This window comes from Abrus precatorius, unplaced genomic scaffold (genome assembly GCF_003935025.1).
Source record: "Abrus precatorius isolate BTA unplaced genomic scaffold, Abrus_2018 Scaffold2, whole genome shotgun sequence".
Taxonomy (NCBI): domain Eukaryota; kingdom Viridiplantae; phylum Streptophyta; class Magnoliopsida; order Fabales; family Fabaceae; genus Abrus; species Abrus precatorius.
The window spans coordinates 26,956,800-27,100,978 of record NW_020874362.1 but is presented as its reverse complement, the minus strand read 5'-3'; the positions used below and the strand labels follow the sequence as shown (position 1 = coordinate 27,100,978).

The following is a 144,179-nucleotide window of genomic DNA, read 5'->3' as shown; positions in this document are numbered from 1 at the left end:
CGGAAACAATCAGCTCTTCCTTTTCCTTCAGTTTGTTACTCACCTGTGCAAATTGACCAGTAACATGTATTGCTTAATCATAACAAAAAAATGCTCTAAAAATTAATTTTAGAGAAAAAAATTAACAATGGAAAGAAACTTGTCATTATTGTCCCTTTAGTAGCAGAAGAAAGAAAAGAATACTCCCTCATTTCCCTTTTTTACTGGAAGAGATACATTCTTTAAGGGCCAAAAAACACGTCTTACCAGCATCCAAGAATCATAAGAGTGCATATAAGCTTACTGTTTCTATTGTTGCAACAGCAGAGGACTTCTCTTTCTGAGCAAGTGCATAGAGAGCACCCACCACACCAGAAGAAAATATTCCAACTCCATTCAGGAGAGGCAGAAAGGAATTTGATGGTTCAACCACTTCAGGAGCTGTCTGTCCATAGAAACTACAAAGTTTAGAACATATTGGACATCCAAGGAACAAATATGATAATAAGCAAAAATTAACCATTCAACATTGGTATCTGATCTTAACACAAACCTCTGGTTTCTGGTTATCCTCTGGTGTCTTCACCTCACTTTCTTCTGCAAGGAGAAAAAATAGTTGTGCAAGTTACTATGAAAAAGAAGACTAAGGTTTTACTAAACAGCTGAAAAAGGTAATAAATTTTCATCCAAGTCTCAAAATTTAAGACAAGGACATGGAAAATAAAATGTAGCAAGGGCTAGGCTATGCATGAATATACAAAATGGGGTGCAGAAACGAAAAGACAGAGACCTCCTTTTGACATATGTATGGAACTCTAATGGTATATTGTAATGGATGTAAAATAATCAACCATTCATTTTAAATTAAAAAATAGGTCATGTAATATAGAATATGTCACAAGCAAATCAGTGAGAACTTACCGAAGGGAGTTTATAAGTATCCATTTATTTTACACCCTCAAGGAAAAGAATTGAAAATTCTATATTTAATAATAATCTAGATACAAAAAGAAGGAACATGCATATTCACAAGTTGAAACCATATGGTTGCATTGGTAGGGAAACAACTTTTGTCTTTAATATAACAGTAAAAAAGAGAACATCTATTCCGTATTCTTTTCATTTCATTCTCTGCTATCTTCATCACCAGGGAGTTAAGTTGTGTCCAAAACATGTTGTCATTACCATTACTAAGCCAGGAGAAAAACTCTTATTTCCATTATATTTTCTGCTAAACAGAAAGAAAAATATTAACTTCAGCCCATAAGGTTGAGTGTAAACAATTAACAATAGTAAGATTTTATTGGAAAAGAAAGCATATATTACACTTTTATATCTCCAATGTAATAAATGTTTTCTTTTCCAATAAAAGCTTACTTTTGAATGCTTAAAATCAACTCTAAAGGCTATAGTTAACAAAACCTTTCATTAAATAGCAAAAGAAAGCTTTTTTTGCTCAAACTGTAAATCAAACATTACTTTTTTACTAGTTATATCACACTTCCATTGAAACTGTGTGAGTTTAATAACGCTCACCAAAATCAAACTCGGTATATTAGGAAGTGTTTTAACCACTTAATTTCTGGGAACAATGCAGCATTCAACCAAAGAAGTATCTTACATTTGAATTTTGGCTCCTGTGCTTGAATGCTGGTGAACTCTGATGCACTAGTTCTCCTAAGTAATTATCATACTCGTTTAATACAGGTATGCATTTACATTTCCCTTTTCTTTTCAAAATTTTCTATCAATTGAACACATTACAGTAAATCTATGTTAAGCATCATAACAAGAAAACAACAATAATAACAGTTTTATTAGCATCAATTTTCAAAATTAATTTTAATAGCTTAAAAATAGTAAGTTTTAATTTTAAAAAATTATTATATTTTTGTATTGTCAATACAATAAATATTTTCTTTCCTAAAAAAATTTACCTGTTTTAGTTTCCTAAACAATAAGTGTTTTTGTTAACATCAACCCTTACAATTAACTTTAAGCATCTAAAAGGACTAAGTTTAAGCACCAAAAGCAGTAAGTTTTAATTACAAAATAACACATTTATTATATTAAAGTTATAAAAATATAATAAATACTTTTATTTTTTAAAAAAATTGTACTCTATTATGAATTGTTTAAATTTAGTAGGGAGCTGAGGTTAACATTTTCGTTCTCCAAAATAAGCAATGAGATTAAAAAAGAAAGTTGATTGAGTGAGAAGTAGAAGGTGAAGGAACATACTTGGGGTTGGGGATTGGGGTTGAAGAGCTGGGGCTCGCTTCAATCGGCGAAATGGGAGAAGGGCGAAACCCATTAAGAGAAAGGTTCTCTTCTTGCAGATTGGGTCGGGTTGGCCCAAACAACACGACGTCGTAGTAGCTCCGAACTTGGTGTTGGAGTGTCCATTTTTGGGGCGATAATACGGATAGAGGACGGAGGAGGTACCCGCCACGAACCCCATCCTTTCCTTTCTCACTCACTCACTCACTCACTCACTCGCACTGCGCCACATACACACACTACTCAAACACTCATTCAAACTACTATCTCTCTTAGGATAATTGGAATCACATATGATTGGAAAAGAAAAATCATATGAGAAGAAGATAACAGAATAAGTTCTTTTTCTTTTCGTTTATTACTTCGTCCCATCTTGTTTATAAGGCTTTATTTACAAATATTTAATCATTTTTTAAAACAGTTTTTATACTTATTCTTTATAAATATCAAACTCTTTTAATTTCTCAATTCTCAATGACTAATGTAGTAATATAGTTTGATTTAAAATTAAATTAAACTTAAAATGTTATATTTTTTAAAATTGATGTGTTAATTAATTTTTAAATGTTATAATTTAATAAAAAGGTATTTTAGATAAGAATTTAATTTAAATATACAATAAATAAATAAATAAACTTACCTAATCAACTAATTAAATAAAACACCAAATATAGAGTTTAAAATAATTAATCTAAAAATCATTAATTGGTAATGACATAACAAATAAAATTTAGTTACATTGTTAATTTTTTATGAATCAAAATTAAATTTCTATTTTGTTAATATGCGATAATTTTAAAAATAAATTTTTAGTAATAGAAAATTTTAATTTTAATCAGTCAACATCTTAATGTCACCTGTAAAATTATATTTATATTTTCTCTTATAACAAGCTATAATTAAATGATATTACATTTAATGTGCATTTATTTAATTAAATTAAATTCGATGTTTTATCTCTCTCCTTGGAAGAAATAATAGAATTTATATTTTCATTTGTATTAAAATTACTTTTAATTTTTTAATATGATTTTACTATTTTTTTCTTTAATTTGTGATAAGTGCACAAATTATTTAAAAATTAGGTTAAAACAAGGGTATAATAAAAAAATAATTAATAATAAATAAAAAGTTCATCTTTTAGAAAAAGAAACAAAATATTTTAATAAATTGTTCTCTCTTTCATTTGTTTCTTACTTAGAGGGATAATTTTTTAATAAACATAGCATTTTTTTTCTCTTTATTTCTTCTCCTTAGTTAAATAGTGACAGTATAATTTCTTTCTCATTCCTCTTTTTTTTACCTCGAATAAAAAAATTTATACATATTACTAAAAATATATCTCCTAATCAATATCAAAAAATAATCCTTCTGAAGTATAGAAAACTATTAAAAGTAAGTTGTGCATCAGCCTATCAAAACTACTAACATCAAAATTACAACACTTCCATCAAATTATGTTAATGAGTGATTAATACATGAATAATTATTATTGATAATAATTATATAATTAATATGTATTTAGGCTAAAAAGATAAAAAAAAATTGTTTGAATTATATAAAAGAAACATTTTTAATAATAAATTTATTAAAATAAATTAAAAATATGAAGTTATTTACAATAATTAGTTTTATATAAAAAAAAGTATATGTTAGAATAAAATGAAAATAATAAAATAAATTTTTATTTTTATTTATCATAAAGAAATTGTTTCCTTTATTTAATTTGCAATCAAATTACTAAATACAATTGAATAACAACATTATAATTTCTTTTTATCAATCACTTTTAAAATCAAGTTCTTCTAAAATTATATATATAATATGTAACATTAATTTAAAATTCACTTACAAATCATGTCTTATTCCTTTACGCAAACATGGGTCAGTTAGTGAGGAATTCAGGGAGCTATGATCACGAATTAACAATGACAAATCAGAAGTGAATAATATAGCGTTAAGGATGTTGTATCCCAGAAATCAGAGCAGTACCCGAAAACACAGGTAAAATGGCCTCAAAATTCATCTAAGTAATTTGCCATTGGTTCCGCAGTAAAATTTACAAAGTGCCATAAGTTTTTTGAGTGGTAAACAAAGGTCCAATTGATATGTGACACTTTGTTGGACAGTTTTATTGTAAATATATAAATAAGATAATGTTTGATATTGGGGGGTCCATCTTATCCAGGTGGGTTTGGGATCCCTGTTAACCAGTACCTTGTTGTATAAAAAATAAATAAAATAAATATCAAATATTTCTACTCTTTCTTTATAGCACTTAATATTATTGAACAACACTTCAAATCTTCATTAACAAATAAATTCAACATATTCATGTAATATTGCATAGTTATTCTTATGGTTAATAAACAATAGTAATGATAATTCACAATGTTATGGTATAGGCAAAACTTTCTCAATCCCTGCCTATATGAATACTCAAACAGAATCAAAGACTCAAAATGCTAGTACTCATATGACATGCTTTTAACTGTAATCTCATAATAAGCACATTGCTCATTAGTATCCATGTCAATTAACATAAAAAGGTACCTGGTATGATTTTAACATCATTTACTGTGAAGAATTGCCATAAAAAAATTATATGACATTGTTTTTAATTGTCTGTTTTTCTTTTTTAAATAAAAATATAATGTTTTTTTTTAGGTTTACATTACATTCATGAGAGAGTTCACCAATGGTATACACAATTCAGAAAAAGTATACTGGGAAATTTGTTGATTTGTTTGATAGACGATGAACACTAGCTGTAGACACTCCAAACAATGTTCAATGCTGCAAACTTAGTATTCTCATTTTTTAAGGGTTATTTATGAAAACAATTAGAATGTATAACACACCCCTTAAGGCTTTAAGCAACAGGCTTTTGGGGTTTGAACATTGAAACAAGGAAACAGCATGCATGATCCCTTTACCTTGTGATGAAATATTATTTAAATATTATGAAAATTGAGGCTATTAAATTAATGATCAAACTACTAATCGCTTGATTATGAAAGTTTTGAAAAGTAAAAACATAAACTATTGGGTAGAGGCCTGAAATGGTTTTTAATCTAAAACAAAAGCAACTACTAAGCCATTGCTCAACAGCTCATGCTTTTAAGTCATGAGTTACTTTGACAGAAATCTTAGCATAATTTTTAAGAGAAAAAGAAAACTAAATAGAAAAGACAGATGATGGGAATGTTCTTAAAGGATCATGTCTACATCTGCAAAACGTGTTTCAATCAGCTGCATAGCACAATCTGGTTCCCCAGTATTTTTTAAGGAGTATATGGCAAGAAAACACAGCTAAGCATATGAACAAATTTTCACAATATTGTTAGAATATTTATTGAATCAGGCTTAACTTGCCTTAACTTGATTCATTCAGCTTTAAAAAATTATTTTTAATTCAAATTCATTATTATGGAAGTTCAAATCAATTTAGTTACACTAGTCAACTTTGTCAACTCTAAATAAATAGACGTATTCCAATCAACAAAACTTTAATTAAGATCATTCGATCATATCTTATAAAAAATTAATTAATGTTGCTTTCAAATTGATAAAGCTTCTTGAAAATGATTTAATCAAACATGAAAGCAACATTTAAATAATTATAACGAATGATTTTTTTCTTAAAATAAAAGAAAAATATGAATGAGAATTAGTGAATAAATATTACCATTTTTCTGTTACATCTTGAGAAGCATGAGGTGGGAAGGTAACAAAATATATTTTATATGTGTGTTTGTGTGATATTATAATAAAGTAAAAAATAAAATTAAATGTAGAAATTGAAGTGTGAAGAATAATGCGTTGATAGTGGCCCCATTTTGAATTTAATGTAGTACTTCTTATGAATGGCATAAGGGTCATGCATCTCACATAGTCATCATTGGCATTTGACCCTGACTTGTTAAACTTTTAATTAATTTAATTTATTTTAATTAATGAATAAGTTCAAGTTCGATTTTATCTTTGACTACATAAACTAATTAAGTTTGTATTTTACATGCTTAACCTCAAAAACCTGTATACGACATATGATAAGAAAATTGTTATTTTTATACAAGAAAATAAATTTAATATTATTGATTTTTTATTATATAGATTGAGGACACGTTAGAAAATTTGATTTATTAAATACTATATTAATAACTTAAAAACTACTTCAAGAATATATTTCTTTAAGGATTTCACTATTCTAATGCGACATATTCACTTCAAAATATAAAATGAGAATATTGATTGAAAATCAATAATTAGAATTTAAATAATATCAATTTATCATACATGTACATATATTCATATGCATTTAATCACATTCGCACATGTTATTTTTTTATTAATATTCATAATTTATTGATTTCATTATCTACAGAGAATCTCTCACTAAGAACAAGATAAATTAATTTAATAAATATAATTAATTAAGCTACCGATGACTTAAATAAATTTAACTTCTAATTTTTAAAAATAAATTAATTTTATATTATTTAGATTAGTGAATTAAATTTAAATACTATGTATTGTAGAAATTGATCTTAAATTTTAAATATTTAACTTAACTTGAGTCATATAAAAAATTGGGTTGGAGGCTGTTCTGTTTTTTGGATTTCTTTTCCACTTCGTTGACAAATGACAGAAAAACAATTATAAAAATATATATTTAAATAATAGTGAATTATCAGGAAGAGAAGAAAAATATGTAACAACGGATGTTATTGTTGAAAATATTTGATATTTTTTTATTGATTTTTAATTTTTAAATATAATATTAAATCAATATATAAAATTACAATCTTTACTCTCGAGGGCCTTAAGGGGAGGGCCTAAACCTTGGGAAAACGTATCTAGGCCCATTTTAACATTCAAATGAACTAGTCTTATTTTGTGAGATGTTTTTTTTTTTGTTTTTGTAATCTTGCTAATAAGTGTTAATAAGGTATTGGATAAAGAAATAATAATAGTTTTTTATTAAAGTATATTAAGAATGTATTACAAATTTATTGGAAAAAAAAAAAAAAACACGTCTATTGTACACAGATATAAAGGTATAATATATTTCTTTAATAAAATTTTATTGTTTTTAGTTGTTTAAATTCACCTCTAAGATGTAAATTGAAACTAAAAAATATTGTATATATATTTTTAAGATTAGATGAAAATGTAAGCTTTTAAGCATCTTATAAATGATTATTTAAAAAAAAAACAGTCACTTAGAACATATTAGGAACTAGGCTTTAAAGAGGAGAACAAATTTATCATTTTAATAATTTTTTTTATTTTAATATTTTTAAAGTAAAATAATGCAATATAAATTCAATATGTTATTTATTTATTTTATAAATATTATATAAATTTTAAATTGAAAAACATTTCTTCTTTCCTTTTATTTTTTCTAAAAGTATAATTCTTAAATATCCCTTAATAAACTCATAGATATGGGTATTATTATATCAAGTTAGCAAATTTCCAAAATGTCGATAATTAAGCAGCAACGATATACCAAACACCTCTTATTACTTCATATATGACTAGAAGGGGACAAAAACAATGTATTTGAGTTAAGTTGAAGTAGAGATAATCCAAAATTTTAGATTGGGGTCAGTTTATTGTAACTCTAAGATATTTATTATTATTTTTTAAATAAAGTTTATATAAAATATCTTTATTAATTAATTAAATCAATACTAATAACAAAAATTAAATAATGAACTAAATAAAGAATAGCAATAGGATATGAAAGTGACAATAAATACTTCCATTAATCGGTAAAACAATCAGTGGTTATGAGATAATAGACATAGATACAAAGTAGGTGAAGTCTTTTGCTAGGAATGTCATATTCCACATTTTTTGAGGTAATATATCCATATGAGATGTTGGAAATCATGTGCTTATTTTATCCTTTAAGCTATGAATGATTGAACCATACCTTAGTGTTTCACACCCTACAACTAATGACAAATGTTTTTCTCATTGATTTTCTCTATATTATACTAAGTTATAAGTAAACTATAGATGGATTCGGCTCTGAAGTGGCCCCAATCAAACGTGAAAGCAACATTTGTGTGCAGTCTCATGCTTTATAATTATACCAAAAAATAAAATAAAATCATCAAGTTTCTGCTGTATTAGCTGCTAACATATTAAAGTGCTGCATGCGTATACCTTCCCCCAACAACCACTGGTTTATTTAAAATGACTCAGGCCAAAGGCTACCCTTAATTTAGGGAACAAATAAAAACGAAACATGCATTCCATTTTAAGCACAAGTAATTAAAACACATGTTGAAAAGTCATTTTATTATGTCTTGAATTGATTGTTTTCACATTTACAACTAATTAATTAATTAGTTCTACGTTTAGTTGTGTTAATCACTGTTGTCAATTTGTTATGACCAGTTATATTATAATACCATAGAAGTCACTATTGAAACAATGGAGACTCTGCAAGAACAGTTTTTTCTTCTTCTTCTTCTTATTATTAACTGATGGAGCAACTTGATTAAAATATACTGTGCACTAAGCTTATCTCCTATTGATCCGTGAGACCGTCACAATCTTGTCGAAGATTTAATTATGTTAGTTTAAATCAATTAATATATTGATTTATGAACTTAATTCAATGGTATACCACATACGTGCAACATGTAGCAGTTTTCGTAATAGTAAATTACTGTTTTAGTTTTTTATTTTGTAAGTTTTTTTTAAGTTTTATCTTTAAATTAATAAAAACTTTATTTTATTTCTTAAATTGTTAAAACGTTTATCATGTTAGAAGTCGCGGTTAGTAAACATATAACAGAAATTATTACATAACATTAAATGACAAGTGGGCATGTTAATTGTCAATTAGAAGTCAAATCATAAATATCAATGAAAGTTTTGGAATAATTAAAAGACGAAACTATTTTTTTATTTTTAGTTTAAATATTTTTATAATTAAAAGACGAAACTTTCAAAACGTGAAAAAAAAATTTGTGAAAAGTAACAAGTGGGGCTAATTTCATCTGTTGATTCGGAAACTTTCTCCTTTGCAACATTGATTGATATCTCTCACAACAACGCTTGACATTTAAGAACATCGAGAAAGTTAATGAAACAGTTGGCGTTGAAACTTGAAAGCATAAAATAAAGATTAAACATGACGTTAGAAAAAGAGCAAACAGAATTATTTTATATTTTTCGGAAAAATGGCAGGTACAAGAGTTATGTATTCATAGTACTTTTTTTCATTTTTCTCTAACATTAATAAAATCTGACACTTTCGGCCAAGACTTGCTTTGCGTGCTTAAATGTTTATCATTTGATCAAAGGGTACGACTTTGTTGATTTGTTTATACTATAATAACACTGCACAAGTAGAAACCAAATCGATCGAGGAATCTATATAAGCGTGAACATCCTTCGGCCACGTATACCCTGACGCATGCCACAGAAACACCCTTTGGGTTAATTTTTAAAGACTATAAAGCACATGAATTTGATAATTTAATTCAATCTTTTTAATCTGTATACAATTGTTATTCAATATCATACTTTTAATGAAAAAAGCCATTATTTATTGATTTTGTACTATGTGTAGTTCTAAAATTGAAAAATCGTATTTAATTCTCTTGGTAACCCTATAATGCGACCATCATGAGACAAAGGGCATGCAAGTCGACCAATTTACGGGGCTTGTTAGGATTATTCGGTTATTCCCCCAACAAAGTTAGCCCTCTCATCCCATTAGATTCTTGGGAAAGTGAAATGATGACATGAGATCTACTAATAACCAAAGCATTAATCGATAGAGTGCCATTAGTCCAAATCCATAATCTAATTCTTTATTTTGCCCAACTCAAGGACTGATATACTTTTATATTACAGCACTCGTTTATATGCAAAAGTTTATCCTCTCATAAACTTTAAAATTGTTAAGAAATTCACATGCTACTGAGGTTAAATAATATTTTTTCTGATTATGAAACAAAAGATTAAATCATTATAACTAAGAAAAATAATTAAATATGTTATATTTTTATTAATATAAATTTTATTTTTAAAATATTAAATGATATAGTTAATAATTTATATATTTAATTATACTAATAAAAATAATATAAAAAATTAATAATTAATATATCTTGAATCTGTTATTTGTTTCTTATAATAAAAATTAAAAAAATATTTTATTTTATTTTTTATAAAAAAATCAAAGAAAGTATTATAACAATTTAACCTCTTCTTACATGGATTATTATGCTATGTTGAATTCCATTAAAAATTAAATTTTTAGGAATATAATTAACAAAAAGTCTCTTTTAAAAATTTTATCTAAAGTTTTAAAGTCTTTTTCAACCACTCTTTATTATAATAAATTAAAATAAGAAAAAACTTTATATATATTCTTATCATGCAACTTTTGTTAACAAATAAAATATTAAATTATTTATTAATTTTCATCTTATAAACATATTTCTCATTGTAATTTTATTATTTTTTTAATATAAAGTTAATATCTTTTTAGGAAATAATTTTTTTATAGTTTCACAATGTATTTTTGTTTAATCAAATCTAAATTCATTTAATTAAAAGTGCACTTTAATCTTTTATTTTTCTTCTAATTCTCTTATATCTCTCTTCTTTTTTTTCCTATCTAACATTTATTTTGTCTCTCTTCCTTTTAGCTTCTTTTTCTCTTTTTTTTTTCTTTCTCTCACACTTAACCCCTTTTACCCTTTCACTCAGCTTCTCCCTTTCCTTTATTACTCTTCTTGCTCTCGTTCTCTTTCTCTACTCAATCCTTCTCTCTCTTGCTTTTACTTCAATCCGCTTTTTTTTTTAATTTTTACTTTAAGTAAATTTTTTTATTTTTGCTTAACAAAATTTTAAAACTTAAATAAATATTATTTTTTATTTATTTTGTTTAAATAAAAATGGACTTGAAACTACAATTTGTACCAAAACGATAAAATATTTAAATTTATTTTCTTATGATCGATAAGCATACACTAAAAACATTTGTTGGAAGTAGTTTTTCAGTTGAATTTAATATAATGTGCGAACCTATAAAAATGAAAGATAAAAATTTAAAATGATTAAACGAGAAAACAAGGTTATTGGAGCTTTCACCGTATCATATCTAACTCTGAGGGTCAGTTTGGCCCGTGAAATCCAACCAATACAAGGCTATACTTGAAAAGTGGACTTTAAACTGCTGCGATGGGGCACCTAATAAAATACAAAACTATCTTACAAAACAAACGTGACCCGTAAACTCAATATACTCTCGCAAGAGATTTCATTATTTTGATTCAAAGCACTTACACACGCACGAGAAAGCGAGATTTATTTGTATATGCATGTTAGAGGCCCCAAGCTTTTCATCTACATATAAGATTCCTTATCAACCCTTAACATTTATAATACCTTAACTAGCTACAAGTATTGTATATTTCACTTTAAAGCATTAATGTCCCAACTCAAACCTGTCAAAATTATATTTAAGCATAAGACTTTCTTTTCAACCTACCAAATAAAGTGGAGGAGGCATTCAGAGAAATTTTATTTATGACTAATTTTTATACAATTATTTTGCAGAAAGAAACATAGGAATGTAAAAAGAAAAAGAAAGTTTTGGACTAAGTGCACATGAGACTACGTTTTCATGAAAAACTATTTCTTTCCTTATACAGGATTATTTCTATCTGTCACTGTGAGGGCGAAAATTTAATATTGCCTTGGCTGCATATAGTGACACTTTGACATTATGGAAGGAGGTTGTGTTTGACTTTCCTAAAGAGGACGAACATGGTTTGAATTTTTCTATAACCCTTAAGCATTCAATGCTAAATTCATATGCCATTTTTTGTCGATAATGCACCTACATTAAATGATAACATTGTTGAGTAAACTTAAATTTAATCACTTAATGGATTCAGATACTGACAAATTTTAAATATGTGAAATAAATGTATAAAATAATTTAATATTATCTTATAATAAATGTATACAATAATTTTAAAAACTACAATAAAAATAAATATTTTTAACTTTTAAAATTATAATTTTTTTAAACTGTGATAAATAAAAAAACAACAACAGAGATAGTAGTTTAAAGCTTTAAATATATGACATCATATTAACAAATATATAAAATAATGATCTTCTCATGTTAGTGTAAAACTTACACTTAATCTAAATTTTTTATTTAATTTATATCTAATAGTTAGTAAAATAATAAATTATAACTTAGATATAAATTAAATAAAAAATTTAAATAAAATATAAGAATTTATATATATGCAACATGATAAGTTTTAAATTGGACAAAGAAAGGAAAGATTTAATGAAACAGTGACACGTAGATGTTTGCCGACTAAGTTGTCTCTGGAATGGACAAACATTGGATGATAAATTTAGGGCTACATTTCTCTCATATCTTCCTGCGTCAATGTCTATCCTCTCGGTTGTAGGGCACCGCACCATCCAAACATATATGTAGTTGACTTATCTCTACACATAATAATAATACACTGAACCTTAATTTTGTCATTTCAAAGGTTAAGTATTCATAGAAGAAATGAAAGTTACACGATTTTTGTTGTTTAATTAGGCTATAAATTGTTCGCACAAAATTGCCCTGCGACCTGTATATGGCAATGAATTATTGGGGTTTGCGGTGGATTTAAGGACAATTTGAGTCGGTGGGTATCTATAATTATTTATTGGTTTTTTAAATGCATAGAGAGAATGTTATAACAAATCATCAATCTTTTAACAAAATTGTGATGAGAAATTAATGCGTATAATCATGTGATTGGAAATATTTTTTCCATTATTGAGGTAAAACAATTTATATTTTGGAATCTTTAGGCAACGGACCTAATTATAGTGCTTTTAAACTGACAAATAAATAAAATAGTGTATTATTGCTGCACCAATGCTTGAAACAATAGAAATTATAAAAACTGTTCAAATACCGTTGATTTAACACAAATAAATCACAATGTATTATCAACATCTTTACAATTATTAAGAGAAATTAAGGTTGATTTTGCCGACATAAATTAAGAAAAGTTTTGGATTTTGTGATCACATAAATGCAGTTTAACTTTAGTTGAGAATAGGCAAATTATTTATAGCACGGTCACTTGCAAATGAGACTGTGGAAGATATATGCCAATAACAGATAAATAAAATAAAATTATGTGATGGGTTTTTTCCCACCTATAGAAGGATTAGATGATCTTATCCATAAAACATCATCGTTCAGTAAGATTGGCAAGTTCTAACATCAATTTATAACATACATGAATAATTTATTTTCGATGAAAATATCCAGAATATATGTTACGAGTTAACTCTTCAAACAATTTTTTTCAGTATTAAATTATAATTTAAAATTTTATTTTAAAAAATGCATTGCTTAAACCAATATATACTTCACTTGTGTGAAGCGTTACTAAAGTGAATGAAAAATGTATAAACCAATGTCATAAATATTTCAAACAAGTCACTGTGTGTAGATTAGAAATTAAGAAGATTTTGACGTTTGCAGAATTTTCAAACAGTGAGTTCATCTTTACAACTTTTATTTTTTTATCCTATTTTATAGAAATAATAGAAAAAAAATCCATCAAATCATGTCTTTACCTATCAAATATTTTCTTTTCATTTACTTTTCAAGATAGTAATCAGTGTCTTAAATATTTCAAAAATGCCACAGCATCTGAAAGAACCTTTTGACGTTTCAGAAACTTTTTTTTAAGTGAGTTTTTTATTTTTAAAAAAATAAATAATAATGATACAATAAATTTGTATATTTTTTATAAATTAATTTAGACTAAAAAATGTAAAATAAATCATGTGATACAAAAAATTATTATTGTATAAATTTTTACTGTGAGAATAATATATATATATTTTTTTAAAAAAGAACGGTCTATCAAATATATTTTCTTTATTTTACCCAAAAAATTATTTTATTTATTGTTTTTATTTTCCTCAAAAATCAAAACAAAAAATTGTCATGATCAATTATGGATGTCTTTATATCAATCCCTTTTAATTAATGAAGTTATTTAAGATGAGTTGAAGAATACAAAGGATGCAGCATTTTGTGGCCCTTATCTATAATCAGGAGGAGTTGATGCAAGGCACGTCTCTAATTGGAATATTGTAAATGAATATAATCTGTAAAAACAAACAAATGCATATCTTAAATTTAATTTTTTAATCTGTATTTGAGAATACACAATAAATTTCTATATATGATAAAATTTCATTAAGAAATTATTTAATTTGATATTTAACAATGTTAAGTATATATTTTTTAAAATTATTTGTTAACTTTATATATATATTTCAGACAAGTATTAAAAAAAATCGTGATTTTATTCATTTAAAAGGTTCTTCTAAAGGAATGCATTTATTACCCGATGGTCAAATTTTCCATCTCACAGATACCAAAGCCAGACAAAATGCAATTGAGAATCGTCATTTAAGGTTAAGGATGTGTGTGTGTGTGTGTATATAACCCATTTTACATGAATAACTCATCTTACAAATCACAGAAATGGGTGCATTACCTTCATTCCTTTTGTTTACTGTCTAGGATTCTATGCAAGAATTAAAAGAAAAAAATTTATATTTTATATTTTATAAAAGTATTAATTTATTTTTACTGTACCTTATATTTATTGCATAATTTAAATTTTCAAAAAATATCAATGGTTAAGATTAAATTCATAAAAAACAATTATTTATTAACTTTATAAAAATCAGTATTAAATAATAGATAAAAATGTTAGTTTTTAGAGTTATTAAAAGTAGTAAAAATTTATTAAAAATAGATTTAGGTTATAAAAATGTGATAAAAATTCATTACTTAAAAAATACCTTAAGAGCATTAATAAAAAATAGAAATATTTTGTTTGCAAATATAAAAATACACTTACCTCCATGTATTTTAATATGTTTCAATATAATTTTGAAAAAGAATATATTATTTTTACTTTATTAATTAATGAATTTTAAAGTTAAGTAAAAGAAAAAGGGAAACAGTATTAAATAAGGAGATTAACCCTTGTTCTCTCCCACCCACCCTCTTCTGCCGCCCTGTTTTCTGCCATTAACTGTGAACCCAAATTCCAAGAACAGAAAAACACAGGAAAGAGCAAGTAAATCAAAAATTGGCAATATATTTACATGGGCATGCAGTATATGAATCCAAAGGAAAAAAGAAGTTTCAATTCAGCATCCACCGTTCACCGTTCACCATTCACCCCAACATATTTGTATTTTCACTAATCAAACGATATTAACGGATCTCAACATTTTCTCTCAACAACCCGAACCGGCAACCCGCTCCGCAAAGTTGCAGTTAAACCGGGCGCGAACCGGGGCTCCTGATCCGATTGAACCACCCGAATATCAAACCGTGGCACCAAAGCAGCGACAACGGACTTCATCTCCGCCAAAGCCAAATCCTTCCCCAGACAAACCCTTACCCCAGCCTGAAAAACAGGGTACTTAAATGGACAGGGTGGCACAAAAACCCCATCTTGCAACCACCTTTGGGGTTTGAATTCCATGAAATCGGGGCCCCAAATTCGGTCCATCCGACCCATAGCATACGGGTGATAAGTGACGCGACTTCCCTTGCGTATAAAAGTGCCATCTGGCAACACGTCATCCTCCGTGGCATACTTGGAATCGAACTGAATCGGAGGGAAGATCCTCATGCTCTCGTGAATCGCCGCGTTAAGGTAATGCATTTCTCGGATTTGTTCAAAGCTCGCTGTCTCCTGCCCCGGTCCCACCACCCGATCCAGCTCATCCCGGATCTGGGCCTCCACTTCGGGATTTTTGGACAGCAAGTAGAAGAAACCGGTCAACCCGGCGGCTACAGTGTCACGACCCGCCAAGAGGAAACTCACCACAATGTCTCTCAGATATACGTCGTCGTTTACGGACCCCATGAATCGCGAGAGAAGGTCGTTTCTTGCGGTGAACCCCATTTCCCTTCTCTGGTTTATCATCTGCTGCGCCACGTCGTTTACCACTTCGATGGCTTGTTTTAATTTTTTCTCCGACCCTATGTTGAGGAGTCGTTTTGTCTTCCAGATAAACGGCGATGCCATCATGGCGCGTTCCGCGGAGAGTTTTGAGGCCAAGTCGAAAGCGACGGCGAGGTCCGAAACTGGGAGAGAGGGGAGGAGACAACCTGGGTCGAGACCGAACGAGAATTTGCAAATGTTGTCGAAGGAGAATCTTCGGAGGATGTCTTGCAAGTCCAATGTTGACGCCGCGTTTGATTCGGCACGTGCGGTTGAAGCCATAAGAGGAAGGAGCCTCGTGTGGATCTCTTCGTTGACGAGTTCCATCGCGAAGGAGCGAATCGCCACGCTCCCGAGTTCCAAGCTCGCCAATTTGCGCTGGAACATCCATGAATCACCGTCGACGTTGAAGATTCCTCGGCCGAGAAGGTCGCCGAGGATGGTGGAGAAGGGTTTCCCTTTTGGGTAGTTCTGGAAATTGGTCTTGAGAATGTACTCAACGTTGTCTGGATTTGAGGTTATGGTGTTTCCCAACACGTGCACGTGGATGGTTCCTGTTGGGGATTTGCGAAGAAGGTGAGTGTACCAGTCGCAGAGATTGACGAACTTGTTGGCCCAACTCATGGTCAAGTAGCTCTTGCAAATGTCGCAGTTACACCATGGCTTCATCCTCGAGATGAAGACGAGGAAAGAGAAGAGAGAGAATAGAAGGGTGAAGGAGAAGAACAAGAAACTGAAGGTAGCAGACATTGATTGCAGAGAAAGGGCACCTTGAACTTCAATACTCATTTTTCTATGTTCTGCACTTTGGGGGGTGGAACTGTGGAAGAGAATGGTTGGAATGCGGGATATATATAATGGGTTTGGTTGCCATCACTGTAGTAATAAAGTAATGAAAGCAATACAATGGGCAGATTAATAATCATAATTTTCAGGGAAGCGGTTTTTGCCTTTTCTCTTTCTCTATTTTTGGCTTGCGCTTATTTTATGTTTGTCTTGTTGTACTATTATTTGGCGTACAGATAAAATAAACAGATTTTTTTTTTCTTTCATTTATAAAAGTGAGTTTAATAATTATAAACAATATATTAATAATAAAAAAAGAAAAATAGGTGGAAAGGAGAGGGTTGACATATAGACACGAAAACCCATCGGGGTGGACTGGTGGAGAGAGGGTAGAAACAAGGCATGAGTAACGCGTGCGCAAAATATGAGACTGCAGCGCTTGGGACATACGTCATTGTTGGGAACTTGGGGCCTTGTATTTGTAGCACGTGACGGTAATAGCGTTGATTAGAGTTGCTAGTTCTGGGTGGTGTGGGCCTAATCTTTCTGGGTGTTTCGGCTCTGTCTTTGGAGTCTTTACAGACCGAGCCAGCCGTCAACAAAAGGTTCCAGCCATGTTTCAATACAATATACGCGCCTTAGTTTCCTTCGTCTCATGTCGGCATTTTAGGCCAGCTTCTGTGACTCCTGAGCTCACTCCATCACACGATTTCTAGTAATCGCTTTCGTTTACCAACACTTCATTCCAACTTCCCTATTATTTCTTCACGTTTTCTCTTACTACTTTTTTTTAATTACAAATCATCTCTCTACACTCCCCTCCTCGGTAACTCCTCCACTTACATTGTTTTAATTAAATACGCGCAACAACGCAGGTAACAGTTAACAATTCCCAAATCTAGCTCATATAAATCAATGTCCAACGATTATTACAGAATTACCAAAATCTTCGGTAGAACTCATAATATTTATATTAATAATTTTTTTAATTAACAATGAATAATCCAACAATAAAATATTAATACATATTTTTTTTAGTGTCATTATTCTATTATAGCAACAAATTTTAACAATTTGCAAGATGACGAAGCATAACTTATTTAAACTGCAGGTTAAACACATCAAATTGCTTTGTTTTTCATGACAACATGCACACCAAACTTAAACCTCCCTTGAAAACAATTATGTCATGTCCAGTTCAAACCCATGTGAGTCGCAAATAAATATATAAACTGGTCTGTGAACTTGACACCCATAACTGACTCCAATCACTTTAAGATAAGGTCTAGTTATGAAGTGGGGCATAGGATATAATAAAATTTTATATAAATTTATTAATTATATAAAATATAAATTGATTTTCCTCCTCTCTTTTTATATATATAGCATTTGATATGACAATATAATAAATAAGGTTTATTTAATATACTGCATGTATTCATCATAATAAATTATATTACACCAACTTTTGAAAAATAAAAAAGCTACATATATTCAATAATAAGAATAATAAAGGTGTAAACACGAAGATCAACAAAATGGAATAAAATTGCGAACACAACATGTTAGAGACAGGTTTGGGATTGGGAAGTTCTAAAAGAATCATGAAACCTCATGGTGTTTTAAATTTACATTTTGTTATGTGATTCTAAGGCAAACTTAATTAACTCACCATCCATGTCCACTACTACCAAAATATCGAATAATTCAGAGTTCACTAACTGAATTCTCAATCACTGTCATTTAGATGTGTTAATCCATGTAAATTCAACCCACACTTGGGCCAAAATGCTGCATGCTTGCGGCTAGTAAGATATAATTAGAGTTGGCAAATTGTTGATGACTTGCTCAATACAGGTCACAGACAATAGTATTATTTCTATATTCAGACAATGAGCATGCTCTTAATAACACCTTTAAAAATATATTATTTTTAATTTATTTAATCAGCGCTTTAATAATTAATTGCCCATATACAGTCATGCTATTACTTAAATGTTTCTAACATTTTATATTGAAAAGAAAAAACTAAAATTGTTTCAAGCTGCGCTTCTTCATCTCATAAAAAGATACAAGGCTGTGTTTGTGTACGAAACAGAGTCAATTTTACTAACGCAACAAAAACAATCGTCATCAAATGTTTTTCATAATTCATGTCAAAACAATCTCATCTGAAAATCGTTTCCTGTAATCATATTGTGTCAAGTGAACAAATTTCCAAACAAACCCATAAATGAATTGATGCATGATTAGTCTACATTGACCTCGTGCTTATTTTAGAAGAAACATAAAAAAATTATTAAAAAAATAACTTTATTAACGTCAATTCTTAGGATTGAGTTTAAATATTCATAAATATAAAATTTTTACAAAAAAATTACATAATTAATGTATTAAAATTATAAAAATATAATAAATATTTATTTTTTAATAAATTTTATTATTATTAAATGTTTATTCTCAATTTTAAAAGCTAAAGTTAATAAAATTTTAAAAAAATAAAAAATATTATCTTTACAAGTAAACTTCTTTCCCTTTTCCCTCGTCAAAACAAATCATAATCCGAAATCTTATGAGTTGATTAATGCATGCATGCGTGTTGAAATAATACATAATCACGTGGAATCTCAAGAGATTTATTTGGAGATGGAAATTAATAAAGGTGTGGTTCTGAGAGAGTTGCTGCGTTGTGCGGATGCAATTATTCGGCGCTAGTCGGCAAAATCCCAAATTTTCCTTTTTCAGACAAATTCTTGGAAAATAGAGTTCTTCTAATTCTCTGGTCAAATATTGAACTGAACATTTGCTTTATGTTTTCACTTTAGGAAATTGTGTCCAAATCGTGTTTTATTTTCTTAAATCACGTTGTTTAATCATTCAATGGATTTTACACGTTCTAATTATAGATGCCATGCTTCATTGTTGTTCCTAATAAAAAACAAAGTGCATGTTGTGAACTGTATAATCTGGGATGATCTTATCTCTAGCAGATTATTATTTTTTAAACGTTAGATAGTAATGTTATCTAATCGTATTTATCCATATTTTATTAGATTTCGATATTTTATCAACATTAATTAGATGATAATGAATTACTATTTATTGATCACATTTGCTTTTTATACACCGGAACAATCACTGTATGATGAAATAACTCTTAAGTAAACACTTTAATCGTTTTAAATTAAATTGATTCAGCTTAACACGTAACTGAGTTTAAATTATATGAAACTGTGGATAATGATTTCTTTTAGCTTTAACTAAATTGACTCATACAAAAAGTATATATATGTGGTCTACGGTAAAAAAAACTTATTAGCTTATTTCTTAATAACTATTTAGGATTGGTTTTTCAAGATTAAAAAAAATAGTAATGTTTAAAATAATTTATGTTTTAAAAAATCCATAAAAAAGTTATTTGTATATAATTATAATAATAATAATAAATATTTTATAAGGCAGTTGTAAATATATTTTTTTGAAATGTCTTTTTAACTATTTATTAAAACCTACAATATCCACACTAAGAATTTTAAATGTATTTTTCATTGTTTAAAAAAAAAACAGAAGCCCTCTAAACGTAGTTGACTGATAAAGTGGCGGCGGTGGCACGGCGCAGTGGCGCAGAAGGTTACTGCGCCGTGCATACAAAATCGTCCCCATTAAACGTTTCTGAAAATCAACACTCAACAAGGGTAAGAGTCCACTTTGACGGTTCTGAGGTTAATGCTCGAGTGAAATGTTGTTGTTCTTATTATTATTATAATAAAGTACTTTAAATGACTTAAAGTGTTTAATCTTTCTAATTAAATAAAATTTTAACTTATTCAGTCAACTAATTAATATGAATTAAATTATATGACTTACTTTAGATGTAGGATTGATGCGATAAGAACATGATATCTTCTTACTATCATATCATGCTCTCATCTAACCATCGAATTATATTTTTATTATATTTGATCCACCAAACTGCAGCTCATTTTCTTCAAAACACTTGTAAGTTGTAAGATATATATCTATAAAATCTAATGTTTTCTTTTGAATTATCGTGTCTTTATATATTTTTCCACAATATTTCTGTATTAACTTATAGTTTTTAATTTATCTACATTTTAAAATATACAAATAAACATAAAATATTTACTAGCACATGTAAAAAATAAATATATGTCATACAGTATTCTTTAGAAATAATATATTGAAATATTAAAGAATTTTTAAAATAATGTATTGTACTATGAAAAAATATAATTCCAACTAATTAAAACAAGTGAGATTTGGAGTGAAGAAAACACTTTCACGTATAAATGCCATTTTAAAGTAATTAATTGTATAATATAAGCATTAATCGAGGTTAAGGTAAAAAAAATAATATAAAAAAGCTATAAACAATTAATTAAAAATAGAAACATATAAAATCTCTGTAGAGGACAAAACTAACACTTAACGTATTTTCAATTTAAGAAATAGTAAAATTTGATAATAGTCTAATTTATAATTATTGCGTGAAATACATTTAATGTTGCAAACGTGTATTTAGTTAATTTTCTTTAAAGAAATTATTGTATTGAAAGATACTCAAATTCTCACATTGCATACACTTGCCGACATATTTTTTATATTTTTTTTCTCGATTCTTCGACTGAATAATTTAAGGAGTGATAATGTGATATTGTTGTCAATTGCTTTGTTTGATATATATTGCATGTTAACTGAAAATTTATTACCATAATCTGTACAGCCACTTTCTATTAAAAATTTATGTTAGTCCCAAATGATTAATAGGGTATGTTATAAATATTTCATTCTTGATAAATTTATGTGAGTAAAAGTTAAAGACAAAGAACATAAAAATTTATATCTTTTATAGTTTAACACAAATTGCAGTCTACATTATATTTTTGTTTAAACAAAATAAAAAAAAAACAACTTTTTATTTAAGCTTTAAAATTTACTTAAACAAAAATAAAAAATTTTGTTTGAATGAAAAGTGAAAAAAATAAAGTGTGAAAGAAAAGAAAGCAAATGAGCTAAGAGAGAGAGGGGTGAGAAGAGAGAGAAAGAAAGCGAGAAATTTACATTTCTTATATTTTAACATATATATTATTGCTCTTCAATTTACTAAATTTATTACATTATTTCTAATGATTAAATTAATATTAGGATCCAAACATATCATAACTAAAATTATATGATGACAATTGCAAATTAGTGATATATTTATTCATTAACACTATACGAATTTATCTTGATATTCTTAATACAATTACTTTTGTTTTATCCTATTAAAAAAAACTTTACAAGTGAGTGAGATTTCAGAAAAGTGTACACAATTAATTAATTGATGCGAGAAAAGATAAAAAATAAAATGTTAGACCAATAAGCTTTTTAAATTAGAAGCGCAATAAGTTTGTTCCATTGAGAGATAAAAATTGTATGAATCATAAATATATTTTAATTTGTGTAACTTTTAAAATTAAAAAATTAACATATCTCATGTATGATTTTCCAAATTGATGTCTATTAAAATATACAATATAATGGGAAAAAAAAGTATAAATAGTATTTATAAATATATTATTTAGATGAAAAAGTCTAAATCGTGGGTCTCATAGTTTTAGGCACACGCGATTTGTTTTTGTATGCGATGTGACAGGACATTTATGGAAACAATGAGGTTATGGAAGATTTGAACTATTGGTTCAGATAACTATAAGAGCTCAACGGTGGAATCCAATAAAACACGTTCATAATTCATTTCCACCTGCATGCCGTAATGTGATGTGATCGAAATGTCAGAGGCGCTATCATCTTTAGTTCACTCAAATCTGTTGCCGACGTGGGCAATATATACATATATATAATTTTAGTTTTTTTTTTTTATTTTATTTTAGAAATTCTTTTTTTTTTAAATAAAACATTATATTTTACATACTAATAAATTGTTTTAAATATATATATATATATATATCAATAATTAAAAAATATAAAATATTTAACCGTAAAGTAAAATAAACCAACTAATAAAAATTATTTTAACTGATTTTATAGTTTTGGGTTTAAATCAGTTGAATATTTAGAGATAGACTTTTATCGTATATAATAATTTTATTTAATTTAAAAAACTACAAGTAAAATAAAATAATTTTTTAATATATGTTAACAAATGTTTAATATATAAAATTATAATTATTTAATATATATTTATTATAATAATTTAAAATATTTAATAAATATATGTAATATTTTTAAGCATGTATTCTTGGATGTCAATTATTTAGTGGGAGAAAGGGCTTTGAAAAAACCTTATCCTACCGAGTTAGATCATATACTAATCATTTTAAGTTGTGATGAGAATTAAATGTTTAATTTAATTTTTGTTTAAATAAAAATAAACTCATTTAAGAAAAAAATAATAAATTTTTTTATTTTCTTAATCTTCTATTTTTTATTTCTTTTATGTTTGAGATTCTTTTTTCTAACATTTATATTAAACTTTTTTTTTATAATTAACTTCTCTCTCCTTTCTCACTATCTCTTTTGCAGTTTTATCACTGTCAGTCATACTTCATTCTTATTTCTACTTATTTTTATGCATAATTTCTTTATAATTATTTCTCCCACTCTCACTCCTATGTTACCTTTTTCTCTCTTCGAGTTCTTTCTTCTCTCTATACTTAAGTTCTTCTCTTCAACAAATTTAGCTTAACTTTTTTTTTATTATTTAAACTAATTTTTGCTACATGAAAATAAGATTTAGATTCAACGTGACTCTTTTTCAATTGTATATGTACTAGTATGAGACTAAGGACCACAAGTATTAAATTTGTGATTACCAATAGATGTTGCTATGCTTATTTGTAGTTTATTTTTTTTATTTTTTCTTAAAGAAATATTACCTATTTTATGTGATCATTTTTCTTAATTAAAAACTTCAAAATACAAAATTAGTTAAAATTAATAATTTATTTCTCTAACTTTATTTTTAGTTATAGTTTTTCTTTTAATTTTTTAACTTTAAATTTCATCTTAAATTAATCCTCCTAATATATCATTATTAAATCTTTTTAACATTATTAAAATTGATTAAGAAATATCTTTAAACAATATATTATAATTAACATGTCAAATTTTTATACTTTGTTACAAAAACAAAATAAATAAATAAATAAGTAAAAAATTCCCTTATTTAAATGAATTGAGAAAGGACGTAGGCAAATTTTTGCGATCTCTATCATAAAAGAAAATAACTTTATTTTAGAAAGGAAATGAATAGTAAAAAAGAGAAGCGAGAGCAAATAAATATGAGAAAAATTTATTTTTTTATTTTTGTTTTAAATCATATTTAAATAACATAAACAAATATTAATAAATAAAAATAGTTTTTAATTGAAATTTTTTTAAATTTTCAATATTTTTAATAATTATAATTTTATATGAATACTTTTAATATAATATTACTAATTTTTATTATTTTTTATTCATATAAATAAGTGACAAAAATTATTATTTTTATTTTGACTCCATAAAATATTAATTTTTTTTCTTTTATTTCTATTATATTTCTTTCTTTTTTTCTGTTTCTTTTTCTCTAGTTCACCTTCCATACAAATGAAACGTTAAATTATTTTATCAATCAAAATGTGGAGATTTATTCTATTTTTATCAAATCCCAACTTTTGAATATCCATTTTTATATTATTATTAAAATAGATTGAAAAATTATTGTAGACAACGCATTATGTTTAATATATCAAATTTTTGCATGATTTTATAGACTACACTAAGAGACTGAATTAAGTTGTTTTTCAAAATCTGTTTTTCTTTTATAGTGTGATTTCTATATTTTTACAATAATTGATTAATTTTTTTAATAACTTTTACTACTTATTAATATACAAATTTTATCTTAAAATTTTGTTACATTTCATGATTTATACAGCAAGTGTATTAGATAGGTTAAAAGGACAATATTAAAAAATTTCAATTTTGACAAAATTTAATAATGTTGTACTATAATTATTAACATCGATAAAAATTTAAAATAACATAAAATTTAAATTATTATTACTTGTGTTTACTTTTGTTTAATTACTTGAATAGGTTATTTTATTAAAATTAGAAGACTTTATTTGTGCAAGAAAAAAACTATAAAATATGCAAACCATTTAGAACTTGAAGTTTAAAAATTATATTTAAAGGGTGAAATAATTTTAAATAAAAGTGTCAAATAAGTTAGTTAAATAAAAATAAGTTAAAAATTAAAATTAACTTATAATTTAAATTACTATTATTATTTGTGTTTATTATTATTTTTTATTAGATTGTCTTATTAGAATAAAAGGCTTTTAACTAGTCTATATTATACATTTTTTAATTAAATATTTATAATACCATTTTATATTTTTAGATTATTTTTGAAGTTGTACTTTTACACTTCAGTTTAGTTAAATTATATGCACATTTTATAATAAAATTATAGTTTATTTAAACTAAAAACTATTGGTTGAAGTATTTGCTAGTATCTAATAAAATCCATTGTATAATAATCCATATTCCAATCCCTGAAACGATACTAAAATAGCAAGATGAAGAGATCAGTAATGAGTAGAAGGGTCAATCAGTGATGAACAAATCAAGAACAGTGTCGTGAAAAGTTCATTGTTTAGTAACATGTTTCGCACGTTTTACATGAATTTGAAAAGTACAAAGCAAATCGCTATCTTAAATGCGCAGTTGTAGCATAAACCTGAGTATAATTTTGTGGATTTTGATTTGTCGACAGAGTTGATAGAGTTTAACTGAAAATCTCCATTTTTCGTAATATGAGCAGTGAGAATGGCCCTACAATATCTGTCACTTCAAACCCCATCCCCTGCTATCTTACACTCATGAAATTTTATATTTTTAATTAAAAATTAGTTTATTTGTATTTTTTTTCTTTTAATTTTGGTTATAAATATTTTTGGCTTCTTAATAACTATTTTTGTTGATAGAATTATAAAGTCTAAGAATTAAAACTAACAATAGAAATTTTTATTTAATAAAAAGAGATAAAAAAAGAACAACGTCCAATATTTTTTATGACTTACATTGTTTTAAAAACACAAGTTTCAACTCAAAATTTCACAAGACTTCTTAATCGTCATTAACATATAACATTCACCTTAAAAATCTAATGCATTATGCATAAAGAATTAGACAGATGGCTTAATTTACTATTTAACAAAAAATATTTCTTAACAAAAATTAACATCGTTAATTAAAAAAAATTGAAAATCTGTTGACAACAACAACAAAAATGACGTAACTGATGATGAACTCTTCAACAACAGAAGATTGACATATACGTGTAAGATAATCATCCACTTGTGTGTTAAGACTAATAATCAATGAAAACAGATTAATATTCATATCAGTTGTCTTCTTAGAACGAAACACCAATTGGGCATGTTTGAAAAATCCGATTCAATGGATTTTATGTGCTCCTTTTACTTTTTCATCTATTATATATTAAGGAGCCGTGAGACTTTTAATCAATCATGTGGGGGCGAAAAATCAAATTAGGAGATCACTGCTATGACCTGTTTTGAAGTATATAATATATAAAAAAAATATCTATTCTATTTGTTTTGGTGAAGAGTATATTGAAGCAGTCACGATACGTCACATATACAAAATCAAATATCTGTGCACTTTACGTTGTCAGAAACATCATAACAGAAAATCATCGTTAATTCACGTAATTGGTCGTGATTTTGATTCTCGCACATATGATCATGAAGATTTATATACTTATAAGAAAGTTTCATTAATTTATAGGAATGAGAATTATATATGTGTCGTGGCGGCTGCAAGCTCTGCTGCATGCACAAATTTTCTTTTGCTTCTAATAACAAACATCTTCAAAGACTGATCGAGCAACTACGTGCATTCATATTACTGTATTAATACGACCCTCAAGCATTTTCCTCTTTATGCTGCAAAAATAAAGAGTAATGCTATTTTTACATAATTTTCTTTACAACACTTTATATATATTTTTCATTCTTTATTTCTCTTCATCACATTATATATTTTATTCGCACCTCTCTCTTTTATCTATTGTAATTATCCAAAAATTAAGAGTCACAAGGGCTCATCTAAATCATTCCATAGAATAAATAACTTCATCCTAAGTGAACTAATGAAGTTAAGAGGTTATATTGAAAATTAAATTAACTTTTTATGTAATTTTTATAGACAAAGCCTTATTAGTCCACCTAAAATGGAATTATTTATTCGTATAAATTTTTTTTGGTACACTCACAGACTAACTTAGACAAACACAAATTGAAGGCGTTTATTATTTTCGAACTCCCAAGCCCGGCCCATGGAAAATACTCGGCACTTTGATCAAATACTGTACAGCTATTGCATCATAACTCATAAGGCCCAAATGTAGCCATTGTTAAAAAAACTCCCTCAAATAGCTGAAGCTCCCACGGTTTTAGATATATTTAATTAAAAAAATGTTAAAAATAGTTAATATATTACATTTTGAAAGATTATTTATAATATTTTAAGTTTACATATAGCCGTGGATAAGAGAAGAGGATTCAAACTTTTACAATTGATTTCAAAGCCATAAATGATGTGGAGGTTCCAGCAAAGAGAATGAACCCAACTTTTTGCCTCCTCAAAGCCATACATGTGCTATTAACAAGAAGCAGTAAGGTGTAGTTCGTGAATTACTTGCGAAGTGTGGTAGCAACAAAGTGAAGGTTGTTGAATGCTTCAAGTGTTTTTTTTTCTAAGCTCAAAGTGGTAAAGTACCTGTACTCAGCTCTAAAACTGGAATCGTTCTTGCCATGCTCGTTCTATTATAGCAACATATAAAGGAAGGAAGCCAACACACACACACACATATATATAAAATACATGTTTTTAAATAATATATAAATTCAGATTAATTTATATGCATATTTAAATATATTTAATGACTTAAAAAGTATTATTAAACTTTAAATTAAATGAGCATGTAAATAAACAATTTAAGATATTTGATTTCGATTGTCAAAATAAAGGAAATGATGAAAGAAATAGAAGAAGTAAAGCTCATGAGCAACTAAAACTGTTCTTGAGAAATAACACTAATGTTTAGAATTTTAATTTTTGAACTAAAAATATGAAGAATAATGTATTACAAACTAAATTTTGTTAATGAACAATGAAAATAATAAAACATATTGTTAGATATTTATAAGAATTTAATTTTTATGTACCGTGAATATATATTTTTATAAATAATTAAAACATGTGATAAAAATTATTTTTAAATTAATATTTTTGCTACTACAGTAGTGATAACTTGAACAAATATTTTGGAATAATTTTAAGAAATAATATTGGTTTTATTCTTTTATAAAAGAATAGTATTTTTATTAGCAGATAAATAAAATATCATGAATTAAAACATGAATAAATTTTTTAATTAGTAAAAAATTTTTTTAGAAGCTAATTATTTTAGTTGAGAGACAATATTTATTAAATTAAAGTTTAAATATATAATAAATAAGAAAAAACTTATTGTAAATATTAAATTTTATCCTAAATCAAAATGGACCAAAATATGTATTGAGGATGAGTATAATGAATTTGATTTATTTTTTTTTAAAATGGATCAAAATTAATAAAAAAAAATGTGATTTTTTGTTTTTAATTTTAAAATTAACTGTTTATTTGATTTTTTAAAATCTATTAATAATTTGGAATTGTTTTTGGACACCTTTAATTAAATGTGTCATTTTATAAAATTTAAGTTCTGGTGTTATTTAATATCACTCTAAACAATTACAAAGCAGCAAAAATAGGAGGAGCCCCAATCCCATACACAACTTTGGATTGAAACGAATCGTTTAGAAGGCCGTGTTTGTAATTTGCGGAGTATAAATAAACCCTTATTACCACTTAGCCAAAACCCTCGCGCTCTCGCATCGCATCGGATCGCGTCTTCACTCTCTCACTCGCCTCGCTAACCCTACCTTCTTCAGCGGTCAGTATCTATCTCTCACTCTCTTCATTTTCTTTTTATTTGAACCATTTCAAATGCTTAGTGCTCTTTTCGCAAACTTCATTTCCACTGTGCGTTACCTTCTCAACTTCCACTGTGCATTTCAATTCGTTTTCTATTCGTCATTGATTCCATTTCTCACCTTTGCTTATATATATACTCATTTCTGTTAAACGTTTTTCCGATGCTACTGTTTTAAGCAAAACCCTAATGTGAATATTCCAAAACCCTTACTGTTTCTTTTTTTGATCGAGTGATGCGAATGGAAACTTAGCGATGATTTTTGCTTAGATTTAAGAATGCGTTATTTAATAGAACTAAGAATTGCATTTGCGGTGCTCAATCTAGGATCCTTCACAACCGATTGAGGCCTTTGTCAGTAGCTTTTGGCCGTTGTGAATTATTTATTATTATTGCGTTGCAAAATTTCTTTTGGTAGTGCTGTGTTGTATTGCAGCTTGGTGATGGATTGTGATGCAGGAAAAATCACTCTGTTTATAGTCTGCATTTTTTACTGTAAACTGCACTAATATATTATGAGAGGAGTGGTTTATTGTGGAAGGAACAAATACTGCCCATAGAACTTACTTAAAAGAGTCGCATAATTTTGTGCTTGATAGTTTTCATGCAAGATCTGGTGGTTAATAATTACTCATCTAACTCTCCGAATATTATTGACATAGCAGTATAGCACAGATGGATCACTTGATTGCTTCCATTGTAAATGCAATCCTTGATAGTGTCAAAAAGAATAATGTAATCAAGTTCAATGTATATATGGGGGCAGTGGTCCTCAGCTTGAGAGTAACTCTGCCTCTGAATTGAAGTTTAGTGCAATTTTGTTATTAGTATTTTCAAATTGGCTTGGCCCCCTTAGCATACTAGCTTAGCTCTTCCTTACCTTATATAGAATGTGGATACGTTTTTCTGTGATTGATTATGTGACAGGATTTGTTTCCCTGTTCAGGTGACCACTTTTGAATCCCTATAATGGCAGTAAGTTACTTGCCAGTGTTGCCACTAATTTTGTTACTTTTTCCTTGCTCTTTTTTTCATCCATTGAGAATTTCTTGTGTGGTGAATGTGGTAGATTGATAAAATTCTTAAAGATGATGCCAGTGAAGAAAAAGGAGAGCGGGCCAGAATGGTGAGCTTGTTATGATTTTATTCTTAAAGATTAATATACTTCTGATATGTATCAGAAAATATTACCATTCATTGTTCTTTTTGAGACTGGGGGAATTTGATTGACTCCAACTACATGTGTTGTACGATTTGGTCCTGTGCAGGCATCTTTTGTTGGAGCCATGGCTATCGCTGACCTGGTGAAGACAACCTTAGGGCCAAAGGGAATGGTAAAATCTCTTTAGTTATTAAAAGATGTGCCGATCAATGATTTTATTTTCTACTCCTAACTAATTCATATATCTTGGATGTGATAACTGCAGGATAAAATTTTGCAGTCGACAGGTAGAGGACGTGAAGTTACTGTCACTAATGACGGTGCTACAATCTTGAAGTCTCTCCATATTGATAACCCAGCTGCTAAAGTCCTTGTGGGTATCCTTGCCAATTTTTTAATTGTTGAGATTGAGAGGAAAGCAGCTTAGAAATTTTTGGATGGTACAAGATTTTGGAGTGAGCTCATGTGAAATGCCTGTTCATCTTATGAAAAGCTTTGAAAGTTGAAACCAAAATCGGTAATGTTTAACAGTGGAAAATTCACAACACAATGAATCCTAATTGAGAAGTCTAGGTTTGAATTTTTTAAAACAAATGAGAACCTCCCTAGTCCCAAAGAAGGCCCAAGTCAATGTAAAATAAGTTGATGTGTGTCTGGAGCAAAAACTGAAATATAGGTTAGGATTTTGGATATATTAAAGTTCACCACCACCAACCTAAGGAACCTACAATTTTAAAAGTTACAGACTAAGATGCATTACCTCCTATTTGAATCACCAAAAAAGAATCAAAAGTGCCATGTTACAGTTCATCACTCAATGGAAGTAGCTGAAGTGATCTAGTATAAGTGAAGAAAAGCCGAAAAGGCTCTCCAAATATCTCAAAATAATCACTCCAGAAATCTCTTGAATCATACAAGTAGATACCCTTGAAAACATCATCCTAAGTATAGGAAAGTGGCTTCAAGAAATTGCCTTGGATTGTGCCTCCAACCATAGGGACTTGGATAATTAAAAGACAAAATTTGTGTTTCACAAGATCCGAGAAGACATTTAAATTTCAAAGAAAATTTGAATTGACTTTACATACCAGTTGCCCTGTTGGAAGTGCACAACAAAATATAATTTCAAAGAAATGACATTGGATTGTGCCTCCAACCCCCACCCATAGGAATTTTGATAATTTAAAGATGAAATTTGTGTTTAGGAAGATTAAAGAAGACATAAATTTATATTTAAAAGAAAATTTGAATTCTGACATTTAAATACCAGATTCTACTGGCAGTTCATAATGAAAATACAAAGCTTATTATTCTAAAATTACATTCAGAGCTCTCAAATGATTAGTCTTGTGCCTTACCTAGTTTTAAGCTTGTCTTCCCAATCAACATTCAGTTCAGTGTAAAATGAACTTGTGATTAATTTGTACTAGATTATCATTAATCTTGTATTACGAAGGAGTTTTTGGATAGTTTTAGCCAAGACCAATGTGTTTTATGCTACATATTTATCTTTAAGGTGGCAAGCAATTTGTTACTTGCATTGTACCATTCAGCCGAGGCTGACTGTTGGTGCAATGGTAATGTTGCTGCCTTGTGAATTGGAAGTCCTCCGGTGCAAATCCTGGAAACAACCTTTCTACTTGGGGTGGGGTGGGGTGTAAGGTTCTATGCATTTATCCTCCTGTGGTTGCCCTTTATAACACCCATCCAATTATTGATGAGAGAATTGTCTAGGAAATTTCTTTGCAATTCAAATATCTATGTTTAAATCATAAGATGACCGTCCTTAATGTAAGTTAGACATATCAAAAGTTCAAGATGATGAAGTTGGGGATGGAACAACCTCAGTTGTTGTGTTGGCTGGTGAACTTTTAAGGGAGGCAGAAAAGCTGGTTGCGGCTAAGATTCATCCAATGACGATAATATCAGGTGAATTTCTTTAATTTTCAACAGTTGCCCAACTGCTCTTGTGATGCAAATTTTGTTGTGTTTTCATCTCTGAAAATGACAATTTTATTGATTCACATTATATGAGGCTGACTACCAAACGAGTAATTATTTATACATCTTCCTTATTGTTCATCATGCATTATTAATTTTTATTTTAGATAGCAGATCTTTCTTTGGTATCTAACAAAGATCTTTGAATGTTCCTTTGAAGGTTGATTTAAGCAAGCGATTGTAATACCTACTTTTGTGTTAAAGGAATTTACATTCATTCTCAATCTTTTGTTATCTTTCCAACTTCCTATGCTCCTTCATCTATACTTTATTTTTGGTTTCACTGCTTGTGAACTCTTAATTCTTCAAGAAAGGAGGAGAACGAGTTGCGAGAAGCTTAAAAAACATAAAGCGTAAACGTTTGATGGTGATGCTTAAAAAATGTTTGAAATTCTAATCACTTACCCCCCCTCCCCCCAGTCACAGCATAAAATTTTGATGGCAATGCTTAAAAACCCGTCTATAACTGTAATGGATCTTGCTTGAAATATCTCCCACCTCTCTGTTGGTGGTTATGGTTACAGTTTTCTGCCTTCGTGGCTTTTCAAGTGAGTTTGATTTTCATGATGCCTTTGGGACTAATGTGTGGTTGACTGTATTTGTCATGATTTTTTAGGTTTCCGAATGGCAGCTGAGTGTGCTCGTAATGCTTTGTTACAGAAGGTTGTGGATAACAAAGAAGATGCTGGTATTGGTGTTTTTCTTTCTGATAGGATTTTTCAGGGTTTTATCTTTGTCTCTGTACCCTTTTAATACATTGTTATTATTATTGTTCTGATTATAGCTGGGTCAGGTATGTAGGCATTCTTTTGTCTTAATATCTTGTACATCTATTTACTGAAATGTGCAGAGAAATTCAGGTCAGACTTGATGAACATTGCAATGACTACTTTGAGTTCGAAGATTCTCTCACAAGACAAGGAGCATTTTGCAAAATTAGCTGTGGATGCTGTTATGAGATTAAAGGTGAACTGTGACAATCTTACTGAATACCACTTTCAATTTTAGTGGATTTAGGGAATTGTGTGTGCACTGTTTTGCCAAGTCTTCTCCTTCTGATGATTTCTGTCTTGGTATGCTAGATTCAATTTTGGTCTATATTTGATTCTTCCACATACTTGGATACAAACATAAAAGTATGTTATTTGAAAGTTTGATTACTAAACTTCTATATGATCCTACAGTTTTATAGTAAATTCTTATGAATGTTTCTTTTTCAAATATTTTCCAATTTATGAATAATAAGCTTTAATTTTTTTATTATGATTTTATAATGGTGAGTTTGGAATACTTTGTGAAGACTGTTGCTGGAATAATTGTTTCAACTTGGTAATTTTTTGCTCGGTTATGACATTTTTGTCTGGAGCAGTGATTTTCCTCTTTCTAAAAGTCTAATTTTGACAAGTAGGTGTTCTTTAGTTGACTTGTTAATTTGTGATATATTTATTCAATTTTTGCACTGTGCGAACTATGCATGCAGATGTGATTATGCCTCAACATTGTGTGAGGTTGTGAGCTATTCTGTGATGAAGTTTCCTGTCTTTTCATTTTCTTGTATCTGGCTTTTCAATTATGTGTTTCAAATGCAGGGAAGCACTAATTTAGAGGCTATCCAGATTATAAAGAAACCTGGAGGATCACTAAAGGACTCTTTTTTAGATGAAGGGTAATATTGCTGAAAAGTTAAACAACTTTGCAATTATGAATAGGATTGCTGCAACCTGTTTTTGAGTCCTGGTGTCTCTTTTTTGGTATTGAGTTGCACAGACAGCCTTCAAGGAATTTTTTTGAAGTCAAATGATTATTAACTTCCTACACTTTTCTGTACAATTATGCATTTGCATTAATAATCTTGTGTTTATGTCAATTCTTGTGTTACTCTGGGTAAAAACTAAGCTTTCTGAATTGGATTCATATTTTTGTTCAGATTCATTCTTGACAAGAAAATTGGTATTGGACAACCGAAGCGGATAGAGAATGCAAAAATATTGGTTGCTAACACTGCCATGGACACAGACAAGGTGAAGATATATGGTGCACGTGTTCGTGTTGATTCAATGGCTAGAGTTGCCCAGATTGAAGCAGCAGAGAAGGAGAAAATGAGAGAAAAAGTGCAGAAGATAATAGGTCATGGTATCAACTGTTTTGTTAATAGACAGTTAATTTACAACTTTCCAGAGGAGCTCTTTGCTGATGCGGGAATATTGGCTATTGAGCATGCTGATTTTGATGGTATTGAGCGTCTGGCATTGGTAACTGGTGGTGAAATTGCGTCAACCTTTGACAATCCTGAGTCTGTTAAGCTTGGGCACTGTGACCTAATTGAGGAGATTATGATTGGGGAGGATAAACTCATTCATTTTTCTGGTGTTGCTATGGGGCAGGCATGTACAATAGTTCTGAGAGGTGCTAGGTACTTTATACTTCTGAGGTTTTGATTTTGAGATTTCCTATCCAATATTTGTTTTTTATGTGGGCATTTTGATCCTGTTTACATTTTACATCAAATCATCTTTTTCCCGTCTGATATTTTTTTGAATTCTGGCAGTAGGGTTTGTTTTTGATGTATCACTTATATTCATGGTGGGTCATATTACTCCCCTCTATGCTGTTGCTGTTTTGATTTATTAAAATTTCACATCAAGAATCCTAATTTTTTATATTTTTTTCCTTTCAGAAAATTGGATATACTTATTGAGCCCAATGATTTCACTATTGACTGCTGGAATTTTGAATTTTACTTGCTTTTATGCATGTGTTCATGTATGATCATGCTATGTTAGGTTGTAATTCTATGTAGTCCCATCCAATTTTTTAGTGTTTAAAATAGTGCATTGTTAGCTGGCATGTATAGGAGTGTTATATGCTTGAGTAGACATCTGTTCTTCAACAAACTTGAATGAATATTTTGTTTTTTGTGTTCAAGTTTGATATATATTCTTTTGTGGCAGCCACCATGTTCTTGATGAAGCTGAGAGGTCATTGCATGATGCCTTGTGTGTGCTGTCTCAGACTGTCAATGACAGCAGGGTGTTGCTTGGAGGTGGGTGGCCTGAGATGGTGATGGCCAAGGAAGTGGATGAGTTGGCTAGGAAAACTCCTGGAAAGAAGTCTCTTGCTATTGAGGCATTCTCCCGGGCACTCTTGACTATCCCAACAATCATCGCTGATAATGCTGGTTTGGACAGTGCTGAGTTGATTTCTCAGCTCCGTGCAGAGCACCAGAAGGAGGGCTGCACTGCAGGAATTGATGTCATTTCTGGTTCTGTAAGTATTGAAACAAAGAATCTGGTGGATTTTCTTGAGTGAGCATTATACATTTTGATGTAGGATACTTCCGTTTCTTTTTTCTAGTGGGTTTGTTGCTGCAAGTTGCACTCTTGCAGGAATATCTTCGAAGTTTTTTATTTGATTTATAATGTTTTTCTGTTCTTTGATTTATATAGGTAGCTTATCTATTTATGATTGCCCCATTCCCTGGTTATATTGTACTTGATACATGGTATATAGCATGCAGTGTCTCATTGAAATTTTTTCCAAGATTGACTCCCTGGTGGACACGTCTATCCAGGGGTTTGTGCCTAAAGCCTGTTGAGTTAGGATGAATACCTTGCATTATGTATAACTTATTCGTTAGAGAAGGTTATACGATTGTTTATATGTTATAATCTTCAAAGTATCCTGTAGCTGCTAGCTCGACTTGCTCCTTTTCTATTTTCTTCTGTTTGACTAACCTAGTTTGACCTGTGTCGTATTTCTGAAAGGTTGGAGACATGGGTGAACTGGGGATATCTGAAGCATTCAAAGTCAAGCAAGCAGTATTGCTATCTTCAACAGAGGCAGCTGAGATGATCCTCAGAGTAGATGAAATCATCACCTGTGCTCCCCGGAGGAGAGAAGATAGAATGTAAAAAATATGGCGACGAGTCACTCAGGTGCACGCTGCCGGATTGGGGTGGGTGATTTGGGGATATGGGGTAGATTGGTACTCTTATTACGAGGTGTTGCATTTTATTGAGAACTTTTTATTCCTGCCCTGTAATTAGGAGTTGGATTATTCTATTTGAATTGCAGGACATTATCTTCTAGTGATTTGGGGATTTTTCTTCTAACTTGTGTCATTAAAGATAATATCCATTCTTTACGAAGAATTTTGAAACAATGTCAACCTTATGTTCTGCGTAATCTTTAACTAGCAGAATCGAATTTGGTTCTTTTCTCTATTTTAATGTAATATGCATAAAATTAATATGGAAAATTACTGTCAATCCAAAACTGTAGGGTAAAGGATATCTGCATCCTATGTTTAAAGTAATTGCCTCCAATATCTCCCGCTCTGTACATATTTCACTCTGTTCATATAACGATTGAACGTGTTCGCGGATGAGAGAAAGACATTCACCTATTCGTATTTTAAATTGAATCGTGATGGATGGTTTAAAATAAGTTTTTTTCTTTTTTGGTAATTTATTAACACGCATTGCAAATTTTAATCTATTCAGTTTATTTAACAAATAATCGCTAAATTTATTCATTAACCATTTATTGAGATTTTTTTTTGTACAATAGTTTAACATTTAAACATTTTTTCACATTTAAGTATTAGAGTTATAGACTCCTTCAAGATTTATGTTCAAGCAATAGATTTTGGACTATTTAACTCGACAAATTATAAAATGAATAATTTACTGTTCATCTAATAATGAATAGTGATATAACATGAACCCATTAATCTAAACCCATTTATTTATATATTTATAAATTTATTGCCCCCAGTCCACTATCAAAGTTGGTTGAACTTGTATATCCTTATAAAAATTGTTTGGTTCAGTCCTTAATTTTTAGCATTAAGGGATATGACACAACTAAATTATACTAGGTGTCAATATCTGTCACGTATCACTTATTGGAACAGAAATAATGCTAGGGGTCTAAAACTAAAAGCATGGATTTCAATAAGATCGGGACCCGATAATTTTTTTCATCAAACTATATCAAAACTATTTTTTAAACTTATTTTAAAAATATAATTGAATTGTATGAGATATTCCCTCAGTTCTTTCTTTTTCATGTTTTTAAGAAAATTTTTGTTTTAAATGTTATTTTTAAAAGTTCAAGACACCATTAAATTTTTTTATTAATTATAATTATAATTTAAAAAAGGAATAATTAATTAATAAAATAGATAAAAACGATATTATAGAAAATTAGGTGATAATTTTAATAAAATAAAACTATTAAATCTATTTATTAATTTCTGTCAACTCCTTAATAAAATGATTGACAAAATAAAAAAAGTTTGGGAGAATTACTTACTAATAAGTTCATGGCCCCAAAATTGCATGGTTACAAAATTTAAAGAGACGTGTGTTAACATAATGGAATATTTAAAGGATTCACTTTTGTAAGAATTTAAATTAATAGTGTAATAGTAGTGTTTATAGATAGATTTGATTGTACTTTTGATATCTTTAATTTAGACTATATGTAATTTAAGTCTCAGTTTTTTTTAATTAAATTTGTTTATTTTTAAAATAATACAAATTAAGATATCATAATATCCATAAGACTGGCATTTTTAGTTTCTCTAATTTAATTACGTGCACAACTTTTTACTCATTTTACACATTTTTGTTATATTACTCATTATATTTATTCTTTTTTTCTCTCTTTCTATTTCCTCCTAAAACGTGTACATTCCAAAAAGTGTGAAAAGTCTATTTGGTTTTAATCACGGTTAAAAGCATCCCCGTAATTAAGAACTAAACATGGACGTGGTCTCATTTAGTCTTTTCCAAAAAAATACAATTAAATATTACCTTTTTTATCTGTTTCATTTAACATATGATATACATATAGTTTTTTGTTGCACTTTATTCATAAATAGTCCATCATCCTTGCACATTGAGCCATTTATAATTCAAACACCAGGCTCTAAGTTAAAATAGTATCAAGTCATTTTAAAAGCTATAAGTTGAAGATCATTTGATCGCATACTTGAGGAGGCCAGGAATGTGTGCGTTCATCATATATTCAGTCCAATCAATGCTTTTGGGGTCAAAGTCTAACCCAACATCCTCCACGGGAAGATGATCCTTTGTTACCTTTCGTAAATTTTCTGTGTTTGTGTCGTCAAAGCTGAAATTACGAATAATTAATATTTCATTAGTATGAAAAAAATCAAAATATGACAATCGTAAATAGTTTATAATCATTAGAGGACCATAAATTACATACACGACTTTAGAAAAAATATATGGTTTGTATAGTTCTGCTAGACGCATCACCATTTTGATTTTTCTGTTGTTGACGTCATAAACATCTTTGAATAATTGGCACGACACTTTGTTCACCAAATTTAAGACCTTGCAAAGTGTCAAAATCATGTGAAAGGATCAATCAGAACACTTAAAGGATGAACAAAAGTATATAGTTTGCTTGTTGAATGTTGAAAGGATCAACCAAACCTGTAGTGGCAAGACATATCGGATTTTCATATAACTGTTGAATGCAGCAATATTTGTCAACAAAGTTCCTTTGGAAATGACTATTGGTTTTCCATTTTCATTTTTGCACGGAGTTTTCAAGAAAGTGTGATAGGAAATATTATGAACATCTGAAAATTTGAGAGGATTTCTTAACGAAGAACCAATGTGGTAGATGAAATTTCTGGGAGCTTTATTTGAATGAGCGACAATGGCTGTGATCACACAATTGATCACCAAGTCTGCAGGTATCTGCATGCATATCATTTTAATTGCAAAAAACTGGAAACAGTGGTTGTAGATGTAAAAGAACAAATTAAAAGATATCATTAGCATAAACTTGTGATTTTTCGTTTGTCACTTGATTAAATATAATAAGTGAAAGTATCAAGTAAAAATGTAACCACAGCCAAATTTAAGTAACTTACCGTATCTACAATTGTCTTAGGATGACCAGGAAAGCAAGTTATTTTCCCTTGACCATAGCCAACAATTATGCTGTCAAGTGTTCTGTAATCACAAAATAAAATGTATATTTTTTAACACGTTTTCTTATCTAGAAAATACGTCTCAGAGATCTTGCATACAAAATTTAACCATAACTTCAACTTATCAGTAGAATTAAAAAAATTGAAAAGAAATTATTCTTTAAATTCACATTTAAAACATTTTAAGTAATGAATTCAATATACCTTAAACCTTCCATCCAACCAGGAAAGGGATCCTTGTATGTACTGGTTACCATGGTGGGTCGTATAATTGTTAATGGCACATCATCTTTATGGTGCATAACAAGCATTTCCCCCATTGCTTTTGTGAATACGTATGTGTTTGGCCAACCATACAATTTTGCTCTGGTTTTGCATTAATTCAAAATATCATAAATCTAATGTTAGATTAACAGATGTCATATATATAACACCCATTAAACAACACAATAATTATTTATCGAACCTTTCAATTCCATAATCTTTCATTGCAAATTTGAATGTGCTTTCACTAGCATTTTTTGCTCGGAGTTCATCCATTTTTTTCTCCATCAAATTCATTTCTGCATGTATGTCTAATTTTAATGCCCCTTTTAGGCTTCGACCCATTTGAAATGGTTTCTCCAGTAGAATTGCTTCTCCATCCTTAGCCTCTCCGTATACATAAGCTACAATTTTTTAATGTGAAGAAAAAAGCATAGTCAGTAGTACGTAGCTAACTGTGGGAAGCTAAATGCTTTAGTACATAAAGTAGGGTTAGTTACTTTGTGCTTTGTACTTACCAGTTGATATGTGGACAAGAATCTCCATTCTATGACATTTTTTTGCAAAATTTAAGACATGTAATGCTCCCATTGTATTTACACCCATTGAAATGTCAAATCTGTAGAGAAAATTTTAGTCAAAATGATCAAAATTTATTTCAGAAGCAAAATATTTTAGTAGCAGTATTTGATTGTCACCTTTCATCAAATTTGGTAGATGCTGCAGAATTCACAATGATGTCTATCTCGTCCAACATCTCATTGTTCAGATTTTCATCTTTCAGCCCCAAATTCTCAAGAGACACATCTCCTGCAATGGCCACTAGCTTCTCCGATATGAGAGAGTCAAAATCTTCACCCCACTTATCTCGTAGCACTTTAAACAAATCTTTTTGAATGACCTGTTACATAAAGATATCAAGTAATGAGTAATAATGTATGTTATAAATTAATATTCATAAAATGCATGCATTCTATCTATTATTCTAAATTAATTGAATAATATTGACAACGTACCTCATTTTGCAAACGACGTGTGGCCAACTCAGTGTTTAGAGCTCTTACAAGAAGATACAGTTTTTTAATCTCAGGTTGGATCCTCAGTATCTTTTCCAATAAAACTGCATGTATAGACTATTTCAATGACAAAAATGATATTTCAAATTATTTTCTAGTTACTTAACTACTAAAGATGCATGGTACAAGTACGTAGTAATACCCTTTGCTAAGTAACCCGTTGTTCCTGTGACTAAAATAGTCTTTCCCTTAAGAAAATGTTGTACCCTTCTTGTGTCCATTGTGAAGAAAGAAAAAAGCTAGTTGATGTTTTGTATACTATAAAAAATGATGACTGTGTCGTGTTTATCATCACAAAAGACCTTATTTATACACATATCACTTCTATATCATTCCTTTCTTATTAAATGAGTATGCCCAATGACAATGTCAGATATAAAGTTTTAAAAAAGGTAAATAGTGTCTTCTTGAATTCATCAAAGTGACCGTAAATTTTTTTTTCATTGGGTGACAAATGATTTTAAATAAAATTTAAATATATCTTGTATATCAAATTTAAACAGTGTCTTTTCTTTTGACATCATTTTTTTTTTATGTTTAAGAATATTATGATAATATTGTTATTTAAGAAGCTTTATTTTATGGATTTCTTATATATCAGTCTTATTTTCAATAAATTATTAGTATTAAGGTATGCATGATAATTTTGCCATTATCAGTCTTTAAGAATCGTGTTAAAGAAATAAAAGTTGGTTTTCATTAAAAATAAAAAATGACTTATATTTTTTTATGTAATAATTAGATATTTTAAATAAAAGTTATTTTTTACACAAGGGAATTTTCCTTAATTTACGTAAGTGTTATTAATTAAAAAGCTAAAAAAATATTACAGGATTATTTTAAAATTCAATAAAATTTATTTATTATTAATATTTTATTATATTAAATATGATTGAATTAAAGAGATAATAAAATTTTTAAAATTATAAAAATTTAAAATAAATAAATTTTTAATTTGATGTAGTTGTGGAACATATTTAAACAAAACTAAAATTAAAATAAAGAAATGGTATTTAAAAAGAATAAAAATTAACTAGTTAAAAAAATCAAGTGGCATAAGGAAGAGAATAATTTTTAAAATATTATTGATTTAAATTGGAAACATAAATTAAATATATAAAGGTACATCAATATTAAAAAATGATGTTAATAAAATGATACTTTTTGTGTGATTATTTATGCTAATTGAGAATTCTTTAATGATTTGTTTGATAATGATTACAATAATATGATAAGATATACTATTATATTCTATTTTAATATATTGTTTGGTAAGTTAGGGGATAGATTAAGTCTATCTTGTTAATTATCATATATTATTTACTAGTTTAAAATTTATTATTAAAGAGAGTTGGATTAAAAATTAATAATAATATATGATAAAAAAATTCTTTTATTTTTACCATTCATTACAAAATATTTTTGTTTTGCCACTTTCACAATTGTTGTTATTGTAAGTGACATTGTATAACTTTTTCTATCACCATCACACTAATATATTATTTAGCACTTTACAATTACTTATTATCATAAACACAATTATTACAAATTTTATCTTCTCTATGTTATTACTTTCTCTACTGTTATACTTAATATTATTATCATTATTATCATAATTACGGTCATCATCAATTCCAAGTTTATAATTACAATAATTTTATCACAATTATTATTATAACTCATCTAAAAAATTAAAGGTTTTTAGGCATATTTCATTAAATTTAAATTATAAGTTAATGCAATTAATTAAGAAATTCAACGAAATGTTGTATTTGCTGAAAAATTCATAAATCACTCATATTCTGATGATTGACAGTTTTATTTTGATGAGATTAGAAAGAAATTTGCAATTGTACCTTAAGAGCTAAAGATAAATGTTGTAGGACTCATTTGTGGGGACACAAATTCCTGATTGTGGAGACACGATACTGATTGAGGATATAAAAGCGAAAAAATTCTAAAAAAAAACATCTTTTACTTTTCTGTCTTTTACAATTTTAGAGCGCAAAAACTTAGGTTTTACATACAGCTTACGTAAAATATGGTAGTTAGAGTATTTTTTTTACATTTTTGTTAGAGGATTCTGATGGGAACTTGGATTTCATTTCTTTTTCTCTGGTTTATGTAATAGAATAGTAACTTTCTCATTTCATTCACTTACTGTAAGCTCTTCTCTTCTGTAAACATAAATTCAGTATTTGCAATATATTTTAGTTTTATATTATCTCTTTGCATTATGTCTAGCTAGATAGCTTTGGGTTAAGTGAGGATTAACTTATACCTTTTCTCTTTGCAATAAGCTAACACTGGATATAGCTCAAGATACATGCTTTAATCTAACATCTTAATTCTGAACTTAATGCTTCCTTATTTTACGTGAATGAACTTGATGAAAAAGAGTTTATTATTGGAAAGTAGTAAGCTTTCTTAGACTGTGATTAATTTGCTCATTATAAATTATCTAAGAATAGAAATTTGTGATGATGCGATCAATGGATTTAATTCTTAATATTGAATGTCTTTAGTTGTATCTAAGGAATTAAAACACTAATTTTATTTTAGAACTAATTACCAAAGAATTGTGGTTGAGTACTTTAGAAAATCTGACTATTAGATAAAGTTGTATTTTGAGTTATAAATTTATTTGTATGCAAAGGGAAAGGAATAAGGGATTTTGAACTCAACCTACTTTAAATTGTTATTAGACCCAATCTCAGTACTCACAATATTTACATTCTGCAGTTAGTTTACTTTGTGTTTCCAAATCTAGTTTTTCATTCTGCATATTTATATAATTAAATTTCAGCATTTTAATTTAGTTTCTATAATTCTGTACTTAATTAATTTTTATTTTATTTCTACTCTGTTTTTTGTGACCTAACTAGTGTCATTCTTGTGGTTTAATACTTAATATTAATCTCTGGGACGATAAATCTTTTATTATTTCAATGATTTAGTGCACTTGCCAAAAAGTTTATCGCTCATATCATCGTCACATTTAATACTATTACTAATATTATGTTGTCATTATAATTATTATTACTATTATTATTTTACATTTTATATTACAATTTTAAAATTATCTTGTGTGCACTAAATACAATATTTAAATAAAAATTTATTTATTTTATACTTTTTTGTACTATTTTTTTATGTTCTATATGTCTTTATTTCATTTAAATTTTCAAATAAATTCAAAAATATTATTTTAAATATTAGATTATTTGTTTTAGAAACAAATAGGAGATTGGAGGGAATTGTTTTTTCAGAATTAAAGGAAATAATTTAAGTGCGGGATGCAGGTTTGGTGTATATATAGATCAACATTATCTGCCTTAGTCCATGATGCACTTGCACTTAGATTACTTGACATTTAACTAGCCCACTTAAGAAGATTGTTAAAAAGATTGAAATGCGAATCAGCTTACACATTCATCTTTCATGTTTTATTTTAAATTAATTTATGCAAATAAATAAGTTCGGCTCCATTAGAAACAAATATTTGAAAATTTATATTACAGATTGTAGTTTGCTGATAAGACAGCTGTAAACTTATAGTTTATAATTATTTGATCAGATTAAAGCTGTTTAATAAAATTAATTAAAAAGTGTTAAATAATTAAAAAATGAAGTTAATAAAGTAAAAAATACTAAAAATATCTTTTAATAAATTAAATTATACTTAAAACAACTTATTTTATAAACTACCTTTAATAAAAGTATAAGTTTTTTGTTTTCACTAACAACTCTATTAACTTATATATAAAAAAAAAAAAACGAACTCTTAAATAAATTAAAATTTTGTCCCATCAAACACATTCCAAATGAACTTCTAATTAAGGAAATTAAGAGTTTATGGTCCAAATCCAGCGAGGCCATATGTTATAATTATATGGACCAAAACTCATGCACATCATGTTCAGACAGTTCAGTGATTTGAAATAATCATTTATATTAACGAGCATCTCAGTCTCTCATTTAATAAAATAAATTTTTTAATTATATTAATAATATAAAAATAATCAATACAAGCTATGTCAATGATTAAAATTAAAATACATAAATATTAAAATTTTTATCTATAATTATTTTATGCGTAATGATTGATTGTTTGTTTCTTGTCATGGCTATACACTACTACATAGAATGACTTTTTAACTTTTTTAAAAGACATATTTTGTTAGCAATGTAGAACTGTTAACTATGTGATCACTAAATTAAATGAAGTGCTTAAGAAAGTTACAAGAGAGAAAATTTGAATTGTGGCTTTTAAAATTTTTAACTTAAAAACTCAAAGCTTTCTGATTTTATATTCAATTATGTACTTGATTCACTAAAATTCTTCAGAAAAGCAAAAATTGAGTACAAATGTTATGGAGTAATCTTCGGAAGAACAAAATCAATCTTATAAATGAAAGGTCAAAAATATAATTATCTTAATAGCAAAACCTAAGTTATAAAGAAATTTTAATTTGATATAAAATAAAATATTTGCTCAAAAGCTTGTTTTCAAAATATATGAACACAAAACTTAGAGAATCTTAAATATATTTCCTTTAAGCTTTGAAATAACGCCTCCTCTTTCTTCATACTTTAGTAATTTTATTTTTTTCATTTTTATTGTCATTTTATTAAGTTAATGAATAGTTAATATTTTTTATAATTTTATCTTTAATAATTAATATTTATTTAATAGAGATTATAAACAAGTGAGATATTAATAATATAATAGATAATAGATAATAGATACAATAGGAAGTTAAGTAATTAACTTTTTTTTTTATATATAAATTTTAGAATATCAATCATTATTTTGGTTTTTGTGCTTTTAAATGCAAAAAAAAGAATAAATATTTCTAATCCATTAAAAATAATATAATTATGTTTAGAATACGCTTATAGATAAAAATATAATGTTTAAAAGATTAATTTTCAAAGCTATTCTATAATTCGACATTATGAAATAATAAACATCAACAAATAAAAAGGATAAAGCGTATAGTATGGTCTAAACATTTATCCTAATTTACCATTAATAGATTATTCTTAATATATTGTTTATCAATTGATCAGTCGCTATATTGTAATTAATAATGATATTATGAGATGACTTGAGTTTAGTGGGTTAATCATAAATTCATCACTTTCAATATTTTCAATATTTCACACTTTCTGGTTTTCTTGATTATCGCCTTGTATGATTATTGAAGATGATGGATACTATATATATATATAAACTTCGTATGATTGTTAAATGCTAGTAAAAATTGAACGAGTAATTAATAATTGAAAAGTAAATTACAAACAAATTGAATCATATAGTAATAATCACATAAGTGAAATTAGATACTCTAAAATTGCTTTTTTAAGATAATTAAGTCTTTATATTTTTAAAATTGTATAATTTAATGATCTCCTATTATTTTTTTATTTAAAATTCTTAATTTTTGATTTCTTACTCAAAATATTTACAGATTAAATTAATTAAATTAACTTCTATACAAAAATTAATCAATTAAAATATCAAATTTTATCTAAAATAAAAATATTTAGATTTTTTCTATTAGATTTTTATTTTTCAAACCTTGATTGCATATATTGTAAAATATTTTAATTTTGATAAATGATACATTAGTTTTTTTTTAAAACCTTTAAAGTTATGAGTTTAGATTTGATTACACTATCAACTAATCAAAATACATTGAGAATACAATTTTCGTATGAATTATTATAGAAATTAATAATTCTTAGTAATATGTTAATTTGTGATTAGCTGACAATATAATTTTTTTTATACTATCAATATATTTAAATTTAAATTAAAAATTATTGTGTGTTCCATTTCCATTATAAATCCTCTAAAAAAATTGAATAAAAAAAATTGATAGAGATCAAATTAAAAAAAAATTAAAAATAGAAAAATCATCTAAGTAAAAAACTTTTAAGAGTCTAAAATTGCATATAGCTCACATTTAAAAGGCCAATGAATTGAAACCCTTTTTTTTTTTATAATTGCAATGATAGTTGGAGATTTCTTGCACACTGGATTCTTTGTTTTTTCCCTTTTTGTAGGCTTAAATTCTATGGCAATCAACTATAACAATCATGTTATCTAAATAATTGAGGAATTAATTGATTTGATAGTTAACTGTGACATTTCCTGCTAAATGATATCTAACCTAACAGTACTCTTGGAATTTGTTTGCATCTGCCAAAATTAGAAAATAATCTCATTTTCTTTCTAATTTAATAATTATTCCTGTCCTCCATTTTGTTTCAAACCACAGAAAACTGATAATCAAACCACAGAATTGATTATGCAAACTTATTTGTGGTTCTTTATTAATTACGTTTGCTCATGTTCTTTTCCAAAAATGGGGGCAGGTTTAAGTTTCTATCATGCCACGTAGTAGACTGGATCCTCCTCTGCAGCAAGAGGGTTTTCTACTGCACAAATTTTAACTCTTTCATTTTTTAATTGTTGTGCAAAATTATATCAATAGTTTGAAATTTTTTAACATATTAGCGTCACCAAAATCTCACAGAAAAAGATCCAAAATAATTTTAACGTGTAAATGATAAATACTGACAAAATTATTATTAATTTATTAACTAATTAGTATACATTTAAGATGCTGGATAGTGTATATGAAATGATATTCTCAAACATATTTTTTAAAGCAGAAATTTTATTGTTAATTAAAATGATTAAGAATACAAAAAAATATGTGAATCACTACATGAATATCTTTGATATAATTTATGCTCAAAAGTGTGAAACAGTGAATTGGGGAGCTTTATTCTCGAGTGACTCGATCACTTGTTCGTTTTTCTTCAATTTTCTTAGGACTTCAAGTCTTAATTTGTAATATAAACTTTGATACCGTGTTAAAATTCAGAAGATTACATTTTACATTCCTTTTTTTACCTACACTCCTTTATCATTTTTGGTAATGTATTTCTAAAATTACTTCTGTCATTTCCTACATACACTTTATATTTTCTTCAAGCCATGACCTCTTCGTTCCAACACTACCCTTTGCACTATTGACTCATTTGCTAAGCAAGTTAATCTTATGGTACTCTTATATGTATATCGATTTGCGTTCAATGTTGTTGGTATATATATATTTTCTCGTTCTTGATGATTATTTTAGAAACGATATTTTGAATGTTACAAAAGCTAATTTTTAAAAGCCTTTTAATTTTTTTTCATATATCGAAAATTAGTTTTTGAAAGCTGTAAATATTATTCGAAATGCACTTCCAGAAACTAACTTTTGGAATGTGCAAAATAAGATTCAATGCCCTAAAATCCTGAAAATGAAAATTGCCCTTCGCTCTTAAAATTACAAGATTATAACTCTCAAACTAAGAAAACTCAAAACCCCATGTCGTCTTTGCTTTACCTTGCTCTTTTGGATCCTCTTCCTCCTTCATTATTAAGTTTAGGCGTGGCTTTCCACGAACGATGAATTTTGGAGGCTAGAAAATAAGAGATTATAGTTTATGGGGTTTGGGCTCAAACTAATGGATCATAGGTTTTGGGTTATAAAAATACTAATCGCTATATTTGGACTAACTTTTTCTCTTTTCTTCTTTCATTGTTTTTCTCATCTTTATGTTTTTAATTATAATTTTTTATTTTTTATTTTTATAATCATTCAAATGAATTTTTCAATACATTCAATTTTTTTTCCATTCTCGTTATTTAAATTCAGATTAACAAAAAGCATCATCCATCATATCCTTTCCATAAATTTTTAGAGGGAACTGTTTTTAATTTTGTAATATACTAAGCTTGTAGTTCCAACTATTTAATTTGAAGAAAAATTTAGAGATTATTTCAAAGCATTCTTTAGAAGACCAGGAATGTGAGTGTTAATCATTTAGTCTGTCCAATCAATGTTCTGGGGGTCAAAGTCTAATATAGCACCGTCCATGTTAAGACTTCCCTTTGTTGCTCTTCGTAAATTTTCTGTGTTTGTATCATCAAACCTGTAATTGAAAGTAATTCATATCTCATGAGTACGAACGTTATGAAATTAAGTAGTTCACTTATTATATCCAATAATTTTAAATAAATTACCAGTCCTAAAAATATCATAATTTTTTATTTTAATTTCTATAAAAAATTATTTAACTTTAGTTCGTATATTTTTTAAAAAATAATATAATTTCAGTTTTTTTTGTCAAAAACTATAAATTACATAATTTTTGTAATTATATAAAGACTAAAATTAAATAAAATATCGTAAAAAAAAATTATGATATATAGACCAAGAAATCACGTACACGGCCTTGAAAAACACGTATGGTTTATATAGTTCAACTAGTCGTATCAGCACTTTGAGTTTTCTATAGTTCTCATTGTAAACATCTTGAGAGTGTTGACGGAACACTTTGTTCACCAAATTTAGGACCTAGCCAATATGTCAAAAATCATGCAAAAGGATTAGCATGGAACTTAAAACATGGCAAAAATTAATATATATGTGATTTGCTAGATTACTTTGTTAGAACTTGATATTTAACAAACCTTTAGTGGCAAGACATATCGGGCTGTCATGTAAATGTTGAAAGCAGCCATACTTGTCAATAAAGTTGCTTTGGAGATGATTATAGGTTTTCCATTTTCATTTTTGTATGGAACTTCAGTGAAATAATGATAGCAGATATTATGAACATCCGAAATTTTGAAAGGATTTCTCAGTGAAGAAGAAATGTGGTAGATGGAATTCGCAAGTGCTTGATTTGAATGAGCAACAATTGTGATCACACAATTGATAACCAAGTCTGCAGGTATCTGCAGATTTTTTGTCGAAGGTTAGTTTTTTTCTTCTCAACTTTTCATGTAGCAATAGTAGTGAGTGTATTTATATATAACACAAAAATTAATTTGAAATAAATGATATTAATTAAAAGTGATTTTGTAAGGATTTGAAAAAGTGATAGTCAACCTGATTCTAACAGTATTCATACACGTAATGTACACAGAAGTGTGTGTAAAAACCAGTTGCATACTTTTTTGTTAAAATAAAATCATATTGGAAAAGTAAATATGTTAGAAAGTATAACAAATAAAAACATTTCATTGGTTTTTTAAATAAAATATCTAAGAGCATTTTAACAATGGGAAAAACTAAAACCAGCACTTTTAGATCTAAAAGAACTAGTTCATTGGCAGTAGTTTAAACATTTGATGTTTTATTTGTCAATTAATTAGATTTATATTAAGTATATCATACAAAAATATAACCAAAGATCACTAATGCTAAATTTATGTAGCTTACTATATCCAAATTTGTCTTGGGATGACCGAGAAAGCATTTAATTTTTCCTTGACCATAGCCAATTATTATACTGTCAAGAGTTCTGTAAGCAAAAATTAAAGTAATTTAATTTTGACGTGATTTTTCGTCAACAATTAGCATAAGTATTTTGTAAGTTTAACAGGAAAATATATTCAATCATAGTAATGAAATACACATTTAAAACATTGTAAAATGATAAAAAAAAAGTACAATATACCTTATACCTTCAATCCAACCTGGAAAGGGATCATTAAATGTACTTGTTACCATGGTGGGTCGTATTATGATTAAGGGCACGTTATCTTTATGATGCATAACAAGCATCTCTCCCATTGCTTTTGTGAACGCATATGTGTTGGGCCAACCATACAAATTTGCTCTAGTTTTACATTAGTTCAATCATATCACAGATAAATTATGTTAGAATGATGGAGGTAGATGCTATAAGAATACATGAAACAACTCAATAAAAATATGCACCTTTTAATTCCATAATCTTTCATTGCATATTTGATAATGTTTTCAGTAGCATTCTTTGATTGGAGTTCATCCATTTTTCTCTTCAACGAATCCATCTCTGCATGTATGTCTAATTTTGATGTTCCATTCAAGGTTTGACCCATCTCAAATGGTTTCTCTTGTAGAATTACTTTTTCATCCTTAGCCTCTCCACACACATAAGCTGAAATCAATCAATTAATACCAAAAATGTATTGTCAGTATAGTAATCAACTATGGGAAGCTAAAATGCTTTTAGTAAATAAAGTGAGATATGTATAAATACTAACCAGTTGATATGTGCACAAGAACCTTTGCCCTATGACAATTCTTAGCGAAGTTTAAGACATGTAAAGCGCCCATTGTATTTACACCCATTGAAACATCAAATCTACAAGAATTTTTTAAATCCAAATTATCAAATTCAGGTCAAACAAAAAAATTTGGAAGTCTTTGATTGTCACCTTTCATCAAATTTGGTAGAGGCTGCAAAATTCACAATAACGTCTATCTCCTCCAACATCTTAGTCTTAAGATCTTCATCTTTTAGTCCTAAATTGTTGAGAGAAACATCTCCTGATATGATCACAACTTTCTTCGATATGAAAGAATCAAAATCTTGGCCCCACTGATCTCGTAGTACTTTAAATAAATCTTTATGAATGACCTATTACATGACAACTCAAACAATGTGCATGTGAATGTCATGAATAATCATAAAGCACATATAATATTTCTATAATTGTATAATGTGTTGATGTTTGATGATGCACCTCATTCTGAAAGCGTTGTGTGGCCAAATCATTGTTTAAGGCTCTTACTTGAAGATACAATTTTTGTATCTCTGGTTGGGTCCTTAGAATCTTTTCTACAAAAACTGAATATACAGATAAATTCATTAACAAGACTGATGCTTGAAATTATTTGTTACTTAGCTAGCTTCCTATAGATGCAATGTTTACATTGTAGTACCTTTTGCTAAGAAGCCCGTTGTACCAGTAACTAAAATGGTCTTTCCCTTGAGAAAATGTTGATGTTCAACGTCCATTGTGAAAAGGTACTATTTTTTGTTCTTATCACAAACGAAAATTTTATTAATAGACTTTAAGGATTACTTTAACTCATTTATGAGTGTTAGTATTATATACATATAAGGGTGTTTATATTTAGCTAAAGATAGAAAGAAAAAAATGTGATAAATAATATAATGTAATAGAAAGAGTGAGAAAAAAAAGATAAAAAGATATTATACAAGTATATAAATATTATTGTTGCTAATAAATAGATATTATATAAATTTAAAATATCTTAATATGACAATTCAAACTATTGCAAGTAAGGATGAAAATAGGCTAGGTCGTCTGATAGGAGCCTACAGCCTAACCTATTTAATTAATAGGTTTAATTTATACTTTTTAAAAAATTTAATTAATTAAATAAATTACATTTGAACTTAAGAAAAAGTCTATTAGATTGCACTGTTTTGATTATGTGTGTCGTTAGTTCATTTCATCTCATCTCATTCATTATCTTTTTATAATCTTGGGCATTATTTATATTATATTATTTTTTAAATAGTTTCTTTAGATATAAGCTTTATAACTTTTAAAAAATATATTTATTTAGATAGTTTAATAGTTTATTTATAAAAAAATTTAATGATATATTGAATGTCTCGATAAGAAGTAAGTCATTAAAAAGGTTAATAAACTAAATCAGACTTTTAAAAAAAACAAACTAAACTTAATAAAAAATTTATGATAGGTAATATGTTAAATTTAGACTTCAAAATTATTAGACAGGTTAGTCTTATTAACACAAAGTTTAACTTAACTTATTTCTATTCTTAACTAAGAACCCACAATCCAGGAGAGCTTAAAATGGAACTTTATCTTGGAAAGATCCCCTAAATGAATCAAATAAAAAATATCATTCTTGATTAATCCCTTTTTAATCATCAAAATTAACCATATAATTGCAAACTAAAAGAATATGCATACCTTTTAAAGCATTTTCCCTTTGACTAGCCCACAATATTACGGGAAATTTGAAGAAGTGCTGGTTAATTAAAGTTATTTAGAAAAAAGTGTTGTACCCTTTGTGAATCAATGATGAAGAAGTGAAATGACATGTAGTTGGAGTCCCTCACAATGAAAAGGAAAATGATTTAGGGGTGCTCTTCTTAGCAACATAAGAGCCTTATTTATACACGTCTCGCCAACTACTACTACTGTTGTAGTGTTGTTTCAATAAGTGATGGACCAACATTATTTTAATGTATGGCAGGAACATGTATTGCACAAAATTAAATGATCATGAATAAGTAAAATTACATGTAGTTGGAGTCATGCGCAATAAAAAGGAAAATGATTTAAGGAGTGCTCTTTACACCACACCTATCACTGATCACTGTTGTTGCAATAAGTGATGGACCAACCTTTTGCATTACAGAGGGAAGTGGGAACATCACAGATCGTGACCCTCGCAGGGGTGTATAAATTGGAACTAACAATTCCGGTCCCTTTTCTTTACTACTAAAAAGATTTTTTTTTTTTTCATTTTCAATGAAAATAAAAATTTTAGTATACTTTTTTTTCCCCCAATTTTTAGAAGGTAAAATCTATACTACCCTGGGTAAGTGAAAGAGTTTGGTACCCTTTCTTACATATGAAATAATTTTGACCGTTAATTTTATATGAATAGATAATAGAATTAGTGGTATAATTATAAAAGATGTTAATACTCTCTTATTTTTAAAATATTAAAAAATTCACAACCTTTAAGAGTATAATACCCTTTCAAATTTACAAATATCACAAAAAACACTTTTTTTAAAATCAATTTTACTCAACTTTATTTTAAACTAAATCAAAAGGACACTGTATCAAAGACATCTGGGTTTTTCTGTGGCGGAGCTTTATTTTGGATAAAGTTAGGTTGAATGTACTAAATTCAAAGGAACAGAAATTATTGATAAAAAAGGGGAATAGATATGAGTCTGATTTGGTGAATTTTGCAATTGTATGCTTGGTTGAGAAATGAAAAAAAATAAAAAATAGAGGAGAAAAAAAGAGGAAAAAGAGTAAAAATGACAAAAAAAATGTGTTATTTTGATGGATAAAAAAAAATAAAATCACGAAGTTGAAAAACACTGCGAGAGAAATGTCAGATATACTATTTTACCATCGTGTTTCATCTCGAAGTATGATCTTATGCATTTATGGTCTAATTTTTCTTAATTTTCTTGATTAAAATATAAGATACTAATATGTTAATGTTAAAAGCATTGTAATTGGAAATAAGGAGTGCGAATTTAATGTTATTATTTGTGGCAAAAAGTATGTCATTTACTTTATATTTTAATAATATTAATCTCAGTTAATCCAACTCTCTTAATTTCAATGCTAATATTATTTTATTTTCTATTTGTAATACTTCGATACATGCATCACTACGCTTAATTTCCTGTAATTCCAACCTTCCTAAGTGGTGTTTTGCATTCAATTTTAAATTCATAAACATATTCAATTCCTTTGGTGTTTAGCTAGTAAAATAAGAGCTTTATTATTTGAATATAAAATTATTAACACTATCCACTACTATGTTGTTTCAATAAGTGATGGACCAACATATTAATTGTTTTTATGTATGGCAGCAATACGTGTACAAATATATGTATGTATTGGACAGAATTAAATGATGATGAAGAAGTAAAATTACATGTAGTTGGAATGATCCACAATAAAAAGGACAATGATTTAGGAGTCTCTTCCTAGCAAAATAGGACCCTTATTTATACACCTATCACTTATCACTGCTTGCAATAAGTGATGGATCTACATCATTTTTATGTATGGCAGCAATATGTATTAGACAAAATTAAATGATACAAATATGAAATAACAATAAAATATTTAATAATTTTTTATATTAGTTCAACTTTATTAATCTAATTTTAATCGGGTAAAGATTTATGACATAGGGAATTATAGGTTGAGCTTGATTTGTGGTTTGAATTTTGGCAACAATTAAGTGTAACACATGGGCAGAATTCGTTGTGCATTAAATAGATGAGGACTTCGTCGATTAGATCAATTTGGTCAGCATTTGCATTTGTAGATATGACAAGAGGGGAAGTGATGGGATCAATTTATTACCTCCCTATGATTCACCCTTTTTTAATTAAATCACACCCACGTAATTATAAAAATAATTTAATGTATTGTTTTTTAAAAAGTCTTTTATAATATTTTAAATTTTTTTTTTAAATCAAATTTTATTATATATTAATTATTAAAATTACTAAGGATTATTTTTTTAAGTCTCATACAAAAATTAAAACGAATATTGAAAACATGATGGGAGAGGTGTAGTCAAGGTTAGAGTTACGTGGTATACTCTTAATGAAACATTTAAACAAGTGGTTTGGTGTATTTGAAATCTTGAGTCACCGAATAAAGTGTGACAATTGAGTTATGTGTGTTTATGCACGTGTGTAGGCGCCGTCAAAGTTTGGCGCAACTAATTTCTAAACCTTGTTAAAATAAATTAAATTTATTTTGATAATTTTAATGTTTTGATCTTGTTAATATCAGTAGATATTTGACTGTTGCTGGTACGATATATATATATATATATATATATATATATATATATATATATACCAGAAAATAACCAAAAGTCTATTTTTTAAGTATGATACAAAATTTTGGATTACTCTAAATGAGATTTGGGTGAAAAAAAATTTCATATCTATCAGCACATAATTTTTGAAGTTTTTTTTTTTTTAAATATTTTTTAGACATTTTTCAAGATTAAAAGTCATCTTTCTAATAAAGATATTCTTCTTGAAATAAATACTTATTATATTACAGAAAAGCTTCATATCTTACTAAAGAGAATTAATAATATCAATTGAATAATTTTTATGTTATTAATAAATTAAAATATTTATAAAATATATTTTTATCTTTGTAATTTTAAATTTGAATTTTATTATCTGTAATGATCTTATTCACTTTAATCAAAATTGACTCTAGTAGAAGGTAGTTATAGTTTAGATAAAAAAATATAACAATTTATAATTAAATCTATTACAATATAACAATGTATTTTAATTAATTAAATTCATTTAATATTTTTTATAATAATAATTTTTATTCTTTTATTTTTAAAAATTATTATTATTATTTTATGGGTAAGATTATATTGATAAGAATTTAAGGTTTAAGTTATTTTCTTTAAATATTAAGAAATTATATAAAAGTTTTAGGGTGAATCTATAAATTGATAAACTAATTTACTAAAATTTAAAAAACACGTTTAAAAATTAAAGATGTTACAACGTGGGACAACCCACCAAAATTTGGAAAAGATTGAATATTGATTTGTTTTTTTCAACTTTTTTGAAATCTATATCATGAGTGATGGCGTGAAGCATTACCTTCTAAGAAGGACACGTATCGACCAACGAGCCCTTATCCCATTAATACAAGGAAAGTGGAAAAGCAAATAATTATCTATCATTTATTAACTTTAAAGTATATAATGATATTAAAAGTTGTTGATAATAATTTCTTATTTTATCACTTTACAAACAAACTCTAGAAAAACTTCTTTCAAAATTCAAAGATTTATTAAACATAAAACCGTTGGAAAAAAAAAAAAGATAATTAAGGTTCCTCTATTACAGTAATTTTGTTTGAAAGTGAAAAAATAAATAATTATGTATCATTAATTTAATTTAAAATATATAATAATATTAACAGTTGACAATAATAATCCCTTACTTTTTCATTTCATAAACAAACTTTGCCACAGATTTATTGAACATAGCAAAGAAATTCTTAAACAATGGATCATAACTACCTATAAATCAAAATTTTTTCATTCAGCAATTTTCTCTTACTGCAAAATGAAATAAAAAATTAGCACAAGTGAATAAGGTTTAGGAAAATTGCCCTGATAAGGAATGAACGGTGTTAGATCTCATGAGATCTCAAGCAGAATTCAAAAATCAAAATCAAGATGAAGAAGAAGATTCATAAGGTATACCCGGAATGCAGGTAATTTTAAAAAAAGTAAGGAAGAAAGAAATAATAAAAGAGGAATAAAGAATAAAAAAGTAACAAAGAAAAAGAAAAAGTCTTTGTAATTTTTTGGGTCAGGTAAAATAAAAAGGTAGTAAGGTGGCTTGAAATAATTTCTCAATCTAAGAAATAAAAAGTCTAAACCATTTCCATTAACCCATCACTCAGCTAGCATGGCCCAAAATACATTATCCATCACCCACCCATGTCCAATAACCCAAATCACACTTTCACTAAAAAATTAGAGGTTGAAATTGTGTGTGGGAAAAGATTTTGGATTGTATGAGAACATGGTAATGTGACTTATATGTAGTATTTTAAAAAATTAACACATGTTTAAATGTAAATGAGGAATAAAGAAGCAAAGAAAGAAGATTTATAAACTGAAATTGTTAAATAGATTTTTTTAAAAAAAAATTATAAAATAACATTATTTTATGTTGATTTCAATTAATGTGATATATCGTTGTTATGATTAATGTGATTGATAATTGTTAAATTTAAAATTTAAAATTTTTAATTTAAGAAATTGATTTATACAACGCTAAACTGAACGTTTATTTTGTACATTAAATAATATTGGATAACAAACAATATAAACATGGTAGTCTATTTTTACTATTGACAGAAAATAAAATCAGAGACATTTACAATACTAAAATTAAATTATTTAAATATTTGAGTCACTCAATAAAAACTTTAAGCACTTAGCAAACATAAGATAGATTATAAATCCAATATAGTACTGTAACAAACCATTGTATAATATCACTAGAACAACTTTAATTTCATAGGAATTCAAGTTTTGAAACATAAAATCTACTATGATAAATTTAGATTTAAGGTAAGTTGTCACTTGGAACCATATTTGACGATGCCTGGAAGATGAATATTCATGAAGTAGTCCTCCCAATCAATCATTTTAGGATCAAAGTAAAACAAATCCATCTCTACCCCACCATGTCTTGCTGCTATTTGCAACTTTTCTGTATGCAAATTATCAAATCTGTGGGTATAAAAAAGCTTGAATTAGTAAATTAATTAGTATCAAAACCTTACTTTTGCTGCTAATTAATTAACTTACATGCCATTGAAGAACAAGTAGGGCTTATAAAGGTCAACCAATCGCATCACAGTTTGGATCTTCCTCTTGATGTCAAGATACATTCCTAGAAAACGCTGGCAAAAAGCTGCATTGGCTATCTCTAGTCCCTATTAAAATGTAAAGTAAGTTACATTTTCTATTTATAATTATAAAAGTGAAGTTGGACGAATAGTGGAATCTAACGTAGAAATTAAGGATTTGAAATAACCTTTAATGGAAGCAAGTAATGAATGAACATATATCTTTGGAAGCTAATAGTGTTTTGCAATATTATCAGCTTGTCAACCTTGACAAGCTTTCCTTCATTGTTTTCACATGGTTTTGTTGTGAAATATCTGAAGCTGTAGTCTTGAAGATTGTGGCATTTGACTGGATTTGCAATAGAGGAGCCCACATGGTATATCATATTATCACAAGGTTGACTTGCATGCGCCATCATTGCCACTAATATTGCATTCACCACCATGTCAGCTGGTATCTGCTAAAAAATTAAACTCAGCATAAATATATTCATTTGGAGCAAAGAATGTAATAGGAGTATGTATTATATAAAAGAAGTTTGGTTTTGAAGATGGGCAAGGGAATAATTAACCAATGGTTATTATTTCCACATTTTCTATACTCATAAAGAAGATTATTAAATTTTTCATTTAGTGACTCACCAAGTCAAAAACCATCTTGATGTCTGCAGGGAAGCATGCTAATTTTCCTTTGCCATAGGCAACAAGGAAACTGTCTATGGTTCTGCAAAACATCACAAAAAAATAGGGTTATTCCTCTCTGTTGACTTGTAAAGCAAATAAAAGGGACAAAACAGTAACAGTAGTTGAATGCATGTTGTACTACTGTAAAGCAATACAATTGATAAATCCAAATTTGCACCAGATGTAGAGTCCTTTTTAGTTGGTTTTTTTGTTATTAATAAATCATGTTTAGGCCTAAATATTAGGCATTACTAATGATTTCTGGTATTTCTGTTGTATCTATAGCTATTGTGAGTTTATAGTTTGATTCATGTCAAGAGTAAGCATTTTAATTGAAATTATGTGCATAAAATTCACTCAAGAAAGTGGATGATAAAAGAAAAGTTATGGCACGAGGAGGGTTAAAATCGAAGAAATTGTTTCACTGGATATTCAAAGTCTAAATACTTATCTGTCAATGACATTTGAACTTTCATGTTCTACATTTTAACACTGCATACAGAGAAGTTAGAGTTTCCTTTGTTGTCATGTGCATGTTCAAACATCCATATCTTAGCGTTTGAGCATGAATTGAAAAATATTAAATTTTATTTATTAATATATTCATTTGAACACTTAGAGAAGTCAATTTTTTTTATGCTTAGAAGTCCTAACAATTATAAATGGATTTTCTTAATAGAATGAGAGGATTCTTTTTTTTTTAATCTCTCATTGGAATAAAAGATTTGCGGAAGCAATGTCTTGGAGCATTAACAATTGATCTTCATCACGTCAATCATTGTGATTTGTTCCCTTTTATTTTTTGCTCTTACTCTACGAGGTATCTAATTTTTATAGTCAGGAGACCAGGAACCTTAACATGAATTTATTTTCATAATTGATTTTCACTCTTAATTTATGTTTTAATTTTTTCACTGATTACATGTCTCCAGTCATATAGCTTCAATGAATCGGCCACTTAGAAATGAAGAAGAGTTGGCGTAAGGGTTAGAAGTAAGGCATAGAAGATGACCCTTAACATTCCAAGAATAGAGATTAGCAAGTCTGAGTTTTGAAGAATCTCCGATATAATGCTTGTCTAAGCTAGGAGTTTCTATGGAATCAAGGACTAGAAGAAAGAGTTTAATTATAAAGGAGTTGAATATAACTACTATAATAAATTTGATCATCAATATTTTAAAAAATTTGTATTGAGGCAAATTACTTAAGCGAGGGTAGGAAGAATCAAATCACAGCACCTTTGGCACAATGAATCTAATACACCACACACACTAGTTTTAATCTTTATTTGAAACTTTTGGTTCATATAGTCTTACTTTAATATAGTTTTTGCAATTATAATTAGATTCTTTAATTAAAGCGTTTTTTTTTTTGGGTACGATAAAGGGTGAGTTCATAAATTTGTTAGTTGTATTGAATTCATTATCCCTAAATGTATATTCTACCAAGTTTATATATTACTTGATAATAGCTGTTAATTTACCTTACACCTTCGATCCAACCAGGGAAAGGTTCCTTGTAAGTGCTGGCAACAATTGTAGGACGCACGATAACAACAGACATGTTTTCCTTTAGAGTTCCTACAAGCATTTCTCCCATTGCCTTTGTGAAGGAGTACGTGTTTGGCCATCCATATACATTTGCTCTGAATTTAAAAATAAAAATAAAAATAAAAATAAAAATAAAAATAAAAATAAAAATAAAAATAAAAATAAAAATAAAAATAAAAATAAACCAAACATATTTAGTTTTAAATTGGTGTTATTTAGTATGTACCGAATCCACATTCAAAATTGAAAGAGGTAGATGCTCACCTTTTTATTTTTAACATTTCAAGAATTTGAGTGATTAAAACATCAAAGAATAATTCTAGATTGTGAATTAAGTATTGTATATGGATGAGACCACAAATTAAAATGGAACTCGTAGATGCTAACCTTTTCATACCCAAGTCCTTCATGACCATTTTAATATAATCCTCTGATGCTCCCTCTTGTCGAAGCTGCTTCAACTTCTCTTCCACCACTTTCTTTTCCACATCAATGTCTAGTCCGGGCTCTCCGTTTAGTGACACACCCATTTTGTATGGATCCTCTAGTATGAGTCCTCTTCTCTCGCCACATACATATGCTGAAGACATAAAATCGTATTCTTTCAATAGATAAAAATAAAACGTGTTATAACTTTTTTCTATTTATTTAAATAAAAAGAGTAAATTATTTATTAAATTATATTTTTACCTTTTAAATTTGTATTTTTTTTTTCTAAATGTTATGGATTGAAAGAGATGGCTAAGGAATGAGAAGTTTTAAGGGCAATTTGAGCAAGAAATTTTTGCATCTCTCTCCGTTCAAGACCTAATCATTTGTGAATCAATAGCCGTGGACTATTTTCTTGTCAGAACCATGCTCATATTATTCTTTTTTAATTTCTTTCGTTGATATCATCATTAAGGAGTCAAACATATAAGAACCAAACAACTAATTATAAATGTGTGGAATTTCATAGTTAAAAATCATGTCAGTATAGATATACTCGTGTTCAAATATCCCTTATACTCTGATATGATATGACATGATATATATAAAGTGTTCTTAATTAATTAAGTTGTTTAAATATATGTTATTGAATAAATATATAAAAAATTGATACATATTAGGTTATTGAATTTTGATGAGAATACACGTGTAATAATAGTGCGTATGCGGTCAATTGAACACTAACCTGTTGATACGTGGACAAGAACCTTTAGCTTAATGCAACTTTTGCCGAAGTTCAAGATATGCTTAACTCCTAATGTATTTATATTCAGTGCAACATCGTATCTGCGTATAATAATGAGCCTTAAAAAATGGATTATATAAATATACATAAGGTTTTAAATATACAAGTCCAAATATACCTTTCATCAAAGTTAGTTGTTGCGGCTAAATTAACTATACATTCAATTTGATTGCAAATTTCTTCCCTTAGAATGGAGTCTTTCAAATTCAAGTCCTCTTGAGAGATGTCCCCAGGAACAAGAGTCAACTTTTCTGAGACAAAGGTATTGAACTTTGGACCAAGATTTTCCTTCAACAATCTAAACAAGTCCTTCCATAAAATCTACATATGAAAAAGTAATAGTTCATTAATAATACATCATCATATGTGTTGGTTACACAAAATGATATATAGCACGAACTTTACATATTCTAGAGTCCGTATCAATTTTCAATTAAAATAACAAAACTGCTACTTAAGTGCATGAAATTTTGCGTACTGTAGTTCTTCAACTGTGGACAACACAACACATTTTACATGTGGGGTACGTACGTAGGAGACTGATCATGCAATACCCAAAGTAGGTGTGTTTGCACCTACCTAGGCAAACATCCATATAATGGCTTTTGAGTCGATAAAACAAGAGTACATGCATGTGAACGATGGAACTCTAGAGCAATTAGTGCACTGATATGACTTAATTAAAGTTACATCTAATTCTTATATCATTCATTTATTTAAGCAATATTATAAAAATATGATTTTTATATCATTTTTAATTTTTAAAATGTCGTAACTAATGTAATGTGTAAATATCATAACATAACTCTCAGTTTTATTTCAAATTTAAATAATTGTATATCTCATGAAGAAAGCGAAAAGGTAAATGAAGCTAAAACAAACGAATTCAATATAACATTTTATTTTATTTTTGGATGAAAGACTAACGTTTGTCACAAATTAATAATATAAGAATTCTATATAACATTCTATATATGTTCACCTCATCGTGCAATCGCCGAGTGGCAGATTCTTCATCCGCGGCTCTCAAAAGAACATACAGTTTCTTCACATTTGGTTGAACTCTCAGTATCTTCTCCACAAAAACTGCAATATCAAAGAATTAAACACATACCAGTGCATGCACAATAAGTATTAAGCAAGCTTAATTTCAGGAAGAGAGAAAAAGAAAGAAAGAAAAACACTTTTGGCAAGGAAGCCAGTGGCACCAATGACCATGATATTCTTGTCCTGAAGGAAGTTGATTATGCTTCCCAATTCCATTGTAGGAAAATTAAAGTGTAATGTTCAAATGGATCTTAACACATTCGATGTTGTTTGTGAAAATAATGCTTCAAATGGCAATGCTATATATAGCAAGAAAATGATCGATCGAGTGATAAAGGCATTTATGTGTATCCTACGATGTATGTATGCTTTAAAATAAAATTTTACTAGAGTTGCTAAATGGATAAAATATTATGAAAGAAAAAATAAATATAAAAAATAAGTTTATTTGTATTTTTTGTCTATATGATAATCAATATATAATTTTGTCTCCCAATATTATTTATATTTAAATTTAGTCATTTAATTTTTTTCTTGTTATAATTAAGCTTTTCATCAGTTTCTCTTTATACAAAACTCTTACATTATTATTATTATTATTATTATTATTTATTTATTTAAATGATTAAGTGTTTTTGACATATTTGATATAGAAAAAATAATTTGAAAGATTTTAAATTATAAATTTAGATGAATTTATAAGATATGAATTTAAGGTTTTAAAAAGGATAACGTTAGAACTTTTTTGAAATTTAAGTAAAATATAATATTTTAGTTGAAAGATTATGAGTGAGATAAAATTTTAAAATAATTTAATATAATTAATTTAATGATTTTTGTTAATATAAGTTATTATAATTAAGTTTAAGCATATAAAAATAATAATTTTGTATTTAATATAATAATTATTAAAATTTTGTATATTTAATAGAATAATTATTTTAAAATTATTATTTTCAAATATTAAAATTCACTCTTAAAAATAAAGGTTAACATGACCAACAATTAATTTAATTCATGATAAATAAAAATATACATTAATTATATATATAGGTATAGATCAAATTATATTGGTGTAAATTATATCTACTTTTACATAATTTAGTAATCTTGTATTCAATAATTTAATATTTTTTCAATATAGACAAGAATCAAGTCACTTCATGAGTTGAATAAAATGATATACTAATGTTAATTATGTATACTATGTTTTATATAAATGAGAGTAAAATATAATTTTATAATTAATATTTATTTATATTTTATAAATATATATTAAAATTTAAAATGAAATTATCTAAATTAATTTTATTAGAATGATTTTTTAAAATTTAATTTATTTAAGAATAATTTTTAATTTAACGATAAATTATAATAATTTAATATATATATATTTAAATTTCTTAATGTTTATTTTTTATAATAATATTATCATTATAATTATATTTGCTACTGTGCACAGAGGAGAGATTAAGAATTTATAAATATTTTTTTTCAAAAATAGAAAAATTTAACCGCTAACTAATAGAATTTTTTTGAAAAACAATTTAAAAATATGAAGTATTACATTGCACACTTTTAAATAAAAAATTATGGTTTAAATTGTAATTGATTAAACATACTAAAATAAACTTTTTTATAATTTAAATATAATATTTTTATTTAAATTTGATTAGAATTATATTTTTTTATAAATTAAAAAATATCAATAAAAATGTAACAATGATAAAAAAATTAAGAAAATATAAATAGTTTGTAAAAAAGATATTTTATTGAATATATTTGAACATAGTGAGAATTTAATATTGATATCCGTCCTCGTGCAACCTATATGGCTTGAACCCAACTTTTAAATGCGAAAGGTACACTGCTTACCGTCTTGTTTGCCACATGCCACAGTGAAGTGAATGAGAACATTATTCAACAAACAGTTCATTGAGCCTAACATAACTGCTACATATCTTGCAAATATTAATGCTAACGCCACGTTCCCTGAAAATCTTGCTAAGATCGAGTTTCTGCAGAATAATAAAAGACATATACCATATTCAAATACATAGGTTGGCAGCATCAAACCATTACAGGCTTTTCATAACAAGTCAAAGAAGAATGCATAAATATCTCGTTCATTCATTTCGTAGATCTAATATTCAAACCATTGCCTGTTATTGCTTAATCGTTTCTCCTCTCTTTTTCACTTTTTCTTATACACTCACAGTATGTTTCGAGTATGCAGTAGTCACCAGACGAGAGCAAAGAATAGGGAAGAAGAAATGAGATTAGAGATGAAAATATTGGAGACTGATTAATAAATCTTAAAAACAGTCTATTTATGTCACTTAGCATAAAAGTTACACATTCAACTTTACATCATATTCACATTTAACGTGTCACTTTAGCGATTCATTATCTAATTAACAATTGTTTATTTTAAAAATCAATGTGACCCATGATTATATATATTAGATTAATATATACTTTTTAACTTAAGAACTATTTTAATGTATCCTTGAAATGATGGAAACCAATAAGATTGTTTTCTCATATAATAAATATATTAAATTTTATACTAAAAGATTAAACTCTATCTTATTTTTAATTAATTATTAAATTAATAAGTATATTAACTTTTTTAAGCTTTTATCGACTATTTGTCTTATATGATTGTTATATATTTTAATATTAAAAAAAGTATATATTCATGTTACATGATTCTTAAATATTTATATCATTAGAATAAATAATAAATAACATATTTACAAAAGATAAGTAATATCTTGATAATTACGTAAGTGAAATAGACATATTAAATTCATTTCATATATATTTAATTTTTCTTCTTGCAATCTTGAAAATCTTTGATTTTGTGATTTCTCTCTTTGTCTTCTCTATTTATTTTTTATTCATTTTAACATCTTTTTACTCTAATCGGTCTTGCATGTTTGGATGAACTTATGGATAAATAAATATATTTTTTTATAAGTTAAAAATAAATTATCTCTTTAAATATTAAAGAAATTAAATAAAATTATTTTTAAAAAAATAAAAAATACAAGTTAATTTTAAATTATAAAAATAATTTTATTTTTTTTCTCTTACAAAAATTTATCCATATCATGACGATTTTCATTTACCTAATAGTCAAACATTTGCTAAAATTAATTAATCTGCCCTTGACAAACCTAATGGGATAATATCTTCGGATCTCACATATTCCTTTTATTATTTATAGACAAGTACAGTGGCCCAACAAGACAACTTCTACGAGGATCAATTGATCAACATTAACTATTTTTATGTTATGATTGTTTATTGTATTATAATAGCAAATAATCTTCCTAGAATTCATTATACTCACATTTCTGCATACGTACAGATCCATCAATTAATTAATTAAGTTTTATGGTTGAAATGAATAGGTAAAACTTATACTATTTTGTAATAAACTGAAAGGTCATTTAATTTATAGCTTAAAACTTCAAGTAATCAACGTCACTTGGAGATAAAACCACGACACTTGGTATAGTTGCACCAGTAAAACTGTTCTATTTTCAGGTGAAACAACGTGTACAATAATAAAATTTCTTTGCAGTACATTAAAAATTATGCAATATGAATAATATAAGCATCAGCAGTACTCTTCTTGTGTATCTGACAACTCAAAGAAAATTCAAAGAGAACTTGATCTGTATTATGTGAATATTGGAGCACCCGAAAACTTAACCTCCCTAAAATTAGTAACACACTATTATATATAAAATTAATGTCGCTAACATAATTTTGAATGCAATGGAGATTTAAGTTTTGGAAAAAAAAAAAAAAAAAACGAAGCTACAATGACAATTCAGATTAATTTCACAGTACGTAATCACTTGACGACATACTTGACAACCCCAGGAATATGAATATTCATGAAATAGTCCTCCCAATCAATCATTTTAGGGTCAAAGTAAAACAAATCCATCTCTACCCCACCTCGTTTTGCTGCTATTTGCAACCTTTCTGTATTCATATTATCAAATCTGCATGCAAAACAAGCTTGTCTCAGTACATTAATTAAAATTAAACAAGTTAGTGTTGTATTTTACTTTTTGCTAATTAATCAACTTACACGCCATTGAAGAACACGTAGGGCTTGTATAGGTGTACCAATCGCATCACAATATAGATTTTCCTGCTCATATCAAGATACATTCCTTGGAAATATTGGCATAAAGCTGCATTGGCTAGCTCTATTCCCTATTAAAAATGCAAACTAAGTAAGCACGTTTTGCTAAGGAATATGCTATTTAATTTGGCACAAAATGATGTATCAATAATTATTAAGAGTAATATTGATGATTAGTTAATGCATTGCAAGAGTGTTAATACATTCTCTAACATATTATTTGTAATTAGTTAAAATTTATTAAAAATTATAAAATTATATATGATGAGTATCATTAAGTTAAGTGCACAAGTTACCTGTTTTTTTATGTTTAATAAATTTTAGATAATAATAAATAATATATTTAAAAGAGTGTGTTTGAAATAGTGTTACTATAATTTCTAATTGGATGAGTAGAGAGATCATCAAAAGTAGAAAATAAGGAATATATATAAATAACCTTTAATGGAAGCAAGTAACGGATGAACATATATCTCTCAAAGCTAGCCATGTTGTCCAATATTGTAACTTTGCCAACCTTGATGATCTTTCCTTCCTTGTCTACACAAGGTTTTGCAGTGAAATATCTAAAGGAATAGTCTTGGAGACTCTGGTATTTGACTGGATTTGCAACAGAGGAACCCACGTGATATATGATATCATCAGGCTGATTTGCATGAGCCACCATGGCTGCTAGAATTGTATTCACGACCATGTCAGCTGGTATCTGCTTCAAAATTCCAAAAAATTCATATATCCATTTCGATTAGCCAAGAATGTATTTTATTTAATTAAAGAAGTAATTGGTTTAGAATTAGATGAGAAAGTGAATAATTAATAGTATATATAATTGTTCTTTCTTTACTGATTAATTAAGAACTCAAATGCTTCATTCAGTGACTCACCACGTCGAAAATTGCCTTAATATCTGCAATGAAGCATGTTAATTTTCCTTTGCCATAAGCAACAATCAAACTGTCTATGGTTCTGCAAATCAAGAAAACAAAACTTTGGGTTATATGCTTATACAACCATTGTCTTAGAAATCAAATTAAAGGGACATAAAATAACGGATGATTAAAAATGTATGCTTGAGTAGCTAGTATGTAACACAACGCATTGCATCGAAATGACCAAAGTGATGAATGACATAAAAATAGGTGATTTACCTTACTCCTTCAACCCAACCAGGGAAAGGTTCTTTATAAGTGCTAGTAACAATTGTAGGACGTACAATAACAATGGACATGTTTTCCTTCAAAGTTCCTACAAGCATTTCTCCCATTGCCTTTGTAAAGACATATGTGTTTGGCCATCCATGCATAGTTGCTCTGAGTTTATTCAAACACACATGAAAGTAAAAAAAATAAAAAAATCAAAATTCAAATATTTATTCCTTTTCAAATTTTATTAACATTTTACAATTTTAAGAAATTAGTAATCCAGAAAATAATTTTAAATGGTCAAATATGGAAGTAACCTCAAAGTAAAATGGAAGTAGTAGATGTTAACCTTTTCATGCCCAAGTCCTTCATGGCCATCTTAATATCATCTTCTGTGGCTCCCTCTTCTCGAAGCTGATTTAACTTCTCCTCTACAATTTTCTTTTCCACATCAATGTCAAGTCCGGGTACTCCATTTAGCGACACACCTAACTGGTATGGGTCCTCTAGTATAAGTCCTCCTCTCTCCCCACATACATATGCTGAAGGCATATCAATTATATTGATTAATCTTTGGCAAGTTTCGGAAAAGTTATCAAAAATATATTGGCCCAATTTCAATAAGTTTTTAGATAAGTAATTCTGAGAGAAGACAATTAATATGAAAAATAAATAAAATTGATTTTGTAAGTTAAAAATAATTTATAATTTTTAAATTTAGCAAAGTTAAATAAAAGAACTATAAAAAAATAGATAAATCTAAGTTGATTTTAAATTATAAGAGTGGATTAATTTAGTTGACTACTTAATATTTTGTTCTTGTAAATATTTATTAAAAAAAATTATCTAAACTTACTTTTAAATTACATCAATGTTGATTAGACTGCCAAAATTAAGAACGCTCCTTAAATGTGTGGAATTCCACAGCTAAATGTTATTTCAATTCCACATGTAAACTGCAAACTAAATGTAAACATATGCGTGAAAATTAATTTTATCAAATATAAAAAAAATGTTGAGAATTTTGCAAGAAAAATTATATTAGCAATTGAAGATGATTAGATAATACCAAAATGGTACATATATATACTAAATGGAATCAGGAGCATAACATAATGAGTAAATCAAGAGTCGTTGTTTTTATGCCCTTTTAATTTTAACTCTCAAAGTCATAATCAATAGAATTATTACTATCAAATTCAAAACCATATTTTCTAAAAAAGTCAGTCTTTAGGTCTCAATGTAATCAGAAGGTGGCTGAAGAGGAATGTAGATTTTAATATCAATGCGAAATTAAAGAAATTCCATTCTTTTTAATCATCTTAGAATACTCATGCTTTTCTAAAAAAATTATCCACTTAGAATTCAATAGTGGAGAAAAGGACTTGTAGTGTTGGAAGAGTATACTCATCTTTTAAACTAAAATTGTTGTTATAACTTAAGCTTATGAAGGGAGCCCAACCCAAAAGACTAGTCCAATAGGTTAGAAAACTTTAAAGCTAAGTACCCAGTTAAGCATTTTATAGATGGTGACCCCATAGTAGTCCTTTCTCCTCGTAGCTCATCTTATTCTACTCAATGTGAAACTCATAACATACAGAGAGCCTAATCCAAAAAATTAGTCCAATACATTTTATTCTAGGATGATTTGGAATTTCTACTGAAATAACCAATAATTGCAAGGAAAGCTTCCTTCCGTTCCAATGTCTATTGAATTGCAAAAAAGAAACAAGGGATCTATGGCAGGTTATAGTTTGGTATTCAATACACTCTTAATTAATTAATGATTAAAATTTATTAAAAATTATAAAAATAAAAAAAACATTAACTTAATTAAGAGTGAGAAAAAGTGAAACACATAATTTTTATAAATTTTAATTAATAACTTAAAAATGAGTTAGAATGAATATGTTATAAGCATTGATCTTCAATCATTTGGTTAATATGGATGGATAAATATTGGATTCAAATTTTCTAAAAGATTTGGTGAAACTAAAATCATGGGTATGGTTTAAATCAAAACATTAGATTTAATTTGACATATCGAGTCGATTTCTACGAGAGAAGCATGTGGAATAATAATTCATGTGAGCTACATTTGAATACTAACCTGTTGATACGTGCAGAAGTACCTTCAGTTTAATACAACTTTTGGCGAAGCTTAAGACATGCTTAACTCCTAATGTATTTATACCCAATGCCACGTCGTATCTGCGTATAATTAACATATATATGGAGATTTAACATGAAAGAAAATATGCACAACTTGAATTTTAATTAACTTCTAAAAATTAAAACTATTATATAACTTTAGAGATGAGTTGTAAGTGTTGATTGATACACACCATACTGTTAATATAATGCAACATACTATACTTTTAATTAGAACAATTTTATTTTTTTATAGTGGAAATGAGGTTCTACTAAATAATTGAATCCGAATAAATACCTTTCATCAAAATTAGTTGTAGCAGCTAAATTAACTATAACATCTGTTTGATTGCAGATTTCTTCCCGTAGAAAGGAGTCCTTCAAATTCAAGTCCTCCTGAGAAATGTCTGCAGGCACCACGGTTAACTTTTCTGAAACAAAGGTATCGAACTTTGCACCCAGATTTTCCTTCAACAATCTAAACAACTCCTTCTTTATAATCTACATTCAAAATATAATAATGTGTACAAGGTATCAGCCGCGAACTGGTTTAATATGTAGTAAGAAAAATAAGAATAATGTTTATCATACAGTAAGGTGAATGAAGTTAAATGATAGAAAAAAAAATATAATAATATAATATGATGTGATAAAAAAAATTTATTTGCTGTAATATTTGTAAATTTAAGAGAATATTATATTTTTTAACTAATAGGTGTAATTTTTTTATTATCTTAAAAATTAAAAAATATTTATACATTTTTAAGTAAATTACTAACTTTACTATTTATCAATATAAAATTAATAATGATTATTATTTTATTTTAAAAAATATAAAATATCTTTTTAATTTAGAATGCACCATAAAAATTATTTTAAAGAATTAAATAAATTCTAAACTTTTGGTCTACTGCGGACAGGACAGTCGGGACAACAGGCAGAAGACTGATCATGTAATACCGAATGTCGGTGTGTACAGTAACTTAATTTTTTAATTATTAATTAAAATTTACTAAAAATTATATAAATTTTAAACATAGAATAAGTGAATAGTTGAAAATAAGTTGAAGATCTTGAGCAATATTTGCATTAACATGTCTTGATTAAAATTTCATACAATCTTATTTTTTAAATATTTTAAATAATACAATAAAAATACACACTTAAACACTGTAACTAAACATCATGAGGTCTTTTATTCAAACTTTACGTAGTTTTATTTAGATAAAATCTTCAACAAACATTCGTAGAAGAAAAAAAATCTGTTGACAACAATTTTTTTATATAAATTAAAATAAACTACGTACATAACATATTTCTAAAGAAGTTAGATGATAAATTTTTTTTAAAAAGAGAGATTTTATTTAATTTTTAAAACAAAATATTGGAAAGTTTATCTAATGTGTACCCTTATCTCTTGAAGAAAGCAAAATGGCAAGAAAAGAAAAACAGGAAAACGAAGTGGAGAGAGTGATTAACCGGTCCCTTCCACACACAGAATGGACATTATGGCATTTTAATTTTAGGGTAAAAGACAATAAGACATCATAAAATTTCTACGTTCACCTCATTTTGCAGTCGTCCTGAGGCAGATTCGGCATCTCTGGCTCTCAAAAGAAGATAAAGTTTCTTCACATTTGGCTGAACTCTAAGCACCTTCTCCACAAAAACTGCAACACCATACAAGTAATCAAACACAAGCATCACCAATGCATGCACAATAAGCAAGTTTCAAACGAGAGAGAGAGAGAAGCACTTTTGGCTATGAAGCCAGTGGCACCAATGACCAAAATATTCTTGTCCTGAAGGAAGTGGATTATGCTTCCCAATTCCATTGGAGAGGAATTAAAGGATGAGTAGAGTAAAGATATGAAAGTGGATATTCAGGAACTGGAAACACAGTTTGAAGTGGGTGAAGAGTAATGTCCCTAATGGGCAATACAACAATGCCATCTATATATATATATATATATATAAAATTGATCGACTAATAAGGCATATGATAAATTAATGTCGGTGGTGGTCCCAACTTTTGAGTGTGAAATCAAATATCAAATATATGCAAATGTGAAAACTACCCTATCCTAAGTCCTAACCATATACCCCTTTTGCCACGTGTCAAGCAATTATGAAGGTCGTTAAAACGGTGATTATTGTACCACACTATTCTTCAAACATGCATGCCTCAATTGTTCGTTTAGCCTAACCGTAACTGTTGGATATTTGTAATTGTTGTTTGATGTTCCTGCAATTCTTTTGACAATTCTCATGTAATTTAGGGATTTTTTTCTCGACTTTGGTAAAATCGAAGAGACATGAATACAAAACCTACTATTTAAGTTTTTTAACTTACGTGCAATACACGCATAAACTAGTGCTACATTGTAAAAAACAAAAGGGATACAGTGGCTTTAAAAGTTAAAGCAATGAAAGCATAAACGGAATGTTATATATTTTTTATTCTATTTTATTATTTGAATTATTAAAAACAAAAATAATATCATATATAATTACTTTTATTTTTTATTTTTTTACCTTTTTTTACATATCATTCTAAAATATACACTTAAAATAAAAAAAAAACCTAAAAACATCTATATCAAAATGTATAGAAAATGTAGTTTTTCTATTTTATTTAAGTTACATTTCACATAAGGAATTTTTAATTATTTTCATATCATCTATATCAAAATTTTTAATTTTTTATTAATAATTAAAAAATTACTCATTTTTCACTTATTATTTTTTTTCATACTTCCTTTTTTTTTATATTTTTTCTTTGTTCTAACGTAATGTCTAATTTTGAGAGCATCTTCAATGAATTTTTTTAACTCACTTTACCTGTTAAAAACGCATATCTTATTCGAGTACTATTGTTGGAGAGGAGTTCTCAATATTAATAAGTAATGGTAATGGTTTCAAGATATTTGAATAAGAGGGTTTCGGATTCTTTTCTTGTTGTGATGAAACTTATTCAATAAAATTTTTATAGATACATATAGTTAGATTTAAACTTGTATGATTAGAAAAGGGGTTGTTTATTAAGTAATAAAAAATGATGTGTTATTTTGTGAGATTCAATAAAATTATTTTATTAAGAATTTAAAATTTATTTGAAATAATTTTAGCAACTTATAAAATTATATTATAATTCTTATAAGTTACATGTATTTAATTTATTGTAATTATTTTTTATATAATTTAATTACAAAAATAAATTATTTTCAATTTATATTAATAAAATTTATTATTAACTTTATCACATTAGGTATTATTTAAAAAAATTTAATAAATAAATACTTAAATAAGTTATATATACAAACACACTCTAGCTTAATCAACTTCATGTAATTAAGACTATTAATTATTAAACGCATAAATCAATTAGTAGAAGGTTAATTTTAAATTCAAATATTAATAAATACATTTACATTAAATACTCAGAAGATAAATTTTATTGTTTAACAAATTTTATTCAACTCAAACATAAATAACTTTAATAAAAAAAGTACTTATAATGTAAACTTTTCCATCAACCAATTCCAAACCTTCATTAAAGCCCATTTTACTGATTTTAAAAGGAGTGCAAGCCTCAATCTTCTTGAAAAGAGAGTGGATCACCTATCAGTATAATTAGTGTAATTCAGAACACCTGGCAGCATCTGCCATTCCTATATTCCCCCTTATCCTAATCACACAACTTTCATTCAATGAGTATTTATTACACAAGCTGGGGAATTCAAAACCATGGTGCAATGTATAGTGACGCGCATTAAAGTTCAATGCATTATTCATTTCATGAAATTTGAAAGTCTCAATTAACAATACTGTAACAACAGCTAAAGTTCCTGCTGAGTTGAATTGATTTTCCCATGTGTACCGAACCAGCAATTGCAAGTTGTAACCTCCATACACCAACCAAACACATCAGTTTCAAAGCTATATGCCATCCCTTGGGCAAATAATTTGATAAATGAGTAAATTAATAATTTATATATTAAATAAATAATTTTATCTATTTATATAAATAATAAATAAATGTCTTATTGATATAAATTTTGTAAAAAGCAAAAATATATAAAAATAAGCTTTAATTTTTTATATTTTAAATAAAAAATACTATTATATTTATAAACAAGAGTGAAAAAAATATTTTTTAACAATAAAATAGATCAAAATTCTCTTTATTGTGTCTATAGTTTGTGTTTGCAAAAATAAAATAAAAAAAATAATGATCCCAATAAAACATAGGTCTCGGTTCCTGTGCTTGGCATAAACTGTGTCGGCCCTATCTGTTGTTGGATTTGAATGACAGCTCAGCTTCAACGTAAGTGATGCAAAAATTGAAACATTCAACGAACCACCCAAAATTTCGGCGCTAAAAGGCACCTAAAACTTACCTAACTTTTGCTGGCAGTGTCGGAATGGGAAGAATGTCATTGCACCACTTTCCCATACTAATTTTGGAAAGTTATAGCTTTTGTTAAACCAAAGCTATGTTTAGTATGTGGATCAAATCTCTCACCTTGAAGTTCATAGACCAATTTCCCCATAAAATTAAGGTTTAAATATGTTTTTATTTTTTATATTTAACTTGATAGTGTTTTATAATAAAACTAAAAATAAAAATTTATAAAAAATTAAAACTAAAATTTTATTGAAATTTAGAGAGCATGTTAAAGCCTAAAATCAAATATTTACGTAAACTTTTGCTTCCAGCACAAGTGTAAGATTATTGAAATCTTTACCTAATAAATTTTTAGTTATAATTGCTAATATTTTCTTTTTACAAAAAAATAATATATTATTTATATGATTCCAAAGAAATTAATATATTATTTAGTTATAATTAATATTTATATTATTTTTCATTAAAATTTTTGCCTAATAAATCTTTTCACAATAGTTTTAAGAACAAATATTTTCATATGATTCTAAACTTTCCATGATTCTCTCTTGATTACTAAACTATCTAACTTACTTTTTTTCATTTATTGATTTTTCTGTCTTATTTATATTATTTTTATTTTTATCTTTTATTTTATGTCCTCTTCGATCTTTTATTTTAGGTTGAGAATATCATTAATAAAAAAAAATTAATATTATTTTAAAATTTAAAATATAAATAAATAAAGATAATATTTTATTTAAAAGGAGACAAATAAAAAATAAAAATATACGTATTTATCTTTTAAAAGTATTTGCAGTTCATTCAATTTTATTATAAAAACTATCTAAATTGATTATAAATATTAAACAATTTGATTTAGTCCAATTTAAATGTAATATCAAAATTGTACAAAACTGAACCAATATCTTTTTAGTTCTGTTTAGGTTGACATTTTTAATTATTTATTTATTTTTAAATGACAATTGTTTTTCTAAAGTATGTTTATTTTATGCAACTTTTAATTTAATTTTTATTTAGATTAAAAAGTAACTAAAAAACCAAGTAATTTTTTTTGAGAAAATATTAAAATAGAGAAAAATTATTAATTAAAATGAAAAAAAATATGAAAAACTGATATATATATATATATATATATATATAGAATTTTCAATAAAGGATAAAAAATATATTAAATTAAGAGAAATGGGACTTAATATAGATAAAAGAAGTGTACCATATATTATACATTATTATGATGAAATTTTAAAAAAATATAAAAATAAAAAAAGTATAAGTATAATATATTGGGGTTCAATTCAATTTTAATAGTAATAGAAATTAAAATTCAAACCAAACTTGAGTATATAATGTGATTTTTTTCACTCTTAATTTTATCGGTTATCAAAATTGTTAATCAATTTAATGGTTTAAAAATAGTTTGGTTTGGTTTTAAAAATCCTTTCTATTTTTCTCATTAATTAATAATAAAAAAGTACATGTTAGAATTTTTTGCAAGTTTCCAAATATGTCCTTAAATTATTTCATTTATTATCTTTCATCATTAAATGTTTTTCATACTTATCAACAAAAAGAAATTAAATACTAATTAAGTGGAGTCATTGATCAATAACCAAAAAGGAAAACATTAAAAAGACCCCCCTTTCATTTGCAACGTGGTAGCATTACCAACGTAATAAATCAAGTGTAAAATAATTTATGAATATACAATTTTAGTTTAAGTGTGTAAAATAATTAACGTTAGTAAAGACAAGGTATAATTAGAGAAATAATAACTAATATAATTGCTAATTTTTAAAATAAAAAATAGAAAATAACAATTAGTAAAAAAAAAGATCATAATACCTTGATTATTTAAGATTACCTATTTATTTATGTTAAACTATATTATAGAAATACTTAGAAACGCTATTTTTAAATACAAAAAATTTTAAAGCGTGTTAAGATGTGATATTTTAAGTGAATAATTTTTTTAAAAAAATATATTTTTATAAGTTAAAATTTTTTATTTAGATGTTTAATTTTAAAAATTTTACTGAAAAATTTTAATATATTAAAATAAATTTTTTTAAATACTAACAAAAGAGTGAGAAATTTGAATTTTTTTTATTATATATTATATTTATTTATGTTTATATTTAATTTCAATTAATTTAATAATTTAAAATTTATATTTTTAATTAATTTTATCAAATATAGTGATTATTTTATTTTTTAAAAATACAAATAATTTAATTACTCTATTCAAACAAAAGCATTTTAAATGAAAAAATCAATTATTTTATTTAAATAAAATATTTTAAAATAATAAAAATTTAAATGATATAATTTAAATTCATTAAAATTATTAAAATTTTAATTTCTCTAAAATTTTTATTTACTTTGTGAAAGACAACCTCAATATCTTTTTTGAGGCTTAAAGACTAAAATAATGTAATTTTAAAAACTAATTACTAAAATAAGATAAAATAAAAAATAATTCCCTGTCTAGGGCATTTTAGGCCACGTCAGACATAATTTCGTCTAAAAGCTAGATGAAAGTAATTTTTTTATATTTTATTTGCTCATTTCATATCAAAAAGGGACAAAACACCTAGGCACGTGGCTCTAATTTTGTATAACAATGAGACGAAACCGTAAGACAATGACACGTAGTCAAATCTCAACGAATTCGCCTTAAAAATGGACGAAATTAACAGGATATAGACATGTGTCAAAATCCTGTTAATTTCGTCTGAGATGATGGACGAAAACACTCTTTTGCCCACCAGTCCTTCCACTTCTGCTGCACCCAAATATCCAACAAAATTTTAGTATATAAAATGCAGGGGATCGACTGAAATCGGATTGGAGCATTTCTGAGTTCGTAAGTTTTGAAAAGTTCATTCAGGTTAGTAAATTTTAGATATTTTTATGAGTTTTTATGTTATTGAAAAATTAATGAAATTATAATGTAAAATGTAGTAGTATATATTTGTGTATGTTAATAATAATTTAAATGAATTATTTATATAAATAAGTATACTGTTATAATTGTTTATTGATATTTTTTTTCTGTTTATAAATACATGATGAGTGAGATTATTATTATTGTATATTGGAATGGAAAAATTGATGTTGGAAATGAAGGTGTGACATTTGAAGGTAGCAAAAAAATGATAAAGATAAAAAGAGGAATAAGTTTTATGGATTTAAAAAAAAAGATTAATGACAAGTTGAATCTTAGTAAAAATCATTTCATATCCAGAATAATTTATCATTTTATGGTTGATTCACGTGCTAAACAATATACTGCATTGGATATATGTGATGATGAAGACATTGATTGTATGATTAGTGCATATCAACAACAAAGTATTACAACTGTTATTGAATTATATGTGGATATTGCATTTGGTAAGAGTTCAAGAGTTGAGTCAAATAGGTTGGACTTAAGCTTATCAATGTCGCCGCCTAACCTTATGGAAATGAGAAATATAAATATTACAAAAGGTATAAATTATATTAAAAATTTAAATTTTTTTATATTTAGTGAGTACACATATTGAATAAGTGTATGTATTTTGAAGGATGTGCAGAATTATGCAATTATGAAGACGAAGATGAAATCAATAGTGATGATGATGATGATATTGATGATGAAGGACATATTCCGTTAGATAGCTCATCGGATACAGATGTAGATGGTTTAATCCCTAGACTCTGCTCAACAATATCAGCATAATTACCTCTAATAGGTACTATCACAGGTCTTCCATCAATCTGTAAACCTAACAACACGGATATATCCTGTAGAGTGATCGTACACTCGCCTTGAGGCAAGTGAAAAGTGTGTGTCTTTGGCCTCCATCTCTCTACTAATGCAGTGATCAACGACAGGTCCAATGGAAATTGACACACGTGAGCAATCCCGGTAAATCCCGCAAGCTCTAAATGTGGAAGGATCTCCTGTGGAACACCATCCAAATCAGCTGATATAAACTAGCTTTTTCTAACCTTCAAGATAGGATGTTCCCGACCATTCCAAATATGTTCAGACACGTGAATCTTCTGTAAGCGCAATAATGAAAGATCATCTGATTCTGGATGAATAATTCTATTCTATCCAGAAGATGAAGCCATCTAAAAAATATTATATATAAATGTGTGTTAGTTTAATTGTTTCTATCAAATATAACATGTTCTATTAATTCATAACATAAATCCTAATAAAAAAATGGTCATATATATATATATATATTTTTATATTAGTTATCAATCATTATAAATTATATGATAGGATAATTGATTTTAACTAATTTGTATCACTCCAAAAATTTATATTGCATAACTAATATTCTTATTTCATTAACAAAATTTAATTAAAATAACTTAATATTCAATATTTAATAACACTCTAAAATAAATTTTTAATAAATAAATTTATAATTTCATCATAAATAATATTACATAAATAAATTATAATTATTTATTTTAAACTATATAATATGACTCCAATATTTTAAATTACCTAATTAAAGTTCTTATTTCATTAAAGATTAAATAATTTAATTAAAATTACTTAATCTCATCTTTTTAATATCAATCAAAATTAACAATTCAATAAATATTTTTATAATATAATCATAAATAATATTACATAATATAATTGTTTATTCTAAACTATTTAATATCACTCCAATAAATTAAATTACATAGCTAAATTTCTTTTTTCTACCAAAATTAAATTATTTAATTAAAATAACTTAATCTCATCTTAAAAATCTAAATTCAATATATACACTTATTATTTCATCATAAATAAACTTATACAATTCTAATTATTTATTTTAAATTATCATATATCACTCCAATATTTTTAACCATAAACCATAATTAAATTTATTTTCTTCTTTTAATTATTTAATAAACTCCAATTTTTGCTACTATAATTTTAATATTATATGCTTAATTTTAATGCTCTCAAATTTTACCTTTTTTTTTAAATTATTTGTTCATTAATCATAAATCAATCCTTTTATTAAAGTATATATTCTTAAATGTTATTTAATCTAAAAAACATAAGTTATGTTATAATTTTTTTACACTTTTTTCTATTTATCATTTCTTATATAATTAATCAACCATACAACTATTTTATATTTTTCTATTTTTAACTTTATTTTAATATTTATTATTATGTTTAATTATTTTTTACAATTTTTTTAATTTTTTACTTCAAATTATAATTATTCTAATTGCAAACTTTAATTTTTTTCTTAAAATTACTATTAAAATTTAATAATAAAATTTCTGATTATTTTGATATATGTACAAATTTTTAATCTACTATTACTCTAATTTTTAATCTAATATTACTATAATAACCTATTTTAATCAACCTTTTACTATTATTAATAAATATAAAATTTAATTTTTTAAAGAAATTGAAAAACCTAGATGGGGAGGGGGCAGCGGACGGCGGCAGGGGCTGAGGGTGCGTTTTCCGACGGCGGTGGGTTCCTAATGACGGCAACAAGATCACTGGACGGTAACTCTCCGGCGATGAGCTCCTCTTCTCCGTTCAGCGAGTTCTCCCAAGGTCCTCAAAGTTTCAGACAAACAATAACCACAAATCACTCCAAACCCAATCAATCTGGACAGTCTTCTGCAATGGAACACGAATCTCACTCAAAACTCACTCTGAAATGATAAAGATCAACCCCACTGAAGCTCCAAACCGGTAACAATGGCGGTGTCATCACAGGAAAAACGCAGAAGACAAAAGGAAGAGGGAGCGTCGGTAACCGTTGCGAGACGACACATGGCCCAATCAACGTGTTTTGTCTCTGGGTCAGACGAAACCATCTTTTCGTTTGACGCAAAAATGAAACACGTTGATTGGGTCACGTGTCGTCTAGTGGGAATGTTTATTTCAAATATTTTACCCTTTTCGTCTTTCCATTATATGAAACTACTGCCACATGTAACTCCCAACTGTTTCGTCTATCTTTTATACGAAATACTTAAATAAAAAATAAAAATATTTAGTTTCGTCCAACTGTTATACGAATTTATACCTAACGTGGTCAAAAATTGTCCCAGACAGGGAATTATTTTTGATTTACCTTATTTTAGTAATTACTTTTTAAAATTACATTATTTTAGTCTTTAAGCCCTTTTTTTCTGCAAATTCTAAAGTAAAATTTCCTTCGTTCAATAATTTCATGATTTGTGATCTCCTCTTTATTTTTCAAGAATCATTATCCTAAAAATTTTGAGTTACCATAGTTTCTTTTATTTCTCAAAATTCAATTGAAGTCTATCCTCAAAAACTATAACCCTGTAAGGCATACAGTCAACAATTCCTATGTGAAGTAATCTAATGGCAATCTGGTTTTAAAGTGTCAACATTTTTTCTTTATCCATAGTCTCATTATTTAGCTTTAATATATCTTGATATAATGAGCAAGATTTGCTTTCAAAATTTAAAGTATTAAATGAAAATATGAAAATTAATAATAAACATAATTGACAAGCTTAAATGCAAAAGAAAAATTGATTTTTTTTCTTAAATTCATATACCACTTATAAAGTAATATCAGCAATTCTAGTAATTATTATTTTGGAAAATCATTTTTCAAAAACTAAAATTAATAAATTTTACTCAACAAACACTAAAATTTATAGATTTATTATCAATTAAAAAAATGTTCTACGAAATTGATTATAATATTGAATAAATATATATTTTTTGCATTGAAATTAAATTTAAAATAAAAATTATAAAAATTATATTATATTATTTTAATTAGTATAAAATACATCATATTCTAATGAATGTACTTCTCTCAAATCTGTCGCTTCTTCATATTTTTATATACAAATTCCTTGCATGTCTTACTATATTATATTTCCCCCCTGACCTTATCTTAAATATAAAATGCAGAGATTGCCACAAGAAACAGTGATCGGTAGAAGGAATTTATGGCTGTGACAAATATCTCTGCAGGATATAGAGATTTTGTTGATTGGATTTGTGGTTTTCATTCTTAGGCAAATTGGAGATGCCAAATGCAATAATGTGAAGTAGCCGGATTGAGAAGAGGGTTTAATATATACACAAGAAAATCTACCATTATTTTGAAGATTTAGTTCCTAGGCTTGCCTAAAGACAAAGTTGTTAGAAACTGAAATTTTGTTTACATATTAAGACTTCAAGTTAAGCTAGATATTTTGCTTAAGTTGGTCAGTTAATGTGAAACTTGTGCAGATCCTTATTTTAAGAAGTAATGTGAACATGTTGATCCCTAACTTGTTTGTGTCACTATTAGACTCACCAAATCATATTCATACATGTATGTATGATGCAAAAGAATGGATTACTAATTCCTATTCTCTGCTGAAACTTTTGTAATATATTTGTTAATGCAATCAAAGTCATTTAAGAAAAATTTAAAATTTTTACCTATAGGCAAATCAAATAATTAATCTGGAATATGGATTCGCTTGATAAAATTACTCTTTCAAATTTGACTGCCTTAAACATGTCAAGTTTTGACTACTTTTACTATACATCAACAAGCCTCTGATCATATTTTCATTCCTTGTTTGCTACTTTAAACAGAAAAAGAATCTGAATAAATTGTGATTGCTTACATGGAAATTACTAGCCAATTCAATCTACATTTCTGAAGCAACTAACCAACCATAGCAACTACACCCAGTCCTGCAGCTTATCATAAATACCATGTCCAATTTGTCTCAGGGTATGAGTTTAGGGACCACATGCATAGTTCATGGAAGAGCACTAGCCAAAGACCAAGATTGTGATGACACACTTAGCAAACTCGAAATGCGTGAGAAAAGGCCAAAAGTTTTCTATTGACAGAAATTTTGTTAGATCAGTCTATAATCAAAAGTTAATTTGTAGAAAAGTTGTGTTCTTTCAGTTGATGATGTGTGTGAATGGAATTCAAAATTAGTCACTACTCACTAAGTTTTGGCTAGGATTTAGTGACGAAGAGCGTTTTTGCCAATTCTTGTAGTTGCAGAGAAAAACTTATCAGGCACTGCATACACTTGATATGCACTAGATTTGAAGCGTAAAGGCACTCAATACTGCGATTAATCTGTGTAATGACAAATTTTTAAAAGTACAAAAATTAAGTACAGTTTCTAGGCAATTTTAGTAGTATTTTCTAATTAAAATTAAAGTTTCATCATGGCAACTCGCAACAACCTCAAATGCAGAACTTTTAGTAAATTAAAATTCTAATTTTGATTAGAAAATAATACTAAAAGCACCTAAGAAATTTTACATACGCTGTACCCTTTTTAAAATGAAGTATAATTTTAACATGGTTTATTTTTGTCGTGTTTAAAACTAAACAGAAAATCTGGGTAAAGTTAATTGTTAGCACTAAAAATTTCTCATCTCTGAATCCAAACGAAATGTCAGCTATTAGTCTGAATAAAGTTACACACTGCACAGTATATTTGTATGTTGGACTTTTGTGAGTCGGATCCGTCCCCAAATAATTTCACTCTAGCTGATACTATTCACACATGTTAACTAATTGTTAATGTGTGAATAGTATCAGTTAGAGTGAAATTATTTGGGGACGGATCCGACTTGTTAACGTGATTCAATAGTAAATGTTAACAATGGTTTTAGTGAAGAGTAAATAAAGGAAATAAATATTTACTACCGTTTCCTTACAAATCACAGAAAGGAAGAAAGAATGGAAAAGGTAAAAAGCTGAATTATCCAACAAAGCTAAAAAGTATTTGGACTGGTACTGGTAGTTGTAAGAGACAATAAATTAAAATATATGATATTGGATACACTTGATTGAAGTTTCGAAACATATTTGGCAGCTAGCTAACACCATTTTATACTGCCCTGGAGAAACAAATAACATAACTGTAAAGTGACTCTTCTAGCACAAGTTTGAACTTAATAAAATCACCAGTTTCACTAAAACAATATTAAAACTATATATATATATATATCTAGCTCTATGGTATCACTTGAAAATGTACTTCACCACACCAGGGAGGTGGATGTTCAAAAAGTAATCATCCCAATCAATCACTTTAGGGTCAAAGTAAAACAAGTCTGTCTCCACTCCACTTTGTCTTGCTGCCATTCGCAACTTCTCTGTGTTCATATCATCAAATCTGTGTTCCATAACAGTTTTTTGTCTAAGTTTATACCATATAAAGCAATACATATTTGAATAAAGTTAAGCAAGACAAATACGCGACCAAATAGCTAGAAAGAATGGCATTGGGCTATTGAAGAGGAGAGTTAGCAACACATTTTTAACACATTCTCTATCGTTGGTTGAAATATATTGGAAACTAAGAAATTATGAATGAGATTCATTAAATTAGAAGTGTAACTCACATTATTTTGTGATTTTCAATAAATTTCAGTCAATAACAGAGAATATGTTGCTAACATTTCTCCTGAACTGAGAAGCATATATATAGTGATTCTAATAATTAACACTTACATAGCCTTGAAGAACAAGTAAGGCTTGTAAAGGTCCACCAAGCGCATCATAATCTGTATCTTCCTATTGAGATCAAGATATGTTCCTTGGAAAAACTGGCAAAATGCAGTATTGGCCAGCTCAAGTCCCTATTAAATGCAGAAAAAAAATGTGAGCTCCTATGCTTGTAAAAATTTCTAATGAAATTTGAGTGATGGTGCAACATTGGTTCTGAGATCACAAGGCAAAGGGGTTAATTATTTTTGATATAGAAACCTTCAACACAATCAGGTAGCGAAGGAACATATATCTTCTGAAGCTATCCATGTTGCTCAACACTGTTACTTTGCCAACTTTAACCGGTTTTCCATCCTTGTTTATCCATGGTCTTGCAGTGAAGTATCTTAAGCCATACTCTTGAATTTTGGCATATTTGAGTGGTCGTCTTAAAGAGGAACCAACATGATATATAGCATCACTAGGATGCTTAGCATGAGCCACCATGGCCACTAGTATTGCATTTACTACCATATCAGCTGGTATCTGCTTATTAAATTGGTGATATTTAGATGAGATAAGCAATGGAGAAATAAGGTAACACATTAATAATGGTCTTCATTCAGAACCTCACCGCATCAACTACTGCCTTTAGATCTCCAAGGAAGCATGTTAGTTTTCCTTTCCCATAAGCTACAGCTAAACTGTCAATGGTTCTGTAACAAGCACCCACAAAAAAAAAAAATAATCAAGTGGAGAAATTTAACATTATGAATTGACATTTTCACTTGATCACATTTGACCTTGTTGCAATCAAAATTCACGATTTTAATTTCTCTGAGTCTCTTTAGAAGAACTTATGAACAACTTATAGAAATAACTTATGATTCTCGTAAGCTCTTTCCAACTTATTTCAATAAGCTTTTTGGTATTTCAATCTATCCTGATAAGTTCTATCTTTAAATTGATGACAAATTATTTTTAAAAAGAGCTTACTGTTTATCAAAATCCAACCTTAGAACATACACATAAACGATCACTAAATAGACATTCAACACTTAAACCTAAGTTAGAGGATAAATTGAAACAAAGATTTACCTTACACCTTCTGCCCAACCAGGGAAAGGTTCTTTGAATGTACTGGTAACAATGGTAGGACGAATGATCACAACGGATAAGTTTTCTTTTAGTTGCTCCACAAGCATCTCTCCCATTGCCTTGGTGAATACATATGTGTTTGGCCATCCATACAACTTGGCCCTGATAAGTTATACACAACACAACGATATATGACTGATATCAAATTTAGTTTTCAGAATTAAACCCAATATAACTTATGAGAAAAATACATTGAAAGGGTGCTGAGATAAACCAGTAGTTAATTCTCAATGATAAAAAAAATCATTGTCTATCTGTTATTGATTGTTCAGAAAATACCATGATGGTAAATTTGGGACAAAAATTTTAAACATATTCTTGTGAATTTGGGCCACTAAACCTAAGATTCCAGGCATACTTCTTTAAGTTACAAGCAATTATAACAACACAAACTTCAAAATACCACTCTACCTTCTGAGCAAAAATAACCTCATCTAAAAAAGAACTCTAAAATTAGAATAAAACTCTCGGTTTTGAATTGTGTTCAAACTAATAAAAAATATATAAACTTGCACTCTGAAAACCACAATGAGCATATTAATTTGTGGGGCCACTCAAGAGAGACACACCTCACTCTCAGTATTATCTCACCCGCAGCACGATTGCTTCAAAATAATAATTTTTTAGAAAAAAAGAAACTACAAATGGGACCACCTTCTAAACAATAACATCATTGAAAAACATTAAGCTACATTCATATTCTGGTTATGTTCTGTACATTATGAAATGCTTCATTTTATTGAGTCCTTTTATGTTATTGAAATACTTCTCTTTCACCTTTTTTTATCCCTCTTTTCTTATCTAATTACATCACTTATCACATCTCTTTTTTTTTCCTCCTCTTCTATTTCTCTCTTCCTTGTACCTCTGCACCCCAAATATGGAGTGTAGGAGGATGATTATCCATGTTATTAAGTTCCAAAGAAAACAAGAAAAAGAAAGTCATAGAGTGTACTTGAGTGACGCTTGTTTTTATATGGTGCCATGGGCAGCATATTCAGTGACAAGCAATAACTCTTATCCTTTTTCAAGTGTTTTTATTAATTACATTTACAAAAAAAATGTTTAGAATATGAAATAACTAATTTATATGAATCACAACCACCATGTAGAAGCTGTGCTTATTTTATCCGAAGCTTATATTAATGAAGAGGTGATCATACTCACAAATTCTAGTAATATATTTTACATTGAAACAACCAAATTTCCATGATATACACAATGAACAGACATTTAAGAGTGAACAATTAGTTCTAAAAGCAAAACAAAAGAAAGAAGGCAAGCAATATACTTGGAGGATAATGCTCTACATGTCATGTTGGAACATTCTTTATTTCAGGAAAACAAACGACTGCAAAATCTCATGTGAAAAAATTGAAGAAATTATTTTTGGAAAGAAAAAAACATAACAATGAAAAAAACAGATATTATCTATGTCATATAAACCGAAAAAAGAGAAAGAACCATAACATGTCGGGAATATGTCAGAATTCCTGCAACGTATATAATATGAACAAATTATTGTTATTTTCATAAAAATTCGTATACAACTCTAGTTAATTGTGCCTTTATAATGTGTTATAGCAGTTTTAATGTGTCTTTTAGAAAATGGGTCCATGTGGAGTAGTCATTTTCCGTCTGATTTGTGTGGGCATGTACATAATTATAGAGGTAACGCTTGGCCTCATGTTATCCATGGAGACGAAAGGTTATAATGAAAGAGCCATAATTGGACTGGCTAGTTTTGTCCGTGTCAATTTAAGTTTCTCATTTCCCGTTCGAATCCTGACCTGTAACCAACATGGTCACTCTCCTATGTGAACAATATTTGCAGCAATCCTATCTTTCTTCTTCAATATGGAATAAGATGAGTTGGTCGTGTTTGGTAAGAAGTCAATTCGGGTTTTAATGGACCATGCCAAACCCCTTCCCTATATTGATAATTCACTACTTTCATCATATATGATACTTCCATTAACAAAATAGCAATGAGTAAATGCAGTTCTATCTCGACCAGTTTGTTTATGTTTTCAATAAATCATCGGGGATAGTACTTTGTCAAGTGCTAATTAAACCAATGTTTAAGTACAATGGATAAGGAACTAAAAATAGCTAGAAATCATTAATAAGTAAAAAAGAATTAATCATTAAACACTTACTTTTTTTTTCAAATAAGCTAGTTAATATATATATATATATATATATATATATATATATATATATATATATACTGGTTACAAAGATGGTAATATTTTTTGGGTAGGATGCAGTAGTCACCTTCCATTGGTTTACCCACAACACAAATGAATGGAACTAACTTGGTTCTAAGTACTAAAAATTAATCGAACTAGTAATTCATTATCAAAAGTTAGTTTAAGAAAGAAAGAATAATCAATTTTTATAAGAATTATTCTGATCTTATTTTTTTATCAATATAAAATATTTTAATACTTTGTCTTTGCATTTTAAATTAAAAATTTAATAAATAAAATTTACAAGACTAAATACGTGAAATAATCTAACATTAATATTACATAAATTGTAATGCTATATTAAAAATTAATTAAATCTAACTCTAAAAAATTTATTTAAACCATATAAATTACATTTGATATTATTTTTATTTCATATGGGACATCCTAATATGATGTAGTACCACGATTGTTTAATTTTGGTTCTCAATAAGTCAATACATTTAATTCATTTGACAGTGTTCTAGGCTTCCTACTCTATCTACTAAAAGTCATTGGCCGTATCATGGGCTTTTTGGTGATTGGTTGTTCATTTGGTACATGTGTCGTGTGTGTAATGCTTCCTGATCGATCTCTATATATAAACAATTCATTGCCCACCCCACTGTCGTATTGGCAAATTAAGATATATAAAATTATCTGGTCCTACATAACCTAATTGGGGTATATAGTATGTTCCTCTCTGTAGTTGTAGGTACGGTAGTTAGTCCTATAAGTACATTTATTTATCATATGACCTTAAGAATTGGTTATCATCCTTCTTTAAATTATAGAATTTGATTGATTCAAATCTTATGTAAGAGGCCTACTTTTGTGGGTCCAGCATAGAAATCATTATACATAAAAATTAAGAAAACTTCAAGTGATTTACAACAACTTTCCTTGTTAATATGTCACATACAAGGAAATCGTAGATTGATTCTGTGGAAGGTAAAGGATATACTAAACTTGACATCAATTGATCACCTGATCTTAATTAGCTCAGGTCTTAGGGGTGATGGAGGAATATAATTTAAAGTGTAAATATTTTAATGAACAAAAGAAGAGAAGCGTATCTGTTAATTGTTATTTTCATGTGTTTATTGTCACACATGTTTAATTAATTAATTAATTCAAATATTTTTCCTTAATAATTAAATGGCACCTCCTAAGAAGAGAAAAACCTTAGAAAAAGTAAACATAAATTAATAATGTTGGATATTCACTAACCTGCTAATGCCCAAGTCTTTCATAACCTGTTTAATTTCATTTTCTGAGGCTCCCAGCTGTCGTAGCTCATTCAATTTGGCATGAACCATTTTCTCTTCTGCATCGATGTCTAATCCTGGTACACCATTTAGTGAATCGCCCAAGTGATATGGTTTCTCTAATATGAGCCCCTCTCCCTCACCACATACATAAGCTGAAATTAATGTGTAACAATAATTATTATGCTAATTAATGCGAGGATAATGTTCTCTTCCTAAATATTGGGTAAGGGCATTGATTGATGTAAACCTGTTGATACATGCACAAGAACCTCGAGTTTAGTACATTTTTTGGCGAAGTTGATGACATACTTAACACCAAAGGTATTTAAGCCCAACGAGATATCATACCTGCAATTAATTTGAGGTGAGAAAGAATTAAAAAAGGAAAAAAAATAGTATAAAGTCTGAGTAATACAAATATTAATTTAGTATAAAAGTGTACTAGTATATACCTTTCATCAAAGTTAACTGTTGCAGCTAAATTAACAATAACATCTGTTTGATTATAAATTTCTTCCCTTAGAATGGAATCCTCCAATCCCAAGTCTTCACGAGAAATGTCCCCAGGTACCAGAGTCAACTTTTTTGAGACAAAGGAATTAAAATTTGCACCCATTTTTTCCTTTAGCAATCTAAACAACTCCTTCCCTATGATCTACGCACCCCAAAAAGAAAATGAAATCATAATTAGCACGTATTGGGTTCAAGCTTACTTATTCTTGCTTATTTATTTGAATAAAGATTTGTACAAATAAAAAATATAACTTTTTATTGAAATTAATTGATTACTTTTAAGTTTATCTTTTATTAATAATTTTTTAAGATTTTTGAACTACTCAAATAGTGTAAATATTTATTTATCGTACCTAATTTTTTTATATATGAAAAAAAGAATATCAAAGTAAAAATAATAATTTTGTGGTCTTGAATTCCTACATAAATAAATAAAAATATTTTTTCTTTCTTTCGTTGAACATATAAATAAAAACAAATTAAAAGTAGTCTTTACTTAAACCCTTTAATTTCACTTTTAACATTCGTAAATGCCAATGCTTAAAAAGTTACTTACAAAATGCATGGAAAAGGGTAAAAGAAATGCCATGACTAAATACACACATCATTCAAACCAAATGAGGAGTGAGAGAGAGAAAATGAAAGAAAAGGCCCCAACAAGCAGAAATTGAACCTTTGCATTTACCTCATTGTGCAAGCGATGAGTAGCAGATTTGGCATCTGCAGCTCTTAAAAGAAGGTAAAGCTTCTTAACATTGGGTTGAACTCTCAATATCTTCTCCAACAAAACTGTAAAGCATAAAAGTAAAAACCAAAGACATCATCACTACATCTCATGCAAAGTGCATAATACCCTTTGAAGAGAAAACAAAAAGTGATTGAAAGAGAGAAAAGGAACATACTTTTGGCTAGAAAGCCAGTGGCTCCAGTGACTAAAATGGTCTTGTCCTGAAGGAAGTGGAGTATGCTTCCAAACTCCATTGAAAACGTCTGAAAATAGTATTAATGAGAGAGAGAGAAAGTGAAGAAGTGGCGTTTCAGACGAAATAGACACAATGGAGTGGGCGAAATCTCATGTCCATTTGGCCGTTTCATATAAGCAGAGAAATGAGTATGTAGCATTTATGAGATGGAGTGTACGCAAGTTGTTGCTCATCTTAGGTATAATGAACTTTAGCCAATACAATTCCATTTTTTTTTCTGTCCTGTTTGTGGTTGAGAAAGCCAATAAATTAGCAAATATAAAATCATTTTTAAAACTTAGCTACGTAAAAAATTTCATACCAATATACTAATATGATTAATCAAGTTATACATGTGTTTAATTTTCATTGAATTATTTGAATTAAATCTCATAAATACAAAAAGTGTTAACTTTAACTTTTTAGGACTGAATTTAATCATTTAAAAGTGATAAATTTTTATTAAAAAATATATTTATAGCATTAAAGTTATAAAAGTACAATAATATTTTAATAAAATCTTACTATTATTAACTCTCTAAAATCAGTTTTAAGATATAAAGTTAACATTTTTTATAAAAAATTGCTAAAAAAAAACTAATTTTGTTAAATTATATATTTTTAACCTATTCAAGCTAGATTATCTCCTGTAAAAAATTACTTTATCTAGATAAATATATATATAATTTCATGCTAAAGTGTTTTATTTTTGTAAAGTTGAGATTTGAAATTGATTTTAATGCAGCTAATATACAATACATAATACTATAAATCCGCGATTAGATTAGTAATTTTCTTGACCTTGTGTTGAGCAGCTTTCTCCCAACCTAAACTTTTTCCTCTCTACCAAAAAATATAAATATATTTTAAAACACAAAAGAATCACTCTGTGTGATTTTAGGTGTTAATAAATCACAGTAGATGATTAGGTATAACCTATTACTTCCAGTACTGTTATTATATGTAAAGAAAACATTCTTATTAATAATTTTAGGATATAAATGTTCATATCTGAGGATCCGTCGTGGTTTGGTCCTGGTAATTGACTGTGCAGTCTCAATTCATCAAGCCACCACCTAACCAATATCCATAATACTATGCAAGTTGACCACAATAACTAGGTCATCAGAAATATTGTTCTACCCAATATGATTATTTAGTATACACATAAATTAAGGTTGTAAAAACTATAATAATAATAATAATAATAATAATAATAATAATTAGTCTTCACGGTTAAAAATCATTTGCAAATTTTTTTATGATCTTAAACCGGGCAAAATTGTCCCTACTCGCTAAGTTTAATTGTCCAAAGTCAGAGCGCAATTATGTACGATTTTGAATTGTTTCGAAAACATCTACACTTTTTTAAAATAACATTGAACTATATATAGCACCTGCAAGAAACTTAGAGCGTAGCCAAAGGTACTAATAAATGAGAAAATTAACACTCACAGGAAAATAGTGAAGGACAACCATGTGTGTGTACTGAAATTTTTATTTTTTCAGATTTAATTCATTACTGCTCACATTCAAACAAGTTTAAACTTAATGACTATGAAGCTAAGTCTCTTTCTCTGTACTGATATTATCTGTAAAATTTAAATATTTATCACTTAATAATTTTTTCATAAAACAAGAAATTAATCAATACAACTGTTAGTTTAAAAATCCTTATCAATATTACAAAATTTTATAAAAAAAATAAATACATTTGGTTACGTTGGGCAAGTAAATTATATATACTTGTATACTATTCAGGAAAAAATCGTTTAGAAATATTTCTGTATATTTAAAATCTAATACCAATCGCTAAGCTATTGACGGTAATAAAAATATATCTCAGAGTTCTTTCACTTTCACCATAAATGTTTGACATTATGATCTCGCATGTGGGGAATATTTTTATCATTAAAAAAATTATCTTGAAGAGATAACTCTAAAAGATTCAATTATATATATATATTGATTCGAAGTATATATTATTTTTGGTATATATAAGAAAAAACATATATACCTAGTTAGTACATAAATCTAGCTCTACTATGCATATATTAATTTCTATCAACTATTTAAGACTGTTTCTTTGAATTAAGAAGAATCATAAAAAAAGAAAAAAATTATAAGGCAAAGACGAAAGAAGCTATACGTAGTACTTATCAAGGAAGAAAAAAAATAATTAAAATAACTATTCTTACATGGTCCCATTCATAATGATCAGGCATAAGTAAAACTGGTAATCAGTACGTATAAGATATATCATGAATACTTTAATTACACTTATAAACCTAAAACTTTAGAACTAATATTAATAAAGTCCAAATTTTTTATATAAATGTTATAGTTGAGAGTTGCATCAACAATTATTGCACTTGCTTCGTTAGCACATGTTGGTATATGTAATATGTACTTTTATTATTATATATATTTGATACATATTTAATTATATGGTAAAATATTTTATACAATTATTATCGTAATTGTAAAATACTTTAAGCATCAACAATTATTATTATTAGATCTGTCTCATTTTAGATGTTATTTTACACATTAAAAAACATTTAATTTTATCAAATTTTGTGGTAAAATAAATTGATGTCCCTAAAATATGCTTGTTTAAAATGTTAAAGTTATTACCGTAATTAAGTGATAATAACTAATTTTATAAGTATTTTACAAGTTAATTAGTTTTTTCTAATAAATAAATATTTAAAAATTAATAAATATTTTTTAATATTCTAAAATAATGAATAATAAAGATAAATAAAAAATATTATTCAAATGAATTATAATATAAAACTGAGAGAGTAATAAAGAATTACCCAGCTATGCATATAGAATAGCAATGACGACAGAAGCAGATACTGAAGAGAGGATTATTAATTATATGAAACAGAAAAAAATGGAATATTTCATTTAAAAAACAATGGAATATTTCACTGATATTGATAGATTTAATTAATTAGGCCAACACGTACTAGCTGAAAAACATTACATTATAAAGAAATTAAATAAAAAGGATCTATGGATTGGCAAATTATAGAGAAGGTAAAGGTGAAGTTGTTTTCCCATTTGTTCTGAGGGTTTAAGTATTCTCAACTGACAGATAGTGTTACTTCAATTTCGTTTTTTCTTCTAAAACTCATTCATCATTTGCAGCTCTCAGTTATGAATTCCCAACACAGAGTAGTTGGGAAGGGTACATCCATACTCAACACGCTAAGTCAGGGACCATTATTAATCCCTGTCATCAAATAAATTTACCAATTTCAATTTTTTCATATTATTAAGTTACGTCAGAGTGTTGCTTTAGAAAAAAAAATGAATAACTTTTATCGAATAAAAATTCATTATATGTACCCTTTTAGTGAAGTATATATCTTTTATCTCAAAAATGGACACATTCATCATTTAATACATAATACATCAAATTGAACATTTAATCTTATAGATATTCCTTAAATAAAGTATAAATTTATGATATATAACTATTTATTTTTTTATAAATAATATAATATACTTGATATCTAGTTTAGGGCATGTTGGTGAGCAGTCCCTGTAGGTTTTGGTAGGAGAGAAGTTGCCAACCGGATGGTGACCAACACAGTACATAACAAACAAAATTGATATGATATTCATTTGCCATTTCAACCAAGTGACTTTGAACACGCTAATTAATGTGTGCTTCAGTCTTGCATGTGCATGTAAGATTTTGCTCACATGAACAAGCATTGGAAATAGTTACATATCCATACTATGATGGGAAAAAGACATACATTAACAAATGTCTCGATGTGCAGCCGGCAACCTCCGATTGATTATAGTTTTTGGAAAGAAAAATCTTAAGTGTCTCAGCCATGTGGTCTTAAAGGAGTAGGTGAACTAAGAGCCTTGAGCAAGCTGGATTTCGACAATGATATATGGATGTTAACTATGGGGTGTGGCCAGCACATAAGGGTTTGAATCTGTGTGTTTCATTAATGAGAACACTGAGGCTTCATATGATGAATAGAATAAGAAAACAAGAGATGATAAGTTATTTTATTATATATTTTAATACTTATTTAACTGATAGGAGTTTATTCTTTAAGTTTACCTTCTTTGATTCTCTGATATAAATATTATTATGTAGCATTTGAATTAGAAATAAACATATAATGTATTAAATTTATTATTTCAGTATACATAAAATGTAAAATAAAATAAAAGATCGATGTACTCTTATTTTATCATATTGTGAGCTTAGTCTTTTGGTCAATATTGTGTATTGTCATCAATGGTAATTGTACTTGGGAAGTATGAATTAATTTATAACGTCTCTTCTTTTGGTCAAATACTTATTATTAGGGAATATGTGGGAAAAAAAATTTGTACAATAAAAACATTTTTTTATTAAATACTTTGATCTTATAATGTATCTATTGGATATTTTTGGTGCTCATTAATTGATCAAAAACGTTTTTCTTTTATATTAAAAAAAAACTCTTATTTTATCATATTCTTGTCTACTCTCACATATTTTATTATTTTTTAACTTGCCCTTATCATACTTATCAAACTAACCTGCATATTAATGTGACAAAGAAACGTGGCTATGATCTAATTTCAAAGTGCTAAAGAGGAGCGTCAACACAAGCTAAGTTACCCAAGTCAATTTCTTTCTCCCAACAAGCTAACTTTTATTTCAACTTATGTAAACTTTGACAAAGAGGTCTTCTTTGCCATTTCTTGTTGCTAGGGATGAAAATTACGTTTGCCTTTACATTGTTTAAGAAGAGCAAATGAAAAGAAAAGACAACGAGGTGAAGCCCGAAATTTTGGCCTTGATCTTTTCGTATGAGATCAAATTTATTTGATTGAAAAGGAGAACATATCAACTGAGGCAAGAGATAGTGAGAGCATCATTAGTCTTCTATTCGTATATTTAATTGGGTAGATTCATCGTTTGATGTTTTCTATAAAATTAGTAAAAGAAATTACTAGTTAACTCTAACTTTTTATATTTTAAAATAATTCATCAACGCGTTTGTGCTTTTTATAATGAAAAAAAATAATTGAATGATTTGTATAGTCTTAGTGGCCGAGCACGATGTTAGATAGATTTAAATATTTATCTTCATAACATCAAAATAATCTACTATTAATGTTTATAAATAATTAATATTTTAATTTTAATTATACTTTTGATCTTTATACTTTAACTTATGTGTAATTTTGCCTCCTTAATTTTAATTTCTCACATTTAATCTTTTTAATTTATCAACTGTTCAAATTAAAATTTTCACCTCAAAAATTTACTTAGTAATTAATAAAAATATAATAAAGATGATATATATTATTGATTTGTATAAATTAACAATATATATATAATATTAAATAAAATAAGGTAAAATATAATAAAAAAATTATTTTATATTTTTTATATAAATATACACAAATTAATGATACATCATTTTTTTTATATTTATATTAATTATTAAACAAAAATGTGGAATAAAGAACTTAAAATATTACATAAGATTAATTCGACAAAGAAATTAATAATATATATACATGGACAGATTTTTTCATACTAATATAAATTTAAAAATTATTATATTTATTTAATTTATATCTAACAAATTATAATTTATTATTTTACCTATTTAATTTGTATAGTTGAGATTTAGTATAAGTCTTTTAAACTTACATTTAGGGTCAACGAATGAATGTAAATTATATATATATATATATATATATATAATTGCCCTTCAAAACTTGCCAACCTTATTAATTACCTCAAAATAAACTGCCAATATAAACCAAAGTTTCAACTACTTTTGAATTTGGCTTTCATTCTCTCAAGAAAGCTTTTCATAAGGCCTCATTCAATGTATTTTATGTGATGTGAAAGAGAAGCAGAGAATTAAAATAAGAAAAGAGTGAGAGTTGACTGATAGTGTGTATATACGCCACCATAGCTTAGCCTCCCTGAGCAGCCCCACCGCCATAAACGTTCTTCATAAATGAGGTCTCATATCCATCCCTTTAACTCCAACTGTTAATTTATGGCTGCAACTATAAGTTCATAGTTAGCAACATCCCAACCTCACACCCATCTTTAATTGTAACAAATATGTTTTTTTTTTTTAAATGCATCTAAAAATATAGGATAAGAAATCAATAAATAATTACAAGTTATAATATTTAATGTTATTAATACATTAAATTTAGAGATGTAATGTAATTTTTAATAATTTACTGTTTATATACTTTTTGTTGTGTCTTTAAACTTATTAAAAAATCGTTAAAACTTGCAATATATGCGCATGTTCTCATCAAGATGCAATGAATATGTTTTCAAACCTAAAATCTAGATAATAAAGTAAGTAATTATAAAATTATTATTTCTAGTAATATTAAAAGACAGTAAATAACATAAAACAACCTATTCGTTAAAACATGGGTATTTTAAATGCATTATATCAACTTATATGATGTGATTATGGGAGATGAAATGAAAATTAAAGTACTCATTTTCACACTTATTTCCATGACTTTTATAAGTAAATGCTCACATTTTAATTTATACTTATTCAAAATATAAGTAATTTTTCTCTTCCCTACTAAAAAGAATTTATAAATATTCATTAAATTTGAATTTAGTCGTCAAATACATTTACAAAAACTAAATAAAAAACGAGTGGAAGGATATTGTGATCAACACATGAATGGTTAACATTTGTCATTTTAATCATTAAAAAAAAAAGAATAAAACGTACATACTATATATATTTTGATCTTCACACTACTTACTAACATGATATACAGAGAAAATTATATTTTTAAAATAAATTGTGTTATTTTTTTACAATAAAAAGTGCAAAACACCATGTTAAGATGTCATAGTAATTAGACCTAACTTTATATTTATAACCTTTATTAATTAAAACTATTTAATTTTTTTTAATAAATGCATGAAAGGATGAAAATGCTTATTTTACTGGCATTTCAAATTAGAAGTTCCTAATCATAACCCAATAAGTAAAATCAAAATCACCTAAAAACAATGGGTTAATTAAATAGGGTCACTAGATGATCCATAGGATTCATGCAGCAGTGGGACACGAATTTGTCCATATATTGTATGCACACATCTAATAAAGTGTAAGTATATAATAAATGCACATCTAATGTCTGAAATAGATTAGACAAAGAACAAGAACAGTCATTGGAATCATTCACTAATTTGTTTATTTTTCTCAAAATACAGATTATGGGTCCAGATGAATACAGTTCCATCAAACCGCCCCAACCGTCTAATATCAACAGCAACAACCAGATTTTGTTGACCTTAGTTTTGTTTTTCAACATGTAAACGTTTGACATTTGTTTATCAACACGTGTAAATGTTCGATTGAATTGGACCAGCACAAACATTAATTAGTAGGTCAACTACCCCCAAATCTCATCTTTTGGGTTTTTAGTGTGTACCCAATTCCACACAACCAAACGTTAAAAAATGGGCCAAGGACTAAGGGGCTTATGTCACACATGCCTCGTGGAATTTCTTTTCACACTTATTATTTTTACTATTCAGATCTCCCATGATTTTTTTTTTAATTTCAAAAACTATAAATATTTATAGAATTTAATATTTTAAAAAGGTATAGCATGTTTCAAAATTTTAATTCCTAAAATATAATTTTTATATCACTTTTAAAATTAAATTTATGGAATTAAAATTATAGATAAAATAATGAGTTGTGTGTTGAGGTGTCAATATGGGAGTTGTTATATCTCACAACCCATGTAGTACCATTTTTTTAAGCCCTATGGGTAGTAAACTTACTTTGTCCCAGGCTCTAATATATATATATAAAAAAAAAAAACATAGGTTAGGATCAAGTGAATTAATTCACTTTTTTTAAAATTAATTAATAATTATTACACTATTTTTTTACTAAAAAATATATGCGTTTATTTATTATTTTTATTAAATTATTTTATTGAAAATAAATTAAATTTAATATTTTGAATATGAAAAATATATTAAAAAATAAAAAATTGATTAAATTAAATTATTTTACTTAAAAAATATATTATATCAAATTAAGAAGAGACAAAATTTAAATTTATAATTATACATTAACTTTTGCTAAGTTTACAAGTTATTTATATATTTTTATAAATTTTGTAATATTAAATATTATATATCTAACGATGGTGTAACATTTAATTTTTTTAATATATTAAATTTTATTTAAATAAATTATTTTGACTTTTTTATAACAATAATGACTTAACAAATTTAGTTTACGATTATTTTTTGTTGTCAACTTTGTGCTTTTATTGTGACTTTAAAAATATTATTAAACATGTAATATTTTTAAAATAATTTTATAAAAATAAATAAATAAAAATTATTAAAATATGAAAAATTTTATAACTAATACTCAAATAAAATTATAAAATAGTGTACTAAAAAATTATTTATAAGATTATATAAATAAAAAATATTATTATGATTTAATAATTATTAATAATACAAATAAAAATTAGATAAATTTATAACTTAATTTGATAACAAATTATTATATTTTATTTAAAATTATGTAATAATAATAATTTATTTTAAATATTTAATATTATATAAATTTAATTATTTTTCATCTAATTTTTAAGTAATTTTTTATCTATAAATTTACAATAAAAAATATCATATAAAATAAATATTTTTAATAGATTATAATAATATATTTAAAGGTTGTTGGCCTGTATATTAGTCATATTCCACTTATTTTTATAAAATTTTTAAATTTTTATGGACTTTTGGTCTTATCTGAATTAAGATTAAATTAGTTAGAGCTTACCAATTTGATAGTATAGAAAGAAAAAAAATTCATACCTTGCGATTGAAATTAACATAGATGAACTTCTTTCTGTATCACATATTTTTATTGTTAGTTGCAATATTTGTTTTATCACATTTATAATCCAATTTTTAGAAATGTGTTTTATATATTTTGAAAATTATATTTCAGTTGCTTTAAAATTTTAATTTTAAAAATTGATTTTCAACATTCAAGGAAAGTTAAATTTCAAAAGTGAAAAAAAAGTTGATGCCATTAAAAAAAAAAAAGTAGTGGTGTGAAAAGCAATTTCTACGTCATAATTGTGAATTTAAACTATCGACCAAAAACAAAACACTGGACCAAAATTACCCCAAAAAGATTTTTAAAAAAAAAATTGGACTCAAATAAAGGAATTTACATCCAACAAGAATACATCATTTTAAAGCATGTTTTTCCTTAGTGCTACCCCCATAAGCACAATCTTAAAATCAAACAGCTAATAAACATAACCATCAGCAGTCACATCTTATTCAGATATGGATTTTCCGTAGCTGTTAGACAAAACTACAAAGGAAATTTTGAATTTACAACATCAAGCTCTTAAATAATCAGCTCTAATTTCCCATCAAATGATTTCAACAAGCAAGCTCTAGGTTGATAAGAGAAACTACAAAGCAACTCTTGCTATCTTAATGTGTTTAAATTTACATTTAAATGTCCATCAATCCATATTTACTTCAATACTATTAGTTGTAATTCTGCAGTATAGGTTTTTCAACATATTTCCAAGCACACAGTTAGAAGAAGTGTACTACCACGTTAGAGAAATCAGGTTTAGATAACTAAACTGTACAGCTAGACAATTAATCATCAATAGAAAGCTTATCATTGCTTCCTGTTGGACGTATTGGTGGAATTTTTTATGCATTTGTGAAAATGAATTGATTTCACCTCTGCCACTTTAACAATGTTCCAAGTTGATACTCTCTTAGGTAGAACACTACCTATATTAAGATACCTCCCTTTGCTTGGGTACATTGGTTAGCTTGATCACACACAAGGGCATGTGCCATTACTTCATTTGCAAGTGTAGGAGTGAAATTTGTTTGATCTTTTGTCATCAGGGTATTGTCCTTGCTATCTATGACTACATCCTCCAGATGCCTTTGATCTAATTTTAATGGAACAGTGTCTATTATTTCTATTGGAGTAAACTACTCTCTATTTGATTAGTTACTGGTAGAACTGTTAAAATAAACAGTTTAGCCCAGCTCAACTCGAGATTAGGCTTATTTAACTCAAAGTAAAAATAAATTTATATTTTTACTGTCTAAGCCCAACTCTACGCAGATTATAAGCTTATACGAGCTGACCTAATAGCTCAAATAATTTATTTATTTATTTGTTTTTATAACAGACCATTTTTTTTATTACTTTTGTAACGACAAACTGATATTTTTATTTTTATGTTTTACTATTTTCCATTTTTATAAAAGGTCATTTTAAGTTATTTTTGTAACAACCTACTAGGATACTCTCTTTTTTTTCTAGTTTTTGTATTAGACATTTTTTTAGTTTTTTTTTTTTAAATTATAACATGTCACTAGTTCTTTTTTTGTTGTTTTTGTAATTATTTTTTTTACTTCTATACACATAATAAATCTACAAAAATATAAATAATTTCACAATTAAAAAATATTTCAAAGACAAAAAGTCTATATACATAATAAGTCCACAAAAATAAATAAATAAATATGTGTACATGCACACTGCCTGAGCCCGCATGGACTAGCCAAGTTAAAGTCCTACCGAGCATCAGACTTATCTGGATTAGGCCATAATAGCCCTAAGTAATTTTGAACCTTGTTTTTTAGAGTCCAAACCCGTCCATTTAACGAGTTTTTTCGGCCTAGTCCATCGAGCTGACCCTTTATACCGGCTCTAGTTGCAAGTGAAGATGTCTTGAGTAATACTAGATTTCTTTGGTCTTGATTAACGTCCGAATTCAGATACCAGATCCATGAATTCATTAAGCAATCTCTGGACTTCCCTGTTTGATGCCATGGATGGAAGAATATCTTCAACGAGGAGTTTGTGTTTCCTCATTCCCTGCAAAGATCCAAAAGAGAACTTCAGATGAAGAGCTCATCATGTGTTTTGACATTCACGGCAGTACTGTCGATCAATAGAAATTACAGCATAAATAGTATTTGACAAGTTTTTTCAATAAATACAAAGCTATTCCTCCACATTGAAGAAACCTCCCTCTTTAATGGTTAAAATCACAATGCATTTTGGATAAAATTAAGGCTGGATACGCCTTACTTTCTCACTTTAGAGAAGCTTTTTCCCTCCTCATCAACCCTCAGTTTGGATGAGAGCAATAAGTGAGAGTTTGAGGGAGAATGGTCTCCCTCATTCTTCCCTTCCCTTCCATAAATTATGAATGAATTCCCAGACAAGGGTGTGTTATTCCCTTCCCATCCTTTTCCCTTCCATCACAGTGAACAAAGTCCAAGAGCAATTTTCATCTGTTGAGCTCTCCAATCATAATAAATTTCAGTAATGATCTGTTTATATATCAGAAAGTTTCAAATCTAATGGTGTGCCATTCCACCATTATTAGTTTGACTTGGTTTTAGCACGTGATAATAATCACACAATATAAATACATTATGTATATTGATTAAAATGTCTTACAAGCACAAAAGGATCCCATGCTAAGCTCTTTGAATCTGAAGATGCTTCTTCAGCCATCCCTGGTGGAGGTCCAAGGAAACTCTCACAGACTTCTCGTAGTCTAGATTCATCTGGTTCTCTGCAATCATTTTATAATCTCTGTTTAGTCTGCCACTAGTACAAAAATCATTCAGACCCAAGAACATGATTGAATAATTAAAAACTTATAAAAATTGATATTTATAAGTGGCTAATCAAATCACATGCTCTGATTAAATGTATGTTTGACACCTTTCTTGATAAATAAATTCCCGAAGACTAATGACAAGGAGCAAAGCTCCATCTGTCCAAGAGGTTACCATGTCACTTTTTTAGAAGCATCTATAATGGGACGTACAGCATGCATGCTTCATGCAAGAATGAGAAGTGCCTGAGTTGCATCCGGAGAATATATATTAAAACAATAGAATAGAATAATACCTTGCAAGAAAGCGTACATAGGACAATAGGCATTGGCGATATTCGTTAGGAGATTCCAAAGCCAAAGAAGAGGCCAACTGAACCTCCAAGTGACCACGTGTCTGCACTCCATCATCAGTCACTCTATTATCAAAATATTCTTGTTCAGAAAAGTGTTCCTTTAAACATCAGAATACTGCCAATAAAAGGGGCAGCAGGAAGAACAAAATTACACAATGTGAGATGAGGGCTTTAGAGAACAAGCACATTCTGTCTTCCTCCTAAACCAAAATATGAGTCCAAAAAACAATAATTGTATCTATTTTCAGACTCGTTTGTGTTTGGAAATAACCATATTATTTTAATATGTATTTTACTATCCTTTTCATTCTTGCACGATCACTATCCTCCTCACCTTCTATACCCTTTTAAATAAATTTTGTTGCCTTATATAGATTATATTTATGAACAGCTATCATTATTCTTTTGTATTATTGTGTACAATTGTTATTATTCTATTGTATTACCATAAATAGGATAGAATTAGCCATTAATAATATAGATTAGAATTACCTTATATACTAGGAATCTTCCTAGATTCAACATAATATTCTCTGTACCTAGCTTTATATATCGAATGAAAACTCAAGCAATAAACATCTTTAGTCACTCAAAGTAAGTTTTGATATAGTATCACAGCCTACATTCTAGGTTTCCATTTTTTTTCTTTGATATTCGAGTGCAGGAAATTTTTTCCCTGTTCTGCACCTTTGAGGCTGCATTAGAATTTTTTTTTTTCTCTCCTTAGTCTGTTCTTGTTTCTTTCCCATCATGACTAGTTTCACTTCTGAGTTTTTGTATCAAATTTACTAAAAAGAATTATTCCCTATGGGAATTTCAATTCAGGTTGTTTGTTATTGGAAAGTAATTATGGGGTTATATAAATGGCACTGCACTAGCCCCTCGGGACCCTATACAACTGGCTCAATGGTGTGTCAAAGATGCTAAAGTGATGTCTTGGATCACTGCGTCTTATGATAAACAAATTGTTCTTCATCTATGCTCCCATAAAACTGCCAACTTAGTAGTAGTATTTGAAGAATGTTTACCATCAAACTAATTCAGCCAAAAGATTTCAATTGGAGTGTGAGATTGGTAACTATACTTTGCGCAACTTGTCTATTCAATAATATTACGCTGGTTTTCAAAATCTTTAGGCTGACTTTTCTGATATTGTGTGTGCTTCGGTTTCTACAAAGTATCTTCCTGCTGTGTTGGAAGTTCATACGACCAGCTAGTGTGATTAGTTTTTAATGAAATTGCATTCAAAATTTGAAAACACGTGTTCTAATCTGATGAGTCGTGATCTTACTCCATCCTTGGATACCTGTTTTGCTTAATTGCTTCGTGAAGAGCAACGTCTTTTCAGCCAAATCACTCTTGAACAAGACACTTTGACTGCTTCCTAAGTGACTTTTGTAGCGCAAGGAAGAGGCAACAATAGGGATATAAGTAAGGTTCAATGCTTCAATTGTAAGAACTATGGCCATATTGCTGCAAATTGTATAAAAAAATTCTACAATTACTGCAAAAAGTCAGGTCATATTATCAAAGAGTGCTCCATTTGTAATGCTCCGAATTTTGTAACATTGATTATTTAAATATGTATATGGATATGTGTGTGAATGAACATTGGAATGTACACTTGAGTGTGTGATGAATTTTGAATGATGATGTGTATGAATGCATATAGATAAATATGTGAGTATAAGAATATATATATATATATATATATATATATATATATATATATATATATATATATATGTGTGTGTGTGTGTGTGTGTTTGTGTATGCGCGCACGCTCTCTAAGAATGTTTGATTGTGCTTGGAATTAAACTAAAAATTTGACTAAGTGTCTGGTGCAGGGTGTTCTCGCTGTAACGAGAAGGTCCTGGGAGGAAGGTATGAAACTGTCGCCTTCTTACTGTAGCGAAAGATGTCTCGCTGCAGCGAAAAAGAGACAATAAGAAGTGCATTTCTGGATGCAGTCTCGCTGTAGCAAGATTTTACAGAAATCAGAATGCAGTTTTCTCTGAGATTTTTGCTGGAGCGACAAGGGGTGTCGTTGCAGCGAGAGTGTTTTGCTGTAGTGAGTGTCGCAAATAGATGGATATTTGAAGGGGTTAGAGTTTGAAAAATTCATTTCTCATTCTTCTCTTCAAAATCTCTTCGATTCTCTCGATCCAAAACCCTATTTCACTGATTAAATTGTCTTCAAAACCGTTTCGGAACTGGATTGAAGATTGAAATCGTGTTGGGAACGCTTGAAGGTAAGTTTTAATGGTTAGGGTTTTAGTTTCTCACCCTCATTATCTATTTTCTTGGTTTCCTTTGGTTTTCATGGGATTCTTCCGTATATTTAGGACGAAGTTCGTGTAGGGAGTCTTTTTCATCGTTGATTTGTGCGTGAGTCTTCAATTTGAAGTAAAGGAAGACTCTACTTTATCTCATTATGTTTAAATGTAATGTATATTGCTATGCAAAGCCATGTGGATGGTTTGAAATGTGTGTTTGGTAAAATTGATTGAGATGAGATTGTGGTAAAAAGATTGAATAGAGTATAGTGTGTATGATGGAATAAATTGATGAATGTGAATTATGTTGAAATGTGTGTATAGAATAGTTGTGCGTTAAATGTAACGCGAATAAATGTAGGCATCTGTGCCGTGTACCATGAATGAATGTGTACCGTGTGCGAATATGAATATTGTATGTAATTGGAATGTGTGTGAATGAAACATGTTAAATGCAGTTGTAATTATACTATGAATAGTTCAGCGATATACTGGAGATGTGAAAGATGGGGACGGTAGAAATACTTTGGAGAAGAGAGAGTGATGGTAACACCAACAATGAGCATGGGTACACCACAGGCCACACACTCTCCTCCTAACTAGACCTCTGATCAACATCTTTGCCGAGCGACTCATGACCACCCACGTGGTATCCGTGAGGTGGAAGTAACCGATGACTATCCATGGTGTAAAACTGTGATCACAGTGCCGCAGTGAGCGTAGCTACGTGCAGTGAGAGCACGTGTGTAAATGTTTTAGTGCCGTAAGTACATTGGTTGTGAACTGAAATAAAATGCTTGAAAGTATTGTCTGTGATTGCCTATACTTGAGTAGAATATGTTAGAATACATGTGGGTGTGGAAGGTGAGTCTCCATGTTTTGTGAGTATCGGATAGTATAGAGTATTCACCCTTACATTTATTTTTCAGGTGACCAAGACGATTAGCATCGGGTTTAGTGAAAGGATGAATGAAACTGCTATAGGGCTTAATTTTATTTTGAAATTACATGTAATTGAATTGGTCCTGTAGCAGTTAACTTGTAATCCCTTATTATTTGAAAAACTTTGATGAAACTTTATATTGAAAAATTCTATTTAAATGAAATTTTAATTATTCCCATTTTATGAAATTTATTATTTTAAAAATTAAATTAAGGTGTTACACCATTCGCCTGCCAAGACTTCAACCCATTGCCTGTCAAGTCAATGTTGTCCCTTCCTCTACTAGTTAGCATGAAAATGTGGCCACACCTAAACATGTTTCTCCTCATATTGCTGCTCTTACGCCTGAAATAGTGCAACAGATGATTATCTCAGCTTTTTCGGCCCTAGGGATTCAAGGTAAAAGTCTTCCACACACTAAGTCTTGGCTTCTTGATGTTGCTACATCCAATCATATGACATCATGCAAGTACACATAGGAATTAATTAAATTAGCTAGTCTTCAAGAATCTTCCTCTGTTGATACTCTTCTTGAGGTGAATGTTAAGTATCATGTTGATGAGGGCGAGCAACTTTCTAACCCTCTGCTATATCTACAATTGGTAAGAAGTCTCAATTACTTAACCATTACACAACCTGATCTCTCTTGCTCTCCAGCAAGTTAGTCAATTTGTACACTCTCCTCGACATCTTCACATGGCTGCATTAGATACCTCAAGGTACTGCTTTTCGTGGTTTATTTTTTTCTGTTAGTTCTTCTATCCCACTCGCTGCATATAGTGATGCAGATTGGGTGCCCTATTCTAATACTCATAGATCTGTCACTAGTTGGTGCATGTTTCTTGAGGATTCCCTGATATCATGGAAAAGTAAGAAGCAAGATCGTGTCTCCAAATCCTCCACTAAATCCGAATATCGTGCCATGTCTACTGCATGTTCTGAAATCACTTGGCTTTGGGGATTGTTGCCTGAACTTGGCTTTTCACAATCTAACCCCACATCTCTTCATGCAGATAACACAAGTGCAATTCAAATTGCTACCAACCCGGTCTACCATGAGCGTACGAAACGTATTGAAATAGACTATCATTACATCTCATTTCTCTCCCACATGTTCCAACCACTTTGCAAGTTGCTGATATGTTCACCAAGTCTCATACTCAACAACACCATCAATTTCTTGTGGGCAAATTGATGCTTCTCGATAAACCAGCATCAATTTGAAGGAGATGTTGCCTTATATAGATTATATTTATGAACAGCTATTATTATTCTTTTGTATTACTGTGTACAGCTGTTATTATTTTGTTGTATTACTATAAATAAGATAAAATCAGCCATGAATAGTATAGATTAGAATCACATTATAATAGTCTAGGAATCCCTGTAATTTAGCTTAGATTTCAGCATAATATTCTTTGTACCTAGCTTTATATATTGTATGAAAACTAAGGCAATAAACATCTTTTTCCATTCAAAGTAAGGTTTGAAAATTTTTATATAATATTGAATAGCATCTTCAAATCAAGGACCAAAACTAAAGAAAGGATGTAACAAAACTAGGTGACAACAAACACATACCTACTCCAACCTGGCGTCCGAGCTAAATATTTTCTAACATCAACCTGCAAAGCAGCCAGTTCACCACTTTGAATTGAGCCTAAACTCCAAGAGCTGGCAAAATTTGATGCAGGGAAGCAGTCATCTGCCACCCTTAGCCAACACTTGAGACTCATGTCGAATAGGAAAGCATGGCGAGTGGCCAAAACAACAAGAGGAGCACCAGATTTTGATAGCTTAGCAGATATAACTTTAATAGTGTCTGAAAAGGGAGGAAAATGATAGAAGGATAAGCTAGAGCATATGAAAAATTGTGAGATTAACAAGACTAGTTGTCCTTTTATCAGGAAGATGATAGGCTCTGAGATAATAGTAAAAACCAAGCATCTCCTATATCAAACTTAGGTTGCAATATATTGTACCAGCATCTTTAGCAGATGAGTTAGAGCTTGAAGTGACAAGAGAAGCCAACGAGTCATGAAGGAGACAGGTTCGGTTGAATAAATCCCATAAATAAAGAGATCCATTTCTTGTTACCATCAATAATTTCCAGCACTCATCACAGTCCACAAATGTTGCTGCAGATCCCATCATCATGGTTGGCATTGCTCGTCTCCCATATTTTGTGTAAATCTTCTCAGAAGCAAACAAAACACAGAAAATATAGATTACAAAGTGTACGCTCTAAATCTTGCCCATGCATTCAACTACATAATACATGTTATAGCGTAGTTTTACATGTGAAAAAAGGTTTAAACCACATCACACAACATATACACATTAATCACTTGTCACTTTGGAGTACCAAGGCACATCTCTGCATTGAAACTTCCAATTATTTTTCTAAATACCAAAAGATAACAGGAGAAAAGGCACAGAACAACTGAAATTAATATTGCCAGCTTCCTATTAGAACAGATAGTTGCTTTCATGCAGTGGTTCCAGTTTCATCTACTTAGATACCAATTGATATAGAATAGTCTATTTGTCATATTTACAGGATCAGTTTTAGAGTCTGTGAGCTTCTGCCTGCAGCATATGCAGAGGGAATGCACATATTAACAACTTGTACAGAGTTGATGGGTGCAAGGAAGGGGACTCTTTCTAAGATTAAAACAAAATTATCTAAATTGGACATCAAATGACAAAGCTATTATTTTCAAATAATTTTCAAACATGCAACAATGTAACTTGCAAAGGTAGTTCATAAAAACTTTCTAGCTGCAAAAAGAGATGCGACCAAGATAATAAAAAGGCATAAAACATGCAATGAAATGCATGGGAAAGATGATTTTAAAATAATAAAGTAAGCGATGAAGAAATTCTGCAAAATTTATACTATTTTGAATATTTTATTCTTTTATATGTTCTGAACAGTTTTGCTTGAAAAAACAAAGAGAAATGAAAAGAATGATATCAGAGACAGATGATTCAGTATCTAAAAGTTTTTGTCACAATAATATGAAGGAAATTTAGTTTATAAAGGATGTAAGGTACAACTGCCACAAGTAATAATACAAGTTTAGAACACAATCACATAATGCATTTAATAAATATAGAGGAACAGTATTACCTGCAGGCATCCATCTTCACACCCAACTGCCCAAAAATTTGGATTTCCAGCTAAAGCAGTGACTTTCCCAGCTATCCTATCAGACCAAAGCATTTGAGATCCCCGTGTGCAAGAAATTTCTGTTTCTCTCATCATGGATGTTGTTCCCACCCGTATAATGTCATTCACAGCATGTTCTCTTGGACGTGCTTCCAAACAAATAGGTGAAGTATCCTCACTGCCTCTCTTGTCAAATACCCTAAGGGAAAGAGTAGCACAAGAAGCAGACAAGGAACAAGTAGTCATTGAATTTCCCAACTGCTCAACGTTGACATTTCCATCTCTGCCAGAAGAAGCTGGAACCTTCTCAATCACAAGGTTCTCAGAAATTGTCACCCTAGCAGTAACCCCAGAACGTTCTTTTAAATCTGAATTTCTTCCAAGTGCACCACCCAATGTATTTGCTCTTGTGTTATCATAATTACATGCAACCCCATTGGTATCCTTTCTGTGATCAGAAGACATGAGAGGGAAATCAAGACCTTGGGACTGAACCGCACAAGAGATGTCTTCCTTCTGAACAGGCACTCCAACAGCTTCTGGAATAATTCTTTTTCTGCCATCAGGTCGTCTATATTCTCTTTGTTTGACAGGTCTAGAAATCCGAACAGAGGTGGTAACTTTGTTTAATGCATCATCAACCAGACCTCCATTCTTCTGAATATGATCAACCAGAGGATGAGTATTGTTTGAAATAATGTGCACATCAACATAACCTTTTGCCATTGTCTGGTTTTCCTGGACATCAGAATCAACTTTTTTGCTAGGTGCTTGCTTGGCAGAAGCTGCTTCTAGCAACAACTGTGCTGGACTCTCTGCTAAGTTGGCTTGATGGCCCCTCACGTTGCCATAGCGATTTCTTTTCAACTCATCTAGCTCAGCATCACTAAGTCTCTGACCAAGTTCTTTCACCTCAAAATGAAATGTAGCAACAGTTCCATCCAAGGAACAGGCAAAAAGTGAATATCCATCAGGGCTCCTGTTTCAAAATAATAATAATAATAATAATAATAATAATAATAAAGCAAAGTCATTCAAAGGAATAAAACAGTGAATCTAATTGAAAGAATAAACAACATTTAAACTACATATATAATGCCATAGACAAAGAGCATACCAAGATAAATCTACAACACTCAGAGTAAAGAAATGCTTGGCTACAAAAAGAGGACGGGGACTTGCAGTAGTCCATACAGTAATAGTTCGATCCTGACTTCCAATGGCAATAACATTGTATGGCTGTGGCTCTTTGCTTCCTGTCTTGGAAGCACCATTGACCCACCCAACAGGCACAGACTTCACTTCCTGAGCATTTGAGAAATCCCTTCTAAACATTGAATGGTTAAACTTCACCACAATAACTGGAGCATTGTGTCCTAAGAAGTCAAATGTCGCAGACCATTCCCCTCTCTCAAGTACTGGGGCAGAATGCCTTGGCTTCTGGAAACCATGGGTAGTGGTGATAAAATGACCGCAGGGAGACCATCCAAGTCGCCTGAAAAAGGTAGATCCAAGCTGAAAAGAGCACAGATACAGTTCAATTAGAAAATAAATAGAAAGTTTTATTGGGTCAATAAATTTCAAAATAATAAACTTACTGATTTATCCCAGTGACCATCTGTCCTATGAGCGAGACTCCAATCACTAGTTTTCCAAATAATGACAGTTTTATCATCAGATTGACTTGCTATAAAAGATCCAATAGGATCCCATGCAACCCCCTTAACCAAACTAGCGTGGCCCCTTAGAACTGCAGTGCAGACACCATTACTCGTATTCCATATATGGATAGTGTTGTCCAAACTCCCACTAGCCAATGCAGAGTCATCAGGAGACCAATTAAGATCCACCTACTTTATGCATGGACAAACTAATCCCAAGTTAATGAAGCTCTCATTAAAAATGAGAAAAGTATTTTGATACACAGGATGATCATAAAATAAAATCTATATAGGACCACTCAGATGGCACATCTGGTTCATTTACATTCGAAGTGCAAATGGGAGTTAATTGGCTGGAACATGAATGACTGTCGAAAAAGACCAGGGGTTGAAAAAGCCAAAGCAAGTGCATTACCACATCTGCGGTGTGCCCTCTCAAAGTCATTGCAACTTTCCAGTTTTCAATATCTGGTGGCTCTCCACTGCCAAATTCTGTGGTTCCTGAACCAGGTTTTCTCTCATGAATCAATATCACCTGATCATCCGACCCTGATGCAACATACCTCCCATGTTTAGCCCACCTAACACAGTTAACAGAGCCAAAATGATCGCGCAGGGTTGCAAGAAGCCTCTGAGAAGACTCATCATTAGCCATTTCCCCGCAAACAGTGTTCATATTCCATATTCGAACCTGCATGAAGCAGAGCTAAGAAATTGATTACTTTAAAATCATTACTATGGCTCTCAGCCTCAGTCTTCTAGCACCTAACTAATAAAGCAACAAACATCAGAGCAACACTCCTTTTCCAATGAGTTTAGCAACAATACAAAACAAAATGGCACGAAAACATTCTATTCATCCCAAAACACATTAAACAAACACAACAATGGTGTACCATGTCATTAGACACTAACAAATCATGACAGACCCAAAATTCAAATTCATCATTAAATTGAGACTCTCAAACAAACCGCTAAGATGAGAGGAAAAAGAAAGGCATACCTTGTGGTCACAACCACCAGTAGCAAACCGGAGCCCACCAGGTTGAACATCAATGGAGAAAATTTGCTTGCCCTCATGCCTAACCCAGCTAGGTTTCTCAGCAATCATCTTCCAAAAATCTCTTCTTTTGCACCCCAAAATAGTTTCTTCTTCTTCTTCTTCTACCTTTCACTCTGATAAATTGCAGCAAATTCAATACCTTTTCTCATTTCTCACCCAATAGGGGAGTGGGGGGAACTAAGACCTTCCCCAATTCAATTCAAAACCTACGAAATGCCATGCAAATTGCGGTTCCTAAAACACCCTTCTCCCCCGAAAAAACAGACATTGTCAAAACCAGAGTCAGCAAAATTCAGTGAAGTTTGGCACGTGAAAATCAAGCAATAATCTTCATAGAAAAAATAAATAAATTGAGATCAGCCCTGAAAGAAAAAAAAAGAGAGATTTTTTTTCTATTTTCTTAAAAATTAAAATAAAAGTGAAAAAGACAAAGCACCAAGCTTTAGGAGACAATAAGCGAAAACCCTACAAAATCATGAGTGTTGGCAAAGATGGAGGAGTTAACTCCCTCTTTGACGGTCAAATCTCAAAAGAAACTAATAATTAAAACATGAAGAAATTAAAGGAAAGAATTTTAAAATAAAACGGGAGTAAAGAGAGTCTCGTTAATTAAAGGGTTGGTCGAAAAAAAATTTGATGGATTAAAAAAACCATATAAAAAAAATGGATGTACATGTGATTGTGAATGGTGACTTACTTGTAAGTTGTAACTTGGGCTTCTACCAGTTCTATGTGATGTGTTATGTCCCCTAACCTTCTATGTGAAGATATCCTCATGAGCAAAAGGAAATAGTTTAGCAGAATGAGACACAACATTAATTAAAAAATAAAAACTATATATGAAAAGTGTTGACCACAAATGTGAACAATAAACATGTGAGTAAATAAAATAGAAACATATTCAAACTTTCCCATTTCTCATTCTCTTTTGTTATTCTTTCTTTTATCTTTGTTTCTTTGCTTCTAAACCAAGTCACTAACCTATTAATCTATTGGCAGTGGTATCCATTAACAAAAGTCACACAGTAGTTAAGAAATCTCTTGGCAAAACCATGGTTGATTCGATAGAATGAAATCTTACTAAAATTTTGAAAGCAACAATTGCATTTAAATATAGAGTTAATGAGATGTGTGAACTAATATTCTTAATTCAAGCAAATAGGTTACATATAAGAAAATTAAATAATTTACTAATAAATTAGATACAAATATCTAAGGCTTTGTTTGAGAGTTAGGTTTAAGAGGGGAGGGAAAGGATTAGAAGGAGTTTAATTTTGTTTGGGAGTTACTTAATTAAGAGAGAAAAGTTTTGGAAGTTTTTCTAAACCCTCTAAAAGTTTATTTTTTAAGTTTTCCTATTTTTGGAGTTTCTCTCTCCCACTTTTTCATATTATTTCATAAATAGAATTTTTTTAACTTTTTTAAAAAAATGTTAATTTTTCAAGTGATAATTTTTTTAAAAAAAATAAAAATATTAATTTTAAAATTATTTATATAATTAAACCCCATATCACCCTCTCTTCTCAGTATTAAACATCTAAACAAGGGAGGAGTTTAATTTCCTTCCTTCTCCCTTTCCTTTCTCTCATTCTCTCTTCAAATCTTTCTCATTTCTCTCCCTCCAAACTTTCAAACAAAGCCTAACAGAAAAATAGTGGTTGTTGATGTTTTTGGGAATCATCCTATTAAATCTATATATTGTATATATAGAAAGAGGCGGTTAGATAGTAATTTTAAATTCAGTTTATACATTAACTATTGGAGCAGGTTGTTATGCTTTAGCTCACGTGGTTGTAAAATATTAAAGAGTAATTTATGTGAGTTTAATTTTGATTCAATGTAAGTAAATAAAATTTTTTACATTATCAATTTATTAAAGTGTAAAATAAATATTAACTTTTAAATTACCTGTTATAAAAATTAATAATTTGTGTTATTAAATGCTAGTGTAAATACTGTGTATTCTATTTAAATTCTTTATATATTTTCTTATAATACCATTATATAAATATAAAAAAATGATATCATATATATTATTGCATATAAGTATTTTTTTTCTTATTTTTTAATCTTTTTTGCAAATATGCATTTTTAGAATACAACTGCAAGTTAAAAGGGATTGTTTTTTTTTGTCACATTTCATGTATATAGGGGCATGATTTTTTTACAGTGTAGGTCTAAAAACTCTTATATTCGATCTAAATCTTTTATTTAACTTACATCTAACATATTATAATTTATTACTTCACTAACTATTATATGTAAGTTAAATAAAATCTGTTACGTGTAAGTTAAATGAAAGGTTCAAATTAACTATAAAAGTTTGTTATATATATATATGCTTATCTTTTTCTCCAAGATGATAGTTCTTAACCATTTAAAGATTAACATTATTATGACATAAATAACACTAGGCTTTGACTTGGAGTTTTCTATGGATTGAATTTCTAAAAAATCAATCTAGATATATTTAAAATTCAATTATATGGATTGGATTATAAATTAATCAATTTTAATTTTTCTAGAAAATTGTTTAAATTTAGTTTTAAAATTTAGATTTGGTTTAAAACTAATTTTAAACCGTTTTTACATAGTAAAAATATAAATATTTAAATTTTATAATAAATAATATAACATTATATTTGCATATATATATATATATATATATATGTATATATTATTAAACATTAATATTTATTAAAAATAAAATATGGATATAAGAAGTACTTTAATCCATTATATCTTTAAAAAAATTAAAAATATATATCAAGAGAATATTTGCGTATATTTTAATTTATTAATAATATTTTTTATTTTTTATTTTATTAAAATAATAAATATTTAAATATATTTTACTATTTATCATATATCCATTATACAAGTTAATTATATAAATTAAATTTTAAACTATTTTATTTTATTTTTTTAATCAGTTCAAAAATAGTTTAAAAATTTAAATTTAGTTTAAAATTGATTTTAAATTTGATTTTTGTTGAAATTAGTTTTAAATTTTGTTTCATATTGAATTAGTTTTAAATCTAATTTTAAATTTAATTTTTAACATAAAACTAATTTTTAATACATTTGTGAATTTTGTTTTTAAGACAAAATTAATTTATTGTACAAAATGTTACATTAAATTAATACTTTAAAAAAAATTAATAATATTTATTAATATATTATATTTTATAGAAGTGTATAAAATATTTATTATTATTTTTAATAAATAAAATTTATAATGAAAGTTTAAATCAAAACTTATAAAGATAAAAATTAATAATATAAATAATAATAAAATTATTATATTATAATATTTTAAAAATTAAAAAATAAACATAAATATTAAAACAAAAGTAGTAAATAATTTAAAAACATTTGTTATATTCTAATATCTTTAATTATTTTAAATATTTAATTTTAATTTAAGAATTAAAATTAATAAAAATTTATTAGTGATAAAATATAGTTACAATAAAATTTTTTAAACTAATATAACACAAAGATTTAATAAGATATAAAGTAATAGTTTCGTACATTTGAATAAAAATAAATAAAATTGATTTTAGAATGTAAATTTAAACGTTAAATTAGTCATACAAATATAATTAATAAAAAATTAATTTAATATAACTCTAAATTTTTAAAACCAATTTAATATTGGTTATAAAATGGCAAGATCTTTTACACCCCTAGCTTTGACAACGTTAAACCATACATAAACAACACAATAAGCAGCACTACTTTAACACATACAATGCAAGAGAAATTTTTTTGCCATGATCCAGAGAATATTTAGGCAGATGGTCATTGGCAATAGAAATTGATGTTTCTGCCATTGAATCAGATAACATCGGTGAGTATTGTGATAAATAAAGATTCGGTCATGCTCATGGAGAATTACCATATATTTTGAACTTCTTTTTAGCAGAGAAAAAAGTGATATAAATGCTTTCTTAAGGGGTAAACCCAATAATTATGATACAGGACATAAAGCACTCAATGTTAAGTAGATAGCACAGTGAGACCAATAGGACTCTTAACACTTTGTCTGCCATTGTTCCATATCAAGGCACCAAACACGAAGTTTCCATTGCTATTCTTGAAAGGCAAGAAATCAATCCTGAAAGTTATTTTCTCCCCAGTTTTCCAGAACTTCAGTTCTGCTGGTGTAACTGTGACATTCACACCAGTTGGATTTTCAACACTTGCTAAATATACTGTTGGTTCTTGACCATAGTATGTAACCGTGCGATAAACAGATAAACTTCCATTCAAGTTGGACACACCAATTGATGGATAATTGAAGTTGTAGGAAGCTGTTGGAGATTTCTGACATTGAGTTTGAACCCCAGTGAGGTTCTTAAGTTGTGCTGGGCTTGCTCCAGTGCTGCAGAGAAAATTGACAACATCTTGGGAATTGAAGTCGTATATTAATCCAGGATTGAGTGCTGCAACTGGGTTAACATGTCCAGATCCATAGTCAAACGGTGTGGTTTGAGTTCCATTTGGATCTCTTCCTATGAGGTGGTGTGTGTTATCCATAACTGTGGCTGTAACATCAGAACAAAGGCATTACTTTTGGATGATTACAATTACGGGCATCCATTCTCATGACTTTTGTTGTTTATAGAAATTTGTGTAGCATAAACAACTTACCTGTTGTCATTATTGCCGACATTATGGCTGCAGGACCCCAATATGGGTGGCGAGACTTAATAATTGCTGCGACTGCAGTTATGTGTGGGCAAGACATTGATGTTCCTGAAATTATGTTATAGTTGACCGATTGTTCTTCGACCGTGGCTTCGGTTGCCACTGGAGACCATGCTGCCAAAATATTCACTCCTGGTGCTGTGATGTCAGGCTGCAAAGTTGGATAACAGTACACTATTTAGGTCCATTTTGGAAGAGAACTCGTGAAGAGGATATGGATGATTATCATAACCTCTTTTTAGCTTCTTATATCAAGAAGTTTTATAGTCAAATATATGGTATAAGCCCTTATATAATAAGAGCTTATTGAATAAGCACTTAATTAAATTGTGTTTCCAAAGACAGCCGTAGCATATCATATTTAAGTATTGCATCATCTGTCATGCTATATATATCCTCTTTACCCTTTTATGCCAATGTAAAATTTTAACTAAAAGGAATCTTGGTGCATGCATTTTTACACATAGTCTAATGTGTAACCTTGCCTTAATAATATCTGGTGTTATTATATTTGGTCCCATGGAAGAAAAAGCTGCTACTTCAGGTGCAGGTTTGGTACCTAGGACTGTTATTGTTGGGTAGATTCTAGCAATGGGATTCCTGACACATTAAAAGTATTAGGAAATGAAGAAGTGTGACTAGCTTTGATATTGGAGATTTTCTAACAAACTTTTAAAACTCACTTCTCTGTCTTCATATATGCTTGAAGCTCTTCTACAGCATCCTGACCAATAAGAGTGCTTGGGATAACAAATTGAAAACCAATATCTTTGGCATTATGATCAATAAGTATCATTCCAACTCCCCCACCTTGCCTTACTATTATGGACTTCCCTTCTCTGTCATCGGTAAATTGCTCAATTGTACAGATCACAATTTTACCCTTGATTAAGGTAGGATCTAGAGTCCTGTTCTTGCAGAAGCTGTTAACAAAGAAATCAAAGAAGTTGGATTAAAAAATTGAATCATGTAAAAAAAATTGATGTACATTTATGCAGAATATGACACAAACAAAACAACTCAAAGAAATATGGAGATTTCTAAATTTTGCTGCTGGGAGCCATACACAATATGATTCTAAATATCCACAAATTTTTGGCTAATGGTTGAATGAGAAGGTAGATAGGGAGAGTAGTGTTGTCTATATTTCAGAAGGAAATTTTCATATTTACAACAAATATTAACTCAATTTCTAATAGAGTACTAACGTGAAAGAATTTTAATTTTGCTGAAAGGGTAAAAAGGGTATACACTAAGAAGCAAAAAGTTATGTAGAATCTGAAACATGTAACAGCAATAAAGTTTGTGCAGAGCCATATACTGCAGAAGATACCTTGCATTTATTGCTGGAACTCCAGAAGCTGCCGCAGCACTTCCATATATCAAACCATATGACCGCTCCATTTTTACTGGATTCAAAGAATAACCCTGCAGGTACAAAAGCCTTAGTTACTAACAGATATTGTATAGGTACTATGAAATGGTTTGTTTTCTAGACTTCACCTTTAAAACTTTTGAGTTACCAAGGTAGATATTTGAATTGAATTTTCTGTCTAAGGTGCTAGCAGCAACAGTGAGGATCCAAGGAGCAACATTACATGCAGTGCGTGGAAAAACAGAGTTTCCAGCAGAAGCAGAAACAAGAACTCCCTTTTGGAATGCATGGAATGCTCCTACACTGATTGCATTCTCAAAATAAATTGGTTGGGGAGGTTCAGGGCCAAGGGAAAGAGATAGTATGTCAACCCCATCATGAATGGCATCATCCATGGCAGAAAGAATATCAGCATCACTGCAAAATCCAAACCAACAGGCCTTGTAGATGGCAAGCCTTGCACTCGGGGCACCACCTCTAGCAGTTCCTTTAGCAATGCCGAACAAGCTGGCATTAGCAACGAAGGATCCTGCTATTGTGGAAGCAGTGTGTGTTCCATGTCCATCACTGTCTCGAGCTGACCGGAAGAAAATCCTGTTAACAACATCTTTTAGTGGACCAACTTCTGCTTCAAACCCTTTTAAATAGAACCTGGCACCAATAATTTTCCTGAAAAGTCCAAATTCTAGGTGAGATGACATGTTTGGCAAACGATAACCATCTCAAATGCTAAAGCTATTAGACGAAGCCGAATCAATGGTTTTTTTTTTTTTACTAGTATCTCCAATTCAAACCCCTATGCCTACTTGATAATTAGAGGCTATGATACAATATCATAAATCAACTATCCTGAAAGCTCAAGTTATTTTTTTGCTTTTCAATCTATAGACTATGCTCATCAATCATGAAAACTAGTCTATGATGGATTTAGAATTCCAAAAGGAGCTCTTACTTGTTGCAATTGGCTAGTGTAAAATTTTGACCAGTAACACACTCTCCCTTGAATTTTTCAGGTACAAGACCTAATCCAAAATCAGTGAAGCTTTCCGATTCCGGCCAGACCCCTGAAATCCATCATTAAGGCCTCTCATTGCAATCCAAATGAAAGGAAAAAGAGAATGTATCAAAACAGTATTTACCAGAGTCAACGACACCAACAATGACATCAGATTCTGCATCCAGTGCCATATGGTTACCCATGTAGGCAGAGTCTAATCCAAGAAAATCCCAAGAATGTGTTGTGTGGAGTCTATTCAATTTGCTCTCAAAAATGGACACTACTGAGTTAAAATCTGAAACATAATTCAAAAAGTCATTCAGAGCCTGAACAAGTAAATGGTAAATGGATTCCATATAGAATACGGTCTTTCATTATACAGCTCCAAAGTGGAGCCACCCCATTCAAACATAAGGATCTATTCTCAGATTTCTTTAATTGGGGACCACACTAATGTAATCTAAAAATTGCTGAATCAGTCTTCCATCTCTGATTCAAAAATGTTTCCTTGTCCAATATAGTGGAAAGAAAAAGATAGATATATAATGCTGAATATAATACCTAAAAGTTTATTAGCTTGGTCTGGTGTAATCATGGCCGAGAAACCTTGAAAACTTTTACTGTAATGGTGGAGTGCTGCTGCCTTTGCTTCCTTCATGCTGAAAAGTGTAAAGAATTAACAAAGGAGTATTATGTTAGCTATCAGTTAATCTGTTTTGAAATGTTCATACGAGTAATCAAGCTTAAAAGAACATCAGTAGTTATGATTAATTCCAGGAATTTTATCTCAAATTGAGTGACATGCCTTCCAGTAACTGAAGCTAGTATCTCATGGTTTGCTGTGATTACAGATTCTGAATTGGGGTATGAATGATCTCCCATGTAAACAACATAATGCTGCGTCCAAGCAAAAACCGAAGTTATTTTCATTCTATGCAGGTAATAAAGCACTGCTAGTACTGTAGCTTTTCTAGTTTAAGCTCCTGTTGGGAATAGGTTATGAACAGTTTATGACTCCTATTAACTGTTTTCGTCTTATTTCAATAAGTTTATTGCTATAACTTATCAAAAAAAGTTGTTTTTAGTTTATCCCATCAAATTTTGTTGTTAAATTTATGGCATAGGTGATCGTTTAAAGAGATCTTATTGAATAAACAATAAGTAAGTTGTGTATCTAAATGCAACCTAAGTGCATGTTTGAAATGATTATTTAAAAGAAAGATTCACAGGAACTAATTATTTCTTTAAAATAGGTTAAATCAAACATCACTAAAGTTGATAATACAGTAGCTTCATGGATGGAAAAATCAAAATGATCAGCAGTTTACACTAGGCCAGAAAAGAACAAACAATACAGTGATATATAGTTCATAGGCTGTAGATGCATGCGGCTCACGTAGACAGCATGCATCAAGTTCAAAGGAGTCTAACAAGAGTTACGTGATCAATAACTCCACTCAGAACACTCCTTACCTTAGGGGTGGATCCATTAGCCAAAGTATACCCAATGAACAGGAAAAGGGTGAAAGAACATAAAATTTCGGCAAACCCCATGATATGCCAAAAGAACATAAATGTGGAATAGTGACTATTTTCATGGTAGGTGATTGGCTCATTTTATAGCCAAAACGAACCAACCTATATGTCATATATCATATAAAAAATCAGTTGCCGGCTTTATATGTTTCTGCTTATAACTTAGTGTATACTTGGGATTCTTTCAAAAGTATATATAAAGTGGCATTTACAAAAGGAGAAAGATAAATATATATTAAACGAACTAACAACATTTGGAAGAATTATAAACGGCAATTTTTGGATTGATACTTTAATACTACATTATTTGGAACTGATACTAGTTTCCAATATTTAAAAATTCAAAGGTTTGGTCTTTCCTTTGTCTGAACCCCGAAGTGTGTTGTTGTTACGTGGTTGAACGCTATAGTACATTTCAGCAGAGCAAAGGGCCACCTCGGTACTTCAAAAGTGCATAGGAAGAAGAAAGGCTGACTCCTCCTAGCGTAATTTTTAAAAAATAACCATACTTTTTTACTCCTTAATTTTTACACCCACCTTATACTTCTCCATATTCCCTTTCCATCTCTCCCAATGTATAATTACAAAGGGTGTGAAAAGAATCATTTTAATTTTAACTTAATTGCACTTTTTATCTTCACACTTTTATTTATGTGTGTTTTTAGTCTCTCTGTTTTAGTTGATCACATTGAGTCCTCATAATTTTTCAGTTTTTAATTAAATCATTAACTCTAAAATTTCATCTAATAATTAACATAAATATAACAAAGATGCAATATATCATTGATTTATACAAAATAATATTAATATATATATATATATATATATATATATATATATATATTGCATATTGAAAAACGCTTGGGTTAATATATAGCCTTCAATTCCTTCTTATTTTACAAACTTGGGCAATGAGACTTATTTCACGATATTTTATTTCAACCAATTCCATCGAGGCATGTATTGTGATGAATAAAGATTCAATTGTGCTCATGAAGAATTAGCTATATGGAAATCCTCGATGATATCCATTGAACTTTTTCTTAGCAAACAAACAAAGTGATATAAATGCTTTTTCTCAAGGTGTAAACCCAATTCAACAATGATATAAGCCAAGAAACACTCAATGATAAGTAGATAGTACATTGAGACCAATAGGACTCCTAACACTTTGTCTGCCATTGTTCCATATCAAGGCACCAAACACGAAGTTTCCATTGCTATTCTTGAAAGGCAAGAAATCAATCCTGAAAGTTATTTTCTCCCCAGTTTTCCAGAACTTCAGTTCTGCTGGTGTAACTGTGACATTCACACCAGTTGGATTTTCAACACTTGCTAAATATACTGTTGGTTCTTGACCATAGTATGTAACCGTGCGATAAACAGATAAACTTCCATTCAAGTTGGACACACCAATTGATGGATAATTGAAGTTGTAGGAAGCTGTTGGAGATTTCTGACATTGAGTTTGAACCCCAGTGAGGTTCTTAAGTTGTGCTGGGCTTGCTCCAGTGCTGCAGAGAAAATTGACAACATCTTGGGAATTGAAGTCGTATATTAATCCAGGATTGAGTGCTGCAACTGGGTTAACATGTCCAGATCCACAGTCAAATGGTGTGATTTGAGTTCCATTTGGATCTCTTCCTATGAGGTGGTGTGTGTTATCCATAACTGTGGCTGTAACATCAGAACAAAGGCATTACTTTTGGATGATTACAATTACGGGCATCCATTCTCATGATTTTTGTTGTTTATAGAAATTTGTGTAGCATAAACAACTTACCTGTTGTCATTATTGCCGACATTATGGCTGCAGGACCCCAATATGGGTGGAGAGACTTAATAATTGCTGCAACTGCAGTTATGTGTGGGCAAGACATTGAAGTTCCTGAAATTATGTTATAGTTGACCGATCGTTCTTCAACCGTGCCTGCAGTTGATACTGGAGACCATGCTGCCAAAATATTCACTCCTGGTGCCGTGATGTCAGGCTGCATAGTTGGATAATAGTGCACTATTTAGCATATCATATTTATGTATAGCATCAGCATCAGTATTCAGTGCTATATCCTCTTTATCCTTCTATGCCATGTAAAGTTTTAACTAGGAAGAATCTTGGTGCAGGCATGTTTAAACATAGTCTAATGTGTAACCTTGCCTTAATAATATCTGGTGTTATTATATTTGGCCCAATGGAAGAAAAAGCTGCCACTTCTGGTGCAGGTTTGGTTCCAAGGACTGTTATTGTTGGGTAGATTCTAGCAATGGGATTCCTAACACATAAAAGGTATCAGGAAATGAAGAAGGGTGACTAACTTTGATATTGGAGATTTTCTAACAAACTTTTAAAACTCACTTCTCTGTCTTCATATATGCTTGAAGCTCTTCTACTGCATCCTGACCAATGAGAGTGGTTGGGATGACAAATTGAAAACCAATATCTTTGGCATTATGATCAATAAGTATCATTCCAACACCCCTACCTTGCCTTACTATTATGGACTTCCCTTCTCTGTCATCAGTAAATTGCTCAATTGTACAGATCACAATTTTACCCTTGATTAAAGCAGGATCCAGAGTATTGTTCATGCAGAAGCTGTTAACAAAGCAATCAAAAGAATTTGGATTAAAAAATTGAATCATGTCAAAAAACCAATTTTTGCTGTACATTTATGTAGAATATGACACACCCTGTTGGGAGCCAAACAACAGGTGTGATTCGAAGGATCCACAAATTGTTGACTAATGGTTCAATGGTAAGGTAGACAGGGAGACTAGTGTTGTTTATCTTTCAAAAGAAAAAGCTTCAGATTTACAACAAATATTATCTCATTTTCAACTAGAGTACAGAAGTGAATGAATTTTAATTTTGCTGAAAGTGTAAAAAGGGTAAACTAAGAAGCAAAAAGTTATGTTGAATCTGAAACATGTATCACTATCAACAATAAACTCTGGTTAACCATATAATGCACAAGAAACCTTGCATTTATTGCTGGAACTCCAGAAGCTGCTGCAGCGCTTCCATATATCAAACCATACGAATGCTCCATTTTTATTGGATTCAAAGACAAACCCTGAAGATATATAAACCTTAGTTATTCACCGATATTGTATATTTACTATGAAATGGTTGTTTCTTATTGACTTCACCTTTAAGACTTTTGAGTTACCAAGGTAGATATTTGAATTGAATTCTCTGTCTAAGGTGCTAGCAGCAATAGTGAGGATCCAAGGAGCAACATTGATTGCAGTGCGTGGAAAAACCGAGTTTCCAGCAGAAGCAGAAACAAAAACTCCATGTTTAAATGCATGGAATGCTCCTATACTGATTGCATTCTCAAAATAAATTGGTTGGGGAGGTTCAGGGCCAAGGGAAAGAGATAGCATGTCAACCCCATCATGAATGGCATCATCCATGGCAGAAAGAATATCAGCATCACTGCAAAATCCAACCCAACAGACCTTGTAGATGGCAAGTCTGGCACTTGGGGCACCACCTCTAGCAGTTCCTTTAGCAATGCCAAACAAGCTGGCATTAGCAACAAAGGATCCTGCTATTGTGGAAGCAGTGTGTGTTCCATGTCCACCACTGTCTCGTGCTGACCTGAAGAAAATCTTGGTAGCAACATCTTCTAGATGACCAACTTCTGCTTCAAACCCTTTTAAATAGAACCTGGCACCAATAATTTTCCTGAAAAGTCCAAATTCCAAGTAAGATGACATATTTGGCAAATGATAACCATCTCAAATGCTAAAGCTATTAGGTAATGCCACATGAATGGTTTTATTTTTTTGTCTTTGACTAGTATCTCCACTTCAAACCCCTATGACTACTAGTAGTACTTGATCATTAGAGGCTATGATGCCATACAATAAATCAACTATCCTAAAAGCTCTGGTTATTAAGTAAAGGTACATGATTGGTTTCAGATTACATTTCTAACAGCACATAATTTGTTTACTTCTATAATTAGACCAGTGTTCATTAATCACAAAAACCACTTTGTGATGGATTTTGAAAGAGGTCTTACTTGTTGCAATTGGCTAGTGTAAAATTTTGACCAGTAACACACTCTCCCTTGAATTTTTCCGGCACAGGACCTAATCCATAATCAGTGAAGCTTTCTGATTCCGGCCAGATCCCTGAAAACCAACATTGAGGTCACTCGTTGCAATCCAAATGAAAGGAAAAAGAGAAAGTATCAAACAGTATTTACCAGAGTCAATGACACCAACAATGACATCAGATTCAGCATCCAGTGCCATATGGTTGCCCATATAGGCAGAGTCTAATCCAAGAAAATCCCAAGAATGTGTTGTGTGGAGTCTATTCAATTTGCTCTCAAAAACGGACACTACTGAGTTATATTCTGAAACATAATTCAAAAAGTCATTCAGAGCCTGAACAAGTGAATGGTTAACGTATTCCATGTAGAATATGATCTTTCATTATACAGCTACAAATTGGAGCCACCCCACTTAAACATGAGGATTTATTCTCAGATTTCTTTAACTGGGGACCACACTAATGTAATCCAAAAATTGCTGAATCAGTCTTCTATCTCTTATTCAGAAAATTTTCTTGTCAAATATAGTGGAAAGAAAAGGATTGAAAGATATGTAATAGTGGAATACAATACCTGCAAGTTTATTAGCTTGCTCTGGTGTAATCATGGCCGAGAAGCCTTGAAAGGTTTTACTGTAATGGTGGAGTGCTGCTGCCTTTGATTCACTCATGCTGAAAAGTGTAAAGAATTAACAAAGGAAGATTATCTTAGCTATAAGTCAATCTGTTTTGAAATGTTCATATGAGTAAATCAAGCTTAAAAGAACATCAGTAGTTATGATTAATTCCAGGAATTTTATCTCAAATTACATGCCTTCCAATAACTGAAGCCAGTATCTCATGATTTGCTCTGATTACAGATTCTGAATTGGGGTATGAATGATCTCCCATGTAAACAATATAATGCTGCATCCATGCAAAAACCAAAGTTAATTTCATTCTATACAAGTAATTAAGCACCGCTAGTATTGTAGCCGTTCTAGTTTAAGTGCAATGTCTGGAAATTACTTTTAAAGAAATAATCACTAATTTTTCTGAAGTTGACTTAAGAGCTAGAAAAAACAAAAATTCTTTCTTTCAAATAAGCTAAATCAAGCATACACTAAAGTTGGTAATACACTAACTTCATGTATTGAAAAATCAAAATGATCAGCAATTTACACAAGGCCAGAAGAGAATTATAAGCTGTAGACAGCATGCAATCATGCATCAAGTTCAAGTGAGTCTAAAAAGAATATTTGATCAATAACTCCACTCAGAACATTCCTTACCCTTGGGGTGGATCCATTCACCAAAGTATACCCAATGAACAGGAAAAGGGTGAAAGAACTTAAAATTTTGGTAAAGCCCATGATATGCCAAAAGGGTCTAGAATAGAAAGTTATTTGTGGAATAGTGACTATTTTTGTTGGTAGGTGATTGGCACATTTTTATAGCCAAAGCGAACCAACCTATGTGTCATATACCATAAAAAAATCAGTTGCCGGCTTTATATGTTTCTGCTTATAACTTAGTGTATATATGGGATTCTTCAAAAGTATAGAAAATTGCATTTATAAAAGGAGAAAGATCAAAATATGTTAAACAAACTAACAACATTTTGAAGAATTATAAACGGCAATTATTGGATCGGAGAAATGCAAGCAAAACACTATTTACTATTAGCTATAAAATTTAAAATTATAAAAGTACGAAAGAGAAATGTTAATTTATGAGTGAGAAAAAGTAGTATCTACGTAATTTTTATAATTTTTAAAAATCTTAACTAATAATAGAGAGTGTGTTAAAAATGTGTTGTTAGCACTTATGTTTTAGATTGATACTTTTTAATGCATTATCTGGAACTATGACAAGTTTTCAATACTTAAAAATTCAAAGGACTGGTCATTCTTTTGTCTGAAGTCGAAAGTATGTTGTTGGCGACCACATATTCCAAACGGCCATCTCGGTACTATACAAAAATGCTGGTACTAAGTGTACATAACTAGAAAAAAGAATGAATCCTTCTAGCTCCATCTATGTGTATGGATCCCCTGCACTCAAGAAAATGACTGCAGGGTGTGCAGAAAAAATTGTCTGCAAAGGATTCCAGTCTCCCATCTATATCTAAGCCCAAAGGGTGTGAAAATATTATTTTATGTTTGACTTTTTAGTTCTCAAACTTCAACTTCTGTGATTTGAGTCTCGCTACTTCATTTTTTTTCAAATTATTCAAATTAAGTCTTTCACTCTAAAATTTCATTTAATAATTAATGTAATATATCATTAATTTATTCAAATTTGTAAAAAAAAAAAAAAAAGTATATGAAATAATTAAATAAAAATAGACTTTGATTTGTATTTGACCTCCCTCCCACGTTTGGAATTGGACCTTCAACTGATTGTAACTAGATAGCCACTACATGTCACTCCACTCTTCAAGTCATCAACTGGCCATGCCTTCGATCCAAACAATTAGAGGTGACCAAAATAGTATAATTTTGTTTCCATCGATGGCTTCTGATTCAGTTGTCATACAGCGACGCCTGCTCTCTGACAAGTCACGATAAATAAAGAATTATCCTTCCAGGCATTTCTTCCCATATATAAATCAGGTTTTGGATAATTAATACTCTTTACTAGGGAGTAATTTGAATCGTAAACTAATTCATTACAATTGAATAAATTGTTTGGAACAAGATTTTGTGATTGAATGAATATCCTAGTGGGCTATCTTTATTTATGAGACCAGTTTGTCTATCGCGGCTTTGGTGAAGCAGAGCAGCTGAATTCTTACCCACCTTGGAATCTGAAACGCACTCAAACCTAATACTATCATAAAATTTGTGAACCTTGCATTCAAAATGCAGACCAAGATGAGTAACCAATATCGCATATTAACATACAAGTTATTTTTTCTGATCAATTCAGATTCTGTTCTTATACACAATTAAAGTGAAGCAGAATAAGTGTTCACTTCTATAAATCCACTCCCGGACATGAGGAGAATTCATATCCCCCATATAACTTAAAGAATATGCGTTTCACTTGATCCAATAGCTCTGTAAATTACAAATCACAACATGTTTAAACCAGTATGTATCGTCGAAGTAAAATTCCATCGGAATTAACCTTCCTCTCCGAACTCCTTTGTGAATCTCTCATGAACATCAAGGTCAGCCTTGCTTACTGTAGGTCTTTGTCTAGAAAGTACCTTATCAAAATCTGTCCTCGATATAGGTGGTGGAAGGATCTGCACAATAAAGATCATAAAAAATATTATTCTCTAATTAACATTTAGATAAAGACATTCTACAGTCCTGCTGTCGTTAAAATCTACAGCATCTTGAATAACCTTAGAAGCAAGTCCTTTTGCAGCAAGCTCCTGCATTGTAATCTGTACTGCACTCTGTTGCTTTGGTCCACATGGGATCCACATACCCTCAGGATTCTTAAAGAAAAACATGGCATCTTGGGTTTTGCGCACAGGCTCAAATAAAACATCCTTCACCTGTAGAATAGGTCCAATTACCTTTAGCTTGAAACTTGTCTAAATAAAATGATAATTGTAACCAGCTAATCCATATAGAATTCAAACTTACACAGACAGATATATCTGAACCTGAAAATCCCTCAGTCCGGCGAGCTAAATGTTCAAAATCACCTTCCTTTAAGTTATGGGGTGTATCTCCCAGGTGCACCTGTTCAATTTATCAACCAAGGAAAAGACATGGTAAGACCATTTGCTAGGTCCACAATATACAATATGACCAATCATTCAATGAACATCATCAAATATATTATTGTCCATGCCTTGAACATGTGTTGACGAGCCTTTAAATCTGGCAGGGGAATGTATATTCGCTTATCGAAACGCCGCCTTATTGCCTGCAATTAGAAGTTGATTAATCAAAACGAACCCCATTAACTCAATAAGAATAAATAAACAGAATTACTTTCTTCTTGCCTGGTCTAGAGCGTAAGGAGTATTCGTAGCTGCAAGTACAAGAACTTTCTGATCATTGTGTCCTACACCCTACAATGTAAAGTGGATAAACTACATTATGATAAAAGGCAAACACAAAAAGGAAAAAGAAAACTGACACCAAAGCTATTGTAAACCTTGACTGCTAGCTATTGTGTTCAGCTTAAGAGAAAGAAGCAAAATAAAAAAGGACTGAGATCCTTATTCAAAAAATGTTTTCAACTTTAAAAATGACTAAAAAAACCATCAAATAGATTACTTTACAGATTTCTACATAGCATAATACAAAAACCAAGTCTAGTCTTGGCTGTCAAGTGATCATGGACAACCGCAAATGTTACACAGCATCGACAAGATTGAGTAATTTCTGTCAAGCATCATAATATCTTTGAGCTTAAGTAAGAAACCAATTACATTTATTGGTAGGAATTGAAATTTTAATAGATGATTCCTATATACAGCATTACAGCTACATACTCAGGCTTCTCAACTTGTTCAGGATAATGAAATTGTAATTTCAACTAAAACACTGTTCTAATCAACATATCCCCACCATGGCACCATAAATATATTACCTGCATCTGCACCAGAAGTTCAGTTTTAATTCGTCTTGAAGCTTCACTCTCATTACCTTCTCCACGCTGACCACACAGAGAATCTATTTCATCAATAAATATGATAGAAGGTGCACTTTCACGGGCCATTTGGAAAAGATTTGAAACCAGCTTTTCACTTTCACCCATCCACTTTGAAACCAGGTCTGATGAAGAAACACTGGCGAAGAATTCAAAAGTTAAAACATGCTGCAAAAGAAAGCCCACCTAAGCACCTACATTCATAACAGGGTAGAAAACCTTTTTCCGAAGCAAAATCATTGTTAAGCCAGAACTGGGAAATTTGCATGCCAACAACACGTGTAGGAAAGCAACTCATAATCATGCAAATAACAAAATACTAGATAAAAGCTCACACACCTAACCCTTTGCCCAGACAGGAGCAGTTGAGGGAATTTGGAAATTGGAAGAAAACACTAATAGGGAAGAGAAATGAAAATATAGTCACAGCGAGAGGTATAAAATCAGTGTTTTATTGAATAAGGAATAGCTCTATCGCCCTTATTTCTCAAGGGATTGTTACATAGATAAGGCAAAGGCCTTACTGTATTCCTTCCTCAGGTCAAGAATAGCAGCCTTGTCCCCTTTCTTAACTGTTCCTGCCCCACACTCATGAATCAGTCATTAAGCTTACGGTTATAAAGATTTAAGGTTGGTTGTGCATTCAAGATCTTATTGACTGCTCTCAGTCTCTCTCCCCCCACAAAGAGATCCCTCACTAAATTAAAGATCCCACTTGCCCAACAGGGAGTCACTCACTGAATTCTCCTGATCCATTTGCTCACCATTAGAGGACTCCACTCTTTGGCTCAGGGCTGGTTTAATGCTTTTCTTCCCTTTCAGTACATTTTTAGTGCTTCCCTTGGGGCAAGTAGATAGACAGCTTGTTATCCTTACACGAGACGAGAGTAACTCGCCGGAGCTAAATGGATATGACAACAAAAGGAATGTAGCATCTCTCATACACATCAACATAATCTAACAATTCAAGTGGACAATTTTATTTCATCAACCATCAATTTTGCAAGTGAAGTAAATTGAGATTAGAACAAACCAAACACATTAGTGTTACTCCATGAAATGCTACTTGGAAAAATGATTATTTTAACAACAAACTTAGCTTAACACACAAAGTTTAAACAACAGAATGAACAAATGAACCCACCTGAAAAACGTGGAATCAGCTTCTGTAGCAACGGCTTTGGCCAAATACGATTTACCTGTTCCAGGTGGACCGTACAACAAAAACGCTCTCCAAGGTCGTCGTTTACCTGAAACGAAACACAATGAAAAACATTCAACAGAGACAAGACAACACTCCTTCAATTGTTTAACCGAACAAACGAAACGTCCTTCACTTGTTTAACCGAACAAACGAAACGCACCAGTGAAAAACTGAGGAAACTTCACAGGCAAGATAACCGCTTCCTGCAGCGCTTGTTTCGCGCTCTCCAACCCCGCGACGTCGTTCCACTTCACATTCGGTTTCTCCCTAATAATAGCCGAGTTAAGCCCAGCCCGAAGCTTGGCCTGCTCTGGATCCTCCCCATCAACCTCGCCGTCCTTGGGCTTAGTCTTGGGCCGCGTGGCAACGGCAGCGTCCCCGTTAGAGGCTGGGCCAGGCCCGTCGAGGACGGCCCGGATCTCCTCGGCCCGGCGCAGATACTCGGTGAATTTTTGAGTGATTGCTTCTTTGATCTTAGGGTTCTTCTCGTACTTAAGGTGGGTTTTGAAGTATTCCAAAGCGTTCATGTAAAGTGGGAACGCTTTCGCGTAGTTTCCCTCATTGTCTTCTTGCACCGCTTGCTTCACGTACTCTATTGCTTGCTCTTTGAAATTGCTGTACATCTCTTGCCTCTTCTCAATGGCATAGACAAAGCGAGATTGATATTTGAGAGCTCGATGGAAACCCTAGAGCTGTCGCAAGGTAAGATTACTTATGGGGAATTTTTTGTTTGGGATCGAATTTTGAAACCCTAATTAGGAATTGTTTTTCTGATCGGAGAGAGAAGAAATGATCGTTCGTGAATCGAAAGAGAAGCGTTTGGCGTGTGGATGATGAGAATAAGTCAGAGAAGGTTCTTCTGTGGAATCTCTGACCACGTTCGAACCTTCCTTCAGAAATGCGTAATGCGTTGCGTTTGATTTTTCATTTTCTTCTGTAACATTTTTTTTCAATTAGTTTGGGTGATTTTATGTTTTTGAAACAAATTTTATCACAGAAAAAATAAAATTTTTTTTGTTTAATTTTATTTAAAACATTAAAAAATACAGTCGATAATATAAAAAATTATATAATATATTTTTAAATTTATGAATACCATAATAAATACCTTTATTTATTTATAAAATAATACACCCTTCTCATAAAAATTATTAGTTATAGAATGATTAATTGTATTTTTTTACTAAATAGTACTTATTAAAATAATTAAAATATAATTGTGAATTTGGATATTTAATTATAAAATGAGTGATGGCTAACGGTGATTGTAAAATGGAGTAGGTTGCTGTGGTGCTAAAAAAATCATGCTAGGTGTAATAAGTTAATGTTTAAGTGTGTATAAAAGAGCATTTGTAAAATTCAATTAGGATTAATATCATCACGCAAAATTGATTTTAAATAAAATTTTTCTAAAATAAAAAATATTTTAAAAAGTAATTTTAACATAATATTATTTGAATATTTTAAATTAATATGATTTTAAACATGCTAACAAATCTTCTATATAATATATTAAACTTAATCTACCTATGTACATAAGAAGTTTTAAAAATAATAAATTCTATAATATTCTTTTATTTTAATTTTTTAAATAAAAAATGAGAAAATTAATTTAATTACATTATTTTTTTAATTACTAATTGACAAATTTTAAAATTTTTACAATAGATCGTTAAAAATATTGTATTTCTAATAAATTTGTTCCATTTTTTTAAAAATTATTACTAATTAATATTGTAATATTTTCTTAATTTTATGGATGAAGTGAATCTTTTTTCTATAATTATTCTAACCATGTGTAATCAGAAATAAAAATTAAAATATAATATATTTAATAAAAATAATAATATTTACTAATTATAGTATATCTTTTAATTCTTTTTGAAAATCTTATAATAATAAAAATATCTTTGAATTAGAGATACAATAAAATAATTTTAATAAAAAATAATAAATAATTTGAATTAAATATCAAATTATATTTTATATTACATGCTTCCTAATCAGATTTAATACGAGAGAATTTTTTTTATAATTATTTTAATATTGCATAATTAGAAATAAAATAAAATTAAAATTAAAATATAATACTTTAAACAAAAATAATAATATTTATTAATTATTACAGTATATGCTATATTTTTTTAAAAAAAATTCTAATAATAATAAGATTTTTAAATTAAAGATACAATAATATAAAAAATAATTATTCAAAAAAATTATGAAGTAATAGTATTTCTTTTTGAAAAATTCTAATAATAATAAAATCTTAAAATTAGAAATACAATAAAATAATTTAAATAAAAATAATAAATGATTTGAACTAAACCTAATCCACCTCTATACATGTGGTACAAGATTTTTGTAAAAGTTTTTAAAAATAATAAAATCTACTCTATCCTCTAGTCTTAATTTTCTCAATTGTAAATGAACAATTGATTTAATTGTATTGATTCCTCTTTATTACTAATTAACAAGAAATTTTAAATTTTTACAATAGAAAATTCTCTTTTCACCTTAAACAAAATGCAGTCAAGGTTTCAATGAATTAATGAATATTTTGAAAATAAATGTCCAGAAAAATTATGAAGTAATAGTTAATATTTTTTTTAAAAAAATTAATAATAAAAAATTCTTGAATTAGAGATTCAATAAAACAATTTAAATAAAAATTAATAAATAATTTTAACTAAATATTAAATTATATTTTATATTATATACTTCCTAATCATACTTAATACAAGAAAGTTTTTTTTATGATTACTCTAATTGTGCATAATTAGAAATAAAATTAAATCGAAATAAAATATCTTAAATAAGAATAATAATATTTACTAATCATAGTATATCCTGTAATTTTGTTTGAAAATAATAAAATTTTTGAGTTAAAAATACAATAAAATAAAAAATAATTATCCAGAGAAATTATTTTTGCTATAAAATATTAGTCACACCCACACTAATAACACCCATAATGATTAAAAATAATAAAAACAATCAAGTCTACAATATCTAAATATTTTATCTTAATTGTAATATTATAATATTTCTATAATTTTATTGAGTAATTGAATTTTTTCCTATAATTACTCTAATGTTACATAATCAAAAATAAAAAATAAAATGAAAATAGAATACTTTAAACAAGAATAATGATATTTAATATTTTTTAAAAATAATTGTCCATAATTTTTAAAATATTTTCTCTAATCATTCATTACTAAAAACTCAATTTGCACATTTTACTATTCAATGACTAACATTCATTCAAATAGTGTGTTTGTATTTGGTAGGTAATTACTACAAACATTCCTCACAATTTTCCAGTAAATCTAGGAAGTTTGTTTAATTATTTCCACATAGTTTTGTGTTTTTTCTATCTTCCATTTTGTCTCTATTTGCTTATTTGTACTAATTGACTCACAATCTATTTTAGAATTATAATATTCATCACTCAGTGGTGTTTCTATCTTCATATTTTAAAATAGACATATTTGTTCATACTTCATATATTTTATTTAAATATATTGTTTAATTTTTTTCATAAATACTAAACAATTGGTTAGGTTCAGGGATAGCAATGGGTAGGGTATGAGTAGAGTACTACAGTACCCATCCCCATACCAGCATATTAAAAAAAATACATGTACTCGGCCCCATACCCGTGTGAGTATGAACATTAATCCTCGTACCCGTACCTTCTGAGTACTTGCATACCCGTCTTGTACCCATTACCCGCGCTTGTTTGAGAAAAAAATATTTATAAAGAAAAATATGTTTATATAACTTCACACAAGTAGTATAATAATACAAAAATCCAATATGTAGTTGCCAAATAAGGTACAAACATAGATAACAAACAAATATTCAAAGATCATAAACGTTAAATGTATCTTAGTATAATAATTTTCTAAACTAAAATTCTTAGAAACAATAAACAAAACTAAACACATAAGTTATTTGTCAGTGATAATCCTATCTTGTGACGGCATTGACAACTAATTATAATGAATAACGTTTCATAATTGTTAAGTTTTAGTGAGACAAATATTGAGAATGAGGATAGAATTAAAGTAGAGAAGTTCAATACTAACAACAGAAAGTTGATACATAAAATATTTTTTTTAACTTTTGAATTTAAAATTGTAAGAAAAATAATATATTTAATTAAAATAATAATATATAATATATATATATATATATATATATATATATTAATACTAGTATTTTTTAACTCATATACTATACGAAAGTATTTTATCAAAAATATAAATTTTTAAAAAATTATTTTAGTGAATTAAATATTTATAATGTATATAACTTTTAAAAGAAATAATTTGAATAAAAGATAAATAGTTATAATAAAATTTTATAATAAAGAAATATAGGTGTATATTAAAAAAATTATACTTTTTTATCTGAAAAAGATTAACAAATAAAAATTAACAATAATTTTTTATATTTATATCTTTTCAAAAACTTTTTTGAATGTGAATAAATAGTAAGAATAATATTATTTAGATTCAATAGATTATAGTTGTGTTTGTAATACATATGTTGCATAACAAATTATTATTTTCAATTAAAATATAAAAAATAAAATTTAAATATTATTAATAAATAATAAGTTTACGGTAATAGTAGGTGATTGTAAAATTTATAATATATTTATAATATATTTATTATTTATCATTCACTTTATGATTTAAACATCAATATGATTTTATTAACAAAAATATTTGTGTAAAAAATATTTTATGTGTGTCATATATAAATAATATTTTAAAAAAATTCAATCTCATATTAACTATGTAGTAATTAAATTGTGTTAGCCTAATTAAATGATATAAAATAGTAAATAAAATTTTCTATTAAAAATATAAACCAAAATAAATTTTTTAGTTTACTTTATTATTAAATATATTTTTATATTAATCTTATATAACTTCACATAAGTAATATAATAATACAAAAATTTAATGCATAATTGTAGAATAAAGTTCAAGTATATATATATATATATATATATATATATATATATATATATATATATATATGCGAGTATGGGGCGGGGTGGGTACTTAGATACCCATACCCGTACTCGTATAGCGGATAAATACCTTACCCATTGTGGGTAAATTTTGCGGGTGCCCATCGGGTACTTTACCCATTGCCATTTCTTTGATCGTGAGAAGATGACTCTCAATTTGGACAAGATTTATAATATTTCTCCATACAAATCAACGTAAAAAATTAAGGCACGGTAATTCGCAAGTAGAATATGACTAGATATAGTAATAAACATGATATTATTTCTATTGAGATGATTTTGCTTGATGTCCATATAAGTTATATTACTATTGAATTAGTCATTATTTTGCAAGGGATAATTATAATATTTTGAACTAATTTATTTTTCTTAACAACCTCACAGGAAGATAGAATCCAAACATCTATAAAGAAAGTATTCATAAATAAGTTTAAGGATATGCTTCGTGAAGGTGATATTCATGTTTTTGGTAACTTTGGAATAGGACAAAATATAAAAGATTACCATTGCACTAACCATACTTTCAAGATCAACTTTTAGTTTTCAACTTTCGTTCATCTTTGTGAGCCTATTGATGTTGTTCATCAATTTGAGTTTGTATTTATCTCATTTGGTGATGTGTTGTCTTCTAGAGTTGATGACCAAATTTTGGTTGGTATGTCATTGTTTCTATGATATTTATAATAATATGATAAATAATACTTTTAATATTTATATACTTTTGTAGGGTCATTGATAATTAATTTTCAACCATTTAGATGTTATGAGAAGAGTTAATGAGATTGAAGATTTAGAAGAAACTTACATAGGTGTGCGTCATAGAAAGTCAATTCTACATATTGAGTTAAAAATTTTAATATATGATAAAAAAATATTGTTTCAAACACAACTGTAAATTATGTTTATAAGGAAGTTTTAAATAAACTTTTGTAATATTTAGTTAGTTGATAAAAAATAATGATATGTAAATACAAAAGTTTTTTTTAATTATTTTTTATTTATCAAAATTTCGTACATTAAACTGGTGAAATATTATTATTTTTAAAGCATATATTAATGTCAAGATAACCATATATATATATATATTTGTCAAAAATTATATAATGTATTTTAAAAAAACTTAAAAAATGATTGTAAAAAAAAGTTTAAATTATTATATAAAACACAATAATAACTTGAAAGGTTGATACAATAGTATAAGATTATATTAGGTCTAGTGAATATATTAAAAATAAAATTATATATTTGAATATCTTTGTACAAATTTCTTCAAGTAAGTGACAATCACAAACTCTAAAAATAATTAATTTTTAACTTTTGAACTTAAAGACACCTCATATCATATTTAATTTTGCTAACAAAAAGAAAAAAATAATGTGCTTTTTTGGGTATTTTTGGTCAACATTTTGTCTGATAAAAGCCTTGATAATTATAACTCACAGGCCCAATGGGACAGTAACCAGGTCGGGCCCACAGCCCATTCCTCCACCTTTCTTTCTTTCTTTCTTTCTCATATAACAATCAGAGTTTCCTCCTCTTTCACTTGCAGAGCATTCAGCATCTCGACCATGGAAGAGTCTCACTCTCAACACCAACACCAACACAACCACCAACCCTCATCATCCCCACCCGCCACCGGCACGTGCTGCAAGTGCGGCGGCCCCACCACCTTCGCCCCACCGCCACCCTCTCCTTCCTTCTCCGAAATCTCTCCGCCACCCTCCTACCGCCCCATACGCGCCCCGGCGGTTCCACCGGACCCACACTCCACACGCGCCATCATCCTTGCCCCCGTCCCTCAGTCCCAAAAAGTTCCCATAGCCACCCCACCCCACCATTTCCAAACCCCAACCAAACGCATTCAGACCCCCGACGACATTCACCGCTTCCACCTCTCCGATTCCGGCAAAAACTTCCTCGGCTTCGTCGTTGCCCTCTCCGAATCCATTCGCGGCCACAAAATCTCGGATCCTTGCCACCAATCATCAACCATAATCACCATTGTGTCAATACTCGAAACCCTAATTCAATTGACCGACGAAATTCCTCCAGTCCAGCAACCCGCGCGATACGGAAACGTCGCGTACCGCACCTGGCACCAGCGCATGGTGAGCTCCGGTGAATCCTTTATGCTGAAATTCCTGCCAGAGAACCTCCACTCGGCGACCGTCGAGCTCGTCCCATACTTCGCCGACAGCTTCGGAAACACGAGCCGGATCGATTATGGGACCGGGCACGAGACGAATTTTGCGGCCTGGTTGTATTGCCTGGCGAGGTTGGGGCTGATCGGAGAGGAGGATTACCATGCTGTGGTGGCTAGGGTTTTTGTGAAGTACTTGGAATTGATGAGGAAGTTGCAGTTGTTGTATAATTTGGAACCTGCAGGGTCACATGGTGTTTGGGGTCTTGATGATTATCACTTTTTGCCCTTTATATTTGGGTCTTCGCAGTTGATTGATCACAAGTATATGAAGCCTAAGTCGATTCATAACCAGGATATATTGGATAATTTCTCTAATGAGTACCTTTACCTTGCTTGCATTGTTTTTGTGAAGAAGGTGAAGAAGGGTCTCTTTGCTGAGCACTCACCCATGTTGGATGATATCAGTGGGGTGCCCAATTGGAACAAGGTTAATAGTGGGTTGCTCAAGATGTACAAGGCTGAAGTCTTGGAGAAGGTTCCCATCATGCAGCATTTCCTTTTTGGCTCGCTTATTAAGTGGTATGTGCCATGTTATTTTTGTTTCTACTGTTGCTTTGCTTCAGTCTATTTATTGGAGTGTGTTTGCCATTGTTGTTGTATGAAGTTGTTTGATTGTGGTTAGTTGTGTATGGAATGTGACCATTAGGTATAATACAGAATCTACAGATTAAGATGAAGCCAATATCTTAGAGAAGAATGAGTTATTAAAATGGAATTTTAATGTTTAGTTACTCTATAGTTAAATGAAAAGTTAAATTTAAAAAGTAATACATTTGTGAATCCATTCCTGAATAGTGAACATGAATATTGGGTTGTAGTATACGGTAATGGATGTTGAGTAATGATGTCGCAAGAATTAGAAATTTGCAAATTTGGGGGGCTTATTCTTTGGAACTAGAAGATTTTATAAATTTGTAATCTCTATGTGTAGCCCTGTGTTAATTATGGATGTGATTTTAACTGAAAGGCAATATTTTTGTTTGCTGCTTGGAGCAGCAATCTTGATTTATGGACTACTGTTGGCTGGAGCACTAGACATTGAGTCTTCATATCTTTTTTTTTTTTTTTTTATCATTTATGAAAATTTTAATGCTCGGACCTGTGTCATGCTGCTATTGAAGATATAATCATATAATTGTTGTGGTTTAAATTTTGTGATGAAATCAGTTAATCTGTTGTTTGTAGCATGGACTTTGTCTGCCTTGATTTGATTACTGCTTATATTGATGCATCATGTGTGTCAATTAGTCAGAAGCAAACATAATTGTTTGAACATGCATTTGTTATCAAATCTGTTATCTTTTTTTGGATGAACTTTATAATGATGAATTTACCTGGTTCCATGCCTAAATTTAAAAAATACAGATGAACACAGGTGTACTTATCTAAACTCTCCCTGGTATCCTCTGTTTTGTTCTACACACTCTTTTCTTTGCCTAAACAGTATGACAAAATAATGTTTCTCTCTCTTCACCCATGTTATTGTGGAAACATGTAGTTATTATTTACACAATAAATAATATATATTGTTTTATCCAAGCAAGGATGTTAGTTTGCAAAACTTGTTGCCTAAGTTGATGCATGTCAATTTATTAGATATGATTGCTTGGTCTTGCATTTGAGGCCATCTGCTTTCGCTTCATGAATCAGAATGAATTTGCTGGTGTGGAAATTTCAAACCAATATTTGTCGTACAAGATTTATGTTGTACGGCATTGAGTCTTTTTGAGTAAGATGCATAAGAGTTATCATGCATTAAATTAACTTCTTACAATGATGTGCAGACCTTCCTTGACTGCATGGATGTAAAGTAATGCTGTTCTTATGTTGATGTAGAATTTTTATACCTGAGTGCTAAGCTAATACCTGAGCATTAAGCCATTGCTTATAATCTTTTCATTGACATCATAAATTTTTCATATTTGGCATAAAAGTTGCACTTTTTCATGAATGACTCAATTTATGGGTTAATTACACAGCTTATATCTTTCCAAGCATTAATAAATAATAGTTGGGCAAGGTGTTGTGTGACGTTCTGTTGTTAATATTATTGCCAATTCTTTTTTATATTGGATTATTTATAGCATTATTATACTCTCCCACAGGAGGGGACAAAAAAAAAATGTAGGAGCTGGTGTAGCCGTGTAGGGAAGGGAGGGTGTTACACTTTTCCTCATTCTAGGGAAGAAAATGGGGGGGAAAAGGTTAAGATGATGATGTCCACAGTATAGTGTAATATTTTTTACCTTCATGTTTGAATTGTTTCCAAACTGACTGAAAGTATAATTTGGTTTGCAGAAATCTTCCCTCCTCATTTCCTTTTATTTTTTTTAATTCTGATTTTATTAATTTGTTTTCTTCCAGGGAGTAATGATTGGAATCACTTTGTTGCTGGCATTCCTGTGAGCCCAAGCTATATAAACCAGGTTGATGAAATCGGCTATAGTGGGGGAGTGATTGGAGGGGAACTATATTCATGGCAGCTTTTTCATCGGTCTTTTGATATACTTACTTTGTTGAAGCACATGTTCACCATCAACTTGCATATTCTAGATATTAGATATACTCACCTTCATGAAAGTAAAGATAATGGATAGAGTTTCTTCGTTTTGCTATATATTTAACTACGATAATGTTTGCTACATGTCGAAGAATGGTTCTTTACTCACAAGAACATTTAGTCAATGTATTCCTGCACTTGCATCATGAGCAGCTTATAGAGTATATAGTCCCGTTTATAATCCTGCTGATGGGGTTTGGAAATTATTAACATTTTTAGTGAAATAAGTTTGAATATCTATTTTGTAGTTTCCAATACCGACTTTTGTGGTTAGACAATAATTGATTCCTTCCAAATCAAACAATCGATGTTCGGCTACGATCCAGAACTATCCAGCAAAAGATCATGACTTTTTTCTTCGTATCATCGTGGTTTGAGAACAATCCTTTGTCTATTAAAAAATAAATGCTGGATTAATCAAATTATATATTAGTTGATGGGATATTTTTCTTCCGAAATTTGTCTATAATTTGAGATTGTAATTTAACCTAATATGAACAGTTAAGATCGTATATAAGTTAAATCAATTTAGACCATCGATGAAAGATTGATCGGTTAAAATTAATTTTTGATGTCCATTTAGTATATTTTACATGTTGAGTCAAAGTAGCCCAGTTTTTCCAGAAAAATCCCAAAAGAAAGAGTTTGGAATAGGATAATAAAATTAAGGAAAATGTTAACTATTAGCCTTTAGGAATAAGTTAAAACAACTAATAATAAAAAATTATTAAAAATATATAATATGCTTTATAATTTTAATATAATGAATGTATTTTTTTTAATAAAAATTTACTATTGTTAGGTGTTTAAAGTTAATATTAAGGATTGAAAATAATAAAACTCTAAAATTAAAGAGGGAAATATATTTTGGTTTAATTTTGTTTTGGTTAAATTTAATTGTATATTGCAGTTTTTTTTTAGATAATAATTGCTTGTTTTTTATTGAACTATTTTAAAAATAGATATTTTTTAAAAATGTTAATTAGTTTCCAACAATTACTAAATTTATTTAATTCAACCGAGCCTAATTGAGTTAGCGCACAGTAGAGCTGATGGAAGATAAAAAAAGACTAGTTTTTTGGGCCAGTAGCATGCTCATTACTTTGACTTTGTGTTAGCCTTGGTTGTTATTGTCTCTTCTCATGACCAAAGACAAACTTTTTTAGATCCATACCGGAAGTAATGCTTCTTTTTTTTAATAATTTTTTAAAATACTGTAATTCAGTAAAACAATTATAATTTTTTAAATTAAATTTATTTAAATGTTAAAATAAAACAAAAATTTATTTATTTTAATTAACAATTAAAAAATTAATATGACATGGTGCTTTTGGAGACAGTAGACCAAGACTGTGAGACATTGGGGATTGCACTTTTCATTTCAGCGGCGGAATGGGAAAACGAGAGAAGCAAAAGCAGAAGCAGAAACATGAGAGAGACAGAGGTCATCGTGGAAGAGGCTCCTTCAACCATCTTCAAGAAGAAGACGACATTGACGACACTGCTCCCTTCTCTTCTCCCTCTTCTCCAGGGCACTCCCCCTCCGAAGAAGAAGAAGAAAATGAAGCAACCCAAAATCATGAATACCCATCACATGATACACCATCGAAATTCCTCCTTTACCAACAATCTGTGCAGGTTTGTGTCCCCCATGCTTTAAAAATGTTATCTTTGTTAATGGTGTTTGCTTGATTACTTGGTTTGGGTATTGAGATGAAAGATGGAATGTACAAGATTCAAACTTGTTACGTGTGTGTTTCTGAGTTCCCTTGCAGCTAAATTGATGATTAATTGTGATTTTTGAGCTGATAGGAAAGTTCATAGTGTGGCGTAGTGAATTATGATTTTTGTTTGTGCAGTCTCCCAAAGGAGACATTAGTTATCTGCAAAAGTTCTTTCTCATGTACGTTGGTGGAAGGATGCCCCTCCATCTTCAAGAAGATTTCTGTGGCACCGCGTTTCTTAGGTACATCCTGCCATTTGTAATTTGTCTCTCTGTTCATGCCTTTTCTAATTTATTAATATTAATTTTCCATTTTTGCTTACCTTTCTTTTTGACATGCTATAATTGATATCACTTTTAATAAGTTGAAGGAGTAAACCCCTCATTTAATGTTTGAGATTTAAGCATTGATCATTTTAGTCCTTGACTTTACACGTAGTCTTTCATTTTCATCTTTTTCAATGTCATTTTGCACCAAAGAAGATTAAAGTAAATGGTGTTTTGCAAAGTCAGGGACTAAAGTGAGAATTTTATATAGCCAAGGACTGGAATTATCAAAGTTTACAGTATCAAGGACTGGAATGGAGTTATACTCTGAGTTGAAGACTTGATTTTGTCTTTTAGATATTAATGCATTTAAATTTTAATTAAGGACATTATTTACTATCACTAGTCTTATAGGCAAATACTATGGGTTGGATCACTTGCCTAATATTACCAGAAGTATGCGTAAATCATGCCCTTTCATGTCTTACGTGCATGTAAAATTTGGTTTGGTTTTGCAAAATACAGTTGCTTTGTGTCCTGGATGGAATCATATTAATCTGAATGTTTCGGTTCTAAACTTCTAGTTGCTGAAACATTTATGGCTCTAGACACCAGATTAGTATAATGCCAGATTAGTTCAATCTATTTCAAAGTGGGGTTTTATTCACTTTAATCCTTTTTTTTATATCTCGATATTGTTTGTTGGCCCCAATCTACTTACCTGCGGGTGATTTATGTTTAACAGTACAGAATGGCTCCGTAGTGATCCAAGAAGGACTGCAGTAGGATTAGATTTAGATCTTGAGGCACTTAATTGGTGCATGGAAAACAACATACCTAAAGTTGGGGCTGATGGATTTTCTAGAATGTCCCTCTTTCATGGGAATGTCTTGCAACCTCTTCAGTCTAAACTTGTGAAAATTGATCCTCAGGAGCTGGTAAGAAACATTTCACTGTCACAGAATAGAGAAAATTTGCCGACTGGGGTGCCAGAATCTGACATTCAGCCAGGCTCTGTTGCTCAAGATGATAAGTTTACCAAGAGAGACTTTCCATTGCCTGGAAGAGATATTGTGTGTGCTTTCAACTACAGCTGCTGTTGTCTTCATAAACGAGCAGATTTGGTTTTGTATTTCAAGCATGCTTGTGATGCCTTGTCAAATAAAGGTGGGATTTTTGTAATGGATTTATACGGGGGTACATCTTCAGAGAACAAGTTAAGGCTTCAGAGAAGATTCCCTAATTTTACGGTATAATATTCTTGATATTAATGTGTGAGAATTCATTACACCAATTAGAAGATGTTGCCACAATCTATGTGGAATTGGGTTTCAAGGATAATGTGGGTTTGAATCCACTTGGATGCACTTAAAATAATTTTTGAGCAAACCTTCACGGGGAAGGGGAACATAGGACACGATGATTGATACAAAGAGCATAAGTACTCTAATGTTCTTCACTAAAATTGTTCCACTCTCATTCAACTTTATTTCCCATGATCGACACATTTCCTACATTCTACCCTTTCTTTGATGTGATTTTCACTCATTATAAGTCTTTTATTGTTCACCTATTGCACTTAGGGATATTGGAGTTTCACTTTTAATTTTCTAATTTCAGTTCTCTATTAGCTTTTTCCTTGACTTCTGTGTTTTTGCTATGTGCTTGAGTCCTTGGATATGTAACATTATATTACATGACATTAAATTTGAGGAGCTAGAACCTTTTAACCTATGGGACAAGGATATTATGTTTATCCAATACAACGGTATGATATATGCATTTAGTACATGAAAACAAATATATTCTTACTGAATATCTTTGACTATCAAATATTAAAGTTAATAAATAAGAAATGGGGGATTGTTGTGACTTGGGAGTATTATCCTGGATAATGTTTTATAATGTGAACTTCGTAACAAAAATCTGCAGTATGTGTGGGAGCAAGCTGAATTTGACATTATTCAACGGAAAACCAGGATTAGCCTCCATTTTCATATGAAGGATCAGAGAAAACTTCGGCATGCATTTTCATACAGCTGGCGGCTGTAAGTTCTTGTATTTTTTGTTACTTTTCCCCTTTCAATTCATAAAAATGAGTTCCATTTCTCTTATTTTTTGTCTTTTATTGTGTATTTCTTGTAATATTTAACATCATAAGAGGTCTAATTCAGGTGGACATTGCCTGAGATCAGGGATTGCTTAGAAGAGGCTGGATTTAGGTCCGTTCACTTTTGGGTTCGAGAGATGCCCGACACCACGGAAATTGTAAAATCAGAGGGATTTGGTGTGGGAAAGGATGTAAAATATGAAGAAGCAACCAGTTTTGAGCAACAAGATTCTTGGAATGCATACATAGTTGGTGTTCCATAGCTACATCTTAGAGAATGTAGTTTCTGTTACATTTATTTTGTCATGACTAGACAAGCATGGCTTGTAATCAGTTTCATTGCTTGGAACTCTTTTTCTCTTGTATTTAGTTGGCTTTAAGACATAACACGCTAATTTTTAAAGGCACATCCATCTCATGTTTGGTATGAAAATTCATCAATTAATATATCTCTATCCTTCAGGATACATGTTAGTATGTGTGCAGAAGGTAGAAGACTAATGAAGAGATAAATTATATGTATTTCAATGTAAATGTTGATATAGTTACAAATGGATCATTTTGCTCGACTTGTGTACTTACCCGGTGTACATATCAAAATTTCAACAAAAGAAAAAAAGGAGTGCCACAGGATAGAAAAAATGAGTGAAAGAAAAGAAAAAGCAAAAAAATTGGCATTCAAAAAGCTATAGGTACAAGAATTAACAAAACATATGATTACTATAGATATACACTTGATTTGTGCTCTATAACCTCACAATTAGTGCAACATGTACATTTGTGAGCCTCTCAAAGCAGTGGCATGTTTACATTAAAAAGAAAAAGAAAAAGAAATGCATGTTTGGATTTGTTGGTTACAAACTGTACACGTGCGTTGACACAGCAAAAGTTACTTTTTGTTGTGAAACTAGATTGTTTCCAAGTAGAATAAAC

The 144,179-nt window shown here is 29.0% G+C and overlaps 15 protein-coding genes across 18 annotated transcripts in view; 3 read left to right on the top strand and 12 right to left on the bottom strand.

Annotated features, from left to right (window-relative positions):
* The window catches only part of LOC113858007 (MAR-binding filament-like protein 1), a 4,693-nt gene extending 2,153 nt beyond the window's left edge, over positions 1–2,540 (bottom strand). For both annotated transcript variants that reach the window (XM_027490396.1, XM_027490397.1), the window contains exons 1-5: positions 2,494–2,540; positions 2,221–2,462; positions 533–576; positions 284–424; positions 1–43 (exon numbers count right to left, since the gene is read on the bottom strand). The exon at positions 1–43 is cut by the window's left edge. In XM_027490396.1, coding sequence (XP_027346197.1) covers positions 1–43; positions 284–424; positions 533–576; positions 2,221–2,440 — 448 coding nt within the window. In that variant the 5' untranslated portion in view covers positions 2,441–2,462; positions 2,494–2,540. The remainder of the gene's footprint in view (positions 44–283; positions 425–532; positions 577–2,220; positions 2,463–2,493) is intronic.
* Positions 2,541–15,256: 12,716 nt separating this feature from the next.
* Positions 15,257–17,134, bottom strand: LOC113860102 (cytochrome P450 94C1). The gene has a single exon (XM_027492754.1). The coding sequence runs from the start codon at positions 17,103–17,105 to the stop codon at positions 15,588–15,590; it is 1,518 nt and encodes a 505-aa protein (XP_027348555.1). The 5' UTR covers positions 17,106–17,134; the 3' UTR covers positions 15,257–15,587.
* Positions 17,135–29,055: 11,921 nt separating this feature from the next.
* On the top strand, positions 29,056–36,612 carry LOC113857706 (T-complex protein 1 subunit beta). Its single transcript, XM_027489844.1, has 12 exons — positions 29,056–29,139; positions 30,125–30,153; positions 30,248–30,304; positions 30,447–30,512; positions 30,606–30,717; positions 32,141–32,269; positions 32,958–33,029; positions 33,192–33,307; positions 33,931–34,007; positions 34,269–34,754; positions 35,293–35,608; positions 36,106–36,612. The coding sequence occupies exons 2-12, from the start codon at positions 30,148–30,150 to the stop codon at positions 36,250–36,252; spliced, it is 1,584 nt and encodes a 527-aa protein (XP_027345645.1). The 5' UTR covers positions 29,056–29,139; positions 30,125–30,147; the 3' UTR covers positions 36,253–36,612.
* Positions 36,613–38,212: 1,600 nt separating this feature from the next.
* Positions 38,213–40,901, bottom strand: LOC113857707 (fatty acyl-CoA reductase 1-like). The gene is made up of 10 exons (XM_027489845.1): positions 40,797–40,901; positions 40,595–40,698; positions 40,277–40,479; positions 40,097–40,197; positions 39,781–39,982; positions 39,519–39,680; positions 39,255–39,336; positions 38,809–39,078; positions 38,579–38,706; positions 38,213–38,479 (listed from the first exon to the last, which is right to left on the bottom strand). The coding sequence occupies exons 1-10, from the start codon at positions 40,873–40,875 to the stop codon at positions 38,323–38,325; spliced, it is 1,488 nt and encodes a 495-aa protein (XP_027345646.1). The 5' UTR covers positions 40,876–40,901; the 3' UTR covers positions 38,213–38,322.
* A 7,506-nt stretch (positions 40,902–48,407) lies between these two features.
* Positions 48,408–52,525, bottom strand: LOC113857708 (probable fatty acyl-CoA reductase 4). Its single transcript, XM_027489846.1, has 11 exons — positions 52,467–52,525; positions 51,439–51,538; positions 51,240–51,343; positions 50,931–51,133; positions 50,757–50,857; positions 50,449–50,650; positions 50,186–50,347; positions 49,948–50,029; positions 49,194–49,460; positions 48,950–49,077; positions 48,408–48,652 (listed from the first exon to the last, which is right to left on the bottom strand). The coding sequence occupies exons 2-11, from the start codon at positions 51,512–51,514 to the stop codon at positions 48,544–48,546; spliced, it is 1,434 nt and encodes a 477-aa protein (XP_027345647.1). The 5' UTR covers positions 51,515–51,538; positions 52,467–52,525; the 3' UTR covers positions 48,408–48,543.
* Positions 52,526–57,407: 4,882 nt separating this feature from the next.
* On the bottom strand, positions 57,408–62,411 carry LOC113858993 (fatty acyl-CoA reductase 3-like). The gene is made up of 10 exons (XM_027491810.1): positions 62,333–62,411; positions 62,131–62,234; positions 61,267–61,469; positions 61,089–61,189; positions 60,302–60,494; positions 59,848–60,009; positions 58,323–58,404; positions 57,869–58,138; positions 57,640–57,767; positions 57,408–57,561 (listed from the first exon to the last, which is right to left on the bottom strand). Exons 1-10 carry the CDS (start codon positions 62,409–62,411, stop codon positions 57,408–57,410), a joined length of 1,476 nt encoding a protein of 491 aa, XP_027347611.1.
* Positions 62,412–66,063: 3,652 nt separating this feature from the next.
* Positions 66,064–71,494, bottom strand: LOC113858876 (fatty acyl-CoA reductase 3-like). Its single transcript, XM_027491664.1, has 10 exons — positions 71,413–71,494; positions 71,223–71,326; positions 69,955–70,157; positions 69,616–69,716; positions 67,855–68,047; positions 67,512–67,673; positions 67,248–67,329; positions 66,803–67,069; positions 66,307–66,434; positions 66,064–66,217 (listed from the first exon to the last, which is right to left on the bottom strand). The coding sequence occupies exons 1-10, from the start codon at positions 71,489–71,491 to the stop codon at positions 66,064–66,066; spliced, it is 1,473 nt and encodes a 490-aa protein (XP_027347465.1). The 5' UTR covers positions 71,492–71,494.
* Positions 71,495–83,072: 11,578 nt separating this feature from the next.
* LOC113858422 (fatty acyl-CoA reductase 3-like) lies at positions 83,073–89,697 on the bottom strand. Its single transcript, XM_027491085.1, has 10 exons — positions 89,616–89,697; positions 89,399–89,502; positions 88,653–88,855; positions 88,448–88,548; positions 88,160–88,352; positions 84,639–84,800; positions 84,175–84,256; positions 83,820–84,086; positions 83,565–83,692; positions 83,073–83,226 (listed from the first exon to the last, which is right to left on the bottom strand). Exons 1-10 carry the CDS (start codon positions 89,692–89,694, stop codon positions 83,073–83,075), a joined length of 1,473 nt encoding a protein of 490 aa, XP_027346886.1. The 5' UTR covers positions 89,695–89,697.
* Positions 89,698–100,135: 10,438 nt separating this feature from the next.
* On the bottom strand, positions 100,136–111,556 carry LOC113857945 (protein HIRA-like). 3 transcript variants are annotated; one of them, XR_003503319.1, is made up of 11 exons: positions 111,541–111,556; positions 110,784–110,956; positions 110,196–110,471; positions 109,718–109,969; positions 109,237–109,634; positions 108,081–109,098; positions 106,930–107,140; positions 106,529–106,769; positions 101,669–101,843; positions 101,210–101,327; positions 100,172–100,618 (listed from the first exon to the last, which is right to left on the bottom strand). XR_003503319.1 is itself a non-coding variant. In XM_027490286.1 (10 exons), the coding sequence occupies exons 1-10, from the start codon at positions 110,889–110,891 to the stop codon at positions 100,502–100,504; spliced, it is 2,862 nt and encodes a 953-aa protein (XP_027346087.1). In that variant the 5' UTR covers positions 110,892–111,514; the 3' UTR covers positions 100,136–100,501. The 3 variants fall into 3 exon arrangements, 2 of the variants coding, with proteins under 2 accessions (XP_027346087.1, XP_027346085.1); XM_027490286.1 differs by lacking the exon at positions 111,541–111,556 and having other exon boundaries at positions 100,136–100,618; positions 101,669–101,791; positions 110,784–111,514; XM_027490284.1 differs by lacking the exon at positions 111,541–111,556 and having other exon boundaries at positions 100,460–100,618; positions 101,669–101,791; positions 106,529–106,868; positions 106,909–107,140; positions 110,784–111,063.
* Positions 111,557–114,845: 3,289 nt separating this feature from the next.
* Positions 114,846–119,482, bottom strand: LOC113860227 (subtilisin-like protease SBT5.3). Its single transcript, XM_027492923.1, has 11 exons — positions 119,402–119,482; positions 118,734–118,825; positions 118,490–118,587; positions 118,071–118,223; positions 117,884–117,995; positions 117,060–117,600; positions 116,890–116,984; positions 116,240–116,479; positions 116,042–116,156; positions 115,500–115,707; positions 114,846–115,393 (listed from the first exon to the last, which is right to left on the bottom strand). Exons 1-11 carry the CDS (start codon positions 119,480–119,482, stop codon positions 114,846–114,848), a joined length of 2,283 nt encoding a protein of 760 aa, XP_027348724.1.
* Positions 119,483–120,587: 1,105 nt separating this feature from the next.
* LOC113859735 (subtilisin-like protease SBT5.3) lies at positions 120,588–124,882 on the bottom strand. Its single transcript, XM_027492435.1, has 11 exons — positions 124,802–124,882; positions 124,345–124,436; positions 124,105–124,202; positions 123,682–123,834; positions 123,496–123,607; positions 122,615–123,155; positions 122,444–122,538; positions 121,821–122,060; positions 121,623–121,737; positions 121,248–121,455; positions 120,588–121,141 (listed from the first exon to the last, which is right to left on the bottom strand). The coding sequence occupies exons 1-11, from the start codon at positions 124,880–124,882 to the stop codon at positions 120,588–120,590; spliced, it is 2,289 nt and encodes a 762-aa protein (XP_027348236.1).
* A 1,496-nt stretch (positions 124,883–126,378) lies between these two features.
* On the bottom strand, positions 126,379–130,262 carry LOC113857920 (protein SUPPRESSOR OF K(+) TRANSPORT GROWTH DEFECT 1-like). The gene is made up of 8 exons (XM_027490222.1): positions 129,494–130,262; positions 129,274–129,379; positions 128,070–128,268; positions 127,477–127,545; positions 127,323–127,397; positions 127,112–127,210; positions 126,865–127,020; positions 126,379–126,762 (listed from the first exon to the last, which is right to left on the bottom strand). The coding sequence occupies exons 1-8, from the start codon at positions 129,954–129,956 to the stop codon at positions 126,637–126,639; spliced, it is 1,293 nt and encodes a 430-aa protein (XP_027346023.1). The 5' UTR covers positions 129,957–130,262; the 3' UTR covers positions 126,379–126,636.
* Positions 130,263–135,912: 5,650 nt separating this feature from the next.
* On the top strand, positions 135,913–139,480 carry LOC113857625 (serine/threonine-protein phosphatase 2A activator). The gene is made up of 2 exons (XM_027489705.1): positions 135,913–137,105; positions 138,951–139,480. Exons 1-2 carry the CDS (start codon positions 135,952–135,954, stop codon positions 138,955–138,957), a joined length of 1,161 nt encoding a protein of 386 aa, XP_027345506.1. The 5' UTR covers positions 135,913–135,951; the 3' UTR covers positions 138,958–139,480.
* A 1,012-nt stretch (positions 139,481–140,492) lies between these two features.
* On the top strand, positions 140,493–143,705 carry LOC113857626. The gene is made up of 5 exons (XM_027489706.1): positions 140,493–140,784; positions 141,006–141,112; positions 141,882–142,386; positions 143,069–143,184; positions 143,311–143,705. The coding sequence occupies exons 1-5, from the start codon at positions 140,539–140,541 to the stop codon at positions 143,507–143,509; spliced, it is 1,173 nt and encodes a 390-aa protein (XP_027345507.1). The 5' UTR covers positions 140,493–140,538; the 3' UTR covers positions 143,510–143,705.
* A 350-nt stretch (positions 143,706–144,055) lies between these two features.
* Positions 144,056–144,179, bottom strand: part of LOC113857627 (UDP-D-apiose/UDP-D-xylose synthase 2-like) — a 2,881-nt gene continuing 2,757 nt past the window's right edge. The window contains exon 9 of the mRNA XM_027489707.1: positions 144,056–144,179. This exon is cut by the window's right edge and continues 151 nt beyond it. The gene's annotated coding sequence lies outside the window, so the exon portion shown is untranslated.

Coding starts and splice junctions, on each gene's coding strand:
- LOC113858422 (XM_027491085.1), bottom strand. CDS start 89,694: ATGGAGTTTGGAAGCATACTCCACTTCCTTCAGGACAAGACCATTTTA. Junction 88,856..89,398: donor CTCATCGCTTGCACAATGAG/GTAAATGCAAAG, acceptor TGGGGTGCGTAG/ATCATAGGGAAGGAGTTGTT. Junction 84,801..88,159: donor AAAGACTTGGGCATTAGCAG/GTTAGTGAATAT, acceptor ATAACTTATCAG/GGCCAAGTTGTATGGATGGC.
- LOC113857707 (XM_027489845.1), bottom strand. CDS start 40,875: ATGGACACAAGAAGGGTACAACATTTTCTTAAGGGAAAGACTATTTTA. Junction 40,699..40,796: donor AACGGGTTACTTAGCAAAGG/GTATTACTACGT, acceptor CTATACATGCAG/TTTTATTGGAAAAGATACTG. Junction 38,480..38,578: donor TATATTTTTTCTAAAGTCGT/GTATGTAATTTA, acceptor TCGTAATTTCAG/CTTTGACGACACAAACACAG.
- LOC113857920 (XM_027490222.1), bottom strand. CDS start 129,956: ATGTACAGCAATTTCAAAGAGCAAGCAATAGAGTACGTGAAGCAAGCG. Junction 127,546..128,069: donor AACTTCTGGTGCAGATGCAG/GTAATATATTTA, acceptor TTTACATTGTAG/GGTGTAGGACACAATGATCA. Junction 127,021..127,111: donor GTTCAGATATATCTGTCTGT/GTAAGTTTGAAT, acceptor CCTATTCTACAG/GTGAAGGATGTTTTATTTGA.
- LOC113858876 (XM_027491664.1), bottom strand. CDS start 71,491: ATGGAATTGGGAAGCATAATCCACTTCCTTCAGGACAAGAATATTTTG. Junction 68,048..69,615: donor ACTTCTGCACGTATCAACAG/GTTAGTATTCAA, acceptor ATATGCCTTCAG/CATATGTATGTGGGGAGAGA. Junction 66,218..66,306: donor TACGTGTTCTTCAATGGCGT/GTAAGTTGATTA, acceptor TTTTGCATGCAG/ATTTGATAATATGAATACAG.
- LOC113857708 (XM_027489846.1), bottom strand. CDS start 51,514: ATGGACGTTGAACATCAACATTTTCTCAAGGGAAAGACCATTTTAGTT. Junction 51,344..51,438: donor AACGGGCTTCTTAGCAAAAG/GTACTACAATGT, acceptor CTGTATATTCAG/TTTTTGTAGAAAAGATTCTA. Junction 49,461..49,947: donor CCAAGACAAATTTGGATATA/GTAAGCTACATA, acceptor AAAAATCTGCAG/ATACCTGCAGACTTGGTTAT.
- LOC113857626 (XM_027489706.1), top strand. CDS start 140,539: ATGGGAAAACGAGAGAAGCAAAAGCAGAAGCAGAAACATGAGAGAGAC. Junction 140,785..141,005: donor TTTACCAACAATCTGTGCAG/GTTTGTGTCCCC, acceptor TTGTTTGTGCAG/TCTCCCAAAGGAGACATTAG. Junction 141,113..141,881: donor TGTGGCACCGCGTTTCTTAG/GTACATCCTGCC, acceptor TATGTTTAACAG/TACAGAATGGCTCCGTAGTG.
- LOC113857945 (XM_027490284.1), bottom strand. CDS start 110,891: ATGATTGCTGAGAAACCTAGCTGGGTTAGGCATGAGGGCAAGCAAATT. Junction 109,635..109,717: donor ATGGTCACTGGGATAAATCA/GTAAGTTTATTA, acceptor TGCTCTTTTCAG/CTTGGATCTACCTTTTTCAG. Junction 106,869..106,908: donor TACAATATATTGCAACCTAA/GTTTGATATAGG, acceptor CTATTATCTCAG/AGCCTATCATCTTCCTGATA.
- LOC113860102 (XM_027492754.1), bottom strand. CDS start 17,105: ATGAGTATTGAAGTTCAAGGTGCCCTTTCTCTGCAATCAATGTCTGCT.
- LOC113860227 (XM_027492923.1), bottom strand. CDS start 119,482: ATGGGGTTTGCCGAAATTTTATGTTCTTTCACCCTTTTCCTGTTCATT. Junction 118,224..118,489: donor CCAAGCTAATAAACTTTTAG/GTATTATATTCA, acceptor ATTATGTTTCAG/ATTTTAACTCAGTAGTGTCC. Junction 116,157..116,239: donor GCATATATGAAGACAGAGAA/GTGAGTTTTAAA, acceptor TTAATGTGTCAG/GAATCCCATTGCTAGAATCT.
- LOC113858993 (XM_027491810.1), bottom strand. CDS start 62,411: ATGGAATTGGGAAGCATAATCAACTTCCTTCAGGACAAGAATATCATG. Junction 58,405..59,847: donor GGTTGGATCGAAGGTGTAAG/GTAAATTAACAG, acceptor GATGTTTTGCAG/AACCATAGACAGTTTCCTTG. Junction 57,562..57,639: donor TACTTGTTCTTCAATGGCAT/GTAAGTTAATTA, acceptor TTATACCCACAG/ATTTGATAATTTGCATACAG.
- LOC113857706 (XM_027489844.1), top strand. Junction 32,270..32,957: donor TCCAATGACGATAATATCAG/GTGAATTTCTTT, acceptor ATGATTTTTTAG/GTTTCCGAATGGCAGCTGAG. Junction 33,030..33,191: donor GGATAACAAAGAAGATGCTG/GTATTGGTGTTT, acceptor TGAAATGTGCAG/AGAAATTCAGGTCAGACTTG.
- LOC113857625 (XM_027489705.1), top strand. CDS start 135,952: ATGGAAGAGTCTCACTCTCAACACCAACACCAACACAACCACCAACCC.
- LOC113859735 (XM_027492435.1), bottom strand. CDS start 124,882: ATGGGCTTTACCAAAATTTTAAGTTCTTTCACCCTTTTCCTGTTCATT. Junction 124,203..124,344: donor CTGGCTTCAGTTATTGGAAG/GCATGTAATTTG, acceptor TACACTTTTCAG/CATGAGTGAATCAAAGGCAG. Junction 123,608..123,681: donor TGTTGGTGTCATTGACTCTG/GTAAATACTGTT, acceptor GTTGGTTTTCAG/GGATCTGGCCGGAATCAGAA.